A 144,179-nucleotide genomic window follows, 5' to 3' on the forward strand; every position below is an offset into this window, starting at 1 on the left:
CCGTGGCCTTAATTAAGGTACAGCCCCAGCATTTGCCTGGTGTGAAAATGGGAAACCACGGAAAACCATTTTCAGGGCTGCCGATAGTGGGATTCGAACCTACTATCTCCCGGATGCAAGCTCACAGCCGCGCGCCTCTACGCGCACGGCCAACTCGCCCGGTAAGAGATAGTTCAATTCCGTCAGTATTCCCGTCATTCCCTAGGTAGGTACGGTACCTTGTTACTTACAAACTTAGCGGAGACCATCTTGAATTACTTTTTTGGTCTGATAAGACAGTGAGGAGGGTGGGACAACAATCCTACTTGTCGTCAATTCAAGTCTGCATTCAAAAGACTTGTAGTCAGGAAGCACTGGCAGTTGTTTACACCAGAGTGATGTTAATATGTTGCATGCAAGTAGTACAGCCAGTACGAGCCGCCAATTTATTGAGTCAGGTGTGTCAACACCAGTTACATCACTAATTATTGATGATCATGACTACATCTCTTCTTTGACTTGTCTGTCACTAAATGTAGATAATATACACCTGGCGAGTTGGCTGTGCGGTTAGGGGTGCGCAGCTGTGAGCTTGCATCCGGGAGATAGTGGGTTCGAACCCCACTTACCGGCATATCTCCATCGGCCGATATTGTGAAGTTTTGCAAATTGACTGAAAGATTATTCAAATTTAAACCTTGTACTCCAGAGAAATATCCGTACCTCAGTACAGTAGCAACTCATGCTGTGCAGCTTAGTTTATTTAAGTCACTGAATGGTCATGTACGGTATTTGACTTAGATCCGTTTTATACACATTTAAATAACATTGTTAAGAGTTTGTCCAGCAAGTATCTAAAAATTCGCATCCACCATTGTGTACGTGAACAAAACACATTTAACACTGAGCATAGGTCAGTATATAATAGTTGGCAATATTTAAACATCTGTTGGCCTAAAGTGTGTGGAACTCTCAGTTGTCCATTAAGAGCCTATTAACGCATGTTTTGCACAATTATTGTATATTCTTGTACAGTTAAAACAAATAGATTTCAAATGCATTTCTCTTCTGTTGACACGGCCACTACTCTTCCGGTCGAGACTGCCTTGGTGATTGCAATGGTGGCGGCCGATGTGATTGTGCAGTCTCTTCTCTTACCTCCTCCCGCTCGATAGCGTTTCTCTTTCTCTCCCCAAATACTTCCGAGCTCGTACGTATATGCGCGAAGGCGGAGAGCAGCGACGCCTCGTGCACCTGCGCACTTCGGAATCGGGTGAGCGGCCTTGGCTCGCAGATGCAACGATGCCACTCCTCACGGTCTGTCACAATCAGGCCATACAATTTCCAACGCGGCATAATGTGGGCTAGGGAGCTGACGCAGCCCCGCATCCTCGCAGGGCTGACCTTCACTCTGTCGCTATGACTGTGGCGATGTAGAACGAACATGCTGCGTTACTAGCCTTGCCGTTTTTAGCCGATATCACAAACAGTTTAAGTAATTGAAATATTTCTTGGGTGAGGAGGGCAGAATTCGTACTTTTAAGGTGGAAACACATTTACAGGAAGCATTTCCATTATGACGCCCTTTATTATGCAGATACATTAACAAGTGGTTTAGAAATATCGTAATGTCACCTGAATTAAACACTTTTATGACATCGTTTTGTGTTAATTATCAGCAGTCCCCAGTCAAAATTTAAAATAGAACTGATAAGGTTTCAGTGTAACACAAGTTTGAAAGTTAGATACTACAGTAATCCAGGTGCCCTTCTTGCGTTTTATAACAAAAAGGAAACAAAGATTTTCCGCTTATCAACGTATTGACATGCAAATCAGTTGCTAAGTTTCGTTCTGCGTACCGTTACGAACACAGATTTTGTCATGAACATAGAGAAGAGTAAAGGTACTGTAAGTAAGTCATCTTTGACGTTGCGTTGGAAGTAGTATCATGCATTCATTCTGCACGAACAATTTTCCCTGACATAACAAAGTTATTGAAATCAAAGACATGTCGTAAATACAGAAAAGAGAACAGTTCAATTTTGTTGTATATTTAAACGGCTGATTTTTTAAAACTGTAATTCTTGAATTCTTTCTGTCTTGCATAAAATGTGCCGTCCATTACGTCACTTCCCCCTACCACGCGTGCCTCCCAGTATTCCGTCTCTCCGTCCTGCCCACTCGCGCTCTCTCTCTCTCTCTCCTCTTTAGTTTTCGCTCTCAGCCCTCAAAGCCCGGGGCTGCTGCCAGTTGCCAAGCACGATGGCTGCCCACATGGAATAGTGTGCCTTGCAGTGCCTTACACGTACGCGTGAAACACTCGGTTATTCGTGGACGTTGAGTTTGTTCAGTCGCTGTGCTAATCAGTGGTTAGAATATTACGACCAGATCAGGTTATTTGTTTACTAAAGTCAGGAAATATGGCGTTAGTGAAAGACAATGAGCTGACCGACATCTTATTAGAAACACCATCTTTTTTCACGAAATTAAGCGATGAAGACAAAGTGAAGATTTTAGCAGAAAGGTCTATACCAAACCTTTCTTTAAAAAAAGTTGATGGCAGATTTACACGGCACTTTCAAAAACAGTGGTACGCTATAAAGCCGTGGTTAACTGGCAGTGTAAAGAAAAACAAACTCTTTTGTTTTTATTGTCTTTTATATTCAAGAAATGATTACGAATGGTGTCAAGTGGGGGTAGGAGAAGATAGTTTAAAGCACTTCATGGCGAAAACTAGAAAGCACGAGTGCTCAGTTAACCATTTAACTGCGACAGCCAAGATTCATGACCTGCAGTCTAAAAGGTAAGTTTGTATTTAGATATTTATCTGAGCTATATCGTTAACGACCGGCCCCATGGCTGTAGGGATAGCGTACCTGCCTCTTACCCGGAGGTAACGGGTTCGATTCTCGGCCAGGACAGGGATTTTAGAGATTTTTACCTGGGTCTGAGGGCTGGTTTAAGACCCATTCAGCTCACGTGATTGAAATTGAGGAACTATTCGACGGTGAGATAGCGGCCCCGGTCTAGCCAAAATAACGGCCGAGAGGATTCGTCGTGCTGACCAGACGACACCTCGTAATCCGTAGGCCTTCGGGCTGAGCAGCGGTCGCTTGGTAGGGCTGTAGTGCCATGGCGTTAGTTATATCGTTAACATAATGCCTTTGCAGTCCGGCTCCATGGCTAAATGGTTAACGTGCTGGCCTTTGGCCACAGGGGTCCCGGGTTCGATTCCCGGTAGGGTAGGGAATTTTAATCATCATTGGTTAATTTCGCTGGCACGAGGGTACGAGGTCACCTAAGGGCGTCAAATGAAAAGACCTGCACCTGGCGAGCCGAACATTTCCTCGGACACTCTCGGCACTAAAAGCCATACACCATTTCATTTCAATGCCTTTGCTGGTGAGACTTAGTGTTTACTAGAAAGGTACTAGGAAAAAATACCAGATAATTTTTTACAATTGAGTAGGATTATTCATAAAGGCAGTATAGAAAACAAAGTAGGCTATACTTATCAAAAATACTCATGTATTAAATGAGAAATTTGAAATTATCAGAAATCCCCGGTTTTTAAGTCTATGATGGGAAGCAGCAATATTGCGGTTTCCGTCACCACCATCCTAATACTTCCAGTTCCAAGCTGACTACGAGTTGAGAGCAATTTATTTATGTTTAGGATATGAACACTATAAATATTCGCACGCATTTCTGTTTCACACAAACACATGTTGTCTTCATACACTACCCAAAAGTTGGCTGTCTTTTAGAATATATGCACATGCATTTCACATTTTGCTCCTCTCTTAATCATTCGAAAACATTGCCAAAGCAATAAACTGTTTTCTTCTTAATCTGTTTACCCTCCAGGGTTGGGTTTTTCCCGCGGACTTAGCGAGAGATCCCACCTCTACCGCCTCAAGGGCAGTGTCCTGGAGCGTGAGACATTGGGTCAGGGGATACAACTGGGGAGAATTACCAGTACCTAGCCCAGTCGGCTTCACCTGCTGTGCTGAACAGGGTCCTTGCGGGAGGGATGGGAAGATTGGAAGATAGACAAGGAAGAGGGAAGGAAGCGGCCATGGCCTTAAGTTAGGTACCATCCCGGCATTTGCCTGGAGGAGAAGTGGAAAACCACGGAAAACTACTTCCAGGATGGCTGAGGTGGGAATCGAACCCACCTCTACTCATTTGACCTCCCGAGACTGAGTGGACCCCGTTCCAGCCCTCATACCACTTTTCAAAGTGGCAACTAATCACACTAACCATAGAGGCGGACATAAACTGTTTTGAAAAGTGCAAATTTTGGGCAGACGAGTATTTTAGTTTCTTCTTTGCTAGGAGGAATCAATTCAACATACAGGATTGAAGTTTGTTTCTCAATTTGGTCTTATTAGTAGTAAAAGCAGGAAAAAAAACCCCGCCCTGTTGGAGCAGAAGAATGTGCTAAAATTCGTCAAATTTGGAAAGATGTTGTCGCTTACATGATTTTTCGTTTCGGAAACAGAATTCCAAAATATCATAAATTCTTAGTTTTCTTTCAGCGATTCTGTGGACTTGTTTGTTAAGAAGGAAGCCATACCTTCCAGTGGCGACTCCGTTAAGTGTAACTTAAAAGTTTTTCAGTCTGTTGAACACACAAGTTCAGTATAAATATTGTTTAATGGTGTTTTTTTTTTTTCAGGTATGTTATAGTGTAATATTTATATTGAGCTTCCGTGGCTCAGGCGGCAGCGCGTCGGCCTCTCACTGACGGGTTCCGTGGTTCAAATCCCGGTCACTCCATGTAAGATTTGTGCTAGACAAAGCGGAGTCGGGAAAGGTTTTTCTCCGGGTACCGGGTACTCCGATTTTCTCTGTCGTTTTTCATTCCAGTACGCTCTCCAATATCATTTCACAATTCCTGCCTTCGCTGCTAGATGGGGCTTCATTCATTCCATTCCTGACCTGGTCAAATGACTGGAAAACAGGTTGCAGGTTTTTATTCGTTTATATGGAGCTTGTGTGTTTGAGAGACTGACAATGTTTTAAGTTTCTATGGACTTGGCTAACCACCATTTTCTATCCCACTTCATAAACACTTTCTGTAATTATTATATTAGGGAAATATATTGCATTTGCAGTTTTTCTTGTTCGATATGAACAGATTTCTTAAAATAGGATCGCGAAAATCCATCGTCTTTTCGAATTTTCTAGGTTCGACGTGGACAGATTTCTTAAAATAGGATCACGAAATTCCCCTCTTAAAAACCTGTTCGCAGATTTCAACTTGAAATGATAGGCACTTGGCTCTGAAAGTTCTTATAAATTTCTTTCTTGTTCTTCTGCTGCTCTAGAAGAGCTTCTATTCTACCCCCGTAAAGGGTATAAGATTTTTTTAAAAGAAAAGAACTAACCTACTAAAAATGTCCATGAAGTACTAGTTCTAGTACTAAAGTTCTAAAGGTGGCAGCCCTGCTGTGCACTATGTCTTCCAGCAATAGCGTGGTCAGGATCGGCCGATTGGGAGGGGGTTATATTTACAAAAAGATGGTAGAACACAATAAAGGTGCATGCATGATTTATCATTATAAGAGCAGTGGCGGCGCTAATAAGCTGCCCCCCCCCCCCGCAATAAATGAAGTTACAAGGTTGTGTATTATTACAATGAACAACAACGATGCAACGATAATAATAATAATTATTTTACATAAAATCACTTTTCAGTCACTACTGCTCTGAATTTAGGGTAGTCGCCCAGGCGGCAGATTCCCTATCTGTTGTTTTCCTAGCCTTTTCTTGAATGATTGCAAAGGAATTGGAAATCTATTGAACATCTCCCTTGGTAAGTTATTCCAATCCCTAACTCTTCCTAAAAACGAATATTAGTCCTCTTGAATTTCAGCTTTATCTTCTTACTAGAGACTTACATGCCCCTCCTTTACATCCTTACTACAACCTCTAAATACACTCATAACCATGTGGAGAGATCTGTACCCTTTATTTACAATCCCATTTATGTGATTACCCCAATGAAGATGTCTCCTTATATTAACACCTAGGTAATTAAATGATCCCCAAAAGGAACTTTCACCCCATCAACGCAGTAATTAAAACTGAGAGGACTTTTCCTATTTGTGAAACTCACAACCCGACTGTTAACCCCCTTTTATCATCATACCATTATTACAACATTATCGAGTTCATCCTGCAGTTGCTCACAATATTGTAACTAATTTATTACTCTGTACAGAATAACTTCTTCTTCCTTTGCTTTTCCTACCACTTTTCCAACAATTGTGGGGTCGCGGGTGCGAAATGCGCCGAGCATGTGGATTCGGCCCTGTTTTACGGCCGGATGCCCTTCCTGACGCAACCATATCTGGAGGGATTTAATCACTATTGGGTGTTTCTGTGGTGGTTGGTACTGTTGTATGTTGTCTGAATATGAAGAGGAGAGTGTTGAGACGGACACAAACACCCAGTCCTCAAGCCAGAAGAATTAATCAGAAGCGATTAAAATCCACGACCCGGCCGGGAATCGAACCCGGGACCCGCTGAACCGAAGGCCAGTACGCTGACCATTCAGCCAACGAGTTGGACTCTGTACAGAATAACATCATCTGCTAAAAGCCTTATCTCAGATTCCACTTCTTTACTCATGAATGTCGGGCTGAGTGGCTCAGACGGTTAAGGCGCTGGCCTTCTAACCCCAACTTGGCAGGTTCGATCCTGGCTCAGTCCGGTGGTATTTGAAGGTGCTCAAATACGACAGCCCCGTGTCGGTAGATTTACTGGCACGTAAAAGAACTCCTGCGGGACTAAATTCCGGCACCTCGGCGTCTCCGAAGACCTTAAAAGGTAGTTAGTGGGACGTAAAACAAATAACATTATTATTATTATTTTTATTTACTCATGAATGAAAATCCACAGCCTCTTTCCAGTCATTTGACCGGGTCGGGAATGGATGAATGAAGCCCCCATCTAGCAGCAAGGATGGGAATTGTGCCGGCTGCCGAAGCCTGTCGCACTCCTCTGGGGTAATGATTAATGACTGACAGACGAAATGAAATGATATTGGAGAGTGTTGCTGGAATGAAAGATGACAGGGAAAAACGTAGTAGGCCTACTCGGAGTAAAACCTATCCCGCCTCGGCTTTGTCCAGCACAAATCTCACATGGAGTTAACGGGATTTGAACCACGGAACCCAGCGGTAAGAGGCTGCCGCCTGAGCCACGGAGGCTCTCACTTCTTTACTCATATAATTTATATATACAGTATAAGAAAACATAAAGGTCCAATAATACTGCCTTGAGGAATTCCCCTCTTAATTATTACAGGGTCAGATAAAAATTTGTCTACTCTAATTCTCTGAGTTGTTCTATCGAACCAAATCCGACGGAATTAAAATGATACATATGGTACGAACACACAAAAAACACACACACACACAAGAAATGCATATTCCAATTATAGTAAGCAAAACACGCTGACATTCTCAGTATTAAGAAATAATCTCGTTCCTGTCCGGCTCCATGGCTAAATGGTTAGCGTGCTGGCCTTTGGTCCCAGGGGTATACCTGAGTGAAAATCAATAAACGTCGTTGTTTAGAAATTATCAACAAAATTACCCGCGTAACCATAATTGGTTAATTCCTCTGGCACTGGGATTGAGTGTATGTGTAGTCATCATCATTTCATCCTCATCACGACGCGTAGGTCGCCTACGGGTGTCCTCAAATCAAAAGACCTGCACCTGGCGAGCCGAAGTCCTCGGATACATCCCGGCACTAAAAGCCATAGTCTACGCCATTTCATTTCATCTCGTTCCTAGCAACAAATAAATTACAACTCAACCGCCCATGGCCCGTCATAAGCCTGCTTAGCTACTCTGACTGCCGAGAGTTATAAACTGGCTCGAAACTTCAGTATTTAAGGTTTAGATAAGGAGGATGCCTTTGTTATTGCATCTTCGCTGACTGCTGGGTTCTCAGAACTGGCTAATTACTTCAAAAGCCTTGTTGATTGTTGTGAGTGGCAGCAAGGCATGGTTATTTTTGGAACAGGCTGGGAAAACCACATTCTTTCAGAAATAACTACCGTGCTCCTATTGACGAAAGAAGCTCTGCACTACGACGGCCTAAGTTTGGAATAACCCTGTGTAAAACAAATAATACTCTGTTGTGTGTTGTAGGTTTATCAATATGTAAAATCACTCTTCAGCTTCTGAATTAAGAAACAGCCATGGGACCCTCACAAGCCGGGTCCTTACCGCCGCCACTGTATAAGAGCACTGATACACGTGTTGGCTCTACAATGATGTCTTTGAATGTTTATTTAGTTTATTGTTAATTCTCTGTTTATAATCTTTTTTGTAAAAATTATATGGTACGTGGGAGGTTTCTAACCCCCAGTAACACTCCTCCCCCGCCCTGGCTACGCGCCTCTCTAGTATGCATACGGTACATACATACATACATACATACATACATACATACATACATACATACATACATACATACATACATTATCATTATAGAATGTTATGCCTTTCAGCGTTCAGTCTGCAAGCCTCTGTGAATTTACTAGACGTCGCCACAATCCCCTATTTGCAACTAATGCTGTGGCCTCATTTAGTTCTATACCTCTTATCTTTAAATCGTTAGAAACTGAGTCTAACCATCGTCGTCTTAGTGTCCCTCTACTTCTCTTACCCTCCATAACAGAGTATGTTATTCTCGTAGGTAACCTATCCTCCTCCATTCGCCTCACATTACCCCACCACCGAAGCCGGTTTATGCGTACAGATTCATCCATCGAGTTCATTTCTAAATTAGCCTTTATCTCCTCATTCCGAATACCCTCCTGCCATTGTTCCCACCTGTTTTTACCAGCAATAATTCTCGCTACTTTCATGTCTGTTACTTCTAACTTATGAATAAGATATCCTGAGTCTACCCAGCTTTTGCTCCCGTAAAGCAAAGTTGGTCTGAAAACAGACCGATGTAAAGATAGTTTCATCTGGGAGCTGACTTCCTTCTTACAGAATACTACTGATCGCAACTGCGAGCTCACTGCATTAGCTTTACTACACCTTGATTCAATCTCACTTAGAAACGCACACATCCTAAATACTTGAATTTATCTACCTGTTCCAGCTTTGTATCACCAGCCTGACATTCAGTTCTGTTGAATTTCTTGCCTACTGGCATCAATTTAGTCTTCGAAAGGCTAATTTCCATACCATACTCATTGCACCTATTTTCAAGTTGCAAGATATTAGACTGCAGGCTTTCGGCACAATCTGCCATTAAGACCAAGTCGTAAGCATAGGCCAGACTGCTTACTACATTTCCACCTAACTGAATCCCCCCCTGCCATTTTATACCTTTCAGCAGTTGATCCATGTAAACTACGATCAGCAAAGGTGAAAGATTACAGCCTTGTCTAACCCCTGTAAGTACCCTGAACCAAATTTGTTACTTCCATTGACCTGTTTCAGTCTCATCTTTGGCTTTAACAATATGAAATTTACTGAGGTATGAGCGATGCTATAGTTCAGCTCATGAGTTTCGACTTGACACTTGAGCGCTGCCTTTTGGAAGACTAAGTGAATTAATAAACAGCCAATCATAGGCAACATACCGTTCCGATAGAGAGAGCCCTGCACGGATGCGGATATCCGCGAAGTTAGTGTCTTGGTGGATACAAACTGTATGGCAGTGCAGGTGATTTTGCTAATAATTTCCAAACAATGACGTTTGTTGATTTTCACTCAGGTATACTCTTGTTTTGTTTGAGGTTAGGCGACCCTTGACACTGATTGGTATGGGAGAGTAGTGCTGTATGAAGAGTCTTGAAACCATAAAGCCGTAAATCTGACCTAAGCCTAACTGGTTCCTGCCCAGGAAGGAAGGAAGGAAGGAAGGAAGGAAGGAAGGAAGGAAGGAAGGAAGGAAGGAAGGAAGGAACAAAAGTCAATACGTCGGTAGTTGTCGCTAGAGAAAATTATCCATAAACCAGCGACTGTAGGGGTTCTGGTGCCAGGTGTCAGGTCTATTGTATTATATTAACAGATCTATCTGTTTCAATAGGGGCTGCATGGTCGAGGCGGTAAAGGCGTGCTCGGTTCGCCCGGAAGGACGTGGATTCGAATCCCCGTCAGGAAGTCGTAAAATTTAAGAAACGAGATTTCCACTTCCGGAGGTGCATATGGCCCTGAGGTTCACTCAGCCTACACCAAAAATGAGTACCAGGTTAATTCCTGGGGGCAAAGGCGGCCGGGCGTAGAGCTAACCACTCTACGCCATCACCTGGCGAGGTTAACAATGGTGGAAACCTTTACCTTCCACTCCTCCAAGGGCCTTCATGACCTGTAAGGAGGTGACTTTGCTTTGATATCTGTTTCAATACCTTGGGTGTAATATGCTGTTGTTAAATATTTAAATTATTCGCGGATAACCATTTTTCGGATACGGATAACCATTCGCGGATGGGGATGAGTGTGTGGATGAAGGAAGTGCGGATGCGGATATTATTTTGTAAATCCGTGCAGGGCTCTACCGATAGAGCGCGTTAGACTCGACTTCCGGTTAACAGTAGTATGTCTGTTTTGTTGTCTATGTTATAACAAATACAGTAGAGACAATACGCGACACTCAGCGAGATATCGAGGGACAGCTATTAGAGCCCTCTCCAGCGGGTAGACCTGAGAACTACTGATTCTGTCATAAGAGCACGTGTTGTGGAGTAACAACACCGTGTTTATTACAAGCTAGTCTCCTTTTATTAACAATCCCCCAGACTCAGACTCTACATAAACTCATACATAGACGTTACAATAACTGCAACTAGATAGCGTGCGGTATCCCCTTGAGTCCGTCACATCTCCTCCCCACCATGGTCGATTTCCAGACGAACGACCAGCTGCACCGGTCGACTGATTCTGGAGCCGTCTGGCTGCGTAGGATGATTGTTCGGATCTTTCCATTTCTCCCAGGGAGAAGCTCCTCTATTCTCGCTCGTTTCCATACGTGGCGTGGCCTAGAGTCCTCCTGGAGAAGGGCAACGTTTCCGATCCTTGGCGAACCCTGTTGATTGTGTGGTATTTTCACCTCATGGTAGTTTCGCAACTGGAGAAGATACTCCGCTTTCCAACGTTTCCAAAAATTTTGAAGAACTCGCTGCCTCGTCTTAAATTCCGATGTCAAATTTTTCCCTATGGTGGGTTCTACTCCAAACGGGATGGCTGTTAACCTTTTTCCGACTAGAAAGTGAGATGGGGTCAGAACATCGCCAGTGTTTGTGTCCTCGGTGATCAGTCTGCTGTTAAGGGCGGCTTCTATGCTGATAAGTGTTGTGTACAAGCCTTCCTCGTCCTGCTGTGAGCGTCCTAGAACCTTCCTCAGGCATCGTTTGGTAGAACCGACCATCCTCTCCCAGAATCCTCCCCACCAAGCCGCCCGTGGCGCGATGAACTTCCATTGGACTCCTTGGTGAGCACAGTAGTGATGCATGCTGGGGTCTACCAAGACGTCTTCGAGAGCCATGAGTTCCTTATTCGCTGCAGAGAAAGTGCGTGCGTTGTCCGAGTATATAGTGTGGGGTATACCCCGTCGGCTAATGAATCTTTGCAGAGCCATCAGAAATTTTTCTGTTGACATATCGATTGATAGTTCCAGGTGGAGTGCGCGAGTGGAGGCACAAGTGAACAGAACTATGTACGACAGAACTATGCCAGCGAAGTCCACACCTGTTACAGAAAAGGGTTCTGTAAGTTGCACACGATCAAGTGGTAGGGGGGGCCTCTATCTCGCTAAAGCGAGCGTTTCGAGCTATCTTGCATGGTAGGCATGAATGGAGTACTTTCTTAATTGTTCGTCTAGCTTGGAGAATCCAGTATTCTTGTCGTAGATCTCCTAATACGATGCGAACTCCTAAGTGGTGCAGTCGTATATGGGTGTGTCTAATTAGCAATTTTGTGAAGTGGTGTTCACCATGCAGTATAATTGGGTGTTTCTGCCCGTTGGTCAGCTCCGCACATTGGAGTCTCCCACCTAGTCGAATTACACCTTGGTCCATGAAGGGGTTGAAGCGTGCAAGCTTAGATGTATTGGGTAGCTGTACACCTCGCTGTAGTGCGCTTATCTCGGCAGGAAATTTTTCTCGCTGGACGTTTTGGATCCAGTATGTTCGGGCGGTTTGCAATTCTGCGGCTGTCAATGCGTTAGAACGGGTTATTTTATCTTTGAGAGCTTGGATGAATCGAAATACCCACGCTGTGACATGTAGTAGTTTCCAGTAAGCGCTGAACCTTAGTACATCTAGGACGACCGGGCGAGTTGGCCGTGCGCGTAGAGGCGCGCGGCTGTGAGCTTGCATCCGGGAGATAGTAGGTTCGAATCCCACTATCGGCAGCTCTGAAAATGGTTTTCCGTGGTTTCCCATTTTCACACCAGGCAAATGCTGGGGCTGTACCTTAATTAAGGCCAAGGCCGCTTCCTTCCAACTCCTAAGCCTTTCCTATCCATCGTCGCCATAAGACCTATCTGTGTCGGTGCGACGTAAAGCCCCTAGCAAAAAAAACACATCTAGGACGGGTTCAGTAGTGGGGATTACGAACACATTTGGCAGCTTTTTGATCTCTGGAAGTGGCAGGTGTTCCGTTATGTAGGGTGGCCAAATATCACTGTGAGTAAGCCAGCAGGGACCACACCACCACATTTCTAAGGATGGTAGCTGGTCTGCGTCTATACCTCGCGTGGGATAATCTGCAGGGTTTTGGTCTCCAGGACAGTGTCGTCACTGGCTGGGAGTTGTGTGGCTAATTATCTCTGTTACACGATTGGCAACGAAGGTCTTCCATTTGTTTGGGTCGTTTTTTATCCATCCCAACGTCACTGTAGAATCGCTCCACAGAGTGGCCCTGTTGAGGTCGAAACCTGTTTCCTCACAAAAAATAGCGCAGGAGGCGAGTGCCTATAAGTGCGGCGAGCAACTCTAATCTTGGAAGCGTCATCTTCTTCACTGGTGCTAGTCTGTTTTTGCTGTAAACTATGCGAGCGGGTGTAGTATAGTCCCGTGTTGACGTCACATAAATAACTGCTCCGTATGCCCTCTCAGAGGCATCACAGAATACGTGCACATGTGATTCGTCATTTGTTTGCCCCATCCCGATCCATCTGGGGATGTTTATAGATAATAGGAAGTGAAGTTTGCTAATCCATGAATGCCAATCCTTAGCTATATCCGGAGGTAGTAACTCCTCCCAAGTTAAACCTCTAAGCCAGCTGTCCTGAAAGATTAATTTAGCAACAATTCCTACTGGTGCGAAAAGTCCAAGAGGATCGTAGAACTGGGCGGTGGCACGAAGAATGTTTCTCCGTTTCTGGTTTGTGCATAAGATCGCTAGCAATCTTCTCCTTGTTGGTGAAAAGACAATCTTCAACAGTATTCCAGTCTACTCCCAGAACGGACGTCAATTTTCTTTCCTCCAGCTTTTCCTTGCACCATAACGTCTTTAACGGTTCCGAGTTAGTTGCCCACTTGGAGAGTGGGAGTTTAATCTGTTGTAAGAGCGCGGTGAGTTCCTGATATATAGCAATTACCTTTGAGTCATCATTAACACTTGCAGTGAAGTCATCCACAAACATAGGTTTGTCAACTAGCTCTGATGCAACTCTATATCTGTCCCGATTCAGTGTGGCAGTTACCCTTATAGTGGCCGACAGGAGGAATGGACTAGATGTCAGTCCAAAGGGCAAGCGTTTAAAGCAATAGGATATCAGCTCGTTTGATGTGTCACAGGTTCCGTCCTCCCTCCACTCGACACGATACCATAGAAATCTCGTAAGATCTCTATCATCTTCGTTGAGTGTTAATTGTAGGAATGCTTGTTGGCCGTCGCATACAATTGCTTTGAAGTGTTTTCTAAATCTTAACAATGTACCTAGAATTTCCGGTAACAGGTTAGGGCCCATTTCCAGCGCGTCGTTCAGTGATGGAGAGTCTGTTTCGTGGGAGGATGCGTCGAAGACGACTCTGTATTTTGTGCTACTCGCGTTGGATTTCTTCACAATGTGGTGGGGTAGGTAAAACACATCTCCAGAACAGTTGTTGTGAGGAACAGCCTCTACTTGATCTCTCCGTATATAATCGAACATGTGTTTATGATAAATGGACTTCAGCTCATCATTCCTTTGTAGTCTATTTTCTAATGATAAGAATCGCCTTTCTGCTGTGGTGAAGTTGGAGGAAAAGAGAACGCCCACTTTCCTAGGCAGCGAGCCAACTCTCCTTCCATCTTACTTACGGTAGGTGTTATGGAAATCTTGGAGAATGGCGTGATCCTTGGGTGACAGTGTTCGCCCTTGATGTTCCTTAATACCGATGGTTTCCAACTCCCGAAACTGACGTACACTGTCATCGGAGATTTCATCTACAACAAATGAAATATGATGGACCATTATCTGATTGACTGTAACGCCGGATCTATTTCCGCTAACGACGTATCCAAATATAGTAGGCAGCAGAACAAGAGAATGGGATACTCTCATTGGCTGTTTCATAGTCACAATCTTCCAGTAGTGATCTGCGCCTATGAGAACTTCTATCGGAAGTTCTCTTTCGTCTTGCGGATCTGCTAGTTTGAGTTTGTTGAGTGAAGCCAGGACCGTTATGTCATGCGGTGGCGTCGGTTGTGGTGTATAGGTGTTGTGACTTTCGAAAGCACTAACTGATATACGAGCATTAGTCGAAAATCCCATCATTTCAAATGAGACGTTCCTTCTTGAAGTTGAAGTCCTAGATGGTGATTCAAAGGAGGTTAACTCCAATGTCTGGCTATGATTAACGTTGAGTTCCAATGAATCTATCAGAGAATAATGAATAAAGCTAGACTGACTACCAGTGTCCAGGACACAACGGGTAAGTTTCAGTTTTCCTGTCGGTCCTTTGATCTACGTGTGAATAGTCTGAAGGTATGTGAAGTTAGAAGCGGTGACTTCTATTTTGCCGAAGGAAGAAGGCAGGGTGTCTGCTTTACTGCAGATAGATACGTGATGGAGACCCTTACACTGGTTGCAGGATGCCTTTCCTCGTTTGAAACATTTATCCTTATTGTGACCTTTCCTGAGACACAGGAAACAACGTTTTGCCGTCTTAAGTTTATCAGTTCTAACCTTGGGGTCTTGTATTTGTTGACAGTCTTGGACCTCAGTGCCCTTCATTTTCACAATACACACAAAACGGTGCCGTTTCTCGCTTGCTTCTTCTCGCAGCATTGTTTGCTTTTGTGTTCACCTGAAAAGCGGTGGCTGTAGGTATGTGAGGTGCTGCAGGAAAAAGATCTCCCCGTATTTTTTGTGCGTTGATAGCACCTTCGACCTCTTCATTAAGGAATTCCATTAGTTTCGAGATATTCCCTTCTTGCGTGTTGTGTCTTTTGGCGTGAATGAGCCAACGGCGACAGATGTCTTCCGGAAAGGCACGCAGTAGCTTAGGAGCGAGTATCCTTTTGTATAGGTCCACGTCTTCGCCTAATGCTCGCAAGGCTTGAATTCGCCTGTGACATTCGATGTACGTATTGTTTAGTATTTCCGGGTTCTCTGAAGCTGCAACCTCAAGATTTTCTAAGAAATCTAGATGTGATTGGATAATTCTACTTTTATCCCCATAGCGTGATATCAGAATCTGCTTAGTTTGTTCGTATGTGTCGCTTGTAAACGGCTATCCCGTCGACTAGCCGCTTTGGTTCCCCTTCCAAGTATCCGCGCAGAAAGACGTCTTTATTTATGGCAGAGACTGATGGATGTCTGTCTACGGATACCTCAAATTGTTCCCAAAACCGGGACCATTCCTCGATCTTTCCCGTGAAAGATTGTAATTTTGTCGTTGGTAACCTGACTTCTGGGACAACGTTGTGAACCGTTGGATTTGTAGAAGATTGGGTGGCGACATTCGTGCTATTTATAACTTGACTCTGTTCAAGAAGATGTTTCGCCCTTCTAATAGCTCGTTTGCTTTTATCTGTGTACTCTTTACATGCTATTGCATCTGCATTGTATTCTACGTCATCGAGCAGATCTTGAATGGAATCATCTAAGGCGAGTAAGTTGTCCAAAGCTTCGCGTAAACGTTCACTGAAATGCTCTATTTCGTCAACAGGTGTGGAATGATCGAACGTATTTATTTGATTTATGAAGTGTGTGGCATTTGCTCGATGAGTTATCCGTTTACGATTTAATTTTGAAAGATGCCCTGCAGTTTCAGTCATGTTGATGCTGGATTCTCGTTTGTACGTAATTTAGAGTAGAAATGACGAATCTTCGTATTAGGTTTAGTTCCTAGAAAAGTGACAGATGGCAGCACCAGTCAAGATGACCAGCGTGGATTTGTGGTATCAAGTCTTCTCTGTCACAAAATGGCGCCTTCGGAATCAAATGATGGGTTCAAGCGTTCATACAACTAAACGCGTACCTAAACCAATCATTACGGAACTAAAGGGGAAAACAACTATTGAGCCAAGCCCTACTTGAATGCCAATAAGTATTATATTGACTAAGAAAGAGAGTGAAGCTTGTACTTATCCGTCGTGTTGAGGCTAAACGTGATGACGTGAGGTTAGTGATTTACTCTTTACAATAATCCTTAAGGAGTGAACTTAACATCAATGCCTTCTCACAGAAACGACCAAATATGTTTCGGAAGCCGATAGTATTCGTGATTCGTGTGAACTCTCAATATTCTCCCGGGTTTCGGCACCAAAATTGTGGAGTAACAACACCGTGTTTATTACAAGCTAGTCTCCTTTTATTAACAATCCCCCAGAGTCAGACTCTACATAAACACATACATAGACGTTACAATAACTGCAACTAGATAGCGTGCGGCATCCCCTTGAGTCCGTCACACGTGTATTTGTGTATGAAGTTTTTGGTTTTATTTATGCATTTTCAGTGAGTTGACTTAATTAAATTGTAGCGTGTGTCATTCCTTGATATTTCCTCTCAACATGAGGGGAAAGTTGTGTGCTGTGTTTGGCTGCAGTAACTGTGAAGTAGAGAAGAATGCGCGGTCTTTCTTTCGCTTCTCTCGTGACAAGAAAATATAAGTAATATTGTGTTTGCATATATATTCTTCCAGTGACAAAGAGATTTTTATAGTATTTCATAATTTTCTGACCTGATCGACCCATATTTTAACTGGCTTAAAATATAATACGCATATTTTATTGTATAGTGCAACAGTTAACCTTCAATACCGATGTGTTTTTTTGTTTTTTGTTTTTTTTATGGTTCATGTTTGTGGGTTACTGTAGTCACATCCTAGTTCGTGAACCATGGGCAACGGCTGAGTGGCCTAGTAAGTGGTCCTGAGAGTCAGGATACCAGTTGCTATGGAATGGGAGTGGGCATCTCGGACATATTCTGAGTCGTGGCCCTCCTTGTGCTCAGGCGGCTAGGACTACACAATTCACCGGTGGTCCATAACCCGTTAGAGGAGAGATCCTCACTTGGACTATGTGCAAGTAGGGCAGCATCCTGCTTCATGAATTTACCGAGCTCAGAACACTTTAAGTAAGCCTCGGACCTATGGGAGTAATGGAGTCCCACTCCCATTTGACAGGCGAGGGACTCCTTGGAAACAACTTGGCGAACGAAATGGAATTCGATGGGGAGCTATCAATATTAATGGGGATTATGGAAGAAGGAAGGTAGAACTTGCTGAGTCAGCAAAGAGGATGCATCTGGATGTGCTAGGAGTAAGTGATATTCGGGTAAGGGGAGATAAGAAGGAAGAGATAGGAGATTATAAAGTGTACCTGACGGGTGTTAGAAAGGGAAGGGCAGAGTCTGGGGTAGGGCTCTTTATCAGGAATACCATTGCACGCAACATAGTTTCTGTTAGGCACGTAAGTGAGCGAATGATGTGGGTAGATTTGTCAGTGGGAGGAATTAGGACAAGAATTGTGTCCGTGTATTCACCATGTGAGGGTGCAGATGAGGATGAAGTTGACAAGTTTTATGAAGCATTGAGTGACATCGTGGTCAGGGTCAACAGCAAGGATAGAATAGTGCTAATGGGCGATTTCAATGCGAGAGTTGGGAATAGAACTGAAGGATACGAAAGGGTGATTGGTAAATGTGGGGAAGATATGGAAGCTAATGGGAATGGGAAGCGTTTGCTGGACTTCTGTGCTAGTATGGGTTTAGCTGTTACGAATACATTCTTCAAGCATAAGGCTATTCACCGCTACACATGGGAGGCTAGGGGTACCAGATCCATAATAGACTATATCTTAACAGACTTTGAATTCAGGAAATCTTTTAGGAATGTACGAGTTTTTCGGGGATTTTTCGATGATACAGACCATTATCTGATCTGTAGTGAACTAAGTATCTCTAGGCCTAGGGTAGAGAAAGTGAAATCTGTCTGCAAACGAATAAGAGTAGAAAATCTCCAGGACGAGGAAATTAGACAGAAGTACATGGATATGATTAGTGAGAAGTTTCGAACAGTAGACAGTAAGCAGGTTCAGGATATAGAAAGTGAATGGGTGGCATACAGGGATGCTGTAGTAGAAACAGCAAGGGAATGCCTAGGAACAACTGTGTGTAAAGATGGGAAAAGGCGAACATCTTGGTGGAATGATGAAGTGAGAGCAGCCTGTAAACGTAAAAAGAAGGCTTATCAGAAATGGCTCCAAACAAGGGCCGAGGCAGACAGGGATTTGTACGTAGATGAAAGAAACAGAGCGAAACAAATAGTTGTTGAATCCAAAAAGAAGTCATGGGAAGATTTTGGTAATAACCTGGAAAGGCTAGGTCAAGCAGCAGGGAAACCTTTCTGGACAGTAATAAAGAATCTTAGGAAGGGAGGGAAAAAAGAAATGAACAGTGTTTTGAGTAATTCAGGTGAACTCATAACAGATCCCAGGGAATCACTGGAGAGGTGGAGGGAATATTTTGAACATCTTCTCAATGTAAAAGGAAATCATCCTGGTAGTGTTGCAAACAGTCAAGCTCATGGGGAGGAGGAAAATGATGTTGGTGAAATTATGCTTGAGGAAGTGGAAAGGATAGTAAATAAACTCCATTGTCATAAGGCAGCAGGAATAAATGAAATTAGACCTGAAATGGTGAAGTATAGTGGGAAGGCAGGTATGCAATGGCTTCATAGAGTAGTAAAATTAGCGTGGAGTGTTGGTAAGGTACCTTCAGATTGGACAAAAGCAGTAATTGCACCTATCTATAAGCAAGGGAACAGGAAGGATTGCAACAACTATCGAGGTATCTCATTGATTAGTATATCAGGCAAAGTATTCACTGGCATCTTGGAAGGGAGGGTGCGATCAGTGGTTGAGAGGAAGTTGGATGAAAACCAGTGTGGTTTCAGACCACAGAGAGGTTGTCAGGATCAGATTTTCAGTATGCGCCAGGTAATTGAAAAATGCTACGAGAGGAATAGGCAGTTGTGTTTATGTTTCGTAGATCTAGAGAAAGCATATGACAGGGTACCGAGGGAAAAGATGTTCGCTATACTGGGGGACTATGGAATTAAAGGTAGATTATTAAAATCAATCAAAGGCATTTATGTTGACAATTGGGCTTCAGTGAGAATTGATGGTAGAATGAGTTCTTGGTTCAGGGTACTTACAGGAGTTAGACAAGGCTGTAATCTTTCACCTTTGCTGTTTGTAGTTTACATGGATCATATGCTGAAAGGTATAAAATGTCAGGGAGGGATTCACTTAGGTGGAAATGTAGTAAGCAGCCTGGCCTATGCTGACGACTTGGTCTTAATAGCAGACTGTGCCGAAAGCCTGCTGTCTAACATCTTGGAACTTGAAAATAGGTGCAATGAGTATGGTATGAAAATTAGCCTCTCGAAGACTAAATTGATGTCAGTAGGTAAGAAATCCAACAGAATTGAATGTCAGATTGGTGATACAAAGCTAGAACAGGTCGATAATTTCAAGCATTTAGGTTGTGTGTTTTCCCGGGATGGTAATATAGTAAGTGAGATTGAATCAAGGTGTAGTAAAGCTACAGTGAGCTCGCAGTTGCGATCAGCAGTATTCTGTAAGAAGGAAGTAAGCTCCCAGACGAAACTATCTTTACATCGGTCTGTTTTCAGACCAACTTTGCTTTATGGGAGCGAAAGCTGGGTGGACTCAGGATATCTTATTCATAAGTTAGAAGTAACAGACATGAAAGTAGCAAGAATGATTGCTGGTACAAACAGGTGGGAACAATGGCAGGAGGGTACTCGGAATGAGGAGATAAAGGCTAATTTAGGAATAAACTCGATGGATGAAGCTGTACGCATAAACCGGCTTCGGTGGTGGGGTCATGTGAGGCGAATGGAGGAGGATAGGTTACCTAGGAGAATAATGGACTCTGTTATGGAGGGTAAGAGAAGTAGAGGGAGACCAAGACGACGATGGTTAGACTCTGTTTCTAACGATTTAAAGATAAGAGGTATAGAACTAAATGAAGCCACAACACTAGTTGCAAATCGAGGATTTTGGCGACGTTTAGTAAATTCTCAGAGGCTTGCAGACTGAACGCTGAAAGGCATAACAGTCTATAATGATAATGTATGTATGTATGTATGTTTTTTTTTTTTTTCTGCATTCGAGTCGAAGCCCACTCAGTCAGTGAATTATGAATGGAAGGGATTTTTAGGAACTTATGTTGTTTTTTTTAATTTATTTTATTTATTGCTCGGAGACAGGAGAGATGGATTCGTCTTCTCTTCATAAGGCCTATGAGGACATCCAGCGGTACGCGTGAGTAGGCCGTGGATCGGAAGAAGATAGGAGTGTTGTAGTTCTGATAGCCTGATAGGGTAAGTTCGATACTAGGTGAAGGTCTTAGATTTGCAGTCCAATGTCAGAAAGAAATCGATGTGTTGTTGTAGGTGTGATCTGTGGGTTTTGAAATGTCACAGAAGTGATTTGGATAAGGTGTACAAGAAAGAAGGGACGTTACGCTTATATAAGAATTGAGTGGGTGCTCGCAAAAACGGGCTAACCAACATTTTGTCAGAACAGAGATAAATCGACTTTTGCAAATGTCCACAGCCTCTAGTATACATGCGGATATACAGCAACGCCATCTTTACGGCCTCCTCCGTAAACGTATGTTAGCCCGATTTTGCAATAACAAAATTGGCCTAAATAAAATGGCATAAAATTCAAAGCGTTGTATCCCATCACACAGGATTGCCTCATGTTAGCCCAACTCACAGAAGATACTTTGAACCTTCCGCAATTGATGGCAGCACATAACTCATATTTTCCAAATTTGTTGGTTAGCCCGTTTTTGCGAGCACCCATTCAATTATAAGATCTGTACAGATCATTTCCAGGTCAGCGACTTTAGGAATCCTCGACTATACAGCCAAGGGTATGTTACATTTTTACTCTAATTGTACGTAAATATTCCTCAAAGCATCACTATCGACAACATTTTCATACTTTTCGTTCTTTTATCCCTCTTCTCAGATTAAAGCCGGGACTTTATAGATTTTCTTTCTCTTAGTAGGCTTCATGTTAAGAGAAAAATTGTCCAGCGTTTAAATGTTAATTCACTGCATCATGTGTGTAAGGAATGTGCCGATATTTTTATTGACAGTGTCTTAATTTGATACAATGTTTTTTAAATGAGAAAAAAAGACAAATCTAACCGTAAAAGTTCAGGCCGGAATGCTAAAGCAAAAAACGTAATGCCTAAATAAAAGATCAAACCATTTCAGAGCAGTCCATTTCACATCTTGATTATATGTCTAATTTCAGTCTTTAAATAACAACCTTTTAAATAATTCTTCATTCATTTATCCAGAATTGCTTTAGCAACTTCGAAGTTAATATCTCAATAATATTTCTTTCTAGACGTAATTTATTTATCCACTAGCTGATGTACCCGTGCTTCGCTACGGGATTCTCAGAAAGACTGACTTTGTGGTTTTCCTAACTGAAGTCAACATAGGTCATTACAAAAACATCAGTAGGAATGTAGCGATTAAAAGCAATATTATCACATAAAATACTCGTTCAAATGAAACACTTCACATTTTCTAACTTTTAACGAACAGCACTACGGTGCCGATTCAACAGTCCAAAGTTCCAGAGCTGGAATGTCCAGGCCGCAGACGCTTCTCTGCCATTATTCCGTTAAATATGCACACTTCTAATTTCAATCAGTGCCTCAGAGTAGGGAATGAATAACTCGAATGCTATGATGAACCAGTGTGTTATGTACCAGTAGTATCGGAAAATTTATAAAACAGAGGAATGGCATGCTAAAGAAGAAAGTTACCTAACTCCCCAGCTACTTCCCGTCAATATTTAGGCAGACTGTTGCACTTGTACGACTGGGCGAGTTGGCCTTGTGATTAGGGGCGCGCAGCTTGCATCCGGGAGATGCTATCGGCAGCACTGAAGATATTATTCCATGGATTCCCATTTTCACACCAGGCAAATGCTAGGGCTCTACCTTAATTAAGGCCAAGGCCGCTTCCTTCACACTCATTGTCCTTTCCTATCCCATCGTCGCCATAAGACCTAACTGTATCGGTGCGACGTAAGGCAAATGTTAAAAAATACTCGGTACGCAGCAGTAATCCTATCTATCGTAGATGAATGGCAACAGAAGACAAAGCATATCACAATGAACAATGGTCAATGTAATGTTATTGTTGATCAGTTTTATGCGCCTTATATATTGTAGTTTTTCACATTTAGTTTTCTTTAGACTCTGTGATATTAGGGCGTCTTATAACATTATTTATAGCGTAGACTGTAGTTCCTTATTCTCCGACTTTACACACCGATTTTTATTAAATCCTGTTTACCAATTTTCTCGTGACTCGGCGCTGATAAGGACTTGGTAATAAAAATCCAAATTCATGAATATCTCTGATCATAGCCGGTATGGTAACAATGTACAAGACATAAATAATCGGAAATATAACTACATAACTTAAGTAGTATTTATCGATATGACCACTAATAACGTAATTATTTGGGAATTAAATGTTAGGCCTACCCCTAAACTACCATTTCATTCAGGGCGAATAAAACTATTTATGGCCTAGATTGTAGCGACTTATTCCTCGACTTCCCCTACCGATTTTCGTTAAGATACGACAATTAATAACAAATATTTGAGAATTAAATTTTAGGCTTTCCCATAAACTACCATTTCAGTCAGCGTGAAAAAAAAATATTTATGGCCTAGATTGTAGCGACTTATTACCCGACTTTGCATACCGATTTTTATTAAATTCTCTTCAGCCGTTTTCTCGTGATGCGTGCACATACAGACAGACAGACAGACAGACAGACAGACAGACAGACAGAAATTACGGAAATGTAAAAAGTGCATTTCCTTGTTACTGTGGACACGACTGATACAGAAATACTATCCTTTTTAAATTCTGAGCAATGTACAGACAAAACTCTTATTTTATATATATAGATTTTCGTATATGCATTTCCATTGATATTTGAATTTAGCGCGACTTTTCAGGTCAAGTCACTAGGAGCGCCACCGTCGAATTGTCTCCCATTTTAACAAGGCTAAATCCGTAAGTGTCGCGTATTGTCTCTACTGTATCGTTGCCTACGCTATAATAGAAGGCCTGGACAAGCCGACACATTTCTGGTGAACAAAGTAGTTCAGGCAATGGCCGCTTGGATCGCGTTTATGTTCTGTTGTTCTCGTGTTCTGTCTATATCCTTATATTGAAGATTCATACACTAACTCGAAATAATACATTTTTATTATCAGTATGCCCGGTGTGAATCAGATATAAATACATAAAACAACTTAAAACACACTACACTTCATAGATGTCTTTCATTTGCACTTGTTTATCACACAAGAATAAGGAATAGGGAAATAGGCCTAAATAGAAGTACTCACCCGATTTTTCCCTGTGTCTATAATGTCAACACTTTTCTGCTCAGAGGCTTGCTCTTGAATTTGTTTAATAAATCAGAGTCATTAATCACTTCCTTTGCATTATTATCAAGAGTAGGCCTGAAAACTTGTGTAAGTATAACGTATGTGATGTTGCTTGATCACAGTCGCGGCACTGAAACGTCTCTTTAATATTTGGAGCGGTAAGGAATTTCGGCTTTCGAACAAGGTTACATTTCCCGAGATATCCTAACGCCCGCGTTGTAAATGTTAATACATTTTTAAGAAGAAGACGAATTTGCGTCGGCACTTTGTCGGGGGAGCAGAATTCCCTTCAGAGTAGTTACACTGTAATCTGATTCGACAAAGTGCAAACTACATATTCTGGAGTTATCATTAGGAGCCCAAAGAGAACCTTTTCTGCTGCCCTGTCGAGAAGTAGCAAGCCTCCATTTCTCCCGTAAACTCAGATCTTTAGGAAAAAGATGAAAATTTATATTTTTGTATCCATATTTCTTCGCTGTGTCAGATGTGCAGTTAGGCACGCAACAATAAACCATCTTAACCTACAGAATGGAAAGATAAACTTGATGGTAATTGACCCCAGTGGCTCTGAAATTTGGAGCGTGAGTTGGCGACCACGGGACCCTCAGCTGAGTCCTGGCATTTCTTCCACCTACGTGTGCCAGACTCCTCACTTTCATCTATCCTATGTCCGACCCGTTGGCTGAACGGTCAGCGTACTGGCCTTCGGTTCAGAGGGTCTCGGGTTCGATTCCCGGCCGGGTCGGGGATTTTAACCTTAATTGGTTAATTCCAATGGCACGGGGGCTGGGTGTGTGTGTTGTCTTCATCATTTCATCCTCATCACGACGCGCAGGTCACCTACGGGTGTCAAATAGAAAGACCTACACCTGGCGAGCCGAACCCGTCCTGGGATATCCCGGCACTAAAAGCCATACGACATTTCATCCATCCTATCCGACCTTCCTCGGCCAACTCTAGTTCTTTGCCGACCCCGACGCTATTAGGTTTCCGAGGGCTAGAGAGTCTTTCATTTTCACGCCCTTCGTGGCCCTTGTTTTCCTTTAGCCGATACTTTCATTTTGCGAAGTGTCGGGTCCCTTCCAGTTTTCTCTCTGATTAGTGATATATAGGGGATGGTTGCCTAGTTGTACTTCCTCTTAAAACAATAATCACCACCACCACATTGAGGGTAATTTGGAAGCACATAGCTAAACAAATGTTGAACGCATCTCGGCAACCATCCATATTATTGCAAATCGTGAGACCAAATAAATTAAACAACCACAACACCCTTCATATTTCATGTTAGATCAAGCCTTACCGTATAAAATGAAGTTTAATGTGTTATTTCTTCTCAAAAAACATGTTGCAGTAAAATACGTAATCATAGAATTCACGTCAAACAACAGAACATAAACGCGAATCTAGCGGTGGAAAAGAGAAAAACTATTACTCCGCTTTTAATGCAAGACATTGGCTTTCTGTCCAGGCCTTCTAGTATCTAGTAGGCTTTGACTGTATTTGGTTATAATACATGGCCTTGAAATAGAGTCCGTCCAGCCCGTAAGACCAAGGCCTCACAACTGTTCCGGATGTCTACCGTGACGTCGGCACCGTGAGGCAAGCTTCTTGAACATTCTCAGTGTTAACAAAGCAATGAGTGTGGCCATGTGTCGATGCAGTTATGTGGAAGTGTTTTAATTCTTTTAATTGTACCAGTTGCGAATCGTTGTGTACAATGGTGCTAAAGTGTTGTGTGCCCAACTGCAGGGGAAATTACGATAATTATAACAAAGTGCATGTGTTTAAGTTCCCGAAAGATGAGGTTATGCAGCAGAGATGGTTACATGCAATTCCAAGACAAGATTACCGAGTTACTAATTACTCAGTGGTGAGTAACTGTTACTTTTACATTCTCACATAATCGTACTGCACATAGGCCTATGAGGTATTAAAACTACACACAGCAACTGGCGATATGTAGGTATATTTACTCTCGTAAGATATGAGGTTACGTTAGCTTACGATCAAGGGATACATTATTATTATTATTATTATTATTATTATTATTATTATTATTATTATTATTATTATTATTATTATTATTATTATTATTATTATTATTATTATTATTATTATACACATTAAACTACATGTCTGCATATGTAGGTCTATTTACTCTGTAAATGCATGAAGTTGGCTCACAGTGGTATCTTATTTTATAGGTATGCCACAGACATTTCAAAGCCAGTGATGTTTTGTGGGAAGTAACTGCTACTGATTCAAAGACAGGAAAAACTTTAACTGCTCCTCTTCCAAGACCGCGACTGTCAGAGAATGCAGTCCCCTGTATGTTTCCCAACAGTTCATCATACTTATCTTCACATTCTGCCAGTTCAAGAGAAGAACCGGTCAAAAAGAGAAGTAGAATAAATAAGAGGTAATAAATAACTACTGCAGGAACAAAACTAATGAATCCATAAAACACTGTACAAATTCAAGAAAGTCTGTAATTTTCTCAAAATAGGTAGGCCCTATGTACAGTACTCGTGTAATAGGCAAAAATATTGAAGTATTTTTGCATTACTAGCATGCTTGATATATGATGATGTATATCTTATTATCTTTAGTGCTAATGTGTTATAAGCCTACCTACAGACCAGGTGAATGTTATGCTCCTCTTCCTTAATATTATTAACGCATTGTCTTTCTAAATTTACTACTATTACAACTTACTTTAGAGCCTCCGTGGCTCAGACGGCAGCGCGTCGGCCTCTCACCACTGGATATCGTGGTTAAAATCCCGGTCACTCCATGTGAGATTTGTGCTGGACAAAGCGGAGGCGGGACAGGTTTATCTCCGGGTACTCCGGTTTTCCCTGTCATCTTTCATTCCAGCAACACTCTCCATTCTCATTTCATAGCATCTATCAGTTAAGCATCTATCAGTTATTAATAAATCACTTTGGGAGTGGCGACCCCATCGTACTAATAGCCTATATCTACTTCATTCAATCAATCCCTGACCCGATCATTGACTGGAAAACAGGTTGTAGGTTTTCATTTTCATAACTTACTTTAATTCAAAATAAAAATAGTCCTTGCATGCATAAAAGACGATACAAGTTAAGAAAATTTGTTAAGTTAGTGTATCATATTTTTGTAGTACAGTCTACATGTTAGGCCAAAACTAATTTTATGCGTTCTCTTTTTATTTTAAAATCGTTTACTGTCTATTCAGTGCCCATTTAAATTAAAACATGTTTGTGAATTTCAGTTCTGTGTGTTAGCAAGTCAGTCTGGAGTAAGTTAACATTGTAAAATTCCGCCGTGATTTAAAACAATGTGTTGTTTATCTTTAATGACAGAGTCTCTAAGATACGGTAATAATGGCAGTATAATTCAATGTCCTTTAACATTTAAACTTTATTTGTTGGTAAATAAGTTATTCCACAAGCTAAAAGTATTAAAATCATGTTTGTGTGCGACCATGCTTTGCGTTTCTTTGGATTGCGATCGCCTCCTTAGCGTGATCTCACAGCGCTGTTGTGTGGCCTTATTATCTAGGAGGCCATTTTCACACCAGGCAAATGCTGGGGCTGTACCTTAATTAAGGCCACGGCCGCTTCCTTCCAACTCCTAGGCCTTTCCTATCCCATCGTCGCCATAAGACCTATCTGTGTCGGTGCGACGTAAAGCCGCTAGCAAAAAAAAAAAAAAAAAATATTATCTAGGAGGTGTTGAACAGGCGCCCGATGATGATAGTCTCTAAATGGCGAGAGGGGGTTTCGTCACGAGTGAGCACATAAATATTTACTAGCCAAGGTTAAAGCACAACAACAATGTAAATGTATCTATCAGACAGACGTATAGTACGCCTTCAAATAAATAACCTAACTGATGTTATTCCCGGTAAGCATGATTGGATTGTTGGTGAGTTTATCAGATAATTTAAACCCAAACAACCACAAGCAACAGCTTATCCACCTTAACTCCATATTATATTAGAACTGTTTCTAAAGTATCTCTTAAAATTTAATAGTGAAAATCGTAATTCATTACGTACATTATAAAAATATTTGAGTTTGTAGGCCTAACTCTTTATTTCATCCGGTCAAAATACATAAACTGTAATGAACGTAAATAACGTATTTCTTATACATACATACATTATCATTATAGACTGTTATGCCTTTCAGCGTTCAGTCTGCAAGCCTCTGAGAATTTGCTAAATGTCGCCACAATCCTCGATATGCAACTAGTGTTGTGGCCTCATTTAGTTTCTATACCTCTTATCTTTAAATCCTTAGAAACCGAGTCTAACCATCGTCGTCTTGGTCTCCCTCTACTGTTTGTGGGTTACTGTAGTGACGTCCTAGTTCGTGAACCATGGGCAACGGTTGAGTGGCCTAGTAAGTGGTCCTGAGAGTCGGGATACCAGTTGCTATGGAATGGGAGTGGGCATCCCGGACATATTCTGAGTCGTGGCCCTCCTTGTGCTCAGGCGGCTAGGACTATACAATTCACCGGTGGTCCATAACCCGTTAGAGAAGAGATCCTCACTTGGACTATGTGCAAGTAGGGTAGCATCCTGCTTCATGAATTTACCGAGCTCAGAACATTTTTTTAAATTTCTTATAACGTAAATTGAAAATGACGTGGATTTCTGACCTCTGTCTTTCATTATTTTCTACCTCCATTTCAAACTCGGGTATCGCCGCAGTAAAAATGGCGTATGGCTTTTAGTGTCGGGAGTGTCTGAGGACATGTTCGGCTCGCCAGGTTCAGGTTTTTTTGATTTGACGCCCGTAGGCGATCTGCGCGTCGTGATCTCCGCAGTGATCGAGAGTGACTGGGAAAACTTCGCCCAACCTTCACGGCCTGCGACATAGCAATACTGTCACTGTGGTTAAATAGCATACGCTCATCGCCTGACTGTCCGCTTAAAATCCATGATGGTGATAAATAGAGCCAGGATTTCCATTCAAATGCGTGTTTTTAAATAAACTGGTTACACGTCTCAACTTAGCAAATATTCGTTTATGTAGTAAGCAGTCTGGCCTATGCTGATGACTTGGTCTTAATGGCAGATTGTGCCGAAAGCCTGCAGTGTAACATCTTGGAACTTGAAAATAGGTACAATGAGTATGGTATGAGAATTAGCCTCTCGAAGACTAAATTGATGTCTGTAGGTAAGAAATTCAACAGAATTGAATGTCAGATTGGTGATACAAAGCTAGAACAGGTCGATAATTTCAAGTATTTAGGTTGTGTGTTCTCCCAGGATGGTAATATAGTAAGTGAGATTGAATCAAGGTGTCGTAAAGCTAATGCAGTGAGCTCGCAGTTGCGATCAACAGTATTCTGTAAGAAGGAAGTCAGCTCGCAGACGAAACTATCTTTACATCGGTCTGTTTTCAGACCAACTTTGCTTTACGGGAGCGAAAGCTGAGTGGACTCAGGATATTTTATTCATAAGTTAGAAGTAACATACATGAAAGTAGCAAGAATGATTGCTGGTACAAACAGGTGGGAACAATGGCAGGAGGGTACTCGGAATGAGGAGATAAAGGCTAATTTAGGAATGAACTCGATGGATGAAGCTGTACGCATAAACCGGCTTCGATGGTGGGGTCATCTGAGGCGAATGGAGGAGGATAGGTTACCTAGGAGAATAATGGAATCTGTTATGGAGGGTAAGAGAAGTAGAGGTAGACCAAGACGACGGTGGTTAGACTCGGTTTCTAACAATTTAAAGATAAGAGGTACAGAACTAAATGAGGCCACAACACTAGTTGCAAATCGAGGATTTTGGCGACGTTTAGTAAATTCACAGAGGCTTGCAGAGTGAACGCTGAAAGGCATAACAGTCTATAACGATAATGTATGTGTGTATGTATGTATGACTTAACGATTACAAATAACCGTTCTTGTTCCGTGCATGTTTGCATGTTTTGGCCTTTTTAGAAGAAGATTCATAATAATGCATATTTTGAAGATTTTGGATTTTATAGCGAATATTTGGATGCTTATATTGCATAATATGACTTCGCAGAACAGGCAACCTCCAAGGCTCATTACCTTAGTTGTAACATCGAGATCGACAATTGGCGGTCGCCCGGTTACTTTCAACCTTTTAGCATGGCGGAAATGTCAGCTGACAAAGAAATTATTATTATTATTATTATTATTATTATTATTATTATTATTATTATTATTATTATTATTATTATTATTATTATCCCACAAGGTAAAGCCGTATCTACGCCACTGTAACTCATTGTTTACATTGTTTCCTGCCTGGAAGACAAACCTACTCGATTACGAGTGTTTGCTATCATATTCTTGATAATTTGATTCTGAGGTTGAGCTGGTTCATAATGGAATCATTGGTGCGAAATTCTGTCGAAGGTATGCGAAGACTGTAAATACCAGACTGGATACTACGGTACTCTCATTTTCAGTGGTAATGAGACACAGCGATCCTTCAAGAAATGGGACAAATTCGTCATTACATTTTTGGCCACAGGTGTTCTCTATAGCTACCTGAACTAGAAGTGACTGAACCAAGGTATACAGTAGTGTTTCTGAGACGTTCTCCAGTTCGTGCTGGCTCGCCTAAACGCACTCTAATGTCAGTAGTTACCGGGTCAGTTCCTATTCATAGGCCACAGCCCATCACCATCATTCATTTCATCTTCAGTCCGGCTCCACGGCTAAATGGTTAGCGTGCTGGCCTTTGGCCACAGGGGTCCCGGGTTCGATTCCCGGCACGGTCGGGAATTATAACCATAATTGGTTAATTCCGCTGGCACGGGGGCTGGGTGTATGTGTCGTCTTCATCATCATTTCATCCTCATCACGACGCGCAGGTCGCCCACGAGAGTCAAATCAAAGAATACCTGCATCTGGCGAGCCGAACTTGTCCTCGGACATTCCCGGCACTAAAAGCCATACGCCATTTCATTTTATCTTCATTATTGCCTCAACTGAGATTGGCGTCAGAAAGGGCAACCGGCCATAAAACATGTCTTATAAATTCATCTCACTTCAATTCCGAACCCGTATCAAGAAATGGGACTGAGCGGTAGACAAACAAAGCTAAACGAAATCTTCTGCCTGTCGTAGAAGGTGACTGAAAGTGGCCCCGGGTGTTCACTCTTGGGAACGTCGTTTGGCTAGGGATGTCGTATGTCCTTTTTTTTTCGGAGACGTCCTGTTTTTGAAAATCCACAGCCTGTTTCCAGTCATTCGACCAGGTCAGGGATGGATTGAACGAAGCCCCCATCTAGCGGCGAGGGTAGGAATTGTGCCGGCTGCCGAAGCCTGTCGCACTCCTCTGGGGCATTGATTAATGATCAGATAAAATGAAATATTGGAGAGTATTGCTGGAATGAAATATGTCAGGGAAAACCGGAGTACCCGGAGGAAAACCTGTCCTGCCTCCGCTTTGTCCAGTACAAAACTCACATGGAATGACCGGGATTCGAACCACGGAACCCAGCGGTGAGAGGCCGGCGTGCTGCCGCCTGAGCCACGGAGGCTCTCCACGTCCTCTTTTGAACACCACGAAAAGTGTCCGAGCGGATTTTCGAATAACTTGACAAATGTCCTCTTTTTTGCGGTGTTTACAACTATTGTTGTTTCCGTTTTGTTTCTAGCTCAGCGTATTTTAGAGGTTGTCTCTGTCCATAAATTATGTATACAGTAAATACGAATTTTTCTTTTGTATTCCAAGTCATAACGCAAACACGAGTGAATATTTTCATTGTTTAATTCACAGTGGACCAAGGACAGAAACGGGTTCACAAATGAGACTGTGAAAGGTGTAGGGCCTAAGTGTGTTTGCAGTATAACTTGCAAACATTTCAGTTGCATCCAGTTTCACCTATTTTGTTACAGAACAAAACACGTTTACAGAAGATTTAGTTTTCAGCAAAGTAGGTACGAATGGCACAGGGAAAAAACATCAATGACAAAGTTGTAAGCCAGTGTGATGAAAGTGAAGCCGATAAAAGTGATTAAGGTCCAGTGTTTCCATTAGTAGATTGTGCCTTCTCAGTTTGGTGATATGGCATGGCATCCCTAGGTTTGGCGATCACGGGGCCACTAGCTTCCATTTTCTTGTGCCAGCCGCCTCGCTTTCATCTTTGCTGACCTCCCGTGGTCAACTCTTGTTCTTTCTCGTGCTTGTTTAACGTCGCCGTAACATATCGAAAGTTTTCTCCTACGGAGGGATAGGATAATAAATAATGTTATTTACTTTACGTCCCACTAACTACTTTTTAAGGTCTTCGGTGACGCCGAGGTGCCGGAATTTAGTCACGCAGGAGTTCTTTTACGTGCTAGTAAATCTACCGACACGGGGCTGTCGTATTTGAGCACCTTCAAATACCACCGGACTGAGCCAGGATCGAACCTGCCAAGTTGGGGTTAGAAAGCCAGTGCCTTAACCGTCTGAGCCACTCAGCCCGGCATGGAGGGATAGGAAAGGGCTAGGATTGGGAAGGGAGCGGTCATGGCCTTAATTAAGGTACAGCCCCAACATTTGCATGGTGAGAAAATGGGAAACCACGGAAAACCATCTTCAGGGCTGGCGACGGTGGGATTCGAACCCACTATCTCCCAAATGAAAGCACACAGCTGCGCGACTCTAACTAACAGCACGGACAACTAGCTCCGTCTCTCGTTCTGTTCCGACCTTGACACTATTAGGTTGGAGAGGCCTACCGCTTCTTTCGCCGATACCTACATTATTCGAAGGGACAGACCATCTACTTTTTTTCTACTGGTTATTGTTAAGAGAGGATACTGGGCTGAGTGGCTCAGACGATTAAAGAGCTGGTTTTCTGAGCCCAAGTTGGCAGGTTCGATCCTAGCTCAGCCCAGTGGTATTTGAAAGTGATCAAAATTCGTCAGCCTCGTGTCGGTGTATTTACCGGCACGGCAAGGAACTCCTGCTGGACAAAATTCCGGCAGGAAAGTAGTTAGTGATCAGTGTGTGATCAGTGGGGTTCGGAAGTTTATGACCTAAAGAACTACGAAATATGCAAGCAGATAAGCTCTAAAAGCTAGCCAAATATGACCTAAAAAGGTAAAATGTGACTGAAGCATTTTAGGGGTAGGTACCCAGTATTAGAGCAATACTAACATTAAACGTGCCAAAAAGTGATTGACAAAAATACAGCAGACACATTTAATCATGCCAACTGACAGAGCAACAGTGGATAAGTTACGTTAAAACTTTATACATTGGTTCAGTATCAGACCTGAGCCGCAGTTATCACTCTTCGGTTTCTTTAATGGTTTATATTTAAGGCTGTGCGAGTTATTAGCCCACAGGAACCCGAGCTTGGTGGAGGGACTGCCACCTAAGCCTCCAAGTCTGCTGTTTTCCGTAGGGGTTGTCTCCCTTAGCCTTTGAAGATATTTTTAGCTGCGTTTGTTGTTGCTGGTTTATGTAATAATTTAAGTGTTTGTTTCGTTGTTAGTTTTTCTTTTGGTAAGTTTATCAGTGGCTAGTTGTACATTTCTATTCTCTATTTGACACGTGCATTTGTTGAGGTTATTGTCAGTTTAGTGAATACGAAATCTCATATTTATCGGCAATGTCTTAAATGCCGGAATTATTAGCACGAGCTTAGGCCAACATAGTTGATTAAATATTCATCGTGTATGAAAGAGTGATATGCCGCAGATTGAGGTAACTGTGACAACGCAGCGTACTTCTTAGTTACTTGCTTTCGCCCCTCAAATGTTGTAACTAATTTGATGACTACCAATAAATAAAATATATAAATAAAAATGTATAAATAAATAACATTACTCAAACTTCATAAAATACTTGAAAATAAATTAAATTAATAAAAATATTTAATCGAAATGTCCGTAGTATGGGCGCCAGAGTTCACCAGAATGGATCCCTCGAATTTTGATAGATAAACTTTATATCCCAGGGCGTGTACATAATGCTGCGTACTGGTACATCTGCTGCAGGCCTTACCTAACCTCCTGAAAACGACTAAATAGGTAGGAACTGCACCTAGGTTCATCAATAACTTCACTGATTCTAAAATAGCTAACTATATTCTTAACAAAATCCGTGCATGAGCACCTCATCAACACACAAAATTATACATATAATACACATAAAATATTGCTGGAAGACTCCATATTTACAACAACAACAATAATGAAAACAGTGGAAAAACGAAAGCGAGAACTAAGCTACCATTTTTTGTAGATAGTCCGATGAACAATTCTTATAATCGGCAGTTATCACATCACACAGATACTGTACCTTGTAATACTGTGTTCACATATTTTAACACTTGTAAAGATATATACACACGTCTGTCGATCCTCAACATAAATTATGGAAAGTCTGAGATAGCTTTCACCAACATATAACGCCAGACCTCCACAAGTACTACGATACTTAATGCGTACGCACTCCACAATTTGTTGATCAGCCACTTTCCACGAACATAACTAGACTACGTTCCACGAACGTTTGAAGTCCAGTCCATTGCAGCCGTGTCACTCCAGTACCGTGTATAAGCACCACTTCCTTCCCGTACAGTGTGTCAGTTGTCGTTCCTTCATACAGTGTTACTGCTTGTAGTAGTAGTAGTAGTAGTAGTAGTAGTAGTTCCCTTCCGCTGTGATGTCGGAGTATATAAAGACTTCGGCATTCCCCTTCCTCTCAGATGATACGTCTGGATTGGTCCTTATCCACCAATCATGAGTGATCTCTAGTCAAGACCAAGCCCTGAACTTCTTCTTGCTCTCAAGACAATAACAAACGCTCGGGTATATCACATGAGTCATACAAATTTTCCCTAGTACCACAACAAGCTCATCTCCTCATACTGGGATATATACATGACTAATAAAACTTCCCGACGACAACAACATCACAACAAACACTGGGGTAGCCACATGACTCATCCAAATTACCAGAGTTATTAAAGCAATGTTTTCCCACTCGTGCAAAACAAATTACTCATACCTACATATGTGGATATCTTCCAGCTTACAAATATAAATGGCAAAATATACAAATGAAATAATAATAATAATAATAATAATAATAATAATAATAAATCGAATACTGACAATAATATCTCGAACTTCTACATATAATTCGGGGGTGTGATATATGTACTATCACATTGTCAGACTTCAACTCTCGTGGGCCCAATTAGGCCTATACAGTATTTTCAAATCCTGCGTTTGAACTCCTTTGTTTGAAACTTGGTGCAGATAACACGTCCCTTCACTATTGTTACAGTGGAATCTCGATATCTCTAATCACCTCGGGAGCTAAATGTTATATCGAGATTACTGTTTTTGAGCATATATAGCGCATAATTGAATCATATTAATCTACGGGCTTATACTGAATACAGTATTTTTTACAGTATTTAAAAATAAACTAACAAACTCGTATTTTACGGCATCGCTTTAATTATGACCCTTATGAAAGTAATTTTTTAGAAGGTAGAACATATGTTAGTTTCTCTTACTAACATATGGTCTAAATACAGTAGGGAAACAAACATAGCTCCGTTAACACCTTTGAAAAAAATCGTTAGTCTCTTCTGTTTTTTACTGTTAACTTTTTTTCTTCCACATACTTTTCAACAACATTTATTGCTGTGAGAAACACTGTCATTTAAATTCGAATGATTCTGTATGTAGGTTCGAAACCACGCAGCCAAGATTCATAAATGGAGCTTGTCATCCACGACTTCCGGGGTTGATTTCGTAGGTGAACGGTAATGAATTCACATCCGAAAAACGAGGCTTCGCGGATTTTCCTATCACTAGAACTTTGTTCTCCGGTTCCCGTCATATTAGCTCCCAGCATCACTGACAACCCTTCCTTTACTCGTTAACTGTTCCTCACAAACTACAAATACTGTATTGCACAGCCAATGTTGTACAAAATTCGAGTTACAGAGTATTATTTGCTTCAAGGGAGGAATCGTTTGCTTCGAGAAATCGAGAAATTCGAGTAACCGAATTTAGAGTAATAGAGAAACAAATACCGAGCTCGATAGCTGCAGTCGCTTAAGTGCGGCCAGTATCCAGTATTCGGGAGATAGTAGGTTCGAACCCCTCTGTCGGCAGCCCTGAAAATCGTTTTCCGTGGTTTCCCATTTTCACACCAGGCAAGTGCTGGGGCTGTACTTTAATTAAGGCCACGGCCGCTTCCTTCCCACTCCTAGCCCTTCCCTGTCCCATCGTCGTCATAAGACCTATCTGTGTCGGTGCGACGTAAAGCAACTAGCCAAAAAAAAAAAAAAAAAAAAAGAATAAGAAATGCACGTTAAGACGTTACTTCGAGATACTGAAAATTCAAGTAATGGAGGTTCGAAATATCGAGGTTCGACTGTATTTCGTTTTCCAAATTCGTACGTTCCTCATCACCAGATGTTTCATTCCAGGCTTGTGTCAGTGTCATACTTTCATGTGTGTGTACACCTGTTATGTTATGTGATTCCCTCTCAGACTGATTCTGATGGTTTCGCCAGCTTCCGCTTCGAATGCTAGCGCTGTACCACGTGTGGTGACGAATGAACGTACCACTTCCATTATTAACCTCTAAATTCAAACCTCATTATTGTATAATACTTCTTCGTGAACAGTCGAGATTTTCTTCTGAAGACCCAGAGCAAAGTTCTCTGCGCAACGTAAATAATTTCACCTTATTATCCTGACATGGCGTAAGCCCAAAAAGCCTATATCATTTCTATAAAATGTAGCTACCTTGTTAAAAATGACGCTTCATGTTAAACAAAAAATGATCAAAATGTACCAAATATGAAGTTACATTACTAAAATGAGCAAAATATGACCAAAGCGATAAAAATGGCCGAAATATGCATTTATATGCAACATAAAATTTCTTTAAACGGGGTCAGGAATCCATTGTTCACAGTTCTTTTTTCAAATTTCGGGTAAAATGACTTTAGGAAAGAAATATGACTTTTCATTAACATCCGAACCTTAGTGATCAATCCCCTGTGGGTATGGGCGGTAGAATAACACCCACAGTATCCTCTACCTGTCGTAAGAGGAGACTAAAAGGGGCCTCAGAGGCTTTGAACTTTGCAGCGTGGATTGGCGACCACGGATCCCTCAGCTGAGTCCTGGCATTGGTTCCACTTGTGTCAGGCTCCTCACTTTCATCTATCCTATCCGACCTCTCTTGGTCAACTCTTGTTCTTTTCAGACCCCGACGGTATTACGTATGGAGGCCTAGGGAATCTTTCATTTTCATGCCCTTCGTGACCCTTGCCTTCCTTTGGCCGATACCTTCATTTTTCGAAGTGTCGGACCCCTTCCCTTTTTTCTCTCTGATTAGTGTTATATTGAGGATGGTTGCCTAGTTGTACTTCCTCTTAAAACAATAATCACCACCACTACCACCTTAGTGATCAGTTTCCACAGATTGATTCACTGCAAACTCGTTTTCACTATCTTCATAAAAGCCACACTTATCATCATTCCCGACAATATCTAAAGTAACTTATTACCCTCCATCATGCTTTCATTACGCCTGGGTAGAAAGAAACATATTGTAGGAAGACAGAAGACTGCTGCCAACGTTGAACACAAGGCATAGAATTATGGTAAGTATCAGTGGCGGCTGGTGGTCTCTCAGGTCGGGCGGGAGGGTGGCACAGTACTTTTTCCCACTACTCTTTCTTTGCTACTGACCAGTACCACCGCACTCATTCATGTCTTCGGCGCGAAAACAAACTAATTCACTGTTGCCAACTCTCACAAAACACGGGATGCCAGAGACCCAATTTGAATCAAAATTACTGGTCTCAAATATTACATATCAATATAATTATTTATTATCTTTCTTCTTAAAATATACATAATTGGGCAAACAAGGTCATAAATTATTAAATTTTATTGCATGCGGCCATTGACATTTAGATTTGGCTGGCACATGCTCGTATTGGGATTTCTGAGAACATCTTTACGGCTACACTGCTACGGACTCTGCCCAAGTGAAAGCCTCCTCCCGCACCCTTTCTCCCCCCCCCCCCCACAAACCGTCAATCAGCGCGCTTCCCCCTTACATCTCAACCCCCTCACCCACACTATATCCTCGGACGGAAGCACGAGAGTCCGTGCCTTATCTTCAACCTGAAAACATTTACCAGTGAACTGCGCGCTGAAAGTCAGTCACCTAAGTTTGAATTTGCCGAACCGTCTTCCTTGTTGATGAGAATTTACAGTTTTACAAAGAAATGTAATTTTTTAGCATTATTCGAGTCCAATACTTAACTTCAAATGTCGACAGAAAATAAAAGAACCTTTTCGTTCTCTAGGGAAGACATCGTCCGGGAGTCCTTATAGGCCGGCTGCTACTGGACTAAGAATACTGTGAAGTGATGAATCGATTCAACTGTCGTCTTCACACGGCACTGCTCTGCTCCGTGGCCAAATGGTTAGCAAGCTGAGCTTTGGACAAAGGATCCCGGGCTCGAATCCCATTTCCTAATTCCTCTGGTTCACTATTAGATTTCACTGTAGGTTGGTCTTCATCCTCACAAACGCTTAGGTCGCCCATAGGCGTAAACTGCACCAGGCCTTTTCGGAGGCTATACGCCATTATTATTATTATTATTATTATTATTATTATTATTATTATTATTATTATTATTATTATTATTATTACTATCGCCGCCTCTGTGGTGTAGTAGTTAGTGTGATTGACTGCCACACCTGGAGGCCCGGGTTCGATTACCGGCTCTGCCACGAAATTTAAAAATTTGTACGAGGGCTGGAACGGGGTCCACTCAGCCTCGGGAGGTCAACTGAGTAGAGGGAGGGGGGAGGGAGTTGATTCCCTCCTCAGGCATCCTCGAAGTGTTTTATCCGTGGTTTCCCACTTCTCCAGGCGAATGCCGGGATGGTACTTAACTTACGACCACGGCTGCTTCCTTCCCTCTTCCTTGTCTATCCCTTCCAATCTTCCCATCCCCTCACAAGGACCCTATTCAGCATAGGTGAGGTTACCTGGGCGAGGTACTGTTCCTCCTTCCCAGTTGTATCCCCGACCCAAAGTCTCACGCTCCAGGACACTGCCCTTGAAGTGGTGCAGGTGGCATCCCTCGCTGAATCCGAGGGAAAAAACAACCCTGGAAGGTAAACATATTAAGAAAGAAAGAAAGAAAGAAAGAAAGAAAGAAAGAAAGAAAGAAAGAAAGAAAAGATGATATAATAATAATAATAATAATAATAATAATAATAGTAGCAATAATAAAACCAAACCTCATGGCACTACAGCCCTTGTGAGAGTTGGACTTCATAGCTTTCTTCAGTGAAGTGTTCGTTCACTGCACAGAAAGCTGCTTTTCGTGAGATTCCCTTTTTCCTTCTTTACTGCTTAGACTGGTCTACTGAATGGAAATCAACATATTATGGACGAACTGAATTTGTACGAACAGAAAACCCTGACAATACTACTTACATCACGTTAGCACCAGTATCATAACACCATAATAAATAGTCACCCATTTTCTTCATCCACTGAATTTGAAAATTTCAAACCCGGTGTCGGCACATAGCCTACTCCTGTCGAATAACACCAAGGGATCTGCCCAAGGGTTGGTTAACTTCTCCATCAGTCGAACGAATCACCATCATCATATGCCCTCACTCCTTAAAAACACTGAGGGGAGGTTTACAATTGAACCCAGGCCTTTAGCACGCAATCTAGTGATTACCTGTCATACCCTGCCGCCCAACATTCTGATGGTGAAACATTTTTTCACCGACGGAACTCGAAACGGCTAACCTCGGTATCAGACGGCTTGACGGTCAAGGCTACCATGCGGGCTCTACACAATAGCTGCACCGATCCAATGCCATACATGTCCACACAAGGCGAAAGTAGTCGATAGCTACTGCTTCGCTTTCCACAGTACAAAACACTGCAAAACACAAAGCTTACAGTATGACAGTGAATCCAGGTATAATTCAGTTAATACCTATGTGGTTTATATTACAGGAAGTAAGTTCGTGCTTTTCATTTTAATGTTCCGCGCTTTTCCTATTTGTGCTGTTTTCACGTTCTTTTAGTAGTACATTGTCCGGCTCCATGGCTAAATGGTTAGCGTGCAGGCCTTTGGTCACAGGAGTCCTGGGTTCGATTCCCGGTAGGGTCGGGAATTTTAACCATCATTGGTTGATTTCGCTGGCACTTGGGCGGGGTGTATGTGTCGTCTTTATTATTAATCCATCCTCATCACAACGCGCATGCGGGCGGCAAAGCAAAAGATCTGCACCTGGCGAGCTGAACATGTCCTCGGACACTTCCATTTCATTTCACCGGGCAAGTTGGCCATGCGGTTAGGAGCGCGCAGCTATGAGCTCGCATCCGGGAGATAGTGGGTTCGAACCCCACTGTCTGCAGCCCTGAAGATGGTTTTCTGTTGTTTCCCTTTTTCACACCAGGCAAATGCTGGGGCTGCATCTTAATTAAGGCCACGGCCGCTTCCTTCCCATTCCTAGGCCTTTCCTGTCCCATCGTCGCCGTAAGACCTATTTGTGTCGGTGCGACGTAAAACAAATAGCAAAAAAAAAAAAAAAAAAAGCTTTTCATTTCAATACTACATTCTGCGTGTGGTTTATTTCTCTTTATTATTTGCAATGGGAAACAAGATAAGCAGCGTACGAAATAAATTGAGAATTTTGTAGGAAACATTAATTCTTTCTTAATCCGTTTACCTTCCAGGGTTGATTTTTCCCTCGGACTCAGCGAGGGATCCCACCTCTACCGCCTCAAGGGCAGGTATCCTGGAGCGCGAGACAATCAATCAATCAATCAATCAATCAATCAATCAATCAATCAATCAATCTGCATTTAGGGTAGTCGCCCAGGTGGCAGATTCCCTATTTGTTGTTTTCCTAGCCATCGGGTCGAGAAATAGTGTCTAACGTGTTACAGTTCATGCAGAAAGAAACCGATGGAAACCAATTTACTATTCCATCCAAAAAAGTGCAGGAGCGTGTGTGTGCTGCAACTCGTGTAAGTACGTGCACCGTGAAGTCCGTGAAGAAACAACTGCGGCAGGTTGATAAAAATCCAGTTCTCTTGTGAGGCGGTTGGTTACAATTTTAGTCACGAGCTTGTAAAGGTGTGATAACAAACTCACAGGACGATAGTTCTCTAAATTTTCCTTATCACCTTTCTTGAAGAGAAGTATCGCTTCAGCATTTTTCCAATTTTCTGGTTTTCTTCCAGAGTTAATACACTTGTTGATGAGTATTCTCACGGCTTCTAGCAGATCTCTTCCACCTAATTTCAGCACTCCATTCGTTATTTTATGCTCCCCAGGGGATTTTTTATTCCTTAGTTGTTTAAGTGCATTTTCAATCTTAGCAGTTGTTACTTCCGGTGTTACTTCATGTGTATAATTCTGGGCTAGTTGTTCATCACTGGGCAAGGACTAAATTATGATCAGTGCAGAATTCAACCAGCTGACTTCCTCTTTCGTTCCTTTGTCCCAATCCGAATTCTCCTACTGTATTACCTTCTCTTCCTTCGCCTACCACTGCATTCCAGTCTCCCATCACAGATTCTCGTCACCTTTTACATATTGTATTAAATCTTCTATCTCTTCATATATTATTTCGATTTCCTCATCATCCGCTGAGCTAGTAGACATATAGACCTGCACTATTGTGGTGGGCATTGGTTTGGTGTCAATCTTGACGACAATAATTCTTTCACTGTGCTGCCCTATTTTCTTATTCATTATTAAACCAACTCCTGCATTTCCCCTGTTTGATTTTGTGTTGATAATTCGGTAGTCGCCTGACCAAAAATCCTGTTCTTCCTGCCAACGTACTTAACTTATACCAACTACATCTAACTTCAGTCTATCCATCTCCCGTTTCATATTCTCTAACCTACCACAACGATTCAAACTTCTAACATTCCACGCTCCGAATCGCAGAATGTCAGTATCCATCTTCCTGATGATCGCCAACTCTCGTGTAGTCCCCACCCGGAGATCCGAATGGGGGACTAGTTTACCTCCGGAATATTTTACACTGGAGGAAGCCATCATCAGTACATCATTCATACAGAGAGAGCTGAATGTCCTCGGGAGTTAGTTACGGCTTTAGTTTCCCGTTGCTTTCAGCCGTGTAGCAGTATCAACACAGCTAAGCCATGTTGAGTATTATTATAAGGCCATATCAGTCAATCATCTAGACTGCCGCCCTTGCAACTTCCGAAAGGCTGTTACCCCTCTTTCGATGAACCATTCCTTAGTCTGGTCTCTCAACAGACACCCATCCGATATGGTTGCATCTGCGGCTCGGCTATCTGTTTCATTGGGACACGTAAGCCTCCCCACCGCGGCAAGGTCACATGGTTCGCAGGGAAGGATTGGACCTTTATGTTTTCTCATATACTGTATATCAATGATATGTGTAAAGAAGTGAAATCAGAGATAAGGCTTTTTGCAGATGCTGTTACTCTGTACACAGTAATAAATAAGTTACAAGATTGTGAGCAACTGCAAAGTGACCTCGATAATGTTGTGAGATGGACAGTAGGCAATGGTATGATGATAAATGGGGTTAAAAGTTAGGTTGTGAGTTTCACAGATAGGAAAAGTCCTCTCACCTTTAATTACTGCGTTGATGGGGTGAAAGTTCCCTTTGGGGATCATTGTAAGTATCTAGGTGTTGTTATAAAGAAAGATCGTCATTGGGGTAATCACATAAATATGATTGTAAATAAAGGGTACAGATCTCTGCACATGGTTATGAGGGTATTTAGGGGTTGTAGTAAGGATGTAAAGGAGAGGGCATATAAGTCTCTGGTAAGATCCCAACTAGAGTATCGTTCCAGTGTAATGGACCCTCACCAGGATTACTTGATTCAAGGACCGGAAAAAATCCAAAGAAAAGCAGCTGGATTTGTTCTGGGTGATTTGCGACAAAAGAGTAGGGTTACAAAAATGTTGCAAAGTTTGGGCTAGGAAGACTTGGGAGAAAGGAGACGAGCTGCTCGATTAAGTGGTATGTTCCTAGCTGTCAGTGGAGAGCTGGCGTGGGAGGACATCAGTAGACGAATAAGGTTGAGTGGTGTCTTTAAAAGTAGGAAAGATCACAATATGAAGATAAAGTTGGAATTCAAGAGGACAAAATGGGGCAAATATTCGTTTATAGGAAGGGGAGTTAGGGATTGGAATAACTTACCAAGGGAGATGTTCATTAAATTTCCACTCTTTGCAATCATTTAGGAAAAGGCTAGGAAATCATCAGATAGGGAATCTGCCACCTGGGCGACTGCCCTAAATGCAGATCAGTAGTGATTGCTTGATTGCTTGCTTGCTTGCTTGCTTGCTTGCTTGCTTGATTGATTGATTGATTGATCGATTGATTGATTGATTGATTGTTCACTGAAATGAGTAGCGGCTCGCGAACTGGACCGCAAGTGGAAGTCGTTTGGAATAGGGCACTCTGCAACGCGATCACACACACTAATTCAGTTCACGTAAACGAAGAGGAGATTACAGTAGTTTAAGGGGTTGCTTAAATTATGCTTTATAAAGTAGGCTATGTATGTCCAGCCCGTGTCTTCGCAGCGAGTTTTTAAGACCGGATGTCCTTCCTGACGTTAACCTCATCAGCTGTATTACTGAGATGACATGAATGACGTGATGTATGATAGTAGGAAGGGAGAGGGTGAAACTCAGTGCCAGCACATAGCCTGCTCCTGTCGAATAGCACGAAGGGGGTCTGCTCAAGGCTTTACGTCCCCATTCGACGGACGAATCACCATCAACAGCTTCATATACCCTTACTCCATATGAGCACTGAGGATAAGTAGGAAATTTAATCCAGGCTTTTGGTACGCAATCTAGTGATTATAAATTGTATATCCCCACCCCTCCTACCCTGCTGGCCAACGTTCTGATGGTGATCCAACGAGACTCGAACCGACTAACCACAGTGTCAGACCATATAGACTTCACACCTTAACGAACGAACATTATTATTTCGTGCGGCTTTTGCATGCCTGGTAGGCTACAACCAGACCCTTCGACAAGAGTGGGTGGCATTTGCCGTGTGTAACTGCGTCCTAGTATAGTGAGTCGCTGGAATGATGGGGACGCCGCAGAAACCCTGTTCCCGAGCAACATTAAAATCTCCGACTCAGCCGGGAGTAGTATAATGGGAGAGTTCGGCCGCCACCGCCACCTCCGGCTCCCAGTGGCCACCTCCACCTCAGCCAGAGGCCTCTTCTAGTACTGCCAACTTAACCTAACTAGCGCGACAGTACTGCCAACTTAACCTAACTAGCGCGAAATTTGAATTTGTAAACAAAGCGACGTGCTTTTTGACAGCTGTCATCGACAACAACGCATCGCTAACCTCAGTACTGTCATCTTGACGGGCCTAAACCTCAGTAGTGCCAACTTAACCTAACTAGCTCGAGATAAACAAAGCCACGTGCTTTTTGACAACCACGTGCTTTTTGACAGATTTGTAAACAAAGCCACGTGCTTTTTGACAGACAACAACGCATCGCAAACCTCAGTACTGCCATCATGACGGGCCTAAACCTCAGTAGTGCCAACTTAACCTAACTAGCATGAGGTAAACAAAGCCACGTGTTTTTTGACAGCCACGTGCTTTTTGACAGATTTGTAAACAAAGCCACGTGCTTTTTGACAGACAACAACGCATCGCTAACCTCAGTACTGCCATCTTGACGGGAATAAACCTCGGTGGTACCAACTTAACCTAACTAGCGAGAGGTAAACAAAGCCACGTGCTTTTTGACAGCCACATGCTTTTTGACAGCTGCCATCCGCCATCTTTGAGCACCGTGCTGCCCTCTTTCGTCACCTGTCATCGGCAGTGCTGCCATCTTGACGGGTCTAAACCTTAGTGCTACCAACTTAACCTAACTAGCGCGAGGTAAACAAAGCCACGTGTTTTTTGACAGCCGTCATCCGCCATCTTTAATCCATAGAGCACAGTGCTGCCCTCTTTAGCTACTTACCTTTGAAATGTGGTGGCGGATAATTTGAAAAATGCTTTTTGACAGCAGCTATATTGCATCGCAAACCTCAGTGCTGCCCTCTTTAGCTAGATACCTGTGGTAGCAGACAATTCCACGTGACAGCAGCCATCTTTAATCAAGAGAGCACCGTGCTGCCCTCTATGTGGTGGCGGCAAATTGAAAAATTCCACGTGCTCTTGTTTGGAAACAAACTCACGTGCTTTTTTGACAGCTACCATCCACCATCTTTAATCAACAGAGCACAGTGCTGTACTCTTTAGCTAGATACCTTTGAAATGTGGTGGCGGCAATTTGAAAAATTCTATGTGCTCTTGTTGGGAAACAAAGCTACGTGCTTTTTTTGACAGCTGTCATCCGCCATCTTTAATCAATAGAGCACTGTGCTGCTATCATGCGGGCAGTTTCGTTAGCTGTCATCCGCCATCTTTAATCCAGAGAGAACAGTGCTGCCCTCTATGTGGTGGCGGTAAATTGAAAAATTCCACGTGCTCTTGTTTGAAAACATACTCACGTGCTTTTTTGACAGCTGTCATCCGCCATCTTTAATCCAGAGAGAACAGTGCTGCCCTCTATGTGGTGACGGCAAATTCCACGTAGAAACAAAGCCATGTGCTTTTTTGTCAGCTGTCATCCGCCATCTTTAATCACCGTGCTGCCCTGTGACGGCAAATTCCACGTAGAAACAAAGCCATGTGCAGCTGTCATCCGCCATCTTTAATCACCGTGCTGCCCGGTGACGGCAAATTCCACGTGGAAACAAAGCCATGTGCTTTTTTGACAGCTGTCATCCGCCATCTTTAATCACCGTGCTACACTCTATGTGGTGGCGACAAATTCTAAATGCTTTACAAACCCATGTGCTTTTCTGACAGAGCTGTCATCCACCATCTTTAATCACCGTGCTGCCCCGGTGACGGCAAATTCCACGTGCTCTTGTTTGGAAACAAAGCTTTTAATCCAGAGAGAACAGTGCTGCCCCGGTGGTGGCAAATTCTACGTGCTTTACAAAGCTATGTGCTTTTTTGACAAAAAAAAAATTCTGCTCTCGAGATACTTACCGAACTATACTTACGAAACTGCTCATCACCTTCTTTCTTCTTCTATGAGTAATAAACAAAAACTCTATCCTGCAAATAAGGAGCGGGAGGAAGGTGATACCTAACCTAAAATAAAAGAATATGCCAATTCTACATTATTTATTTACATCTTGTATGTACAAGTTTTATCTCGAATCATTTCACCCTAGCGTACTTCTCGATGCAATTCTTGAATGTACAAGTTTAGACTTGCCGTACCAGCGTTCCTCTCCCGAATTGTGATGTAAGACAGCGTAACGTAAGTACACACACCTCTAGCATAATGTTTATGTAAAGTAGTACTTATCAATACTACTATGCCCCCAGGCTAGCGTGTTGGTAGAATTTGGAATGACAAACCGTTTACAATCATCGCTATTAAGGGCTACCTTACTAATTAAATGAGTGTACAACTGATGCTTCTTGCTTCTAATGACAGACATTTGCTTATGCAAAACAGGTGGATTACTTTTAATGCAATTGTTATAGTTTTCAAAACTTAGCTGATTCTGAACGACATTCTTTTTAACCCCTTTCAATCTCTTTATTTGTAATTCATTTAAGAGTTTTATGCAATATGACTTGGATTTAGTACCTACAAATGAATCGATAATATTCCCAGCACATTCATCTTTCATTTTGCCTAGAACCTTTTTGTTCACTAGCGGTAGATGATATTGATTATCTGCAGGATAGTTACTTGTATCAAACCTACCCAAGTCAGGCTTTATATCATTGTAATAGTCATCAGTTTTGATTTGATAAATAAACGAATCGGTATCTGTGTAGAGCAATTGCGCATTATGCGCGTACTTCTTCATCATATAATCGTAATGGAATTCATACATGAGTGTTTTAGCCAATTCAAGTACTGTGAAGCCGACGTAGGTAGGTTTGTCATACTTAACCTTGACACGATTCATCTGTATAATAACTAAATTCTCGTGTATGATGGTGCAGCTGTGGAAATTTGGTTTACTTATTAAATAGTTAGCACCATACCTTTTCTTAATATTATCCCAGTTTGTAATCAATTTTACATCAACGCGTTTGTCAACATTCTCCATAGTCTTACCAAACACACTATTATTCATGAGCTTGTAGAAATCTTTTTCAAACTCGTTAACCGCATTCGTTCTTAAATTATTGTTCAGATCGATATATGGCTTTAGCCACGGTGACTGATTAAATTCTAGTACGCGATGAATTTTGGATAACTTCAAACCATGCTGCAAACACTGTTTTAAATTTCGGTAATGAATGATATACTTAGATTTATCGCATAAATTAGCAATGAGCATTTTCGTCGTTGATGCAATGTACGGGGACTTCATATTTTCAGGGCAGAACGGTAGGTCATTATGAGAAGTGTGTAACTCTTTAGGATACTGTAAGTCAACTTCGAGGAAATAACCTTTATCAGCTTCATCACCTAGGGCGTGTAGCTGTAAAGCATCAATTTCGCACTGCGTCAGCCAGCGGAAACCACTCACCGGTAGATGCTGACTCATCGCCCACCCATACTGATTATTAGCATCGAGGTAAACGATATACCGAGATTCCTGACTGGAATCGAAACTCGGCATGTACTTATTATTAGCACTCGAATACCGGCCGCTGCACTGACTCAGACCGCCTCGAATGGATGCTTTTATAAAGTGCACCATATCAATATCGGTTAGCAGCTCCAAATTCACACGCGTGTATTTTAACATCGCGTCCCAACTTAACCCAGGTGCAGTAAAATACTGACATGGGTCAAGGCTGTAGGTGTTCATGCAAACACAGCGAAAATTTTCAAAAACATCAGCTAACAAAAGTACATCTGTCTTTAAATATAAATCGGAGTATTCACCTAGCGTTTGAATGTGGAACTGCTCCCAGATATGTTGTGCATGTAAATAGTCATCATCACTAATATCTGCTGAATTCAGCGAGCTGTAAAAGGATTGTTTCGATGGTAAGGCACGTTCTTCGAGGCGGTCTAAGCAGTCGAGATATTCGTAACAAAAAACACCCTTACGCCGAAGTAAATTAAACTGCGTTTCTTCAGGGAAAACGCGTCGAATTTCTGTAAATTGTTCAGGCTGTAAATGACTAGAAAGTTTATCGAGGCTACTCGCCATAAAGCGAAACGAGTCAAGGAATCTCAGTTTTATAGAATGCTCAGCATCTACTTTTACAGACTTTGCAAACGCAATGTACCGCTCTTTATTCTGAGGGATTATATCTACTTTTTCATCCGAAGCTCCAAATTGTGAAATGATGAAATGAGAGTCGTAACCAGATAAGTTATGAAAAATTACAGGGATAAATTTAGGAACTCTATACTTAAGATTACAGCTATAATCAGCGGCACATCTGTAGAAACCAGTTAAATGATCATGATCAAAAACTTTAGGGTCATTTTCGGAAAATTCCCCATCACAAATGCTACACTTTGTAGCACGTTCATGATCATTTAACTGAATGTCGGTGAGTGGCTTCATAGGAATATTACTATTCAGAATACGACCGAGACGAACTGCATCACTTTCAAGTCTTTCTACAAATACTTTAGCAGCATCATGTCCTCGATACAGCTCTAACTTGTTAAGCGTACTATCGTAACTACACTTGATGTAATACGCGAAGCTATACGGGACATGCATGTGCGTAGTATTAGTGAAAGAGTTGTCATGATTAGGTGAGCATGTGTTGCATGGCGTGAGGATGGCTTCAAAGTCTGCATAAATCACGAACGGTACCCACATCTGCTTGTGAAAATTTGTAAATTTTAAAACATTATTGCCTGTAGTAGGTATCTCCGTACGTACATGATTGCAGTCATTCTTGGAATGCTCCGTTAACTGATCTTCGGTTTTAAAATACTGCAAGCATCCATCACATAGCCACTTTTTACCATTACGTTTTGACAACTGACTGCCAACAAGTCTACTCAGATTTTTAATCCAGCAAAAGTGGCTATTCACACTGTTTTCAATATAGAGTAAATTAACGTGAGTACTCTTCTTATGACATGTATAATACAGAGGACCTACTACAGACTTTTTCTCTACACCATACACATTAATACTAATGTTATTTAGTTCCTCAAAGCGCTTAATATCCTTTAACTGTACGGGAAATTCTATACTATCGAAATTTAGCTGCGTTGAATAGTGTGGATACGATGATGTTCTATACGCTACATTCGATTTAGCAGGATTTAAAGCCGACATCACCGCCCATGCAAAACATGCTTCGTCATTGTTTTGGATGTTTACAACAGCTTCTTTTCGCTGAATCCATGTCGGCAGCTCGATGTGCGAAGATCCACGCATAGGATTGTACTTATTGATGTTAACTTCTAGATACATTATTTCAACTAAAGCCCACCCTGATTCCTTTTCCTGAAATTCCTCGCTCTTAGTTGAAATAATGTTAGAGACATCCCGAAGTACATCACTAAAATTAGTCGACTCACTTATGACAAAATTCTTCGTATTAAATGATTTAATGTCCGTTATTTCGGATTCATCCATGCTTTTAATGTACAAGGCGAAAAGTTCAAAATTAACTTTAAATAAACTATGATTGGACAAAGATTTAGCAAGAAGCTGTTGTACATCCGGTTGAACGCAATTTAAAAAGTTTGAAGTGCTCTGAAACTTTTGACTGGTGCGAATTCGGTAACTAGCAATCCTACTTTTAAATGCTGTATTAATTTCCTCGATGTTTGCGTTACTACCACTTCTACACGCATTATTTTTATGCGCATTACTCCGTAAGTGTCCCTGAAAATGCGAAGATGGTACATCAGTGTTACAGTGCTCGCAGTGAATAGTTTGAAGTTCATTTTTTTTTTTTTTTTTTTGCTAGGGGCTTTACGTCGCACCGACACAGATAGGTCTTATGGCGACGATGGGGTAGGAATGGCCTAGGAGTTGGAAGGAAGCGGCCGTGGCCTTAATTAAGGTACAGCCCCAGCATTTGCCTGGTGTGAAAATGGGAAACCACGGAAAACCATTTTCAGGGCTGCCGATAGTGGGATTCGAACCTACTATCTCCCGGATGCAAGCTCACAGCCGCGCGCCTCTACGCGAACGGCCAACTCGCCCGGTGAAGTTCATTTTTCCTAGGTTTTTTTACTACTAGTACTTTCTACAGCTACATCAGTAGCTGCACGCTTTTTCCCTACTACTACCTGAGGGCAAGTAGATATTTGATGTACCTCTGCTAAGTGAGCCTGGTATTGCTCTACATTAGCGAAGTACAGCCCGCAAACATCACATAAAGCAGATGTTATGCTAGGGTGTTTTGATTTTATATGACGTGCGAGGTTATCCTGTCTTGCGAACGTTGCCTTACACTGTTCGCAGGGGAACATAGTAGGGTTATAGTCGCAAGCAGATAGCTGATGATGTTTTGTTTTTACATGGCGTGCAAGGCTGTCACGTCTTGTGAACATTGCCTTACACAGCTCGCATGGGAACATAGTGTCTTCTCTTTCTTCGAATAAAGTGTTTAGGTGAACAGCGTATGCAACAAGTTCTGAAAAGAGAACAACCAATAGAGATTAGCCTAAAGTTGCGATGTTCAACCTATAGAGGTTGGACATGGCTGTGAGTTAGGCCTATAGCATGAGGATTGAAGAGAACGACTAAAGTTACGATGTTCGGAAGAAACCAACTTTCAACCTGTTGAGGGCAGACATAGCTATGTGTGCGTGTTTGAAATTATACCACGTCTATAGTATGTTGATTAAAGAGAACAACTATTTATGATTAGCTTAAAGTTACGATGTTCGGAAGAAACCAACTTTCAACCTGTTGAGGGCAGACATGGCTATGTGTGCGTGTTTGAAATTATACTACGTCTATAGTATGTAGATTAAAGAGAACAACTATTTATCAATAGACTAAAGTTACGGAAGAAACCAAGTTTAAGCCTGTTGAGGACGGACATAGCTATGTACGCACCTCGTCTATAGTATGTAGATTAAAGAGAACAACTATTTATCAATAGACTAAAGTTACAGAAGAAACCAAGTTTCAACCCGTTGAGGGCAGACATAGCTATGTGTACGTGTTTGAAATCATACCACGTCTATAGTATGTTGATTAAAGAGAACAACTATTTATGATTAGCTTAAAGTTACGATGTTCGGAAGAAACCAACTTTCAACCTGTTGAGGGCAGACATAGCTATGTGTGCGTGTTTGAAATTATACTACGTCTATAGTATGTAGATTAAAGAGAACAACTATTTATCAATAGACTAAAGTTACGGAAGAAACCAAGTTTCAGCCTGTTGAGGACGGACATAGCTATGTACGCACCTCGTCTATAGTATGTAGGTTGAAGAGAACAATTATTTATGAATAGCTTAAAGTTACGGAAGAAACCAAGTTTAAGCCTGTTGAGGACGGACATAGCTACGTGTGCGTGTTTGAAATTATACCACGTCTATAGTATGTAGATTAAAGAGAACAACTATTTATGATTAGCTTAAAGTTACGATGTTCGGAAGAAACCAACTTTCAACCTGTTGAGGGCAGACATAGCTATGTGTGCGTGTTTGAAATTATACCACGTCTATAGTATGTAGATTAAAGAGAACAACTATTTATGAATAGCTTAAAGTTACAGAAGAAACCAAGTTTCAGCCCGTTGAGGGCAGACATAGCTATGTGTACGTGTTTGAAATCATACCACGTCTATAGTATGTTGATTAAAGAGAACAACTATTTATGATTAGCTTAAAGTTACGATGTTCGGAAGAAACCAACTTTCAACCTGTTGAGGGCAGACATAGCTATGTGTGCGTGTTTGAAATTATACCACGTCTATAGTATGTAGGTTGAAGAGAACAATTATTTATGAATAGCTTAAAGTTACGGAAGAAACCAAGTTTCAGCCTGTTGAGGGCAGACATAGCTATGTACGCACCTCGTCTATAGCGTGAGGATTAAAGAGAACAACTATTTATCAATAGACTAAAGTTACGATGTTTTAGAAGAAACCAAGTTTCAACGAATAGAGGTCAGACATACCTTAAAATCTTCGCGCTGCAAACTGTTACTCGGATGAATAAAATGCGTGCGTTCAAGCCTGAAACTCGAACGGTACCTAAAAAAGAAAAGAACAAACATATATGAATGCAGTGTAGGGTGTATCAGCTAGCCTAGTTATCTTTACAACTCAAAGTTCGAAAACATACCTTTTAAAAAATGCACGTGCTGCAGACTGTTACTCGGATGAATAAAATGCGTACTTTCAAGCCTGTAACTCGAACGGTACATAAAAAAGAAAAGAACAAACATATATGAATGTAGTGTAGGGTGTATCAGCTAGCCTAGTTATCTTTACAACTCAATGTTCGAAAACATACCTTTTAAAAAATGCACGTGCTGCAGACTGTTACTCGGATGAATAAAATGCGTACTTTCAAGCCTGTAACTCGAACGGTACCTAAAAAAGAAAAGAACAAACATATATGAATGTAGATGTCCAGCGTAGAAGTTGCTTTGCAGACAGTAACTAACAGTTCTAGCTTACCTTAAGATAAAGGCTGAAGAATAATATTCACAGCAGACGGGAGATGTGTGTGTACGTGATAAACGCATACAGAGAACTGTGAGCACTTCACGCAGACTGCTGCGGCTAAATATTCTGCTTGTTACCAAGCGGATGTGGAAAAATCGCTGAGCTGACAACTGCGGTACAGTCGGAACGAATGCAACAAGAGCTCCCACCTATAGTCCCGCAGGCTGACGTATTTAAGCCGGAATCGAACCTCCTGTTGACGCCGAGGTGTCAGAATTTAAGAGTTCGATCCTTGGAAAGTTAGCGTGTGATCCTCGACTTCTCGAGGGTACATACGCGGTATTCCTTACCTGTAGGTATTGAGCTAAAGCTAGATCATGTAATGACGATCGCGCAGGCCCCTCGCCTAGCATTTACGGCTTCTAGTTCGAACCCGCTATCCCCGTTGGATGGAGGTGTTAAGCTGACTTCTTCGGTAGGAGTAGGCTATGTCGGGATATCGATTTAAAATCCTAGTCAGGAAGGGCAACCGGCCGTATAAAGCTATGGTGTGAGGCGGGGTGTGCAAAAAAGCTAGCAATAAGTAAGGGCTGTTGATGGGGACGTTAAACCTTGTGCAGACTCCTTCGAAAATGATTTTTTGAGTACATGACTTGACGGTGATTCATTTGTCGGATGGAGGCAATAAGCCTTGTGCAGGCTTCTTCTAGTCGGGAGTAGGCTATGTGTCGGTACCGGGATATCTAGTTATAAAACCCGCTACAACAAATTTATCGCGTATACTGCGATTTAAAATCCTAGTCAGGAAGGGCAGCCGGTCGTATAAAACTATGGTGTGAGGCGGGGTGTGCAAAAAAGCTAGCAATAAGTAAGGGCTGTTGATGGGGACGTTAAACCTTGTGCAGACTCCTTCGAAAATGATTTTTTTGAGTACAAGAGTGTTGATGCTGATTCATTTGTCGGATGGAGGCAATAAGCCTTGTGCAGGCTTCTTCAGTCGAGTAGGCTATGTATCGGTACCGGGATATCTAGTTATAAAACCCGCTACAACAAATTTATCACGTATACTGCGATTTAAAATCCTAGTCAGGAAGGGCAGCCGGTCGTATAAAACTATGGTGTGAGGCGGGGTGTGCAAAAAAGCCAGCATTAAGTAAGGGCTGTTGATGTGTTTTAACCTCTCCGTACAATCATGATAGTTTACGTTAGGAACTTACATAGGCTAAATGCTACACATTCCATGGCAGAGCCGGGAATCGAACTCGGGCCTCCGAGGGTAGCAGCTAACTACTGCACTACAGAGGAGGACTATTTCAGAATATTTTACAACCTTAATTAGTACTGTGTTTTAAGAGCTTGAATGGTACTCAGCTAAGAAGACGTTCGCGAGTTACAAGCCGCTTATCAGTGTCCTCGCTCAAGGTCGAGCCGGAAGATACGTGTACAATTTCAGCTAACACATGCATTCCACACAACTCGCTCAGAATGACTGTGCCGATACTTCGAGGACTGTAGAACAAATCTATAGCCTACAGTATGCATGCGTCTCACCCGGTAGTCTCGGGTTCGATTCTCTTGGGAATAAAAATGTGTTTAAATCACATGAATGTGTTGAGTTGTCCTTCCTGATGCAAAACTAGCAGTATCTAACCTCATACACCATAGTTTTACGACCGGTTGCCCTTCCTGACAACTCGGATTAAGAATCTGTTTTACAACGTCTAACACGGGGAATCGGGGATTTACAGCTAGATGCACTTCTTAGATTTTAAATCACGAACTATTGTTTTACGGCCGGATGCCCTTCCTGACGCAAAACTAAGATTTTAAATCGCAAGAATTTGTTTTAAGACTAGTCGTCCTCCCTGATGCAAAACTAGTAGTATCTAAGCTCTTGGTTGCCCTTCCTGACAACTCGGATTAAGAATCTGTCGAGAATCGGGGATTTACAGCTAGCTTAGATTTTAAATCACGAACTAACAAGAGCACGTAGAATTTGCCACCACCGGGGCAGCACTGTTCTCTCTGGATTAAAAGCTTTGTTTCCAAACAAGAGCACGTGGAATTTGCCGTCACCGGGGCAGCACGGTGATTAAAGATGGTGGATGACAGCTCTGTCAGAAAAGCACATGGGTTTGTAAAGCATTTAGAATTTGTCGCCACCACATAGAGTGTAGCACGGTGATTAAAGATGGCGGATGACAGCTGTCAAAAAAGCACATGGCTTTGTTTCCACGTGGAATTTGCCGTCACCGGGCAGCACGGTGATTAAAGATGGCGGATGACAGCTGCACATGGCTTTGTTTCTACGTGGAATTTGCCGTCACATGGCAGCACGGTGATTAAAGATGGCGGATGACAGCTGACAAAAAAGCACATGGCTTTGTTTCTACGTGGAATTTGCCGTCACCACATAGAGGGCAGCACTGTTCTCTCTGGATTAAAGATGGCGGATGACAGCTGTCAAAAAAGCACGTGAGTATGTTTTCAAACAAGAGCACGTGGAATTTTTCAATTTACCGCCACCACATAGAGGGCAGCACTGTTCTCTCTGGATTAAAGATGGCGGATGACAGCTAACGAAACTGCCCGCATGATAGCAGCACAGTGCTCTATTGATTAAAGATGGCGGATGACAGCTGTCAAAAAAAGCACGTAGCTTTGTTTCCCAACAAGAGCACATAGAATTTTTCAAATTGCCGCCACCACATTTCAAAGGTATCTAGCTAAAGAGTACAGCACTGTGCTCTGTTGATTAAAGATGGTGGATGGTAGCTGTCAAAAAAGCACGTGAGTTTGTTTCCAAACAAGAGCACGTGGAATTTTTCAATTTGCCGCCACCGCATAGAGGGCAGCACGGTGCTCTCTTGATTAAAGATGGCTGCTGTCACGTGGAATTGTCTGCTACCACAGGTATCTAGCTAAAGAGGGCAGCACTGAGGTTTGCGATGCAATATAGCTGCTGTCAAAAAGCATTTTTCAAATTATCCGCCACCACATTTCAAAGGTAAGTAGCTAAAGAGGGCAGCACTGTGCTCTATGGATTAAAGATGGCGGATGACGGCTGTCAAAAAACACGTGGCTTTGTTTACCTCGCGCTAGTTAGGTTAAGTTGGTAGCACTAAGGTTTAGACCCGTCAAGATGGCAGCACTGCCGATGACAGGTGACGAAAGAGGGCAGCACGGTGCTCAAAGATGGCGGATGGCAGCTGTCAAAAAGCATGTGGCTGTCAAAAAGCACGTGGCTTTGTTTACCTCTCGCTAGTTAGGTTAAGTTGGTACCACCGAGGTTTATTCCCGTCAAGATGGCAGTACTGAGGTTAGCGATGCGTTGTTGTCTGTCAAAAAGCACGTGGCTTTGTTTACAAATCTGTCAAAAAGCACGTGGCTGTCAAAAAACACGTGGCTTTGTTTACCTCATGCTAGTTAGGTTAAGTTGGCACTACTGAGGTTTAGGCCCGTCATGATGGCAGTACTGAGGTTTGCGATGCGTTGTTGTCTGTCAAAAAGCACGTGGCTTTGTTTACAAATCTGTCAAAAAGCACGTGGTTGTCAAAAAGCACGTGGCTTTGTTTATCTCGAGCTAGTTAGGTTAAGTTGGCACTACTGAGGTTTAGGCCCGTCAAGATGGCAGTACTGAGGTTAGCGATGCGTTGTTGTCGATGACAGCTGTCAAAAAGCACGTGGCTTTGTTTACAAATTCAAATTTCGCGCTAGTTAGGTTAAGTTGGCAGTACTGTCGCGCTAGTTAGGTTAAGTTGGCAGTACTGGAAGAGGCCTCTGGCTGAGGTGGAGGTGGCCACTGGGAGCCGGAGGTGGCGGTGGCGGCCGAACTCTCCCATTATACTACTGCCGGGAATCGAACCCTGGGCACTCTGGACCAACGAGCAGTACGTTGATCATTCAGCCAAGGAGCTGAAGCATATAAAAGTCAAGTCCAACGTTACAGTGGTGTCTGTAACACTACTTACTTTATTTTGCGGAATCCTTCTATGTCCACATTGTCATTAATAACTATCACTTATAACAAGGCACTAATTAAATGTACAACTTTGTTCTTTCTTTGAACTTGTCCGACTCCTTGGCCGAATGGTCAGCGTTGAGGCCTTTTATTCGGAGCATCCTGGATTCGATTCCCAGCCGAGTCGGGGTTTTTCATCACTTGATTAATTCTTCTGGTTCAGGGACTGGGTCTTTGTGTTCGTACCAAAACTCTCCTCTTCATATTCAGGCACCACACTATCAACCACCACAGAAAAAAACCTATGGGTGGAGATGGTAGAATAACACCCACGTATTCCCTGCCTGTCGTAAAGTGTGTAAAAAAGGGGCCCCAGGGGCTCGCAACTTGGGAGCGTGGGTTGGCGACCACAGGCCCCTCAGCTGAGTCCTGGCATTGCTTCCATTAACATGTGCCAGGCTTCTCATTTTCATCTATCCTATCCGACCTCCCGTGGTCAACTCTTGTCCTTTTCCGACCCCGATGCTATTAGAGCATTCGAGGACTAGGGAGTCTTTCATCCTCTCATGCCCTTTGTGGCCTTGTGTTTCTTTGGCCGATATCTTATTTCGAAGTGCCGGATCCCTGTCGGAAATGGTGTGATGGTAAACGGGTTGAAAAGTCAGATTGTAAGTTTCGCCAAGAGGAAAAGTCCTCTCGGTTTTAATTACTGTGAAAATGGGATGGTACTACATATGGGGATCACTGTAAGAACCTAGGTGTTTTAAGGAATTATCTTCGTAGGGATAATCACATTAACGAGGTTATATAGAAAGGTTACAAACTTCTTCACATGGTTATGAGGGTATTTAGGTGTTGTAGTAAGCAGGGGCGGTGCGTCATTAAGGGCTAAAGGGGCTTAGCCCCACCATATTTTTAGACATAAGAGTTTAGAAATGTTATATTATTTATATTTTAGATAATTAATTTAATGAGACCAAATTTATATCTGAATACCACTGTCCTGAAGTAATTCATGCTATGAAAAGATGATTGTATTACATGTTTCGTACGTTTATCCTGGACAGGGACTAATTCGCTCTTAGCCCGCACAGTGAGTATTGGTAACTGTTTTGAAGGTTGGTAAACCTCTGAGGGAGTGAAAGTTTCAATGCATTTTAAAATGTCAAGCTTTGACTTGCCCGCAATAATAAAGAACAATATAGACGAAGCTGTAGCGGCGGGTGTTATGGCGATGTTGTTGCAAACTCACTTATATTCTTCTAAGCACATATAACATCTCCTTGTGACCATTCACAGAGTGAAACTTTTGACACGTTTCAAATTTTAGTTTAGTTCGCTTTTAGCAGTTGCGGAGTGAAGAGCATAAATTCTCGATAGTTTTTGTTTAACAGTGATTATTCGGTAGTGTTAAAATAGTGAATATTATGTAGTGAAATTATTAATAACTTGTCTTTTATTATGAAGGGTAGATATTCTTGTGAAAACTCCATTCTCATCATTAAATTTAGAAGAAAAATTAGAAGTAAAAAGACTTCGCGCACACCAACCTAGAGATTCTTAGCTTCATCAGAGTTGCAAGAATCAGAAAAGAACATTTGCGTTATCTTGGTTTGACAAGAAGAAGTGAGGGAAGAAAAGAAGTCGCTTTTCTGTTTCGTGTGCTTATTGTTTGGTGGGGAAACTAGTTGGACTGTGACAGGCATAACTGATCCTAAACATCTATCAGAAAGAGTTAAGAAACACGAAACATCAGAAACACATAGGCTACTGAAAACGACGTGAAATATAATATTTTTGGTTATGTAAACATTTTGACTCAATTAAATCAAATCAAATCAAAATCTCTTTATTTGCAAATGAGGTGTCTACCTCGGTGGCAAATGGTACACTAAAATACATTATTGTCAAGCACTAAATTTTAAATTAACAGGAGACGAAGAAAATTTTCCTAGAATACAATATTATACAATTTACGCTAATAATTTTTTTCTATTAAACACACACATCATCCTTAATAAATTTATATTGTTTACAAAATTCTACTTATAATATCTTACAAACATAGTCAACTCATATACAGTACGGTATGTGAAATTACTTCTAATAATACTATACAACTGGTATAAGATTAAAATTAACACTGAATTTATTCACATATTTATATTTTACCCATTTTGGAACCTAAGTAGCATAACGACCTGCTGCGTCTTAACCAGAGCCCCTTTTGCCACCACTTTTCAGAGTTCCTGAAGGGCCTTCACAGCTACCGTAGCGGTCCCAGGGCCCTCGAAGTCCCCACTGTACTTCACCCCTACAGGCAGTCCCCTACTTGGGCTGTCCAAACTCCTTAGACCAGGGGATGGAATTAATTTAATCACACACATTTATTATTTACAATATCCTGCACTGGTCGAATGCCCTCTAACATTTAATTTATTATCTCTGTTGCTGTTTATTCTCTTCTTGAATATTTGTACAGATTTTGGAAAAGGATCAAACACTACCCCTGGTAAACTGTTCCACTCCTTCACGCCCTTCCCAATGAAAGAAAATTTACCCCAATCGCTTCTGCTAAAATTCCTTCTAATTTTGTACTTGTGGTCATTTCTACCAATATAATTATTTTCCAACCGAAGCCTCTCACGGATATCTCCCCATGCTTCTTCTCCTGTATAGGCTCTATATAATCCTATAAGTCTAGTTTTCTCCCTTCTCTTACTTAAAGTTTCCCACCCAAGTTCCTTTAACATTTCTGATACACTACTCTTTCTCCTGAAATCCCCTGTTACAAACCTTGCTGCTTTCCTCTGCACACCATCTAGTTATTTTATTAGGTATTCTTGGTGAGGATCCCAAACACTGTTTGCATATTCCAATAATGGACGAACCATACTTAAGTAACTTTTTTCTTTTAATTCTTTGTTGCATCCTTAAATGAAGACTACCGTGTTTCTAATCAGCGTCACGACTTGCAGATAAGAACAGGCACGTTTTAAACAGACTAATTAACTGTATTAAGTTTTGTGGAACACATGCACTACCTCGTGGAGATCGTAACGAAGGTGACAGTTCACACAACCGCGGGACATTCTTGGATCTATTATCGGAACTAGCGGCATTAGACAGCGATCATCTTCTCAACTCTACAGTATCAAAAAATACCTCGAAAACAATTCAGTATGAATTACTGGATTGTATGTTTGCGGTCTATAGAGAGGCGATAGTACAGGAAATACAAAGCCATTGAAGCAGATCAAACTTCACGTATATCATGCATATCACAATTGGTTATATTGTTGCGATATGTTGCTCTTAGTGGCCCAGTTGAGAGATTTTCCTTTTTCCGTAAGATCGAACTGCAGATGATTTAACGTTACCGGTAGTTCTGAAACAACAATTAGAACCGTACAAGCTAGAACAGATAGTTTTTGTTTAACAATGATTATTAGGTAGTGTTAAAATAGTGAATAGTATGTAGTAAAATTATTAATAACTTGTCTTTTATTATGAAGGATAGATACTCTTGTGAAATCTTCATTCCCATCATTAAATTTAGAAGAAGAATTGAAGTTCGCTTGCAGTTCGTTTTTAGCAGTTGCGAAGTGGAGAGCATACTTTGTAAGTTCTCGATAGTTTTTGTTTAACAGTGATTTTTAGGTAGTGTTAAAATAGTGAATAGTATGTAGTGACATTTTTAATAACTTGTCTTTTATTATGAAGGGTAGATACTCTTGTGAAATCTCCATTCTCATCATTGAATTTAGAAGAAAAATTAGAAGTAAAAAAACTTCCTATGTTGGTGCTGCCGTGTTTAGTGGTTGGGGAGGGGTGGGGTGCAGGTAAAAATAAGATATAACTTTCATCTACTGTTACGCCCATCGGCTAAACTTTGTAATATGTAATAAAGAAAGCGTGCTCGACTGTGAAATCAGTGAAGTTGTTTTTCATCAATATATCGGGCTTTTCATAATTTTTTTCTTCCACACGCACTGATTTATTAAGATCTGTCTGTGGGATTGCGGTTCCGAAAACTGTAGAAAAGCGCTGACATTTTCATAGCAGAGTTGTCAATACTGTCTCCAACAATAAGGATGCTCTTCTTGAGTGTTTTGACACCATTCAAAATGATGATGGGTGGGATGACTTAACATTTAGAGAGGCAATGGGACTAGCTAATCCGCTGAATGGTGAGAAATTCCTATATTTTCTCTCATTTTTAAATTCCGTCCTGATACACGTTGATATTTGGTACAACACGCTACAGAAATCATCAACGAATGCCCTAAATGTTCGCACTGCAATTCAGCATTTCGAAAGTGCAATAACTGACAACAGAAGGAATTTACCTGAGTTAGAACGAAATTCTGAACGCCCAACGAAACGTGCGCGGGAAGAAGTGACCGTAAGTGCCGATGCTAAAGAAGCGTTTGGCACAATCGTGAATCAGATGAAACGCCGTTTCGAAGAAGCGCAGCTCACACAACGGTTTTCTTTAATTGATCCACAGTTTTTCGTAGAACATAAAGTTGCTTTTCCTAGGGTGCTTGTAACCAGTGCAGTGAAATATTATCCCATGCTTATGAAGGATACTGAAAGTGAACTAACTGTGCTTTATAGGAATGATACATTTGTGAAGGTAACGAGTGCACTTGTTCTTTGGACTCTAATGAAGGAAAATAAATCTGGAAACAGCCTCATGAGAAGTACATAAACTGGCAGAAATAATACTTACAACCCCAATTTCAACTGCGAAATCAGAACCTTGTTTCAATACTCAAAACCGAGTTTTTTAAAATGCTATTTGTTCGGGGCGTCGACCTAGAAAGATCTTTTGCCCCTACTTGCACCATATGTTAGGAATCTGCGTGTATTTGGAAATTGCGGAAGTGTAAAGTGTTGAATGTGAGGAAAGGAACGTTAACGACGACACAAACACCCAGTCCCCAGGCCAAGGATATTAATCATTTACAATCATTTATCCCTGACCCGGCCGGGAATCGAACCCGGGGCCGCCGGGTGACAGGCGGACGCGTGTCCCTTACACCGCGGGGCTGGACCTAAAACGAGTTCAGACTTATCTAAGGAACTCAATGGGACAAGGACGTTTAAACGCATTAGCCTTGCTTAGTATTGCAGATATTCCGGAATTCAACCGAAAAGTAATTGATTTGTTTGCATCGCAAAAGTACCGACGAGCGCAGTTCCTTTATAAATGAGGTAACTTTAAGTACACCAATGTTCATAAAAACCAGAACACCTTGAAAGACTAGATATAGAAAGTTCATATTTTTTTGGGTTGCTGTTTTCTTTACGTCGCACCGACACAGATAGGTCTTATGGCGACGATGGGATAGGGAAGGCCTAGGAGTGGGAAGGAAGCGGCCGTGGCCTTAATTAAGCTTTTGTCTGGTGTGAAAATGGGAAACCACGGAAAATCATCTTCAGGGCTGCCCACAGCGGGATTCGAACCCACTATCTTCCGGATGCAAGCTCACAGCTGCGCGACTCTAACCGCTCGGCCAACTCGCCCGGTGAAAGTCCATAATCACAAGACATGTGCATTAGTATGTTCTGAAGAAATGATTTGTATTTGAACCATGTTGGCCCCCAAGTTCAAGGTCCACATCGATATCTCGGCGCACCACCAGGTGGTGGTGGTGGTGATTTTTGTTTTTAAGAGGAAGTACAGCTAGGTAATCATCCTCTCTGAACAAATTAGTGGAAAACAGATTTAAAATAAAACAAAATTATATATTCAACAAAGAAATATGGAAACGCAGTAAAAATAAAACAAAAATGATTGAATTAGGCCGAAGAATTACTAACGAATCTTTTTTTTTGCTAGGGGCTTTACGTCGCACCGACACAGATAGGTCTTATGGCGACGATGGGATAGGAAAGGCCTAGGAGTTGGAAGGAAGCGGCCGTGGCCTTAATTAAGGTACAGCCCCCGCATTTGCCTAGTGTGAAAATGGGAAACCATGGAAATCCATTTTCAGGGCTGCCGATAGTGGGATTCGAACCTACTATCTCCCAGATGCAAGCTCACAGCCGCGCGCCTCTACACGCACGGCCAACTCGCCCGGTACTAACGAATCAAAAGGGAACTTGCGTTCCCTGAGTAACAAAACACTTGTAATTTATATACCCTTGATTAACCCACTGTCGCACATAAAGCGCGTGACGAGTTCAGCAGTAGTCGCGTCGTCGGCTAGTATGCGTTCGAGTGTTTCCTGCAGGCCAAGGGTCCGTCTTAGGCCAGAGAGATCAGCGCACTCTGTGAGGATGTGGGCGACGATGAAATTGGCACCACATGGACACACTGGGAGGGGCGGTCTTCCCTCTTTAGAAGATAAGAGTGCGTAGATCGTAAATGACCTATCCTCAGCCTACATAATACTATGGCCTCTCTGCGTGAAGGACGGAAAGAGGACCGCCACACGGAAGTTGTCTTCTTAAGTGATCTCAGCTTGTTGGGAGTTCGGATAGCTAGGCACTCCGATTCCCAGGACGCCAAGATGGTTCGACGTAGCTGAGAACAAATATCTTTAGCAGGTACATTGGCAGGTCTTGGAGGTAAAAGTACCGACCGCTTCCTTTGCAGCTTCATCCGCAAGTTCGTCTCCCGCAATCCCAACGTGGCTTGGAAGCCACGCGAAAGTGATTCTGGTGCCAGCATCACTTAACCTGGCTAGAAGGTCATGAATCTGCTGCACCAGTGGGTGTTGCGAGAAACAGACTTCAGTAGACTGCAGAGAGCTTAACGAGTCGATACACATAAGAAAGTGGCTTCTTTCGTCACCCAGTGCAAACTGCAGAGCCTCTAAGATGGCGTAAAGCTCCGCAGTACACACGTTACATACACTAGGAAGCGAGATCTCCGTGCTCGTATCATCGGTGAGGAAAGAGCAACCAAGATTTTCTCCGATTTTAGAACCATCCGTGAAGATATGTTTTGCGGCCGGATATTGGTGAACGAAGTCCTGGAAATATCTCCGATAAACGGAGGAATCCGTGTTCACCTTGGATCCACGGAGTAGATCTAGACCTATATCCAGTCGCGGAACTAACCACAGAGGTACCTCGCTAAAAGTTTGTTCAAGACAACCACCGATATCGATATTCAAATCACGACACAACCTATCAATTCGAAACCCAACCGGCCGTGTGGCATTCGACCGGTCTTGGTACCTCTGGTGGTATTGGGTACTAAAGATGCATTGATAGCTTTGATGTAGCGGCAATTCACGAATTTTGGCAGCGTACGTGAGGAGTAACTGCTGCCTCCTTATCCGTAAATGTGGAACTCCCGCTTCAGCGAGTAGGCTGGGAATGGGGCTAGTACTGAAAGCTCCCGTTGCCAGCCTTACTCCGCTATAGTAAATACTGTCTAAAAGGCTCAGTGTAGATTTCGATGCTGAGCCATAAGCCGCACTTCCATAGTCAATTTCGGGAGAGGACCGTTGCCGTGTAAAATCGTATCAGCACCGCACGGTCAGCCCCCCAGGAAGTGCCGCTGAGAAACTTAAGCATGTTAAGTCTCTTCATGCAGGCAACCTTCAACTGACGGATGTGAGGCTCCCACGTTAGTCTCTTATCAAAATGGAGACCCAAGAATCTGCAGGTGTCTACCACTGGTAAAACACTGTTTCGCAAGCGGAGCTTTGGTTCAGGATGTACAAGCCGACGTCGACAGAAGTGTACTACATACAGCGATGGAACGACTGACTGCGGGCCCAGCAGCAGCAACTATGCCGTTTATGGCGATTGCGAACAGCGTGACCCTCAGTACAGATCCCTGAGGGATCCAGTACAGAACGTAATATTGAGTAAATGCATTCCCCACTCGGACTCGAAAGAGCCGGAGGGACATGAAGTTCTCAATAAACGATAGCAAATTCCCCCGAAATCCCCACTGGTGTAGAGTGGAGAGAATTCCATATCGCCAGGAAGTATCGTAAGCTTTTTCCAGGTCAAAAACACGGCGACTAGGTGTTCCTTCCGGAGAAAGACCTCCTGAATGGCGTTCTCCAGTCTGATCAGTGGCAGACCGATGAGAGCGAAACCCACACTGGTAGTTAGACAAGAGACCTTCCTTTTCCATGGCCCACAGAAGACGCCGGTTAACCATCCTTTCAAATAGCTTACAAAGGCCATTTGTAAGGCATATTGGCCTGTAACTATCCAGGAGTTTTGGATCTTTACCTGGATTGGAAATTGGTATCACAATTCCCTCACGCCATTGAGATGGAAACACTCCCTCACTCCATATTCTGTTGAATATGAGAACATCCTTAAGACATCTGTCACTCAAATGCTTAAGCATTTGATTATGGCTTTTGTCCGGTCCAGGAGCCGTGTCTCTGCATAGCGCGAGTGTACTCCGCAACTCCCACTCCGTGAAAGGCACGTTGTAGGGATGTGAATCACTACAGGCGAAAGAGAGATGGCGTGCCGCTGCTTGGCGCTTAATTGGTAGAAATGCAGGGTCGTATCTCCCAGAGCTGAACGTATCTGCAAAATGTGAGGCGATGTGGTCTTCAATGACTGAAGGAATCGTAACAATATCTCCATTAATGGAGATACTGGGGACTGAGGGCACACTCTGTACTCCGACAATACGGTGGAGTTTTGTCCACACTTGTGATGACGGAGTATGTGCCGTCATGGAAGACACATACTTTTCCCACTTAGCTTTCTTACTTTCTCGAATCAAAAAACGGGCCTTCGCGCGCAGACGCTTAAATGTGATATGATTGGCCATCGTAGGATTCCGACGACAGTGCTTAAAAGCCCGTCGGCGATCACGTATGGCTGCTGAAATTTCGTCCGTCCATCATGGGACCTGTGTGCGGCGACGAATACCGGACGAGGATGGAATTGTTTCCTCTGCAGCAGCCAAAATTCCTGTAGTAATGGTAGAAACGTGGTCGTCAACAGACTCCAGCATATCATCGGCCATCACTGCGCGTTTCGAAAATTCTGACCAATTTGCCCGCCGAAGTAACCAGCGCTTGGATACTTCTGTCTGTCTTTGATTCAAGAGAGATAGAATTATCGGAAAGTGATCACTATCACAGAGGTCGTCGTGTACTTGCCACAGTAACAGGGGAACTAGCGCAAGGCTGCATAAAGTGACATGTGAGAATGTGCCATGCGCGCTGCTCAAATGTGTCTGTTCCCCTGTATTAAGCACTCAAAGATCAAACAGGTTGATCAGTCGCTCGAGCATCCTCCCCTTGGAACAGGAAGACGGAGAACCCCACAGTGTGTTGGGGCGTTCACGTCTCCCAACATGAGGAAAGGGAGAGGCAATTGAGCGATCAAATCTTGTAGTGCACACATTTCAAGATCGTGGTCCGGTGGAAAGTACACGTTGCACACCGTTGTCATTACTGGCAACGGAGTGCGAACTGCAACTGCATCTAGTTGAGTACGGAGCGGTACTTCTTCACTGAAGATGTCGGAGCGAACTAGGGTACAAACGCGTCCAGTTGCCGCGCATTCCAGTTCCACTGCAATAGTGCCATTGTGTGGATAGGTAACGCTTCGAATTCAGAGCAATTTCTTGCTCTTCGTTCGGTCCATTACCTGCCAGGTTCCGCCGTCATTGTCGGTATCTTTTTTGTCATCATCACCATCCACGACAAAGTGTGGCTCAGTCTCCATTTTCTCCTCAGAAGAAGGAGACGCTGTGACTGGGCACTCCGCGGACGGTGATCTCATTGATCGGGAACAGTAGGCCTTCTTCCTGGGAGAAGTAGGTTCTCCGGAAAGTGATCGAGCAAGAGGGCGTCAGAGCCTCTCGCTCTTGCCCACCGTTCCTGTATTTTTTGGAGGAGAACCGGGAGATGGCTTGCCAGACTTCTTCGGGCATCCTGTGACCCCCGATTAAGTTGGAGAAGGCTTCTTCTCCAATTTCTTAAGGGAGCTTTATGGCTTCACCTTCTCCTCCTTTATGGTCTGTGCATTGAAGGAAGGCTGGACTTTCCAGCCCTATTTGGGAAAGCCTTTCCTCCCGCCCTGTTGGGGGAGGACTTCCCAGCCGAACGTTGCTGGGAAGGACCCTTCCCAGGCATCGTCGGCATAACGCACGTTTCGATGGTTCACGTAGTGAAACTCCAGTTTCCTTAACGATTATATTTTGTTGCTGGCTTTGACTTTTCTATGCATTTTCAGTATTGGTGTTCTGTAAAAAAACTCTGTGGAGTCATCCGCACGTTTGTGACCTTTTCAGCGAAGGAGATGGAGAACTCCGGAGCAGCCATAGACTTGAACTTCCTCCGGGCGTCTGGATAAGATAGCTTTTCCAGCGTTTTTATCTCCTGGATCTTCTTCTCCTGCTTGAATATGGGGCACTCCTTTGAGATTGGAACATGCGCACCGAGCTCGATAGCTGCAGTCGCTTAAGTGCGTCCAGTATCCAGTTTTCGGGAGATAGTAGGTTCGAACCGCACTGTCGGCAGCCCTGAAAATGGTTTTCCGTGGTTTCCCCACTTTCACACCAGGCAAATGCTGGGGCTGTACCTTAATTAAGGCCACGGCCGCTTCCTTCCCACTCCTAGCCCTTTCCTGTCCCATCGTCGCCATAAGACCTGTCTGTGTCGGTGCGACGTAAAGCAACTAGGAACATGCGCATCCGGACAGTTGACGCGCACAGGTGGTGGCGTGCAGTCAACACCAGCATGCTGTCACTTCCCACACATTTTTCAGGTCGTCGTACCTGCACATCGCAGTGAGGTGTGGCCAAACTTTTGACAGTTATAACACCTCATTGGTGCTGGAATATACGGACGAACAGTCAGACGATACATTGCTACTTTTATCCGTTCAGGTACGGTCTCGGCGTCGAAGGTAAGGATGAAAGCACCCGTATCGAGTATCTTATCACCCACACGCCTCTTCAACCTCTTCACGTCGTTTACACTCCGACGTGCTAGGTACTGCATCATACTGTCATCGGAAAACTTAACCAAATCCCTGTGGAATTTAACTCCCTTGCAGGATTTAAGGGTTTGGTGTTTCGAGATTTTCACCTCTACCTTTCCGAATAACTTGGCTTTAAATAGCCGTCTGGACTGTTCAGCCGTAGATGTCTTTATAAGTACGGATCCATCCGCGAAGCATGCGCATCTCGTCGACTTCAGCAGCAACAATTTCTTCGATGGAATTGCTGATCAGGTAAGGACATTCATCAAGAAAACTTGGAAGCAACCAGGAATCGAGGAAGACGTTCGTCACTTACATAATCTACTGGAACTGGAGTATACCGCTTGCGTTTCTTGCCAATCTTAGACGCAGTTGTTTGCCACCCTTTGAGGAAGAAGAAAGATAAGAGAGAGGTTCCGTTTTTGGTCCCACGAGTACTCCGGAAATATGAAGTCGACCTTCGGCAGTGCCCAGGAGTATACCGAAGGCAAGACTATATACTCCAGAGGGCGCACGGTATCTGGAGGGGGTCGCTAACAACTACTCTCCCAGCAGCGATGCATCACCTCGCCACGACACGAAACTTGTGATTGGGGGAGGATAAAACCTTCGTACTAACCTATTCTACCCGAGGCAGAGAGGCTGGCCAGATAGGAAGAGGAGTGAAATTTAAGAAGTGAGAATAGAAGGGTATAGATATTTATGAAGAAAAAAGAGCACATACGCCTCTCAGGCAACTCGAGGGACACCTTGTTAGTCTGGCCCTAAACCGAGGCCAATCTAGCATGGGTAACCCTGAGCTGGCACAGCCCTCGGGATCAACAAGCACACAAGCCCCCACACCGAAGTCAAGGTCATGTTGTCCGTAGAGGGGGCGGTGCACCACCACCGACTGGTAAAATGTGTCTGCGGATCTCGTTGTCGCTATAAACCGAAGGTAATGGATTAGTGTGACTTGAGTAGACGATCAGGATGCCACGCAGACGTATGCGAGAACCGTACCGTCAAATGAGTTAGTTTAAAAGAGGGCGCATTATTGGCATGAGAGAACGTGATGCATCCATCCGGGAAATTGCTACTCGTGTGGGACGAAGTGTATCGGTAGTGCAACAGGTGTGTACAGAATGGTTCACAGAAGGCCATAGAACATGACGAGAAGGGTCTGATTGCACCACCCAGACCACCTCCCGAGAAGATCGACACCTCATCCTAATGTCATTGCAGGATAAAATTTTTTTTAAAAAAATCTCTTTATTTGCAAATGAGGTGCCTACCTCGGTGGCAAATGGTACACTAAAATACATTATTGTCAAGCACTAAATATTAAATTAACAAGAGAATAAAATTTTCCTATAATACAATATTATACAATTTACGCTAACAATTTTTTCTATTAAACACACAGCTCATCCTTAGTAAATTTATATTGTTTACAAAATTCTACTAATAATATCTCCTGTACTACTTACAAATATAGTCAACTGATATACTTTATGTGGAATTACTTCAAATGATACTGTACAACTGGTATAAGATTAAAATTGACATTGCATTTATTTACTTTTTTCTTTACCCATTCTGGAACCTAAGTAGCATAACGACCTGCTGCGTCTTAACCAGAGCCCCTTTTACCACCACTTTTCAGAGTTCCTGAAGGGCCTTCACAGCTACCGTAGCGGTCCCAGGGCCCTCGAAGTCCCCACTGTACTTCACCCCTACAGGCAGTCCCCTACTTTGGCTGTCCAAACTCCTTAGACTAGGGGATGGAATTAATTTATTCACACACATTTTTTATTTACATTAACCTCCACTGGTCGAATGCCCTCTAACATTTCATTTATTTTCTCTGTTGCTGTTTATTCTCTTCTTGAATATCTGTATAGATTTTGGAAAAGGATCAAACACTACCCCTGGTAAACTGTTCCACTCCTTTACAGCCTTCCCAATGAATGAAAATTTACCCCAATCGCTTCTGCTAAAATTTCTTCTAATTTTACATTTGTGGTCAGTCCTGCCGATATAATTATTTTCCAACTGAAGCCTCTCACGGATATCTCCCCATGCTGCTTCTCCTGTATAGGCTCTATATAACCCTATACGTCTAGTTTTCTCCCTTCTCTTACTTAAAGTTTCCCACCCTAGTTCCTTTAACATTTCTGATACACTACTCTTTCTCTTGAAATCCCCTGTTACAAACCTTGCTGCTTTCCTCTGCACACTGTCTATTTCTTTTATTAGGTATTCTTGGTGAGGATCCCAAACATTGTTTGCATATTCCAATAATGGACGAACCATACTTAAGTAACTTTTCTCTTTTAATTCTTTGTTGCATCCTTTAAGTAGCCTCATTATGGCATGTAATGATCTGTATGCTTTCCCAACAATGTCATCCACATGACCCTTCCAGTGCAAATTACTTTCAAATTTTACACCTAAGTATTTGCACTTGCCATCTTTTGGGATAACTACCCCATCCAAAGTATATTCAAATTCAGTTTTAAAACTCCTGTTTGTAAATGTTGTAACAGTTGATTTGCCTCCATTAACCTTCATATTATTCTCTTCAACCCATTGTTGGATACTCTCAAGGTCCCTTTGTAATTCTGAACAATCCTCAATGGTATTTATTTCCCTATAAACAATTATGTCATCTGCATACAACCTTATTTTTGATGTTATATTATTCTCTAAATCATTTACGTATATTAAGAAAAGTAACGGACCGATTATACTACCCTGTGCAATTCCCTTCCAAACTTTCTCTTCCTGCGATACGTTATTTCCTACTTTGACTTTCTGAACCCTTGAATTTAGAAATGTTTTCACCCAACGTGTAATCCTTACGTCCAGTCCTATTCCCTCCAATTTCTTTAATAATATTCCATGTTCCACTCTATCAAAGGCTTTGGATAGATCTATGGCTATGCAATCTAACTGGCCTCCTGAATCCAATTGATCTGATATGTCCTGCTGAAATCCCACCAGTTGTGCCTCACAAGAAAATTTCTTTCTAAACCCATACTGGCTCCTCATGAACCAATTTTTATCATCACATATCCCTCTGATGTACTTTGATATTAAACTCTCCAGTATTTTACAAACTATACTGGTCAGGCTGATTGGTCTGTAGTTTTCTGGTTTCCTTTTATCACCCTTTCCTTTATAAATTGGTATTATTATAGATTCCTTCCATTCCTTTGGTATTACATTATTATTTATAACATAGTCAGAGAGAGATTTTAAATAAGGCACTATGTACCACCCCATTGTCTTTATCACCTCCCCAGTAATTTGATCACTTCCTGCTGCTTTTCCTTGCTGAAGCAGTTGGATTTCTCTGAAAATATCTTCATTTGTGAATGAGAAGCTTCTTGTTTCCCTTTGTGTCTCTCCTTCTGTATCTTCTGTTTCGGTTTCCAACTCCTGACAATCATCTACTGAATATCTGAATTCCTTACTAAAGAAGTTTGCTTTCTCAGTATCTGTTAAATAGTGTTCACCCCCTTCTCCCACCATTGTAGGAATTTGGATTCCTTTTCCTTTTTGATTCCTGATATATGAATACAGCTTTTTCCATTTCCCTTTGTGGTCATTACGCTCTTGAAGAATGCCATTCATATAATTCTCTTTTGCTTCCTTTTTCACTCTATTCAGTTCCCTCATTAGCTGTTTTCTAGTTTCTGTACTCTCCCTACCTTCTTTGATTTTCCTGTTTACTATTCTACATTTTCTTTTTAATTTTCTTATTTCCCTTGTATAATAAACAGGGTCTGAGGTCATTTTACCCTTCTTAACAGGTACAAATCTCTTCTCTCCTTCCCAAATGATTCCTTTGAATTTAGCCCAAAGTGTATCCACATTACTCCCTTCACTTATCCAACAACTGAATTGTGATTTAAGGTAAGTCCCAAATTCATCAACTTTAGTTTTTCTGTACAATTTCTTGTCTTGTGTGACCCTCTTATTAAGCCTTTTTGGTACCAGTCCTACATCCATTATTACAGCCTTATGGTCACCTATTCCTTCAATTACCTCAGTTTTATCAACAATTTCCCATGGTTTAATCAAGAATACATCTAGTAAGTTATTGAGACGAGTTGGTTCTTGAACTACTTGTGTAGATCTGCGCCCTCCTCGGTTCTGGCTTAACAGTCGAACAGTGTAACACATCGTATACTATCAGGAGTGACAGTCCGTTGCCGTTTATTACGGTCTGGGTTAACGGCGCCTCATCCTCTTCTCCGCTTACCTTTGACCAATGTGCATAAACATGTTAGATTGCAGTGGTGTATGGAACGACGTCACTGTGGACAGGAATGGCAACAGATAGTGTTTTCGAACGAATGCAGGGTCTGTTTGTTTGAAAATGGTGGCCGCATTTTGGTTCGCCGCGCACGGGGGAAGAGGCATCACATTGACTTCATTCACACAAGACATACCGCGCCAACTCAAGGCCTTGTGGTGTGAGGTGCTATTAGGCACAACCACAAATCACAGCTTGTGCGTGTCCAGGGCACTGTGACCAGTTTGACCTACGTGAATGACATCCTGCGATCCGTAGCCATACCCTTTCTGCACGACGCCCCAGACGCCATATTTCAGTAGGACAATGCGCGACCACATCTTGCTGCACGAATACGTGCCTTCTTGTTTTCACAGGATGTCAGACTGTTGTCCCGACCCGCCCGATCACCGGAGTTGTCGCCAATCGAAAATGTGTAGGCTATGATGAAATGACGGGTGCGGCGCTGTGACCCAATGCCAACCACCAAAGATAAACTGTGGAACCAGGTTAAGGCAGCATTGATAGCTATACCCCAGGACGTCATTCGCGCCTTATACGCGTCGATGCTATCACGCATGGAACAAGTTATCAGTGCCCATGGAGGACCCAGTGCCTACTAGGCAACAGGACATACGCTGAACCTAGGTGATGAAATGCTAATCGTTTCTGCAGAACATACTAATGATGTCCTGTAAATATGAACTTGCCATCTCTAGTCTTTCAAGGTGTTCTGTTTTTATGAACATGAATGTATTTTACTCTTAGCATGAATTAGAATCAAGCATGTTTAACTGTAGTGATACTGCCAATAAAAATGTAATGACAATGTTTATTATGCGTATACAAGGGCGCCCATTGGATAGTTTGTTGGAGGGGGGGGACCTGGGGGTATATAGTAATTATAATATTTTGGAAGATGCATTGCGACTTGTATTCCACGGTAGAATATTACACACTGTATCCCCTACCATTTCTACGTAATTCCGATTTTAAAATCATTTTCTAGAAAGAAAAACACCTGATTATATTAGATTTTTTCCTTAACTGAAAGCTACGGGGATCCCCACCTTGCCCCCGGGCTTGGCCGCATATGTGCGTATATATATCACAGCAGAAGCAACAAACACTACATAATAATAATAATAATAATAATAATAATAATAATAATAATAATAATAATAATAATAATAATAATAATAACATAAAGGAGAGGGCGTATACGTCTCTGGTAAGACCGAGTGAGTTGGCCGTGCGGTTAGGGGCGCGCAGCTGTGAGCTTGCATCCGGGAGATGTGCGTTCGAACGCCACTGTCGGCAGCCCTGAAGATGGTTTTCCGTGATTTCCCATTTTCACACCGGGCAATTGCTGGGGCTGTACCTTAATTAAGGCCACGACCGCTTCCATCCCATTCTTAGGCCTGTCTATGTCGGTGTGACGTAAAACAAATAGCAAAAAAAACCGTACTATACCTAAGTAAAATGCACTACGCCTCTAAGAAAATAATGTTGATTCTTCTCCCTTAAATGTAGCCTACAGATAAAAATAATTAAAAACGTCATATTGTATATGAAATCTCTGCGAGTAACGTCTAAGAAATAACATTTCTTTAATGTACAGAATCATCAGAACAGGTGAACCAGATCAGTCGTAGGGAGCTGTTTGATATTGTGAGGGGAAAAAATATAAAGGTAGCTAAACTCGGTACCGGTATTTGATTCATCGCATATTGGAAAGGACAGGCGGCTCCAGAAATTCACCTGGTCATATTAAAAAAAAAAGGTCAAGATTTGTCTCCACATTGAAACTTAAGTGGCACTCTTCGTCAAGGAAGTTAAATATATTCTTAAAAAGCAATGAGCCTGGTTAGAAAGAGAAGTAAGTTTCTCAGTCTCCGTAAGACATTCTCCAAAACTACCGAAGTGAGTACTGTAAAGAATGATTTAAATCTTCAATCAATCAGTCAATATTGATCTGCATTTAGGGCAGTCGCCCAGGTGGCAGATTCCCTATCTGTTGCTTTCCTAGCCTTTTCCTAAATGATTTCAAAGAAATTGGAAATTTATTGAACGTCTCCCTTGGTAAGTTATTCCAATCCCTAACTCCCCTTCCTATAAATGAATATTTGCCCCAGTTTGTCCTCTTGAATTCCAACTTTATCTTCATATTGTGATCTTTCCTACTTTTATAAACGCCACCCAAACTTATTCGTCTACTAATGTCATTCCATGCCATCTCTCCGCTGAAACATACCACTTAGTCGAGCAGCTTTTCTTCTTTCTCTCAATTCTTCCCAATCCAAACTTTGCAACATTTTTGTAACGCTACTCTTTTGTCGGAAATTACCCAGAACAAATCGAGCTGCTTTTCTTTGGATTTTTTCCATTTCTTGAATCAGGTAATCCTGGTGAGGGTCCCATACACTGGAACCATACTCTAGTTGGGGTCTTACCAGAGACTTATATGCCCTCTCCTTTAAATCCTTACTACAACCCCTGAACATCCTCATAACCATGTGCAGAGATCTGTACCCTTTATTTACAATCCCATTTATGTGATTACCCCAATGAAGATCTTTCCTTATATTAACACCTAGATACTTAGCCTACAATGATCCCCAAAAGGAACTTTCACCCCATCAACGCAGTAATTAAAACTTAGAGGATTTTTCCTTTTTGTGAAACTCACAACCTGACTTTTAACCGCGTTTATCAACATACCATTGCCTGCTGTCCATCTCACATTTTCGAGGTCACGTTGCAGTTGCTCACAATCTTGTAACTTATTTATCACTCTATAGAGAATAACATCATCCGCAAAAAGCCTTACCTCCGATTCCACTCCTTTACTCGTATCATATATATAAAAGAAAACATAAAGGTCCGATAATACTGCCTTGAGGAATTCCCCTCTTAATTATTACAGGGTCCGATAAAGCTTCACCTACTCTAATTCTCTGAGATCTATTTTCTAGAAATATAGCAACCCATTCAGTCACTCTTTTGTCTAGTCCAATTGCACTCATTTTTGCCAGTAGTCTTTCATTATCCACCCTATCAAATACGTTAGACAGGTCAATCGCGATACAGTCCATTTGACCTCCAGAATCCAAGATATCTGCTATATCTTGCTGAAATCCTACAAGTTGAACTTCAGTGGAACAACATTTCCTAAAACCGAATTGCCTTCTATCGAACCAGTTATTAATTTCACAAACATGTCTAATATAATCAGAAAGAATGCCTTCCCAAAGCTTACATACAATGCATGTCAAACTTACTGGCCTGTAATTTTCAGCTTTATGTCTATCACCCTTTCCTTTATACACAGGGGCTATAATAGCAACTCTCCATTCATCTGGTATAGCTCCTCCGACCAAACAATAATCAAATAAGTACTTCAGATATGGTACTATATCCCAACCCATTGTCTTTAGTATATCTCCAGAAATCTGATCAATTCCAGCCGCTTTTCTAGTTTTCAACTTTTGTATCATATTGTCAATGTTATTTATGTAAATAATATTACTTCTTTGGCCTTAGTCTCCTCCTCTATCTCGACATTATCCTTGTAACCATCTTTACATCCTGCTGACTGAATACTTCTGCCTTTTGAAGATCCTCATAAACACACTCCCCTTGTTCATTACTTATTGGAATGTCCTTCTTGGAACGTGTTTCTGCCTTAAAATACCTATGCATACCGTTCCATTTTTCACTAAAATTTGTATGACTGCCAATTATGCTTGCCATCATGTTATCCATAGCTTCCTTCTTTGCTAGATTCAATTTCCTAGTAAGTTCCTTCAATTTCTCCTCACTTCCACAGCCATTTCTAACTCTATTTCTTTCCAGTCTGCACCTCCTTCTTAGTCTCTTTATTTCTCTATTATTATAAGGTGGGTCTTTACCATTCCTTACCACCCTTAAAGGTACAAACCTGTTTTCGCATTCCTCAACATCTTATTGTATATGAAAGGAACTTAGGCCTATAAAATGCATGTTTTCTTTCGAGTTTATTATTTTCTGGTATTAAGTGATTTAATAATAGATTAAGAGAACTCGGACGTCACAAAATGTCCCTTCGCAATTTCACTGTAAATAATTAGAGGGAGCCTTCCTTAATCGGAATATAATATATAGTTTATATAGGTAACCTTGCCCTGAAGTCCATTTAATTAGGGGGTTTAAAATAGCGGCATCTTGCTTCGCCCCCTTTTCAATGTGTCAAATTTTGCACTGCACATTTCACCGTTGTAAGCCAGAAATTTCTCGTTTCTATTTACTCCTTGACCCATGCTAGTCGCGTGGACCCTTTGATCCAGTCTCGGATGTTGATTTTCATTTGTTTCCCGCGCTATGTGATGTTTATTTACATTTAGTGTACTTGTGGTTTGCTGTTGCTGAGTTACATTATCCATCCCTATAGTGCCTCCTATTGTTAGTTAAAAATGCCGCGTGTTAAAAAATTCAATTCAAGGCGAAAGTTCCGTGGTAATCAACATATAAGTTCACTGAAAAAAAGTGTAATTGAAAATAACACTGATGAATTATTGCTTGTCGAGGATGTGCTTCGAAACGCAAGCCTGTAAGAGTTTAGGTATTACTACAAATAGGCCTAATAGTGCCAATAGTGAGAACAGTGTGGTAGTTTAAGTAATAAGGCATTAGTACAGCCCGTAGACCGGCGTAATTTGTAATGTTACAAGTGAGTGGAATTAGTGAAATCTTACTTGGAGAGCGTCTCAGAGGAGAGATGTGTTCTTTGCGATGTCCAGGAATCCGCCATCCCGTCCCAAGAAGCACATTTACTTTTATAACCTAATAAAGATTATTACACGCCATGTTCATTTCTGAAGTAGGTACTTGTATTCTTATTGGCCAATGTAAAGTGGCACGTGATCACCTTCCCGTCAAGTATGTTGATGATAATCCGTTACCAACCGCAGCACAATAAAAGCGCAAGTCGTATACGAAACTAGGGGCCTAACGCCGCTTCTAACCGTCCAGACCAATGGTCTTGCCTAGATCCTATCCTAACCGTATACGAAACTAGGGGCCTAACGCCGCTTTGCGGCTTCTAACCGCCCAGACCAATGGTTTTGTCCACGGCAAGAATCCTAACCGTCCAGACCAATGGTCTTATCCACGGCAAGAATCCTAACCGTCCAGACCAATGGTCTTGCCAAGATCCTATCCTAACCGTATACGAAACTAGGGGCCTAACGCCGCTTCGCGGCTTCTAACCGCCCAGACCAATGGTTTTGTTGCCGTACCACTGTCACTTCAATCTCAATGAATTGGTACGATATGGGGTGAAGTAAAACATTACGTACGCACTAATAACAAGTCCTTCACAATTACTGAAGTGGAAGGACTGTTCCGGGAGAGTATTGCTCGAATGGATGCGGCTTTGTGGATGAAGAAAGTTAGCCATGTCGCAACATTCATTAACTCGACAATGGCAATACATGACATCATCAGTGACTGTCAGGAGTTGATCTGCCTAGACGATGATGACAATGACAACGAAGGCGATGGTAGTGATAGCAGTGATCTGGAGGGTATCGAGCCTCTACGTGTATGAATCAGGTATGAAAATAAGTATTCTGAATTTTCGTAAATTGTATAGATTTTACTTGAAATCTTTTGTGTTAGTACCGGTGTATATTATTCTAACATGTATTGGTGTATTTAAAGTGAGATTCGTGTCGGCCGATTTCTTCAGTATTTTCTAACATCGCGATAATAAGAACTTCGTAGTATATTTATCTCGTATCATTTTGTGTGATGAATAATCGGTGAGTTGAAAGTTCGATTTTTGTCGGCGGATTTCATTTATTTCGTGTATCATCGCGATGATATTAAAAACATTTCTTCCATGTTTTTATAAACTCACGTGTCTTGCAATCAGCTGTTGTTGCGGCGGCAACTTCGCTTCGTGCGCCATTGCAGTGTGACCAACATTGTGCGCAGCTGTCATGTGCAACCTTACGCAGGCCCACCTATAGCACTAGTGTAACAAATGTCAGGCAGCATTTACCTAAATCCAAATCACACAATAATGATAACTTCTGCTCATCCAGTTACATTATTTCATATCCAAACCGAACCAAACCCCATGGCACACAACAGGCCCGAAAGGCCATGGCGTACCAAGCGACCACTGCTCAGCCTGAAGGCCAGCAGCATACGAGGTGTCATGTGGTCAGCACGGCGGATCCTCTCGGCCGTTATCTCACCGTCAGCCGGGCTGAGTGGCTCAGACGGTTGAGGTGCTGGCCTTCTGACCCCAACTTGGCAGGTTCGATCCTGGCTCAGTCCGGTGGTATTTGAAGGTGCTCAAATACGACAGCCTCGTGTGGGTAGATTTACTTGCACGTAAAATAACTCCTGCGGGACTAAATTCCGGCACCTCGGCATCTCCGAAAACCGTAAAAAAGTGGTTCGTGGGACGTAAAGCAAATGCCATTATTATTATTATTATTATTATTATTATTATTATTATTATTATTATTATTATTATTATTATTATTATCATCTCAACCTCAGATAGCTCCGCAATTGTAATCACGTAGGTTGAGCAGACCTCGAACCAGCACTCAGATCCAGGTACAATCTCTGACCTGGCCGGGGATTGAACCCGGGGCCTCCGGGTAAGAAGTAGACACGCTACCCCTACACCGCAGAGCCGGCCTTTCATATTCAGAAAATGATAAAACATGTACCGGTATCTGATTGTTTTAGAAAGATTTCTGCAGTCATGTACTTTTTAAACAATGTGTTCAGAAATTGAGTACAATTTGCTGTAGGCCTAATGACTTATCAGAAAGGAATCATAAGCTTTTGTAGTGGTGCCAACATGACTTACAACTGTCAAGTGCAACCTTGTGCCGGTCCACCTATAGTCTTTTATTGTGTATTTCTTAAAAAAGACATTAATGTCTAGAGTTAGTTTGAGTTTCTATGCGTGGGTTAAGTTTAAGTTTTATTTTTACAAATTTATTTTACGTCGTACAGACACAGATAGGTCTTTTCGCGACGATGGGATAGGAAAGGCCTAGGAATGAGAAGGAAGAGTTCGTCGCCTTAATTAAAGTCAGCCCCAGCATTTACCTGGTGTGAAAATGGGAAACCACGGAAAACCATCTTCAGGGCTGCCGACAGTGGGGTTCGAACCCACTATATCCCGGATGCAAGCTCACAGCTGCGCGGTCCTAACCGCACGGCCAACTCGCCCGGTTAGGCTTAAGTAAGAAACGTATCATTTAAGATGTAAAACCCTCCTCATAATATTATCTTCTTAAATTTTACTGCTTTTACAAACTCAATCTGAATTAACATTATCTGAGCACATAAACATTGAGAAAGTGCGTTCTAATTTTTCTGTAATATGAGCACCATGATTTACACCAAAAAGAAAATAGATGAAACTGGAAGTAAAGCACTTGCAAACAAAAAGATTAATATCATAGCGAACAGTAATTTTGATTAGCGTTTTCTACTGCAGACTAGGATTGACAAGATTGTAATGAGCTTTATTTAGACTTTATATTGTCAGAATTTTCTGGAATAACGTATTAGCAATTGTATTCTTTATTATAAAGCAAATGGGAAAAATTGGAGAAATTAAGGCATACGATACTAATAAATTATTTTTCAGATTATTGATAATTTGAAGCAATACCTTACCCTAATATTAAAAGGTTTTATCAAGTTGTATCAGTCATATCTGACGGATTCTAGGTCCAGGTTTATCAAATTTGTAACACCGCAACACAGTTTGTATGAAACCTTTTTAAGAACAGCTGTTTAGTTTCAAAGAACTATCTCCGATGAACTGGAAAAAGGCAAAAAAAAAAAAAAAAAAAGGCTAAATATTCTAAATTTCATGTCCATGCGTTCTCTGAATCAGCCACCCTATAACCTGTCTGATTCTCGATTAGGCCCCATGGTAAATTAAAGTTATTTTATAACAGTTCAGTTTCTACTCACATGTGAAAAAAAATACCATATCCCTTCCGTTAGCAACCTGTACAAATAAAGGCTGCACAGGAATTCACCCTCGTGAATATCTTTCCATTCCACAGGTAATGCCTAACTTAGGCCTAATATTGCTGAAACTACTGTAATAACTGACTGACAGAGCAAATGCAACACCAAGAAGGAGTGGTCAGAACTTTATGCTAATTGCAGGGTAGACTGACGTCACTGAGGTATGCTCATGATGTGAAATGCGCCGCTGTGCTGCGCACGTAGCGAACGATAAATGGGACACGGCGTTGGCGAATGGCCCACTTCGTACCATGATTTCTCAGCCGACAGTCATTGTAGAACGTGTTGTCGTGTGCCACAGGACACGTGTATAGCTAAGAATGCCAGGCCGCCGTCAACGGAGGCATTTCCAGCAGACAGACGACTTTACGAGGGGTATGGTGATCGGGCTGAGAAGGGCAGGTTGGTCGCTTCGTCAAATCGCAGCCGATACCCATAGGGATGTGTCCACGGTGCAGCACCTCTGGCAAAGATGGTTGGCGCAGGGACATGTGGCACGTGCGAGGGGTCCAGGCGCAGCCCGAGTGACGTCAGCACGCGAGGATCGGCGCATCCGCCGCCAAGCGGTGGCAGCCCCGCACGCCACGTCAACCGCCATTCTTCAGCATGTGCAAGACACCCTGGCTGTTCCAATATCGACCAGAACAATTTCCCGTCGATTGGTTGAAGGAGGCCTGCACTCCCGGCGTCCGCTCAGAAGACTACCATTGACTCGACAGCATAGACGTGCACGCCTGGCATGGTGCCGGGCTAGAGCGACTTGGATGAGGGAATGGCGGAACGTCGTGTTCTCCGATGAGTCACGCTTCTGTTCTGTCAGTGATAGTCACCGCAGACGAGTGTGGCGTCGGCGTGGAGAAAGGTCAAATCCGGCCGTAACTGTGGAGCGCCCTACCGCTAGACAACGCGGCATCATGGTTTGGGGCGCTATTGCGTATGATTCCACGTCACCTCTAGTGCGTATTCAAGGCACGTTAAATGCCCACCGCTACGTGCAGCATGTGCTGCGGCCGGTGGCACTCCCGTACCTTCAGGGGCTGCCCAATGCTCTGTTTCAGCAGGATAATGCCCGCCCACACACTGCTCGCATCTCCCAACAGGCTCTACGAGGTGTACAGATGCTTCCGTGGCCAGCGTACTCTCCGGATCTCTCACCAATCGAACACGTGTGCGATCTCATTGGACGCCGTTTGCAAACTCTGCCCCAGCCTCGTACGGACGACCAACTGTGGCAAATGGTTGACAGAGAATGGAGAACCATCCCTCAGGACACCATCCGCACTCTTATTGACTCTGTACCTCGACGTGTTTCTGCGTGCATCGCCGCTCGCGGTGGTCCTACATCCTACTGAGTCGATGCCGTGCGCATTGTGTAACCTGCATATCGGTTTGAAATAAACATCAGTTATTCGTCCGTGCCGTCTCTGTTTTTTCCCCAACTTTCATCCCTTTCGAACCACTCCTTCTTGGTGTTGCATTTGCTCTATCAGTCAGTGTATATCAGCTCCCACATTCCTTGAAAATATTTGACAATATATTATCACTCCGCCACATATAATACTAAAACAGATCCACTAACAGGCATGACTCAAATCGAAAATATGCAAGGGTCTGTAAACATTACCACGTGCTAGCTATGCATTCGAAGCTGAAGCGCCCGCAACATGGCGATGCGCGAAAGTGTTCAATATTCCGCATAGCATCAGCGCGCTCTGTGAGTCTAGATAAGTAATATTAAAGTCTTTGTACAGACTACAAAAAGTACATGGGTTAGTGGGATATAGGGGACGGGGAGGGGTTGGGGGGGGGAGGGAGGGAGGAAGACGGCGTGGTGTATGCATGTAAACTGAAAGAAAAAAAAAACCCTCCAAAGTGGGAATTATTTATGCTCTCTGAGCTAATTTCCACAGAGAGGTAAATATTTTACCAACTTAAGTGTGGCAATAATTTGAGATTCTGATTCAATAATAGACTATACAATAAAAATTTCACCAAAGGGACAATATATACATCTATTACAATTAAACAGAAGTACGGCGTGATTATGCAATTAAAATCAATCAATCAATCAATACTGATCTGCATTTAGGGCAGTCGCCCAGGTGGCAGATTCCCTATCTGTTGCTTTCCTAGCCTTTTCCTAAATGATTTCAAAGAAATTGGAAATTTATTGAACATCTCCCTTGGTAAGTTATTCCAATCCCTAACTCCCCTTCCTATAAATGAATATTTGCCCCAGTTTGTCCTCTTGAATTCCAACTTTATCTTCATATTGTGATCTTTCCTACTTTTATAAACGCCATTCAAACTTATTCGTCTACTAATGTCATTCCACGCCATCTCTCCGCTGACAGCTCGGAACATACCACTTAGTCGAGCAGCTCTTCTTCTTTCTCTCAATTCTTCCCAACCCAAACTTTGCAACATTTTTGTAATGCTACTCTTTTGTCGGAAATCACCCAGAACAAATCGAGCTGCTTTTCTTTGGATTTTTTCCAGTTCTTGAATCAGGTAATCCTGGTGAGGGTCCCATACACTGGAACCATACTCTAGTTGAGGTCTTACCAGAGACTTATATGCCCTCTCCTTTACATCCTTACTACATTTGACTAGGCCTATACACTAAGAAACTAATAGACAATAACGAGACTGCTAGACGGACGAATGTGCGCGGCAAGTCGGTGAATCATACCTCAGTGTCCATGAACTTGGCAAAATATTATACCCCTGGTACCCTTTCTCACAGCATATGCAAAGTCCCCACTACTTGCTGTGGCGCTATGCAAATCAGTTAGCCGCGACGAGCGACATTTTGTGTGTATTTCCGCTAATAATTAACGAAAATAAAGTAAAGAATTAGCTGATAAGAAAACAGGGCTTGTACAAAGTGCTTTTATAAAATAAAAAAAAACCTCCTATATTCCTAGTTTCAGACGGCTAAAATGGAATAATTTTTTCTCCACAAAATGGAGGGGGTGGGGGGGCTGAAAATTTTCTATCTTGCTATGATATTTCTTGATATAACGAGTACAAAATTCACTGCAGGTCAGTGATATTTAAAACAATAACAATAAAAATATTTAAAACATTCAGTATGCAAGTGTTATTGTATACTTATTTACGCAGCTTATAATTGTAGGAAGTGTAGTAGTAGTAGTAGTAGTAGTAGTAGTAGTAGTAGTAGGTGGAGGAGGAGGAGGAAGTGAATGGTCAGCGTACAGGCCTTCGGTTCAGAGGGTCCCAGGTTCGATTCCTGGCCGGGTCGGGGATTTTAACCGTCATTGGTTAATCCCAGTGGCCCGGGGGCTGGGTATTCGTGCCGTCCCCAACATCCCTGCAACTCACGCACCACACATAATATCATCCTCCACCACAATAGCACGCAGTTACCTACACATGGCAAATGCTGCCCACCCTCATCAGAGGGTCTGCCTTACAAGGGCTGCACTCGGCTAGAAATTGTCACACGAAATTATCAATTATTGCAGGAAGTACAAATTGGCTATATAAATATAGATACACTGTGCAATAAGCGTTTCCAATTTAAATCAAACTAATGCTTTTCAAGAAAATGACTCATAAATGTATACCTATTTTAGTAAAGCCTCACGTCCGAATCCCCTTAACACCGAGTATTAGCAACTATTTTTTTATAGAGGTGCAAAAAATGTTGGCCCATAAATTTTGAAAACTTCCTCTGTGTGTTGGGCTGTCGGTCACGTCCCATCTGTGAGGTGCAAAGTTGGGAAGTAATTAGTGAAACCTCGGAATGTAATTAACTTGGTCTACGAATATTTTTGTAAGACGAGCAAACATTTTAAATTGTAACTTGATAAGCGAGTGAGGTTGCGCAATACGAGCGTCACGTGTGCCTACGTTTTCCCCTCCCCTGCGCCTTTGTTTTCCCCTCCTCCCTGCCTCTCTCTTTCATGGGAGTGTGTGTAATCATCTCCTGCGCTCGACTTCAGTTGGCGTGCCTCGCTCGCATAGTCAATACTGTACGAGGGCATGTTTTATTTCTTTCATTAGTGTTATAACTGTACTGCAACGATGAGCCCAGTGAACGAAAAGACGGCTGAAAAGGAATTCGGTCGGAAGGAGATGATTACGATGGAAGTTAAGAAGGAAATGATCGATAAGCACGAACGAGGTATGCGAGTGGCTGATATCGCGAGATTTTATAACAAGTCAACGTCAACGATTTGCACAATATTAAAGAAGAAAAAAGAAATAAAAGGGGTAGATACAGCAAAAGGAGTCACTATAGTATCAAAGAAACGGCCACGTGTTCTGGAAGATGTAGAAAAGTTGCTTGTTGTTTGGATAAATGATAAGCAACTAGCAGGTGATACTGTGACCGAGAATTTAATCCGCGAGAAGGCAAAGACGTTGTACGCCGACCTCGTAAGTAAATTACCATGTAGTACACGTATGTCAACAGAAACCGAAGAAAGCTTTAAGGCCAGCAGGGGTTGGTTTGTTAACTTTAAGAGGAGAAGTGGCATCCATAGTGTTGTGAGGTGAAGTGCAGTTTAATTTGTTTTACGTTATATTTTGTTTTAGAAATGTTATGCGAATTAATATTTTTGTGTTGGGACGAATCATTCGCGTTTCAATTGTTTCTTGTGGGAAAATTTGCTTTGATATACGAGCGCTTTGAATTACAAGCATTTTGCCGGAACGAATTATGCTCGCAATCCAAGGTTCCACTGTATATAGATAGAGGTGATCGAATTACTACTAACGAAACCTTTTATTAATTCTCATTAACTTGTAATCGTTCGTTTCCACAAAATGTAAATTTACTGTATACTTGTGTTTTTTGCGAGAGTTGCAGTACAACATTAGCTCTAGAGTTACAAAAATGTCGTCTTTTCATGGTAACGTAGGCCTATTTATGGCACTAAACCTAGTGTTCATTTCTCATCGTCGCTTGGCGCTCTTTCGCGGCAAGTTTTGTTTTGTATTCATTTTGTGTTACCTGTGCCTTTGCTGGCGAGATGTAGTGTTTACAGTGCACTAACTTATGTCTTTTGATATGGGATAGAATAAATTTATTACTTTCATTGAACTGTATCAGTCTCATCCTTGGCTTTGACAATATGAAAGTGACCCAGGTATGAGGTATGCAGGCAGTCCCTGTTATGAATGGTGTAAACATATCGCTCATAGGGCCGGTTGATGCATGCATGCATTTCAGTGGGTTTGGCAGACTGATATGTAATGGCAACTTCTGGTCCGGTGAGGAAAACAACGGGAAACTATCTCACTCCTCATTTCCCTAGTATGCCTCTTCATTGACACCTAGGCTATCTATGACGCAGCTGTTGGTGGAGCTGTGGAGGATCAAACCAGCCTTCGGGCTGAATATCCAACGTACAGCAACACATACACATTATTTTATCACTGTGTGTACCGTATTGGTATTGTCAAGCGTTTTTATATGTACAGATGCTGTTTTTAAAATTCATGCCGTAATTACCTTACTACGATATTATATTCACCTCATGGATCATCAGATCTGGCCGTAGTATGCGCCCGCGATTTGAGACCGAGGATGAGAACCAATAACTCCTTTCAGTTGCGTATAGGAGCGTACTGTGGCTATTCTTGGCGTCAGTAAAGACACGGTCTGGATCTGGAAGGTGGCTGTGGAGAAATATTATTCCCCGGAGGTATCGGATGTTTATTAGTGCACAGCGACTGATTGCTCAATGCGCGTGCAGTGCACTCTTTGGGCTGTAGTACGAGAGAGACAGCGGATAAATCTTCATATACCTTGACGAACTTCCACGAAGTTGACCGATGCTGTCTTCGTACCACAGCCGATTGCATGCCGAGCGACGCCATTTGGAATTGACTACACGGCAACCACTCGGCTTCACGCGCCTGCGCAGTAAAGCGCCTACTGCGTGCTACTCTCCTTCCTCCCCGCGACAACTTACACCATTACATTGACTCTATAGGTAGATTCACTGTATACACCATTCCCATATTCATAGGCAACGTGCTGTGTCGGGTACTAGTCAGTTGTTTCTGCTTTACGAGTGATCTCAGTTATTGTGCTCTCTCCTCGGCCTAGTTTTGGAGGGCGGGAATATGTCTCAACAAGAAGAGGAAGTCGGTACAGGGCCTTCAATGTATGGTAAAAAGGAGTTAGATGAGTACACGAAACAAAATGCTCGAGCAAAGATTCTATCCGGTGAATGGATCGTGGTAACGAAGACAGGCAGGAGTATAACTAGCCCGGGTTGGACCAAATTTGGAGAGGTGTTCGAGAAAAATACTAACAAACACATGGGTTTTGTTCAGTGTTTTTCATGCTCTCTTATAAAAATATTCAAGAAAGGCTCAAGCCCCACATGGTTGTCAAGACACAAGTGCGAAGGTTCAAATAGAGTGGTGGACACACATGTAACACAAGTTACCTCTGAGATGAGGGCCGAAATTTGCTTGAATAGTGGCAATCGAAGGTAATTGTGAATTTTTTTGAAACTGCAAGTTCAGCTTTAGAAAGGTAATTTATTTTACACCATTGATTTGATTACATAGGAACATCGGTATTTCAAATTAGCGAACTTGGTCCGCAAAATCCAGCCACAGATGCTCCATCTGAGCGCTTTTTCAGCAAGAGTGAACATTTAATTCAGACAAGGAGATCGAACACTTTGCCATCAGATGTTCCCATCATCATTTTTCTGAAGAGTTATTAGCGGAATATCACTCAAAACAAAGAATAATCGCGAAAGAACTTAACTTGATTTTCTTTGTTATTCAAATGACATGTCGTCGTTGCTGTGGCAAAACCGCGAATCTGACAAATCGCATAGGAAAATGAACTCAACTAAAATTGTTCTGATGGACTGCATATCAATATTTGGCTGGGAGGCGCGACCAGTATTAAGGGAAGGGTTTTTTTTTTTTTGCTAGTGGCTTAAAGTTGCACCGACACAGATAGGTCTTATGGCGACGATGGGATAGGAAAGGCCTTGGAGTTGGAAGGAAGCGGCCGTGGCCTTAATTAAGGTACAGCTCCAGAATTTTCCTGATGTGAAAATGGGAAACCACGGAAAACCATCTTCAGGGCTGCCGACAGTGGGATTCGAACCCACTATTTCCTGGATGCAAGTTCACATCTGCGTGCCCCTGACCGCAAGGCCAACTCACCCGGTCTTAAGGGAAGTAATGAATAGGAAGAGCATTGTCACGTTCGCGGCTTTGGCACAGCAGCGATGATGTACTTTCCACTATTGGATTCAAAGATTATGTTCTTCAGTAATAATCGATCTGCATTGTTCTACCCGACATATACACTGTCAATTAGTAGCTACTAATATAATAGGCCTACGACTAAGACGAATAGAAATGAATACCGGTAGTGAGTGTGACAACTTGTGCTGTTTGACATGTACCTTCACTACGCAGCGCTATAGTTAGGCACCAGCTGACTATGAACCTGCCTTTCCAAGTGGGATTTGGTGCGAGCTAATTCGGAATTTAAATAAATTATTTAAAACTGAATGCATTGTTGTGTTTCAGGACTGTTCATTCTGTTTACTGATCGGTGACTGTGTTTATATGCGACATGTGTTTGATGATAACTTATATATATATATATAATTATTATTATTATTATTATTATTATTATTATTATTATTATTATTATTATTATTATTATTATTATTATTATTATTATTATTTTTTGTACAATTTGCTTTGACGTCGCACCGACACGGACACATCTTATAACAATCAATCACTACTGATCTGCATTTAGGGCAGTCGCCCAGGTGGCAGATTCCCTGTCTGTTGTTTTCCTAGTCTTTTCTTAAAAGATTTCAAAGAAATTGGAAATTCATTGAACATCTCCCTTGGTAGGTTATTCCAATCCCTAACTCCCCTTCCTATAAATGAATATTTGCCCCAATTTGTCCTCTTGAATTCCAACTTTATCTTCATATTGTGATCTTTCCTACTTTTAATTTTTTTGGGGGGATAGATGGAGAGTCCCAGGGCGAAAATAATGCCCTTTTACTCATTTACATTTTTGTTCCCCTACACTGGCGGGGGAAACACAATCTGTCATGGAGGTGATAATTACCTCCAGTCAGAGCTGAAACTCCTTCTTCGCTAATAGTTTGGAAAATATTAATGATTATTATTTAGTGTGGGTGAGGGAAGGCCAAGCTTCTTTTAAAGACGCCACTCCAAATGGGAAACCAAAGAAAACCATCTTCAGGGCTGCCGACAGTGGGGTTCGAACGCACTATCTCCCGGATGCAAGCTCACAACTGCGCACCCCTAACCACACGGCCAACTCGCTCAGTCTCATTTTAGGATATGAGCTGCATCTGAAAGTGCCCAAAACTTTCTGGAGGAGCTCATAGGATTCAGAATTCTTACACTGAAGTTATCGAGTTTGCCACTAATATAAAAACTTTGCCTGGCTTTTTTGTTCCAGGAAGATATTGGAGATATTTTAGATTCAAAAGGTCAAATGGGCTGTATTGCTATTGACTTATCCAAGCCTTCTGAAGACTATGGGAGTACCTTATTACTTGACCTCTTTGTTTCTTTGTATATATGGGTAAATCATATGAGTAGAGAACTGGAATCACATATAAAACTTTTTGCAGATGATGATATATTGTATAGAGTAATAAATAAGTTACAGGATTGTAAACGACTACAAAAATACCTCTACAAAATTGTGAGATGGACAGCACATTTAGTGTTGATGGGGTAAAAGTACCTCATGGTGATCACTGTAAGTACCTGGATGTTAAATTAAGGAAAGATCTTTATTGGGGTAATCACATAAATGAGATAGTAAACTAAATGTTACAGATTGCTTCATATTGTTATGAGGGTAGTTGGGGGTTCTAGTAAGGATGTAAAGGAGAGCATGTAGAAGTCACTGGTAAGATCCCGATTACATTATGGTTGCAGTGTATGGGACCCTCACCAGGATTACTGATTCGAAACCCAGAAATAATCCAAAGGAAAGCAGAATGATTTATGCTGAGTGATTTCCAACAAAAGGGTGTTGTTACATTGTTGCAATCATTGGGCTGGGCAGACTTGGGAGTAAGGAGATGAGCTGCTGGACTGAGTGGTGAGTTCAGAGCTGCCACTGGAGAGATGATGTGGAATGATGTTAATAAATGAATAAGCTTGAATGGAGCTTTTAAAGGTAGGAAAGGGAAGATATGAAGATAAATTTGGAATTCAAGGTGACAAATTGGGGCAAACATTTTTTTATAGTAAGAGGAAATGCACTGTAGATGTATGATGAATTTCTGACTTCTTTAAAATCATGTAAGAAAAGACTAGAATTGATTGGAAATCTACCACTTGGGTGATAGCAGATGATTGATTGATTGATTGATTGATTGATTGATTGATTGATTGATTGATTGATTGATTGATTGATTGATTGACAGACAGTGTATTGTGCTTTTTCTTTCCTCTATCTGTGTTACATGAAGACTTCTGCATGTCTGAATCTTAAACTCAATTATTTGCTTCTTATTTTGCTTACAGTTTGTTGACTATGCATGTTGCTGCTTACAGGTGTACTCTCAGCTTTTTATTCTGATATTGTTTGTTTACAGGGAAGGAGAGAATGAATTTACCATAGAAGTGAAGACAGAAGATCACAGTGATGATATAAATTCTCAGGAAGGATGTACCTCTGAGTCACTTACAAAAGAGGTCTGTACGGAGGAACCAACCTGCAGTGCCTTTGCGTAAGTAACATTGAGAATAATGCTCTGGCTATGCACTCTGTGAGGAAAAAGTTTTTAGATTCTATCACATGCATCTGTCCCTTAGTTGAATTGCAGCATTTATAGGATACAGATGGAGAGCAGTGACTTAGCATGTAAGACCGTATAGATAGAGTACACATGAAAGAAAAACATTGGTCCAAAGTTTTTGGCTTCAGCCTTCGTCAGTAAAGGATAAAATGATGATGGTCATTGTTGGCTAGTAGACGTTGTGTGAGGTGAGTGAGTGAGTGAGTGAGGGTACAAACAGACAAGGGATGGAATAAAAGAGCGGTTGTCTAATGTTAAGGCCAGGTGCTTCCCTGGACCTCAGCCCCAGTTGATGTCACACTTTGGAATCTCTAAAGGCGAGAGGGTGGAAAGTAGGGGGTAAATATTTGAGGATTTTTAACTGTCAAACTTTCATCGAATGTGGTTTGATGGTGCCTGGTGTGATAGTTTCCCATTTTCATACCAGCCAAATGTTGGAGCTGTGCATTTCATAACCCCTTGATGCCGACTTCCATACATTGTATAGACTCCCGTTTCTTCGCATGCTGCCAACATCGTGCGTGGTATAGACCTCTGTAGGCCTAACTTCATTTTGTTCTAGCTTGTAAAGTTTTGAAGTTGTTGAGATGGTATATCTTCCTTCCTTCTGTGTATGAATTCAGGGTGTATGCCATCAAAGCCACAAGCCTTGCCAGCTTTCATAGACTTTATTGCGTAGTTGACTTCTTCTAAAGTGAAAGTCTCTGAATATGAAGAAGATGATGGAGATGAAGATTTGAGTTTTTCATATTCATTTTCACTAACCTATTATTGATCCTTGACCTCTGTGGCCCTAGAAGTTGACACAATATGACTCGTAATCTTATTTGGTGGTTATTAATGAACTGCCTCCAAGTTTCTTCAGGAGGCTCCAAGCTTTTCTGCTTGTATGACTGAAATGAAATGTCGTATAGCTTTTAGTGCCGGGATATCCCAGAAAGGGTTCGGCTCGCCAGGTGCAGGTCTTTCTATTTGACACCCGTAGGCGACCCGCGCGTCGTGATGAGGATGAAATGATGAAGACAACACATACACCCAGCCCCCGTGCCATTGGAATTAACCAATTAAGGTTAAAATCCCCGACCCAGCCGGGAATCGAACCCGGGACCCTCTGAACCGAAGGTCAGTACGCTGACCGTTCAGCCAACGAGTCGGACTGTATGACAGAAATCCAGCCCTTCAACAGTCTCCAGCCACTTCTGTTTCCATGAAGTATCCAAACTACCTAAACAGCTCCCCACCAGTTACAAGGTCACCTGCTTCACTTTCCTCATTCCACCATCATCATCATCATCATCAGTTTTCCACTCCAGTTGCCCGGGTGTGGTTTACGAGCACTCTCCACTTCTGTCTGTCCATGTACCACTCTTCTCTCAAGACGACATCCCAGCTGATTCCTCTTGTTCCTATGTCCTCTTTCACTTGGTCCAGCCACCTCTTCCTAGGTCTTCCTACCGGTCGTTTTCTGGCCACGACTGTGTGTAGCCATTGTTTTGCTGTCCTTCCATCGTCCATTCGTTTGACATGGCCAAACCATTTCAAATGGGCCCTTGTCACTTTTTCATTCAGGGATGGGTACACACCAGCTTGCTCCCTTATTCTTTCATTCCTTACCCTGTCCCTTTTTGTCTTCTGTACCATAGTTCGTAGGAACTTCATTTCTGCGGCTTGTAGTTTGCTGTCCACTTGTTGGGTTGTTGTGCAGGTTTCTAGGCCATATGTTATTATGGGGGTGAAGTATGATTGGAATAGAATCTGCTTTGATCTTAAGGGAACTTGTTCGTTCCAGAGGAGGTTCCGAACTTGAACATAATCTTTCCTGTAACCTCTTGGAATATACTTTTTAGCTATTGATGTAACAAGGCCCACAAATCTCTGATAGTTACTGCTACTCATAGGGATCCATCTGATGGATTTGTCTAGTTCAGATGAAAATTTTATCCAGTCTACCTTTCAAAAGTTCTATCTGGGACAGGGGAATGATTGAATTAAAGGGATGGAGATAACGGTTTCTATGAGTACTGGTCTGTGTCGACTTCTTGGGAAATCTTAAGTAACTTCTTTGTAATTTATCCCATGACTGTAAATTTGTGTGCTAGCTGATGATGGCCAAGATAGGTCGAAACCGGTACTAGTGTAGTAGTTCATCCACAATAAATGTATTGATCGGTGGAACATTTTTCTTGTCTATTCTTGGGAAATCTTCCATCACCTATCTCGAGATGGCAAAGGGATAGCTTGCATTATTTCCGGTGATAAAACAGAGGTCTTAATTGTATTCACGTTTCCAACTAGCTGATAATAATGTTCCCCTATCTTTTACATCGAAAATAAGTTGTAGGTTAAGATCATCAGCCCATGTAATAAGAGCACTACCACACTCATAATTTTTTGCATACTTCCAACTTTCACGATGACTGTTGAAGTCTCCAGCATAGATGGCAGGATGATTAAAAGCTGGGGGAACTGGGGTAGACCAGGGTATCATTGGTTGTTTGTAGATGTTAACTACTGTTAAGCCTTGGATTCTTACCACAATTGTATGGATGCTGTTACTGCATTATAAGAGAGAAGCTGCAGAGGATCCACATTTGTAAAAGCATATGTCGCTACTCCGTACACACTATCATAGGTTGCTCTAATTACATCATAGTCATAAATTCTCCCTCTCATCTTGATTTCCTCCTCACTGGCTACATGAGTTTCCTGGAGGAGTACTAAGTCAGTGTTGTTACATTATTTTACATTGATTGATGCCTTGAACATTAAGTTGGCAGATTTTGATGCTATTTCCCAGTTTATTTGTCATGGGGCTCTGAAAAGAGCCATTAGAAACAGTAGATTGAATTGGTGGAACCTGCATGTCTAAGTTTGCCAGGAGATCGTATAAAGATAGTCTGGCAACCAATTACTGACATTCAGTTCAGTATTTGAGGTATCAAATACCTGTTAGGGTGTTGTAGGATAAAAATAGAGTACGACTAAGTAGTATTGTACTGTAGTCGTATATTAATTACCTTATTGTTGTGTGACCTTTGAGTACTATCCCGGACAATATATCCCTCTGTTCATATTTTTGTACATAAGCTTTTTATTTTTCGTTTTCTTTTCATTTCTTCCATAAAGACTGGCTAAGAAGTGCAAGTGTAGGAACTGTGGGTGTGGCGAGGCATTGAGGGGTATGGGGGTGGAGTTGGAGAGTTTGAGGGAGATAATTAGGATTCTCACAGAAGACGGGAAAGAAGTTAGACCTCCCTCAAACAATGGACAGGTTACAGTAGGTGTACAAGAGGGATGGGAAGGAAAGGGGGAGTTGTAGAAGACAGGTGGTCTAATGTTCTAAGGGGAAGGAGATTGCAGGCTAAGGGCTCTATTCAGGATCAGAATTCAGGACAGGTGTCTGTGAGAAATCGGTACGAGTCACTCCAGGTAGAACAACAGAGAAAAGATGAGGAACAGGAAACTGTTGCTGAGATGTGTGGAAGTAAGAGAAAGGGAAAAGGTAGGCAAGGGAAATATAGAGTAGGGGATAGGAAAAGACAGGTGGAACAGGGTCATGGGAAGGAGAAAAGGGAGGAGGAAGTAGCTTCTGCAGCTATCAGGAAAGATAGGGCTGACTGGGAGGGGAGGGTATCAAATGAGGTGGGTAGTGTTGAGGCTCTGGTCATGGGGGATTCCATCATTAGACATGTGGGGAGAGTGTGTGGAGGAAAGGGAACCAGTGGAGTGTGTTATTCAGGAATTAGGTTGAGGCAGATGTTGAGGAAAGTAGAAGAGAAGGAGGAGGGGAAGGAGAAGGCGGTATGTTTCATGTTGGTACCAACAATGTAATACAAGCTAATATAAGTACCAGCATAGTTGGAGATGTATGGGATCTGGTAAATGCAGCACAGGTGAAGTTAAGGAAGTGGAGATTTTTGTCAGTGGAATACTGTGTAGGAGGGATACTGATTGGAGTGTGATTGAGGATTTAAATGAGACTATGGAGTGGGTATGTGGAAAACTGGAAGTGAATTTCTAGATCCTAATGGGTGGGTAGGAGATAGGGATATGCACTCAGATGGCCTTCACTTAAACCATAGTGGTACGTATAAGTTAGGAAATTTGTTTGGAAGGGTAATAGGAAGGTACATTCAGGGAAACAGGGTGGCCTAGGGAGCAGTGATAAGGGAACAAGGAACTGGAAATCAAGTAGGGATGACATAAAATTGTTAGTGTTGAACTGTAGAAGTATTGTAAGGAAAGGAATAGAATTAAGTAATTTAATAGATATATATTTACCAGATATTGTAATAGGAGTTGAATCATGGCTGAGAAATGATATAATGGATGCAGAAATTTTCTCACGGAACTGAAGTGTGTATCGTAGAGATAGGATAGGAGTGGTGGGAGGGGGAGTATTCATTCTGGTGAAAGAAGAATTTGTAAGCTACGAAAAAGTTAAAGATGAGACACATGAAATTCTAGGTGTAAGGCTCATTTCTAAAGATAATAGGCAACTTGATATATTTGGAGTGTACAGACTGGCAACTGGTAGCGCTGACATGGATTCAGAATGATTTGATAAGATAATCAGCTGTGTGGGAAACGACATGGAAAGGAATGTGATTGTTGCGGGAGATCTGAGTTTACCAGATGTCAATTGGGAAGGAACTGCGAACGACAGGAAGCATGACCAACAAATGGCAAATAAGTTGATATGGGAAGGACAGCTGATTCAGAAAGTGATGGAACCAACTAGAGGGAAGATTATTCTGGATGTGGTGCCGGTAAAACCAGATGAGCTCTATAGAGAAACCAAAGTAATAGATGGTATTAGTGATCATGTAGCTGTTTTTGTCACAGTAAAAACTAAATGTGATAGAAAGTAAGGTCTTAAAAGTAGGACAGGTTTGAACCCCACTGTCGCAGCCCTGAAGATGGTTTTTCGTGGTTTCCCATTTTCACACCAGGCAAATGCTGGAGCTGGAGCTGTACCTTAATTAAGGCCACAGCCACTTCCTTCCTACTCCTAGCCCTTTCGTGTCCCATCGTCGCCATAAGACCTATCTGTGTCGGTGCAACGTAAAAAAAAAAAAGAAAAGAAAAGAAAAGGACTATTAGGCAGTACCATATGGCTGATAAAGCAGGCATGAGGCAGTTTCTAAAAAGTAACTATGATCGGTGGAAAATGGTAAATAAAATTGTAAACAGACTCTGCAATGGGTTTAAAGCAGTTATTGAGGAATGTGAAAACAGGTTTATACATTTAAAGGTGGTAAGGAACGGTAAAGACCCACCTTATTATAATAAAGAAATACAGAGACTAAGAGGTGCAGTTTGGAAAGAAATATAGTTAGAAATGGCTGTGGAAGTAAGGAGAATTTAAAGGATATAACTAGGAAATTGAATCTAGCAAAAAAGGCAGCTAAGGATAACATGATGGCATGCATAATTGGCAGTCATACAAATTTTAGTGAAAAATGGAAGGGTATGTATAGGTATTTTAAGGCAGAAACAGGTTCCAAGAAGGACATTCCAGGCATAATTAAAGAACAAGGTGAGTGTGTATGTGAGGATCTTCAAAAGGCAGAAGTATTCAGTCAGCAGTATGTAAAGATTGTTGTTGGTTACAAGGATAATGTCCAGAGAGAGGAGGAGACTAATGCTAAAGAAGTATTAACATTTACTTATGATAACAATGACATTTACAATAAGATACAAAAGTTGAAAACTAGAAAAGCGGCTGGAATTGATAAGATTTCTGGGGATATACATACTAAAGACAATGGGTTGGGGTGTAGTACCATATCTGAAGTACTACATTGATTATTGTTTGGTTGAAGGAGCTATACAAAATGAATGGAGAATTGCTATAGTAGCCCCTGTGTATAAAGGAAAGAGTGATAGACATAAAGCTGAAAATTACAGGTCAGTAAGTTTGACATGCGTTGCATGTAAGCTATGGGAAGGCATCATAACTGGTTTGATAGAAGGCAGTTTGGTTGTAGGAAGGGTTATTCCACTGAATCTCAACTTGTACGATTCCAGAAAGATATAGCAAATATCTTGGATTCAGGAGGTGAAATGGACTGTATTGCCATTGACCTGTCTAAAGCATTTGATAGGGTGGATCATGGGAGACAACTGGCAAAAATTAGTGCATTTGGACTAAACAAAAGAGCGATTGAATGGGTTGCTATATTTCTAGAAAATAGATCTCAGAGAATTAGAGTAGGAAGCTTTATCTGACCCTGTAATAATTAAGAGGGGAATTCCTCAAGGCAGTATTATTGGACCTATTTGCAATATAAAGGATATGAGTAAACAAGTGGAATCAGAGGTGAGGCTTTTCATGGATGATGTTATTCTGTAAAGAGTAATAAATAAGTTACAAGATTGTGAGCAACTGCAATGTGACCTCAATAATGTTGTGAGATGGGCGGCAGGCAATGGTATGTTGATAAACGGGGTTAAAAGTCAGGTTGTGAGTTTCACAAATAGGAAACGTCCTCTCGTTTTTAATTACTGCATTGATGGGGTGAAAGTTCCTTTCGGGGATCATTGTAAGTATCTAGGTGTTAATATAAGGAAAGATCTTCATTGGGGTAATTACATACATGGGATTGTTAATAAAGGGTACAGATCTCTGCACATGGTTATGAGGGTGTTTAGGGGTGGTAGTAAGGATGTAGGAGCCTCCGTGGCTCAGACGGCAGCGCGTCGGCCACTCACCGCTGGATACCGTAGTTCAAATCCCGGTCACTCCATGTGGGATTTGTGCTGGTCAAAGCGGAGGCGGGACAGGTTTTTCTCTGGGTACTCCGGTTTCCCTGTCATCTTTCATTCCAGCAACACTCTCCATTCTCATTTCATAGCATCTGTCAGTCATTAATAAATCACTTTGATAGTGGTGACCCCATCATACTAATAGCTGCTTCATTCCTTCCATCCCTGACCCGGTCAGTGACTGGAAAACAGATTGTAGGTTTTCATTTTCAGTAAGGATGTAAAGGAGAGAGCATATAAGTCTCTGGTAAGACCCCAACTAGAGTAGGTTCCTGTGTATGGGACCTTCACCCGGATTACCTGATTCAAGAACTGGTAAAAATCCAAAGAAAAGTAGCTTGATTTGTTCTGGGTGATTTCCGACAAAAGAGTAGTGTTACAAAAATGTAACATACATACATATCCCACGAGGCTTCTCCACCAGTTGCGGTCCCTGAACTTCTCTCCTTCTTCAATGCTTTCCAAAGTATGTCCTCTCTGTTGAATGTCAATCTTCACCATGTCCTTGTACCTGAGTCTTGGTCGTCCTCTTGGTCTTTTGTCTTCAAGTTTTAGATCGTACATTTTTTTTTGGTAATCTGTTATCACCCATGCGTCACGTATGTCCATACCATCTTAGTCGCTGCACTGTTATTTTGTCCTGCAGTCTTACAACTTGAGCCTGCTTGCGGATTTCCTCATTACGGACTCTGTCCCTCCGTGTTTTGCCGATCATGCTACGGACAAATTTCATTTCTGCTGCCTGTATTCTACTTACATCTTTGTTTCTCATGGTCCATGTTTCGCAACTATAGGTCAGGATTGGTACGTAATAAGTTTCATATATGACTCTCTTACATTTTGTTGGTATTTTCTTGTTCCATATTATGTCTTTAACTATTTTGTAAAAGTTGCTACCTGCCTGAATTCTGTGGGAAATTTCGTTATCTATAGAACTAACACAATAATTTTAATCTTGAAAGAGTTTACTTATTGTATCTTCAATACGGAACAAAATGAGATTATTTACTTGTAACTTGATAGCCAACCAGGCAAATTATCGTTTAAACAGATATTTGAATCTTAAGGTCAAAATGGGCAATTTAGGCTGAAGATGCCCATAACTAGGGAGAAACATGTCCCTAACTGGTGTTTGTAATTCATGTAGAATTTAAACACTAAAAATATATATTTGTATTGAAAAGGTGGACACAATCATTTTAATCTTGAAAGAGTTTACTTAAGTTGTATGTTCCGAGCAGTCAGCGGAGAGATGGTGTGGGATGACTTTAGTAGACGAATAAGTTTGGATGGCGTCTTTAAAAGTAGTAAAGAACAAAATATGAAGATAAAGTTGGAATTCAAGAGCACAAATTGGGTCAAATATTCATTTATAGGATATCATTCATTAATAATCACTTTGGGAGTGGCGACCCCATCGTACTAACAGCCTATATCTGCTTCATTCATTACATCCCTGACCTGGTCAATGACTGGAAAACAGGTTGTAGGTTTCCATTTCCATTCATTTATAAGAACAGAAGTTAGGGATTGGAATAACTTACCAAGGGAGATGTTCAATAAATTTCCAATTTCTTTGAATCATTTAGGAAAAGGCTTGGAAAACAACGTATAGGCTATCTGTCATCTGGGCGACTGCCCTAAATGCAGATCAGTATTGATTATTGAAATTTATCCAGGGGCATGACGTGGACGAATCAGATAAAATGTTGTTACAGTGAATTTTTAAAGAGATGCCTGCATATTCTCCATCTCCACACCTGAATTGCCTCCGTTCACTGGGTAAAGTGGCACTCAAATGTTCCTTGTCACAGAGGGGTTTTGCTCTGCCTTCCACATCCTAGTTCTTTTCCACCATAGCATAGGAAATCTGTATGTGTTATGATCAAGGCCATACCCAGGAATATTTTTCGGACGGGGTTAGGATTGAGGGAGGCGTTCCGAAAACACAATCTATAGTAACATTATTTAAACTTTCAAATGGGTTTTACAGAAAGAAAAGTTTGAAATAGTTTTTGAGCGGTACCTTTTACAAGTCAATGGGTGAGATAGGAAGGTAAATTCATAGCGGTCTTGTGGGCAGAACACTGCAGTGCAGCACAAAGATTTCTGTCTTTGTTTAAAAATTGAAGTGACAGTATGTATCACTGCAAGCAATATAAATATTTAGATGTTTGATTCATTTTGAAGATAAAATCTTGTAGCGGCTCGATAACATGAAATATTTCTGTATGTTTATTGAAATTGATTTTTATGGTGCAAAATGTATTAAGAACATAAAAGATAAACAATCCATATGTCTCACCAAAATTAAAATTTTTCGGTAAATTTGCTTACTATATTCATATAGAAACATTTAAAGATGGCATGTATTTTATAGGTTACATTCAATTGTTTTTTTTGCAAATGCTTGTTTTTATATTTCTGATGTATTGTAGGCTATTTCAAAACCCATATACAGTGTATGCTGTTTAAATTTGTCAAGTCCACGTTTATTTTGGAGGATGTTTGACCCCCCCCCTCAAACCTCCCCGCTGGGTATGGCCTTGGTTATGATGATGATTGACTAACAAAAGAAAAGAAAAAAGGATATAATTGTTGAGAAATTTGTGTCGTATACAGTGCTTCAGATAGGGGCAGGATGGCATCCTGTTTCTTGTTACTGCATTCAGAACATCTTGCTACTTTCTGATAGTGACAGCACCATCCCATATCTTTTCTTTGCTTGAGAACTTATACCGAAATTTATTTTATATTGATGCATGCTTTAAAATACATGTCAAACTCATGGCAAATCCCTTTTAAAATTCAAAGTTTGATAAATACCATACGTCACAATGTGTTTGTCTGTCACCCTCTTAGAAATTCATTACTCCTGGAAACAGCAGCCAATTTGATGTTTATATTATTAGCTGGAGTTCCATACAGTGGTTTTAATGCCAAATTTTAGGTGAAGGAGGAGTTAAAAAAAAAAGCAGTAATTTTCATGTAATTATAAACATTGTTTAATGTCTGCAGACGCTGGTCCTGTGGTTTAGGGGTAGTGTGCCTGCCTCTTACTTGGAGGCCCCCAGTTTGATTCCCAGCCAGGTCAGGGATTTTTACCTGGATCTGAGGGCTGGTTCGAGGTCCATTCAGCCTACATGATTACAGTCAAGGAGCTATCTGACAGTAAGATGGCGGCGCCGGTCTTGAAAGCCAAGAATTGCGGCCAAGAGGATTCGTCGTCCTGACCCCATGACACCTCTTAATCTTCAGGCCACCAGGCGAGTTGGCCGTATGGGTAGGGGTGCGCAGCTGTTAGCTTGCATCTAGGAGATAGTGGGTCCGAACCCCACTGCCGGCAGCCCTGAAGATGAATTTTTCCATGGTTTTCCATTTTCACACCAGGCAAATGCTGGGGCTGTACCTTAATTAAGGCCATGGCCGCTTCCTTCCCACTCTCAGTCCTTTTCTATCCCATTGTCGCCATAAGACCTATCTGAGTCGGTGTGGCGTAAAGCAAAAAAAAATCTTCAGGCCTTCGGGCTGAGCAGCGGTCCATTGGTAGGCCATGACCGTTCGGGCCTGTGGTTGGACAGGGTTTGGTTTGATTTTAGTGTCTGCAGGAAGATGTCACGCTTATGACAAGGCAAGCACCTGGCAAATATTTAAAGGTACATATACATACGATATATTATTACGTTAATGTGTGCTATTTTCAGCATAAGAATTCATCCTCACATATACACAGGTCACCTATAGGTGTTGATTTGAAAGACCTGCACCAGGCCTCTCCAGAGGCCACATGCCATTAATTAATGCTAGAATTCAGCGTAACAGTTATTCAAGACAGGGAGGGAAAATGGATTGAATGTTTGAGTGATTTGATTGAATATTGTGTTTCTTCTGGGAGAATAAACTATCCTGTCACTTTTTTAAAATCCCACTTCAAGCACTGGTTATATATGCAATTTTACGAGGGATGATCCAAAACGAAAGTTACAAGGCCGATATTTGTGGAGTTTTGTCTGTTATAGAGAAATTAGTAGTGTGTGGTAATTCTAATACGTGCGGTTGACAACTGTGCAGAGTTTTAGCCGCCCACTATCTACAGCGCTAGTTGTAGGTAAACACAAACAGCGACTTGTTTGGAAAACTGGTCTCCGCTCAATTATTCGATTTCTGTGGGCGAAACATGTAACCGCGGCTGAAATTTACTGGCAGCCGGTAGAGGTTTATGGAGAGACTGTCTCGTCAACATGTCGCAGAATGGTGTAGAAAGTTTGCAGCTGGTAGAGAAAATATCACAGACGAAGATCGCAGTGGCCGACCCGGCACGGCATCAACAGATTTGTGTACAGCTAGTGTAGAGGATCAGAGGAGGATCACGTTACGGCATATGACGGTAGAATTGGGAATAGGCATAGATATCAAGGATAATTTATTGGGAATGTCGTTCAGAAGCATTCATCACATTGTTCGTGATATTCTGCAGTACCGGAAAGTTTTGTTCCCGATGGGTTACACGAAATCTGTCCAACCAACACAAGGGGAAGTGCATGGGGGTAAGTCTGCAACTGTTCCAATGGTTCTTTATGGAAGGGAACAGTTTTCTTCATCGTATTGTCAAGGGCGACGAAATATGGTTCCACCACTACACCTCCAGCAGTAAGTCAGTGGAGTGGAAACACACCTCCTTTCCAAAGACAGAGAAATTTAAGGTGATCCTGTCTGTCGGGAAAGTGAAGGCCACAATGATCTGCGACAGTTTGGGTGACATACTCGTGGAGTTTTTGGAAAGAGGGCAGTGGTGATGGTGATTTATTGTTTTAAGAGGAAGTAACAATAGGCAACCATCCTCTTTATAACACTAATCAGAGAGACAAAATGGAAGGGATCCAAATACTTCAAAAAATGAAGGTGTCGGCAAAGAAAGACAAGGCCACAAAGGGCGTGAAAATGAAAGACTCCGTAGGCCTCGCAACCTAATACCGTTGGAGTCAGAAAAGAACAAGAGTTGACCAGGCGAGGTCAGATAACATAGATGAAAGTGAGGAGCCTGGCACAAGTAAGCAGAAGCAATGCTAGGACTTAGCTAAGAGCCCTTTGGTTGGCAACCCACACTCTCAAGTTGAGAGTCCCTGGGGCCCCTTTTAGTCACCTCGTAAGACAGCCAGAGGATACCGTGGGTGTTATTTTACCTCCCCCACCCACAGGGGTTTTAAGATAGTGACCTCTGACTGATACTGCGAAACCTTGAGGCAATTGCGCGAAGCAGTCAGGAGGAAACGGCCAGGGCTTTTCATTGAAGGCATCATCTTCCTTCGTGACAATGTGCGACCTCATGCAGCCCATTAGACACCACGCTGTAGAAGCAGTATCATTGGAACATCATCGACCACACTTCCGACAGCCCGGACCTTTCTCCAAGCGACTTTCACTTGTTTCCTCACTTGAAGGAACACCTAGGACGCCGACAATTAGCTTCAGACGAGTAGGTGAATACCTAGTGACAACGTGGCTGAATACTGTAGCAAAGTTTTCGGCTCCGCCTAATCAGTACCATTTTATTTTACAAACTATTGTATTATATATTTGTTTGAAACTGATCTAGTATGAACGTGGATGAACACGCAAGGACAGGATTTTTACTAGGAGGGAATATTCAAACTCATCCCATGAAGCAACAAGTGCCTAAACCAGTGTGGAGACTATGTCGAAAAATAACCTAATGTATATACTATCAGTTGGCTGTATCAGTTGTATGAAATAACATGTACACTTTTCACTGCAGGCTTTGTAACCTTACTTTTTGATCACCCTTTGTATTTAAATTCTTTAAATAATGATAATCAAAAATGTGTTGTTCTATTTACAGAGATGTGGAAATTGCCTTGCTGCGTTTGCGCCAAGAGAAACTTCTATTGGAATTGGAGAAACTCTTTGAGGAACGCAAACGTATTGCAGCCGAGAAGAAAAATGCTATTCTGCGTTCGGAAATCCTTAAACTACGTCTACAACTGACGGGCCGTCCTACATTATTGGAAATGGGAATCAATTGTGACGGAAAGAATGTAGGAACTGAAGATTTTCAAGAGATTGTGAATGTATCAGTTTCTAGATGCTCCATACCTCAAATTCATGATACCTCAATGGGTAAACCAAAATGTTCTGTATCATCAGTTGGCACCCAAGTCTGTTCAGCCCAACTATCAGGTAGTCAAACTGCAGGTTCTGTTTGCCCAGATAACTCTGTAATTAAGACAAACAGCCTTTCAAATATTAATTCAGCACCCGTTCATAAGCAGTCTCTGTCTACAAGTAACTATCCAGTTACTTTCCACCCTATCAACAGACATGTTTTATCTGATAACTTGGGAAGTTTGTGTTTATTGCCTGTCTCCATTCCATGTTCTGCAAGCCATTTTCCAGGCCCTTTGCTAAATATTGGAGATTTGTCTCCTATGACACACGTAAATATTTTTCAGACTGGCATCGATAATATGAGGTCATCAGGAGAGAGTGGATCATCTCAAATAGGACTTGTTCTTCAGGATTGTGAATCCCAGCAACAGAATCTTCAGTTTGCTAAACCTGCTTCACAAAGCACTCCAGCCACTAACAATACTTCGATAACAGGATCAAATCCTCAACAAGTAGCTTCCAACAAAACCATGCGAAATCAGATGGAAAATTCTAGTCAGTTAAATTCCTCATGTCAGCTGGATGGATCAAGAAAAGAGCTAGAGTCCACTGATGATTTTATTGTACCCCATCCAATAGACAGTTTATTAGAGCGAGATGAGGGGATCGTCGTCTCTGCCAGTAATTCGACAGCAGGCAATGTACCAAGAGTGAAAGAAAAAGTAGACGCTGGAGGTCCTAGCAAGAAACTTCGGTTGTCTACAGAGGACAGTAGGTGAAATTTACTTACATTTCTGTGTTTCTAAACTCAACTGCATGGAAGAATGAACCTGATGTATATGATTATGATCTTATGCTGCATAGCAATCCAATTATGATCATGCAGAACAATACATTCAGTGTTGCCAACACCTAATAAGGGCAAGTGTCTAAAACTAATAAAATTGGCCAGAAATAGCTAAATTGAGAGGACCTGCTAGTTATGACCAGACAGAAAGTAGAACTTTAATTTCATTCATACAATACCATGTAACATAAATTCACCTAACAAAAATAGATATGACTTTCTTTCCTCTGGTATCATTTCCCACCTCAGCACTTTGGGATATCTCTGCTGTTTTCACGTTCTGTATGCAGATGCTGTGTTTTTTCAAACATGTTGTACAACATTGGATGGGATTTCATAAGAACAACACTTTCACACTTGGGGAAGTTGCTGATAGAGTATATTTATTTTCATTCTCTTTCTAAGTTTGTTTTACACAACATTTATCCCGGGCTAAAGTCTCGCTCCATGTCCACATCTGAGTGAGACAACATAAGAACAGAAAAAGCCAATGAACCTGATTCAGAAAATGTATTTTCCCCAGTGGCATATTTGTCGAAATTCTGTAGTGGTAGACTGATTGACCCATTTCATGATGTTTAGTTCTCTACCGGTTTTCAACAATGTCAATCTTTACATCATACCCCAAGGTCATTGGCCAATTCATTAACTGGCTACTTATTTTAGAACTTCATTGACTCCAAACACTATCATTTTCTGCATTTTCAGGCATCCTATTCAAAATGTTTGTCACAGTATTTTTATTTTTAAAAATGTGCTCTGAAATTATTTTAAAATAAAAAGGGAAACACTTACTGTAAATTGAAGACTGGGCAATTGAAAATAACCATGACTAGAAAGTGGCTAATAAGGAAAAGTAAATGGCTAGGAAAGTTGCTGGTGACTTGTGGGATTAGTATTGGCTGTTTGGGTTTTCAAACAGGCCAGATTTAACCATAAAGTAGCTAAAATTGTTTACACTGCTGAACATACCGTTAAAATGTTCAGTGATCACCAAATAAAATACAGTGAAACCTCGTTAGTGTGTTTCTCATTAAGGTGTGTTCTCGCTTAGCACATTGTAAATTCGAAGTCCCGATTCACATCGTATTTAATCTATGCAAAAATTACCTCGCTTATCATGCCAGAAATTTTTGCTATTACGGTTTACGATCACTACTACGATCACGGTTTTCCTAGCCCTGAAAATGTTAATTGTCATCCTTTGTGAAAGGAACGTGATTGCCAACACAGGTAAGAAGCCCTCACCACAGGAGGCAGATTGGGGGAAGTTGCGAGGAAATGGGCAAAGGCCTTGGATTCCTGAACATTCCGGAGTAAATTACACTCTTTTGAGGTGGGGGGGAGGAGTCGTTAGCCTCAGGGAAGTTCAGATTTGCTTGTTGGTTTTCAGTGATATTGCTTAACCCGCTATACTAGTATAATAATTTACCAGCCCTCAAAGATCTGTCTTCTGCTTGAGTGAACATGTTATTAAACTGATGTAATTGTGGAGTTAAAATTGCTGACTTTGTAGCCACTGCCACAATACAGTCTCTCTAGTAGTACAGCAGCAAACTAATGAAATGCATCCTAGTGGTAAAATAATCTACCACTGCCCATTCCGGATGCACGCTTTGTTGTAGTTAGTGCCTGTGTATAGACAGCCGTGTAATTCATGCACACAGTCGCTGAAGAGTCTTTCAGATAAGGTTTGTACCGCTCTGTATGTATTTATTCATCTCCCAATGCAATATATTGCATATTATGTCATTGATTTTCATGAAATAGCAATACAAAAATGCTGTCCTAAAGTAGTATTTATTTCCCCCACATGCATGGCTTGCTATTATCGTTTGTGGCTGAGACTGCAGAAGATATGGAGAAATTGCTGAATGGTATGGACAGAATCTTGGATAAGGAGTACAAAATGAAAATAAATAACTCCAAAACAAAAGTAATGGAGTGTAGTCGAACAAAGTCAGGTGATGCAGGAAATATTAAATTAGGATTTGAAGTCTTAAAGGAAGTAGATGAATGTTGATACTTGGGTAGTAAAATAACTAACGATGGCAGAAGTAAGGAGGACATGAAATGCAGACTAGCACAAGAAAAGTAAAGAAATTTGCTCGCTTCAAATATTGAAATAGGAATTAGAAAGATGTTTGTGAAGACTTTCATCTGGAGTGTGGCATTGTATGGAAGTGAAACATGGACGTTAACTAGCTCAGAAAGAAGGAGGATAGAAGCTTTTGAAAAATTGTGTTACAGAAGAATGCTGAAGGTCAGATGGATAGATCAAATCACCAATGAAGAGATACTGAATCAAATTGGTGAGAGGAGGTTGATTTGGCTAAATTTGACCAGGAGAAGTGATAGAATGATAGGACACGTTTTAAGACACCCAGGACTTGTGCAGTTGGTTTTTGAGGGAAGTGTAGGCGGTAAGAATGCTAGCGGTAGACCAAGGTATGAATATGAAAGCAGATTAGAGCAGACAAAAGATGCAGATGTTATGTAGAAATGGAAAGGTTAGCACTGGATAGGGTGGCATGGAGAGCTGCGTCAAACCAGTTTATGGACTGATGACTCAAACAACAACAAAACAGTAAAAAGATTATCTGTTAAATCAAGTGATTTTTATTGGTTCATCTAAGAGCATTAGAAATAATGTTGCAATTGTTCGGAAGTTCATATTTATTACCACTTACCAAATATAACAATGTTTGTGTATACGAACCGGTAAGCTCTATTCTGTAAAAAGGTAACAGAAGTTACCGCCATGGTATATTACTTGTGATCGATGGCATAATATGCAATATATTGCATTTAGGAAATGAGTAAATACATTGAGTGGTACTAACCTTATTCAAAAGACTCTTCAGTGACTGTGTGCATGAATTACACGGCTGTCTGTACTAGTTTGCCGCCATATTACTAGATAGACAGTATTGTGACAGTGGCTACATAATAAAAAACAGAGTAATATTACTGTATTTGCAAAACATGTAATGTCGCCCTGCATAAAATATGTTTCAAGCCTTTTCAACAGAAGTTGTGCGGTTTTGTATTCTGCAATTTCCTAAGTTTCGTACTGTACAGTAAACCTGATGCAATCATTTACATATTATTTTCTTGTAAATAGTGCTAAAATAAAGTTTGCGATATGTACAGCCCTAAATGCTTGTAATGTTTATTTTAGTTTGAGGTGGTAAATTATTATACTACTGCCTATTTGAGGTACATGGTTGGCAGGAATGGGCAGTGGTATAATAATTCGCCATTCCAAAAATCCACCATTTGAGGACCTTTGAAATATTTTTGTTCATGTCTTACATTTGAACGGCAAAACATGAATGATGCCAAGTTTCATATTGCCCTGTAAAGGGTTAATAACTAAGTAAACTTGTTTGTGCTTGTATTTCACAGTCCATTCAGAAGTTAGAAATTAATTCTGAATTGTGAGTGATACAGTGAAGGGTAGTGAATATTTGTCGCTTGATAGCGTGCTTACGTATTAGGAATGTAACCGTGTAAAGTTGACTAGTGTGGTGCATATTTTTCTTGTAGTAGCTCAGGTATAGATACTGAAAAAGTCATGAAACTGCTTACTAATGAAGACAAAATTAAAATCCAGGAAGTGGACAAGCATCTGCATCTTTCAGCTGTACCGCATATGTTGGATTGGATTGGATTGGAGTCAGTCTTGGTTGAAACAGTGTTTGTTGAAACTCGAACCTTTGAGTTTCGGTTCAGTTTGATCAGTGTTGTCACAGTCAAGATGGCGGTCAAAGTCATTTCTCACACCTGTCCGAGTTTAACCCCCAGATAGTTCACGATCGAAGAGTGTGATCAGAATACGATGTTTAATAACCCACTGGTCCAAAATATAAGGCTTCAGCTAACATTTGTTTTAGGAGTGTGATCTGCAATAATGGTCTACATTGATACGTTTATGTACCCAAGTACAAGTGTTTTCATGTTTGTTTCTGGTGTATTACACACATTTTAATTCAGTAAAAAATATTTTTGTATTTGTTCTTGTCTTTTTTTCGCACCTTTTGATACTCTCATCTCATCTCTAGAAATGGTCGATAGCCTATATCTTTCAGTGTACCAGTATGTGCACAACGTAAAATGCACACATATATCACATTAAAAGGTCAATTAAGCCATTGAAGAAGAGAACTTTGGTTCTTAAAACGTGTTTGGTTTATTGAAAATGTAATAAATTTTATATTAGTGTTGACGAGGTGGACATTCATATGTAATTGACCTTTTAATGTGATATATTGGTTGTCAATACAGATCAATTTACTATTGATCATTATTGTACCAAAGGTACACCAACTCTGTACATTCACACTAAGTGCCTTTTAGAAGGCGATCTATAATACGATCAGTGAAACTCATTTCAGAAGAAGTTTGAACTTTTATCGACAGATGTCTCTACTAAATTTTCCAGCTGACTCATTCCTGGTTGCCAGCGTTTCGCCCCCGTGTGCTAGGCTGGGCTCATCAGTTGGTACCTAGCACACCTACCAAGACGCATGGCTAGTGCATACTGTGGAGGCCACTGCGTAAGCTAATTGTAGCCACCGGCAGTGCCAATGCACTATGAGAGACTTTGTCTCACTACCAAAAATTGATGCCTGCTTGGCCATCAGATGATATAGATGTTGATTCCCACTGTCAACTTAGGTGCTCCCTCTGGTGGGAGGATGGACAATTAATTTTCAAGAGAAATTTTGTAGTCATTAGTTGGTAAAACTGAATTGTTTGTAGATTGTTTTTGGTGTTCTAAGGTTATCAACACTTCTCTCTCTTCCCACTGACTTAATATGTTAGCTAGTAAGGAATTTTTGAACCAATCAAAATTGTGAGTGTGTTCAGAGATCCGGCCCAGATAATTCTGGAACCTTCCTCTCAGCTATAAAAGCTGGAACCTTTCGGGCCATGTTGTCTTTTGATTGCTCCAGTCCAGCAGAGGAATGTGTTCATAGAGGAGGCAGGGGATGCGCCTCACCCATCTCCGAAAGGCCCTCCAGCTCAAGGTAATGCCAGATATGTTCTAATGATGTAATAGTCTCAGAAAGCTAACTCAAGGAGAAGGTTTCAAAATTTTTTCTTAATGTAACTCTGTAAGTCTTTAAGCCAGGTCTAAGACCTTGGTCAGACTTAGGGAATAAAGAGTGTGTACCCTCATTTATTCCCCTTCAACTTGATGTTGAGGTGACTATGATTTTGTAATCTTTAAAATGTATCTTTATTAAACCTTTCTCTCCATCTAGTCACCTCCGTAGAATGGGCTTAGCCTCTGTAACGTCGGGCCATAAAGCCCACATAGGGTTTTAATAATGTTTCAGAGAATTTCAAAGAAGCGCAACTGTTCGCCTTCTAATATATTTTAGTTTTTGGCCAATAACATTAATCTTTTTTTTTCACTAAGGCCATGTAGAATGGGTACTTATTATCCCTGTTAAAGTTAACTACTATTATTCTTATCCTTTTTAAATGTAAATCAGACTGTTGAGTGGATAAGACAGTCAATACTGTTTGTTTTGTAAAAGTTAGTTTGTGCACTGGAGAGGCTGAAACTTGTAAATTTTGGAGAATAGTCTCCTACTTAAGTATGCAAAGCAAAGACGCTTCGTGTGAATGTAGTAAATTGCGGAACTCAGTCTCCTTGAAGATTTATTGAAGTGAGCAGTGGTGCTCTTGAATAATTTATAACTTAGGAGCTTCAAGCTCATTTTGTTAATCATTGTTGTTCTAGAGTTTTCTAAAATTGTTTCTCGAGCTCACAAGCTAACCTTTGTCCTACTGTTATTGGTTACAAAGTTTCAAATGTGAAAAGAAACAAAAACAAGTCCAGGAAAGAAATAAAATTTGTTTTTAGAGCTTCAAATTGAAGTTTGATTTTTTCTCTATCCACCCATTCATGTCCGCACCTTCTTTCACCTCTGTACACCATGGCATCCCTGTAACAATTATGATTAAGATTATCATTTAAAATGCACACATGTGAAAATAATGCATCAAGTGTCTAGATCTCCATGTTAGTTTTTATTCCTGTATTCAGTAGTACCTTCTCTTGCTTAGCACTTTAGTTTTACTTGTCTCTGCACAAATGTCTTAATGAGGTTTTACTCTTCTCTCAGTAACAGAATCCAAAGTGATCTGCTTTAGTGGGCAAGCTTGTTGAAGCTTTAATGAGATAAATGGGAATAGTGTTGACATGCCCTAACAGATTTGTTTACAGGTGTAAGTGGTAGAAGTAATGTTTCCATCGCAGCTTGATCTGCCAATTTGTTGCTCGCAATCACCACATGGCTAGGAAGCCACGCAAAGATGATTTTGGTGCCAGCATCGCTCAGCCTGGCTAGGTCATGAATCTGCTGTACCAGCGGGTGTTACAGGAAATGTAGTGCTTGAAAGTAATGTTTGGTTTCTATAATTTACATGAACCCCATCAAGCAGTCCTCAATATTTGTTCCTACTTCACTGATTTTTGTTGAACTACAGTTTTTAAACAAATGCACTCTTTTTCAGTGCTTACTGATTTTTGATTTGACCAACTGCAAAACGTACTATTGTTGGTTAGGCACTCTCTTTCAGTGCTCTAGGTAGTGGAGTCCAACTTCAGGACAGTTCATTTATGTATAAATAGTGGCAGATTTAATATTTCTTTGCTCTCCCACCCTCCCCCTAAAAAAGGAAAGAGCAGCCGTCAAAGTATTTGACGTAACTACAAAGTATGGTGTACTGTACAAGTAATATTTAACATTACACAAAACTAGAGTATTCAGAACTTTGATTAGTTTATTTTAGTCATGAAATTTTTTGTCTTTAGCTGCCAGTCACACAATGCAGGGGTAATAATAATAATAATAATAATAATAATAATAATAATAATAATAATAATAATGGCGTGTGGCCTCCGGAGAGTCCTGGTGCAGGTCTTTTGATTTGACATCCGCAGGTGACCTGCGCGTCGTGATGAGGATGAAATGATGATGAAGACGACACATTGTGCCAGGAATGCCTACAGCCTGGCACATTGTATTTTTAATTAGCAAATGATTGGCGACATGAAGGCGCTAGCACTTGAAGACAGCGCGCGAGGTGAATATTCTAGACACAGCTGCAAGCTATGTGAGGGAGAGCGCTACGTTTATTGCATTAATGCCGGATGACGTAATCTTCACGTGCAGCCAGCTCACCAGTCCAGAAAGTACTAAAACATATTTTATATCTGCTAAATCCTTTTAGCTACAAAATAATAATGTACATCACCGTGAAGCCGCCCGTATTTTAAAGGTAAACTGGTCAAAGTTTCAAGTAATCGACCTACAGATTCTCAAGATATTGAGGTGGAAAGGAAACACATTTTTTGCAAGAAGCAGAGAGCCAGCCTCGACCTCGGGTGTATAAGAGCCACGACAAGAGGGGTATGACACACACATCGATATACACCACGGCTTCTCGGGGCATCACAGCGCCACACATCTCACATTTTTGATCGGCCGGGTGGCCTTCAGCTCTAACTGCCATCCAGCCGAGCCAATAAATCATATAGGCCTGACACCAGGAAGGAAGTCGGCCTTCCCACCATGCTCACCTGCATCATTCCCGCTAGCGAACCTACCATCTCAGAAGACGACGTTTGCCTTGCACTCCGATCAGCTAACTTCGACGTCCACGATGTTTACCGGCTGTTGGATGGCTCCAGCTTAACACTGTCATCACAGATTCTCCTCTACCTACCAACGCGGGACGACTGGGAGCGCCTCCATGCCACCGGAGTCAGTATACATCAACGCTTCTACCTCGTGGAGCCTACTCCTCCACCCATCTTGGCCCAACTCGCTGCAGATCCAACTACTCTGCCCATCGTAACCTCTACTCAACTTCATACACCATCACCACCTTCATCGCCCTCAGTTTACCTCACCACTACAACTGCCACCACCACCACCACCACCACTACTACCACTACGACGTCCGCACATACCCCTTCCTATATTCCCGTCACTACGATCACGACTTGCCACCCCTCATCTCCAATGTCATCATCCCTCCCTCTATCCTCGACTCCCACACAACCTAGTCTTCAACAATTCCCCGCCACCCCATTGGATTCGATCGCAGCAGCACCACCGTCAATTCTACAATCCTCATCAGACAACGCCGAAGCCACATCGTCAACACCACCACCGCCACCTACATATTTCAACGGTATGCCTAGCTGCGTGCTCCGTGGCGTAGACCCCTGCGTCTCTGACCAGGACATACTTCATGAACTTCGAACAACAGGAATTCCCGCCCGAAGTGCGTCGCGGATACTAAACAGCTCCGGCCCTACCTACATGGTTCGCCTCCACCTTCCAACGGCAGAAGACGTCCAGCACCTGATCGATACCGGCGCCTATATTTACCGCCATCATTACAGAGTGGAGCCTTCTCGTTCCCCACCCCGACCTGTTCGCCATCCTCCCTCTACTGCCTACCGTCGCCCCCGGCCAGCTCCTCCTACCTTTCAACCTCGTCAAACCGTCTGTCCGCCCCTTCCCTCAACTACTAGTTTCCCCCAAACCTTTCCAACGCCAGATATCCTTCGAATCCTCACCACTTCCCTTTGTAATCTCACCGCCACCCTCCACCTCCTAACTTTGCATCTCTGCCCTAGAACCCTCAACTAAACATCCCGCTTACACTCATCTCCCATCATTTCTTACTTCGTTTACCCACCTTCCTTCTCCCTCACATCTACTCGACCCGCCTGCATCTCTTGGCCAGAGAGAGGGCGTAACCCTCTAGGTGGCCCGCCCCACCCCTTCAGGGTGGGGAATGAAAACTTTGGGGAAAAAAGGGTATAATCAGTTGCAATCTACAACTCGACTATGACGGATTATACGGTCGCCGTGTGCAGGTGTCGAACCTGAAACTTTGTCACGTTATGTGAAGTTAGTCGTTGCACTTATAAAATTTCTGCAGTGCTACGGACTTAGAAAAAATCCGGCGTGTACTAAGATGGACTCTAATATTTTCGGTAACTTATAAAATTTTTGCAGTGCTACGGACTTAGAAAAAATCCAGTGTGTGCTAAGTTGAACTCTAATATTTTCGGTGACATCTTCGAACTTGGTAAAATTTCAGCGTGTGCTAGAATGAGTATTTAACATTGGACAGTGACATATCAGAACTTAGGATAAATCTAGAACTCGGGACTTAATATTTGTCGTAACCGAGTGGGGACAGTTTTTCCCAAATATTACTTGTATTTGAACAGTGGTGTCAAATAACTTAGTAAATTTTAAGGACATTTTATAGCAATTCCATGAAATATTAACTCCAGTGAAGTGAAATAACACATCCTCTTAATATTGGTGTTACAAATAATTAGAAACATTTGAATACATCTTACGTGTGTAGTACACGGACTGAACTGACACTTGATATTCCGATAAGCTTTGAACCTCAGGTTTTATTTTGAACCAAGTACAACGTGTTCTGACTGACAGAAACATTATTCTCATGTGTAAATAGCATGAATCATATGAACAGTATTAAAAAACTTGTATTACGCGAACTATGCTTAGAAAGTGTGAGTACTAAAACTGTGGAAACTTTCGAATAGTGATGTGTGCTTCGAAACCATACGTGTTTCAGACCATGCTTTAATTTCACACAAAAACCATAATTATATCAGTGTGATTGTTATTTTGAATTTTACATAACAGACTGTGATTCAAAATGCGATTCTGAGTATTGTTTAGCAGTGACTTGCTAATATTCACCCGATCAGATAGTGCTATTCTTAACACTCACAATTAAACGCCAATTGAACTTTCTCGTGTGTCTTCACAATTGACACCAGAAAAATCTTGACCGAGTGTTTAATTCTCATATCAACCTAACACCTGGCTCGACGTGGGAGATGGTACGTGGTACGTCGTGGGAGATGGTATGTGGTACAGCGTGGGATATGGTACGTGGTATAACGTGGGATACGGTAAGTGGTACAACGTGGTATTCACAACCTCGAAGAAGTTTCTGATGCTGTTCGTAGAAGCGCATTCCCCAGTTCCAGCGTCATGAACATTCAGGTGATATGAGTGCACTTAGCATTTTTGATCTGTTGAAAGCAGTGATTATTTTGAAACCATTGATAGCACTAGACATTTACGAACTTCCTGAAAAGGCACTTTATTCTTTTCAAGTTATTCTTTTCAAGTGCTATTTTAACTTCAAGTGCTAATATAATTTCAAGTACCGATTTACTTTCAAGTGATAAGTTAAACAGACTTTAGGGGATTTAAAGTAATTTCATCTTAGAGAGACTGTGGGTTATTCAAATTATATTTTGAAGTGCTTAACTTAAAAAGACTAGGCGTTATCAGTGAATGATTTAGAGAGACTGTAGGGCTTACAAGATAATAATCTAGAAAAACCAAGTTTTTATTCCAGAAAATTCTAGAGGTGATATTTACGTTACCAAAATTCATGACGAAAATAAGTTCATTTTCAACTTTCATTTATGCCAAGAATTTTTCAGAATTCAAAATATTCAATGAAACATTCAAGAATAAACTTAACAGAAGATATTTCCAATTAATTTCTACTCTTCAATGCGAGATAATAATGAAGTTATTTATGCGCCAAATAATTTTAATACATTTTAATTTTTCAAAATAACATCTATTATTTAGCTCTGCGAACTCCTTTCTGTGTACTGGCTCCTAAGGACCGAACACTACCTAAGACCTTTCTCATGCTCCTTATTCCAACAACTTTTTCTGGTACAGTATGTATTGTACAAGGAACTGTTTTAGCCAGGCACATTATTTTAAAGTTGCCGGAAAATTTGGAAAAGGGCAGTAATGTAAGTTCATTTGCCCGACATCTTATGTGAGCTCGAAACGAAGTTCCTCGTGGCAAGCAGGGCACGTCACGAGCGATGAACTTGCGGGTGACGCCAGTGCCACATGTTCTATGCCTTTCTCTCGAATGTACTGGAAACAAATTCTAACGTTTTAACCGATGAAGATACAGGAATGAGACATACCTCATCGTGTAGCTAGTGTTCTGAAGGCAAACCTGTGTCAATCTCAATAAATTCCATCAAGGCGTTCAAGATATATAAGCGAGAAAGAAACCACATTTCTCCTCGTGACGTGGCGAGTAACCTTGGCCTTACGGAATATAAGCAGCGGACCGGACCGTAGCAAACCAGTTCAAATCCTTCGCAGCTGGCTCGCCTGTCATGCTGCTCGCGACAAGTGGAATCGAACTCAGTGTTTATTCTGCCGGAACGTCGTAATACTTGTATACATTTCTGCAGCAAGTTGACACTTAGTTTATGTGAACACCAGTGAGTAATACATTGTTGGACTTACAATTCGTCAGGCACATTCGAATCTCGGAAATTAACGTGTGTATAACATCGAAGTCGTAAGACTTGTAATATTTCGCCAATATTTGAACTTACCAAAGATCTCGATTTTCGTGTGAATAACTTTAACAAACACGACTACTTTAAATTGTAATGGTCTTGAACTGTTTCAACCTAGAACATCGTGAGTGTAGGTTTGCAACACATTGACTACTTTGAGTATTATCAAAGCGTAAAAACACTTTAACTTGTGCATAAAGACTGTTCGCTAATCATCGTAACAGACTGTACCATTTGAAACAACCCGTGTGAATAGACTGTATAATGAACTGTAAATATGCCGTCATACATTACGCACACTTCGTAATTCAGTGACATTGTGAATTATAGGATTCGTACACGAATACTTGTGGAACTGTGATAGTGAGAAGGAATATGACGATATATTACGGGAGAGAGCTATTTGTTTATTTGCTGTGAAAGTGAGTCATGATATACTGTGCTTCGAATGAGTCATTTTTGACAATACGAACGGTGGGCAGTAAGTGTAAAGATGAACTATGCATGGAAGTGTGTTTTATCATTTTCCAATTAACGCAACTTACGAAAAGAAACAGTGCTTCGACATATTTCTCCTCCAGTGAAAGGTGATTATTTCTGAGACAGTTATAATCAGTTCTAACAGCACAAATCAAATGGTGCTCGTTTCAACATAGGACACTCTATCAGTGGCCTAGTCAGATGGACCTTCTCGTGTTAAAACCAATCTTTTATTAACATGAGAAATCCTGACTCGAGACAACGTAGATCGACGGAGAACGACGTAGATCGACGGTGAACGGTGATTTGATGCAGATCAACGCGGAACGTGGACTTGGTACTACGAGGGACAGTTCCTGGGACGTGGTACTATGGAGCATCGTGGTGCTTAATTCCGACTTGCCAACAGAACTCTCATAGACAGTGTCATTGCTGACAAAGAACATTAATTCAATTCAAAAGCTCTCTTATTTCATATTTTTATAAACTTGGAAAATTAACGCTTTACAACACTTAAAAGTAAAGACAGACTTTTAGAAGACAGTGTGCTCTCGTGATATCGTATGTTCTCACATGTTGAAACTTTAGAATTTCAATTCAGTGCTTCATTTACAGCGAAAGCGTACCATAAACTCTTAATTTGCAATATTCACATAAAGTGTTTAATAAGTTACGTAAAATAGGACAATACTCAGAACTTTCTACCAGAAGATCGGATTTAATTTCGAGTGTTTTGTATTTGAGTATAAATAGTTTGATGTGTTCACAAGGAGAAATCATAAAATTTACTTTATTTAATGTACGGTACGTAGAAAATGCACTCTGAAATCACAAGTGATAATAGAAAGGACTTTAGGATTTCTTACTTACTTACTTACAACATGCTTTATTATTATTTAGATCAAGAAGGTCATGATGGACATAACTAATTGAAAAGAACATGATTCAGTTGGATTTTATACTATCAGTGATCATACTATTAGTGATCATCAAGCTGTTTTTGTCATAGTTAAAATAAATGCGATAGAAAGGAAGGTCTTAAAAGTAGGACTATTACGCAGTACCATATGGCTGATAAAGGAGGCATGAGGCAGTTTCTAAAAGGTAACTATGATCGGTGGAAAACGGTAAATAAAAATGTAAACAGACTTTGGGATTGGTTTAAAGAAATTGTTGAGGAATGCGAAAACAGGTTTGTACCTTTAAGGGTGGTAAGGAATGGTAAAGACCCACCTTATTATAATAGAGAAATAAAGAGACTAAGAAGGAGGTGTAGACTGGAAAGAAATAGATTTAAAAGTGGCTGTGGAAGAAAGGAGAAATTGAAGGAACTTACTAGAAAATTGAATCTAGCAAAGAAGTCAGCTAAGGATAAGATGATGGCAAGCATAATTGGCAGTCATTCCAATTTTAGTGAAAAATGGAAGGGTATGTATAGGTATTTTAAAGCAGAAACAGGTTCCAAGAAGGACATTCCAGGAATAATTAATGAACAGGGGGAGTGTGTATGTGAGGATCTTCAAAAGGCAGAAGTATTCAGTCAGCAGTATGTAAAGATTGTTGGTTACAAGGATGATGTCAAGATAGAGGAGGAGACTAAGGCCAAAGAAGTAATAAAAATTTACATATGATAAGAATGACATTTACAGTAAGATACAAAAGTTGAAAACTAGAAAAGCAGCTGGAATTGATCAGATTTCTGGGGATATACTAAAGACAATGGGTTGGGATATAGTACCATATCTGAAGTACTTATTTGATTATTGTTTGGTCGGAGGAGCTATACCAGATGAATGGAGAGTTGCTATTGTATCGCCACTGTAGCCCCTGTGCATAAAGGAAAGGGCCAGTAAGTTTGACATGCATTGTATGTAAGCTTTGGGAAGGCATTCTTTCTGATTATATTAGACATGTTTGTGAAATTAATAACTGGTTCGATAGAAGGCAATTCGGTTTTAGGAAAGGTTATTCCACTGAAGCTCAACTTGTAGGATTCCAGCAAGATATAGCAGATATCTTGGATTCTGGAGGTCAAATGGACTGTATCGCAATTGACCTAACTAACGCATTTGATAGGGTGGATCATGGGAGACTACTGGCAAAAATGAGTGCAATTGGACTAGACAAAAGAGTGACCGAATGGGTTGCTATAGTTCTAGAAAATAGATCTCAGAGAATTAGAGTAGGTGAAGCTTTATCTGACCCTGTAATAATTAAGAGGGGAATTCCTCAAGGCAGTATTATCGGACCTTTATGATTTCTTATATATATAAATGATATATGTAAAGGAGTGGAATCGGAGGTAAGGCTTTTTGCGGATGATGTTATTCTCTATAGAGTAATAAATAAGTTACAAGATTGTGAGCAACTGCAACGTGACCTCGATAATGTTGTGAGATGGACAGTAGGCAATGGTATGTTGATAAACGGGGTTAAAAGTCAGGTTGTGAGTTTCACAAATAGAAAAAGTCCTCTCAGTTTTAATTACTGCGTTGATGGGGTGAAAGTTCCATTTGGGGATCAGTGTAGGTATCTGGGTGTTAATATACGGAAAGATCTTCATTGAGGTAATCACATAAATGGGATTGTAAATCAAGGGTACAGATTTCTGCACATGGTTATGAGGGTGTTTAGGGGTTGTAGTAAGGATGTAAAGGAGAGGGCATATAAGTCTCTGGTAAGACCCCAACTAGAGTATGGTTCCAGTGTAATGGACCCTCACCAAGATTATCTGATTCAAGAACTGGAAAAAATCCAAAGAAAAGCAGGTCGATTTGTTCTGGGTGATTTCCGACAAAAGAGTAGCGTTACAAAAATGTTGCAAAGTTTGGGTTGGGAAGAATTGAGAAAGAAGAGCTGCTCGACTAAGTGGTATGTTACGAGCTGTCAGCGGTGAGATGGCGTGGAATGACATTAGTAGACGAATAAGTTTGAGTGGCGTTTATAAAAGTAGGAAAGATCACAATATGAAGATAAAGTTGGAATTCAAGAGGACAAACTGGGGCAAATATTCATTTATAGGAAGGGGAGTTAGGGATTGGAATAACTTACCAAGGGAGACTTCGATAAATTTCCAATTTCTTTGAAATCATTTCGGAAAAGGCTAGGAAAGCAACAGATAGGGAATCTGCCACCTGGGCGACTGCCCTAAATGCAGATCAGTATTCATTCATTCATTCATTCATTCTCGATATTTTGTTGTTGGAATCGGGGTATATTTTCCAATAAATATCTATGATCACTACAAATCAGCGATATAATAGGGCAACGTTTCATAGATTGAATGAATGGAAGAAAGTTATAACATCTATTATTTCGCCTTGCGATCCTCCATCTCTGTACCATCTCCTAAGGACTTGGCATCCCTCAGATCAACCTCATGCTCTTTGAAATATTTTTTCCTTGTACAGTATGCATGTATTTATGTATTTATTTATCTATTTATTTATTTACACATTGTTCCCCTTAAGGAGAGCGATTGAACTTTACTACATAATGTCATCTTCGGGAGTTTTTCCTCTTTTCTTCCTAAAATCTCGTCATCCTCTCCGAATGCTTTCTCTTCCGCTCCTCTGTCCACTTTTTCCCAGGTTGTCGTGATCTTTTTGACTCAAATTTTACATTTGTGATTTTATTTCGGCACTCCGTTGCGATCCTCGAGATTCGCTATGTTGATCTTTTGTAGGTCCCTCCGAACCTCTTATAGCCATTCCGTACCGCATTTACTCTTTGTTACCATGTTGAGTAGTTTCTTTGTCGTTCTGGAGTTGTCCATGCTGTAAATGTGTGTGTAAAACTTTGCTCGGCGTTTTCTGATTTCATCCGTAATGGTGCTTATCTTTTCATAGTGGTCGTTCTGCGGTCTCTTCATCCAGATGCCATTTATCTTGACTGCCCCATATATCTTCCGAAGATTATTATTATTATTATTATTATTATTATTATTATTATTATTATTATTATTATTATTATTATTATTATTATTATTATTATTATTATTATTATTATACTATTGGTACAGTATCTTTGTCTGTTTATTTTTTGCGTCGTTCTCTACTATGACCATCTCTGCTTAGATGTCAGAACTTCGGAATATTGTAAAAGTTTTTCCTCCGATGGTTTGATGACTCTCCCTTCTTCTTGTAAGTGAACTCTTGAGGGCAAAGCGCCAGGCTAGTCATTGAGAAAATGTTGGTAAACTTGTCGGCACGCTGTTGTTATAATTTCTGTTTCTGAAGTTGCCAATACTTCCTCTAGTTTTATCAGCCTTTTCCAAGCTAGAAAGGCCGTCGAATCATATCCTTGGATAGTTATCATCTAGATCTTTCTGCCATTCTCCCTACATAACCGGGGCGAATATGAGCCTACAGGTCTTGTATTGCTGTGGTAATTGAGTGCGCGTCTTGACGGAGGACAGAGAGGGTCTCCCTCGGGGGATAGCAGGAGGCGGCGTTTCCAGCCTCAGTGAAGTCCTAACGAACAAGGTGTGTCAGAATAACAATATTTAATTGATTACTCCCACCTGTGAAGTGTAGGGAAGATTCCCACGTCTTTCGTTAGCATGTAAATGTTAGGGCTTCTTTCTTTTTATTGTAATGTAGTTTCTCCTGGGCGATATCCGTCCCTAATGGAAGTAGTCGAAAAATATATGGGAGCACGAGTGGTTACATTCGTAACACTCCCCTTCAATTTAAATCGGGTGACTAAGTTTTCTAACCCTCAAAATTTGACTTGAGTTTTGGCTTTAATTTGTTCTTCCACTTAATCACCCATTAGCATGGGCTTAGCCTCAGTTTTCTTCGGGCCTTAAGCACAGTGAGTGGTTCGATTCATGAATTTCGCGAGTGCTTAGAGTTTCGCCTCCTTGCCTTTTAGGGTAAACGGCTTTTAATTTGTATAACCCTTCATTTTTTCTAAGTGACCGAGTAGTGTAGGCATTATGTCCCAGTATATACCTTTCATCTGAGAGTAACTTCGTCAGTGACCAAGATTTTCTTTTGGACTGCAATGCAATACACTACAGTGAGCTCTAAAGTAAAGACTATAGCCCGTCATAGGGCACATTTTGTGGGACTGTGGAAAGTGTATCACCGGGTTTAAACCAGGATATTGTGAATATCCTATGAGACGTAGTCCCATTCTCCTAGGTGAAATTTCTCAACATTGAGGCTAGCCTCCTTTAACTCTGTAACACTGACCATGTATTTGAAATGGGAGTATTCTCCCTGACCCATTGTAACTTCGTAGAGCCAATACGCTCACTCTTGTACTCTTTTGCAGAGCTTTTAAGCCCTTGGTTATTTACTCAGAGCTGACGAGTTCCAGTGTTGTTAATGTTATCAGTTTCAAAGTTGTAAACGATTATCGAGCACCAGTCCTCTTCTGGTTATTGTTGACTTGTTGTGGTTAAATTAAATCTTTTGAATTATGACTGAAGAAATTGTACCGGGAGGTACACCTTTACACCGCACATTTAAATCTTGCGCCAATTAAAACTCCTCTACAGGAGAAACACAGAACTTGGAACTAAATCTACTTAAACTACTACTAAATCCACTTAAACGTTTCCTCTGAAGATGTCACTATTGTAATTTTGTGATTATGAAGTGCCAATACTGTGTGAATTTCAACTTGTTTTTTTTTCCGTTCATCAAGAAATTTGGACATTATCTCAGATAGGTCACTACAAAAACTATGATCATGCACCCTTGTGCGAAGTGAAGGAACTTTTTGAAGAAATTTTGTATTCATAAGTTTTTCCTTTACTAAATTTCGTTTATTCATTTTTAGGTTGGCAATATTTATCCTTTCTTTCCGCCTGTTTTGAATTTAACCAATCAAGAATTTCTGTAATTAATTTCCAACCAATCACGTATTTCTTCGACTTTGAGTGTAAATTTTGTATCCTCCAATAAAATTCTCTGGGTGTGTCTTGATTATTCATGAAAGGTCTCGAACTTTCCCCAAGGGTTTATAAACTGCGGATTTTCATGGCTCTTGGCCACTTGATCAACATCTAACTAAGTGTGTGTATGTGAAGCAGGAGGCGGGAGGTGCCTCTTTCATCAGACGGCAGGTTTCAGCAAGGTAATGGCCGTTTAACATCTTTATTTCTTGCTAGCTCAGCAGTTTAACCCACGGAAAAGGTCCGAAACTTTTACCATGTAACCTACTTTTCTAAAAATGTAATTTTCTGCCGGCTTATCTAAAAACTTCATAAAATCTGCAACTGTAATTCGGGGATAGAGAGTGATTTACCCTCTTGAGCTCCCCTTCATATTGGTTTGAGGTGACTACGTTTTTTAACTGGTTTTCTTCCTTTGTGTAATGTCTTAAATTATTCTTATACGAGTCACCTCCATAGTTTGGGAATAGCCCTTGTTTCATCGGCCTAGTGCCTTTTAGGTTTCCAGAATGCATATTTAGGAGTGCAAGTACACGCCTCCATTTAACTTGGTGTTCCGGGCCATTTCAATCAATCAATCAATACTGATCTGCATTTAGGGCAGTCGCCCAGGTGGTAGATTCCCTATCTGTTGCTTTCCTAGCCTTTTTCGAAATGATTTCAAAGAAATTGGAAATTTATTGAACATCTCCCCTTGGTAAGTTATTCCAATCCCTAACTCCCCTTCCTATAAATGAATATTTGCCCAGTTTGTCCTCTTGAATTCCAACTTTATCTTCATATTGTGATCTTTTCTACTTTTATAAACGCCATTCAAACCTATTCGTCTACTAATGTCATTCCACGCCATCTCTCCGCTAACAGCTCGGAACATACCACTTAGTCGAGCAACTCTTCTTCTTTCTCTCAATTCTTCCCAACCCAAACATTGCAACATTTTTGTAACGCTACTCTTTTGTCGGAAATCACCCAGAACAAATCGAGCTGCTTTTCTTTGGATTTTTTCCAGTTCTTGAATCAGGTAATCCTGGTGAGGGTCCCATACACTGGAACCATACTCTAGTTGGGGTCTTACCAGAGACTTATATGCCCTCTCCTTTACATCCTTACTACAACCCCTAAACACCCTCATAACCATGTGCAGAGATCGGTACGCTTTATTTACAATCCCATTTATGTGATTACCCCAGTGAAGATCTTTCCTTATATTAACACCTAGATACCGTACTTACAATGATCCCCAAAAGGAACTTTCACCCCATCAACGCAGTAATTAAAACTGAGAGGACTTTTTCTATTTGTGAAACTCACAACCTCACTTTTAGCCCCGTTTATCAACATACCATTGCCTGCTGTCCATCTCACAACATTTTCGACGTCACGTTGCAGTTGCTTACAATCTTGTAACTTATTTATCACTCTATAGAGAATAACATCATCCGCAAAAAGCCTTAACCTGTTCTTTTTCTGCTAAGGCCCAGTAGGTTGGATACGAGATACCCCCGTTTTATTTGTGTAATTTGTGCCTTGATGGCAAGTAATTGTAAAGTCTGATATTGCCTTGAGTAGGCTTGTGAACTGAGAGCACGTTAGCTCTTTTTCGCGTGTTGCAATAGTGCCTCTGGGAGGCCGGAAATTGTCATTGTTGGAGCTAGTGCTCCATGTGTTGGGGATTTTCTGCCATTGCATTAAAATTTGTGCTTTGGTAAAATTGAACTAAGAGCTCAAAATTGTAAAACTAGGGACTTGTAGTATCCCAAGCGTGTAAAAATCACTAAACTTGGGATCTTTCTTGTCTTGTTTCTAGTTTGTCATTGTACCTGATATATTATTGTGTTCACTTAAGTTTGAAATTCTAAAAAAGAAAAGAAAATATAACCTTGGTTAAAGTTTTAAATTCCTTTCTTGAATTTGTAGTTAGACCCGTTCACCCCGGCACCTTCTTTCACCTCTGCGTCCGCGGGTAACCCCGTAACAGAAATGAATAAAATTTCTCGAATTTTGTTAGAGTAACGTATGCTCTGTATTGTTGTGCACTGGCAAGCTATCCATCCCTCACGCTTCCTTACCTCTGCTGTCCACGTAGACCCCGGAACAATTATTATTATTATTATTATTATTATTATTATTATTATTATTATTATTATTATTATTATTATTATTATTATTATACAAGTAATATGAACATTGCACATATTGTTTGTTATTTCTATAACTGTAATTATATTATTGTTCCAAGTGATGCGAAGAATTTCTCCGTACTCTCATATTATTTAGTTCGAGATTTTCTGTTCTAATAATTCCATTCTCTGTAAGGACTGCAATGCTAATTATATTTAATAGCAGTGTATTGCGATTTATTTTCTAATTGCTTGGAAATGCATTAATTTTCCTTTCCTTCTTTAGGCAATAAGTATATATTATATTTTCATTATTATTTTTAACAAATGGGAAATATCCCAGTGACAATGCTCACTTACAGTAATGTAAAAGTTAACATAATTACTCAACAACGACAACAAGGAGAGTACAAGAAGCAATTCCATGGTAAAAATATTACAAGGAATACTACTATTTTAACATTCTAAATCCAGCATCCTCATATATAAATTCACACAGAACTTAAGTGTTTCCAGTGCTTAACACTACGGCTTACAATACTATAGGTGAGCTTACTACTAGCTTAACATTACAAGTGATAATAAAGTGAAGTTGAACCATAATTACCCTACAGCAACAACAACAAGGACAAGCAATCCATAGAAAGGAAATATGACAAGAAATACTACTTAGCCTAGTTTAACTTTCTAATTCCAGCATCATTATATACAAAATCACACGCAACTTAAGTATTTAAGTATTTTAATGCCCTTTTAAGAAAACACCATGCACCTCTGGGTGATTTCGTAATTAAGGAAACTTTGTAACGGTCTTTATTCCTGCACCTTGTGTACTTGCTTCATCATCACGCGCACTTGTTTTTGTCCCTTAAAATATTGCAGATTCGGCGTTCAAATGTATTCAAATATGGTGGTGCAACACGCACTCTATACCATGCAGCTCGATGCTTGTAGGCAAATATTTAAATATGTGTTTTGCTACAAGCTTGTAGGCCATGGTTCCTTCATGGTGTGGTGTTTGCCCCAAGCTACAAGTTAGTGCTCCATGTTTCAATTGAATACCTTGGTGCAAGAAGGTGTTAACTCATTTGTATTAGTTTTAAGATATTTTGAGGTAAGGTTAAAGGTTTGGAACTGTTATATAAATATTAATTTTATTGATTTTTCATAGGAGAGCTATAAAACATACCGTACTTATTTACTATAATGTGAGCTACCATGCTCTACACTTATAATATTTTTTAAATTATCTATTAAAAAAGTGAGATAATACCTCCCTGCAGAGTAGAGAGGATAGCATAAAGTGTGCTTGTATAAAAAATAATGGATTATGTGCAATAATACGTTCATTAAAACATAATAATAGTTTAAAATACTGACAGAAAACATAGCAGCTTTCTCCATTTATATGAACATTTTACAGTAGGTACGCAATTTTGCATTCTGACACTTTAACCAATACACGTTCAACACTTTATTTTTTCTGACATAAAAATACCGAGGAGAAATCAATATAGTGCTAGTTAAAAACACAGAGCAATTTGTAATATATTTAATATTTTCTTGTCCATCACACAATTATACTTTCTGGCGCCTTCTCTCTTCATCTATTCATTATCCCCCGGTCTGTTCTGTCCTCACTTTAAACTAGTCCCCTTGTAGTTATTTAGAAAGTATATGAGAGGCTTTCGAAATGTTTACTCTAAGTTATTGTAAATGCCCCCGTAACATTCTCGAATCAATCAATCAATCAATCAATCAATCAATCAATCAATCAATCAATCAATCAATCAATCAATCAATCAATCAATCAATCAATACTGATCTGCATTTAGAGCAGTCGCCCAGGTGGTGGATTTCCTATCTGTTGTTTTCCTAACCTTTTCTTAAATGATTGCAAAGAATTTGGAAATTTGCTGAACATCTCCCTTGGTAAATTAATCCAATCGCTATCTCCCCTTCCTATAAACGAATATTTGCCCCAATTTATTCTGTTTAATTCCAAATTTATCTTCCTATTGTGATCTTTTCTACTTTTAAAAACTCCTCCCAAACTTATTCGTCTACTAATGTCATTCCACGCCATCTCTCTACTGACAGTTCTTATCATACCACGCAGTCGAACAGCTCTTCTCTTTTATCCTAAGTCTTCCCAGCCCAAACTTTGCAACATTTTTGTAACGCTTCCCTTTTTTCGGAAATCACCCAGAGCTAATCGAGCTGCTTTTCTTTGAGTCTTATATGTCCTCTCCTTTACATCCGTACTACAACCCCTAAATACCCTCATAATCAAGTGCAGAGATTTCTACCCTTTATTTTCAATCCCATTTATGTGGTTATCCCAATGAAGATCTTTCCTTATAGTAACACCTAGGTACTTGCAGTGATCTCCATAAGGAATTCTCATCCCATCAATGCAGTAATTAAAACTGAGAGGACTTATTAGTGAAATTAAAAACCGGACCTATAACCCGTTTATCATCATACCATTGTCATCGCTCTTCTCCATCATCATAATTAGGAGCAGCAATTTTACGCGCATTGTCAAAGTTTTTCAGAACTATTTTATCTGGAGTGATTTGTGAATTGGAATTTCCGTATATTTCTAGATCCACAGTTAACCATTCATACTCTTCGTTAAATGAGTACCTGTATTATAGGTTACAATCTCCTACACTTTCATCCATCTGGCATCTCTCAAAGACCCTTTTTGTCCGTACTTTTCTTCCTGTCAGTGAGACTTAGCACATTTCACAGAACACGTTTAAGAAACTTATCTTTCATTCATGTTACTGTAAAAGGCTTGTTTTTCATTGTCTGTGTTATAAATGCTGTGTATTCATCAACACGGTCAATGTTTTCCCTCATTTTTACTTCCTTTCCTAATATTGCAAAATCTTTTTTCTGAATCCATGAATGCTTGCCCAAACTTTGGAAACTTGTGTTGTACAGTTTCTATTTTCCCTTTCTGTACATTATACTGCCATATATACAACCCGAAAATTCTTATTTTGCCCAACGGCTGAATCACTCCAAGCTATAATATTCTTAGACTTGTAATTAGAGCTGATATTTTGTAGGAAGTTAGTATACACTTACAGACTTCTAACGAACCTTTATGACATTTATATTAAGTCCACATGTGGAAGAAAACTTTGCCTTTCTGTTCTTTGTTAGCTATAACATGTCATCATCATCATAGCATTTATTCGTCAACGAATATGTAGTATATAAATACAGTGTCATTTGGAGAAATTAATTGTGTCGTCTCAGATGGCTGAACAGTCCGATTCTGGATGCACACTTTTTATTTCAGTGACAGCACACACTAGTAGTTGCAGCAGATGGTTGTGCAAGAACACCATCGCTCGCATTCGCTCGTTCTTTCCTGTGGTTCCTCCTCTCAGCTTCTAATCTTCTTCTATCTTTTTCTAGATGTTCAACTCCATTGTATACAATGCTACGCTATTTGGGACTATCCTCGGCTGTAGTTTACCAGTTGATCGTATCAATATGATATCTTTTAAGATTATACTTTAGAACATCCTTATATCGTTTAAGCTGCCCTCCATGGTTACGCTGGCCATTCTTTAGTTGGTAGTAAAAGATTTTCTTTGGGAGGCGTGTATCTGGCATGCGGACCAGCCCAGCGTAGCTGATGCCTGACTATCTTTGCCTCCATGCTTGTAGTGTTGGCTTCCTCGAGGATGCTAATGTTCGACAATCTTGCCATTTAACTTTCAGTATTCTCCGCAAGCATCGTTGATGGTATTTTTCCAGGTATTTTAGGTTTCTCCTATAGGTTGTCCAGGTCTCGCACCCATAGATAAGAGTAGGAATTACAACAACATTGTAAACGTACAGTTTGGTTCTTACACTGATATCATGATTGTCAAACACTCTTCTTAGGAGACGACCGAAAGCCGCACTAGCGCATCCTAAACGAAATTGGATTTCTGCATCAATGTTTGCACATGTCGAGAGATGGCTTCCAAGGTAAGGAGAATGATTTATGTTTTCCAGAGACTGGCCATTGATTGTAATAGTCGGAGTTCTTTTATTGGAATTTGGTGCCGGCTGGTAAAGGATCCTAGTCTTATCAATATTAATTTCCAGTCCGATACTTTCATATGCTTGATTAAAAGCATTGAGGATTGATTGCAGATCTTCCTCTGTGTTGGCTAAGATAACATTGTCATCTGCGTACTGAAGCTCTATAACTGACACTGTGGACACCTTGGTCTTAGCTCGCAGTCTGTTAATATGAAACAGATTTCCATCAGTTCTGTACAGAAGTTCTACTCCTGATGGTAGTTTATCATCCACAAGGTGTAGTATAGTTCCAACAAATAGTGAGATCAATGTTGGAGCAATTATACAACCTTGCTTGACTCCGGTAGAAATACGGAAAGGGTCTCCTGGTTTTGTATTAGAAAGAACAGTAGCAAACATACCGTCGTGTAGCAGTCTGAGTATCTGTATGTATTTCTTTGAACATTCGATCAGAGCTAGAATTATCCATAGAGCTTCTCGATTAACAGAATCAAACGCCTTGACAAGGTCTATAAAAGCCATGCATAAGGGTTAGTTTTGCTCTCTAGACTTTTCCTGCACTTGTCTTGCACTGAAAATCATATCAATTGTACTTCTGTTTGGCCTGAAACCACTCTGAGTTTCTGGTAGGCGTATTTCAGTCAATGGCAGTAGGCGATTAGGCAATACTCTAGCAAGAATTTTTCCTGCAACAGAGAGTAATGATATTCCTCTATAATTGTTACACAGAGTCTTGTCCCCTTTCTTGAAGATAGTGATAATGGAAGCATCCTGTAGATCAGCAGGGATTGTTCCCATGTTCCATATTTTCACAGTCAACATGTGTGTATGCTGAATTAGCAAAGGAGCACCGTCCTTGAAGAGCTCGGCTGGAATTCCATCTTGTCCGGGTGCCTTTTTATTCTTCAGCTGATGAGTGGCCTTCTCAATTTCTTGAATAGAAGGGACTTCACCTAAGTGATCTTGAATTGGCTGTTGTGGAATATCAGCAAACACATCTTCCTCGACATGCAAGTTTCTGTTCAGGAGGTCTTGAAAATGTTCTTTCCAACGGGAAGCTATTGAGTCAGGGTCTTTAAGAACTTCAGTACCGTCTTTGGATTTTATACAATTAAGACCTTTGGTGGACGGGCCATAAATTGCTTTGGTAGCACTGAAGAAGGCACTAGTGTTGTTGGAGACGATTAAATTCTCCATTTCCATTGATTTGCCTATCCGCCATTTATTCTTGATCATCCTCCATCTCTTCTGCACTTCCGTTTTGAGTTGTTGATATCTATGTTTCTTGGGAAATGAATTTGGGATCTTTTTGCCACGCGTTGTAGGCTTTCCGCTTTTCATCAATTAGGTCACATATTTCTTTGTCGTTCTCGTCAAACCAGTCCTGATGTTTCCTCTTATTAACACCAACTGCTTCTTTGCCAGCTGCTATAATAGCTGATTTTAATAACGACCAGTGCTGCTCAATATCTTCTGGGTATTCATTTGGAAGTTTATCAGCCAATAGTTCTTCATAGGCAGATTTAATACTGTTTTTCCTAAGTTGTTTAGTATTTAGTTAGTGTTTTATCGCCTTCCCCTGAATCTGCCGGTTTGGAGGAACCTGTATAGCCATCACAGATCGAACTAAGCGGTGGTCGGTTCAGCAATCATCAGCATCGGTCATAACTTTGGTTATATGAACATCGCGCTTATCTCTGGCGCGGACAATAATGTAGTCGTTTAAGTGCCAGTGCTTTGATCTGGGATGTTGCCATGTTGTTTTAAATATATCCTTCTGGCGGCAGAGTGTATTTGTAATGACAAGATCATATTCAGAACACTTCGTGAGTAGAAGGGTTCCATTGGCGTTGATTTTTTCCTACACCCTCTTTACCAATAGTTCCAGGCCAAAGTGATGATTCTCTGCCAACCCGAATATTAAAGTTTTCCAGCAGAATAAGCTTATCTAACTTGTGTACATTCGACAGGTGTTCATCAAGTTGGTTACAGAACGCTTCTTTTTGATCATCTTCTGACTTCAGTGTTGGGGCATATGCACTAATTATCGTAGCTCTTTGGTTGTTCTTGAGTTTCAGACGGAGTGTCATGAATCTTTCATTAATTCCAGATGGGAACTCATCAAGATTGTGAATGAGCTCATTCTTTATTGCAAAACCTACTCCATGAATTCTTAATTCGCTTTCATCTTTTCCTTTCCAGAATAATGTATAGCAACCGCCAAGCTCCTTGAGTTGTCCTTCTCCAGAGCGCCTAGTTTCGCTAAGAGCAGTGATATCTATGTTATATTTCTTCAACGCACGACTTATTATTGCTGTACGTCGCTCTGGTCGGTTATCTACATCAGTGTCCATCAGAATACGAATATTCGAGGTAGTTATATTCATGTTGCAAATTCTTCTTTTGTTTCTACCGCAAATTGGTGTACCCACTGAACGCGGTAATCCAGTCAGGTGAGAAGTTAGACTGCCTATGTTTACGAAACCCCTTATAGCCTCTCCCCATTCAGGGTGAGCAGAGGGGATCCTAAATAGGACTGCTCAGTCACGGGTGTAGCACACGACTTGCTCTTTAAGCAAAACGGCGATTACACACTCGCCGCCTACGTGCCGACTCATCACTAGGAGCTCCCAGATTGTACTATCCTTGCTCCGTCGCAACTTGCCGATCGCCGCAGGACTTTAATATTGAGCAGATGGTGTTGCTTTCCAAATGACGCCTGTACGTGAAATCTTTTTACGTGGGAATGCTGGTGCACATCAACAGTCACATGACCCTTAACAGTTTCAGGACGCTGGCCCAGTGGCGTAGAGTCTACGACGACTGGAAATCCAAAAACTGCTGAGGTTGTTAAACCTCATGGACATAATCAGGTGTAGTTGGAGCGGTACCTTATTCGACATTTGGAGATTAAGGTGGTATCTTCCAGGAGCGTCTTTCTAGTTGCCGACCATCTCTTATTGCGCTTCTATGGCTACAAGCAGTACAGCATGCCATATATGCCACAGTAATCACCACACTTTAATGAATGATAGAGTGGTGATCCTCCAGCACTGATCTGCTCAGTGACCCAGTTTCCCGCTGGGGTTGGATACCCAACTTTCCATTGGGTTCCTCGGTTTAACAAGGGCTTCTCTTGTAGGTTACGTGCTTGGAGTTGGAGTAAGACAGGCTAGAGAACTCAAACTTGCCGAGTACTTATATTATTGTTGCTAGATGGACTGCAACGACGCATATCACTCCCATTACGCCCTCGCTATAACATGTATTCCTACGTACAACCATTTTTGTTGTAAACCGAAATCAATATTTGTGGAAAGTTTGGGAAGCGGTAAAGTTTTCTGCAAATCAAAGGTCGTCAATGGTTCCTATTCTTTTCTAGCTGTTTTACCGTCACTTTTTCTTTGGGCGTTGATGGTAGCTTTATGTTTTAGAACATAGTCTTCAGTGCTATCACCGGCATCGCAAATCTTGCATGTACGAGTGAGAGGAAAACCATACCCTAGATTAAATTCGTTTATATTTGGCTGTACATGCTAATAGGCATTGGTTTTACACAGTTTCTCTGGCAGTCAGTTACATACAAATCATATTTTATTTATTGATGGTGTAGGAGCCGATGCCTACGATGAGGATTTTTGCTTCTTGAATAATGAGACATTTCACTCGGAAAGATTGTATATGCTCATGAACAATAATTTTCGCTTAAATGATTGATATATAAAGCTAATTTAACAAGTTTCCTTCGTTGCTCCATTCGGTTTCTGCAAATGCCACAATAATGGGAAAAAGGCATGATATTCAGTGGTTACCAACAATAACAGCTAAGCGTGTAAGGTAGTGCTATATCCAGAGTTAACACCTTGCGAGTTTAAAAGTGCTGACACCTTCTTCCATGTAACACAATATCAGTTTTCAGATATACAGTAACGCCTTCTGCAAGGGAAATTTCTCAACATCTGCTGACATCTTACAGAATTTCAATAATACCATAAGATAGAATCTGAGTTGACATCTTCTTGAATGAGGAGAACTCGAATCTTAAAATAAAAAAATAAATACAAAAACGATTTAACACTTTCTTGCACCAAGGTCTTCAGTTATATTTGTTTGCTCCAAGCTACGGGCTTTGTTCAATTGTCAATTATGTCCAAGCCATATTTTGTTGTTAAGAAGGAAGCCATACTTTTACAGTATCCGTTTAGTTAATACAACTTCTAATTTTTCAGAGTATCGAAGCACCAAGTATAATGCTTAGAATACTATAACATATCTGTAAAGGAACAGATTAATAACAGAATTACATTTTTGTACCGGTACTAAAAGGGCATCCTCAAATTTTATTAAATCACTTAAACCTGCGTAATGTATGTGAATGTACAATACTGTTTACGTTGCGTAAACTTGCTAATGATGTAAATAGGTGATATTATGAAGAAGTGTCACAAACTATATGAATCTAGAAGTCCGTTATTGACACAAAAATAGTTTTGAGTAAGTTTTCTGCACTTAAATGAATGACGCTCTTGTTCCACACGTCTGTTATCTCCAGGGTCAGAGGATGAACATTAATATGTTCTTTTACAGGTTTGTTATGAAGAGCGTTTTATTTTGTGCCTCGTCAGGCTGAAAAGATTATAAGTTATAGTACCCAAACTATTATTTTTGTGATTCGATTCAAACAGAACATATCAACATCCAGTTTACACTTGTCAATATACAGACCGCAGGTAAAATGCATTTATTACCGAATGCATAAAACAATAGACCATATTAAATTTAAAAGAGACGAATTAATAATGATACAGCGTATAGTGAAAGCACTGAAGGAATCGCAGGAAACCCAATTTTACCATTACAATAATTGAAATTACATGTCAAATCCATATCATAACTTCTAATTCCAGGTATCGGTGTAACGTTGTCAGGATATTCTTCCTTAAGTTTTCCGCACGAGCGAACTGTAACCGTCCGGTTCTTCGTATTATCTGGAACAAAATTGGTTTACAACAACAAACATAAAGAGTCTTCATGTATTTTCAATAAAAGTGTAATTAACCAGTTGTAATTCACGAGAAGTTAGTGCGGCGTGAGATTGGTGAATGAAACATCTTTGACTCTTATAACTATTAACCTCGTTTTGAGTATCGGTACTCTGGTCACTGAAAGGAGAGAGCACACACTTCAAGATGGTGGATTATGTCTTAGTTAGGTATTACAAATCACTGTACATTTCAGAAATTAATATTGATGTTAATAAGGTTGTAGGAAATGTTTAAAAGATTCGGTGATTATTTTAAATTACCTACACTACTCCTAACTGATAAATCATTTATTAATTTCTTTCTTCACAATATTTTTATTTTTCAGTTATCTTCGTGTAAATTGCAAAAGTTCCGGGTCTGCGTGGACATTCACGTTGGGAATTTCTATCCTTGAATTGATATATGAAGTTATTGACGTGTCTCAGTTTTCTGTTGAATCTCATTGTGAACCAGCAGCTATTGCTTGCTGAATTTAACCTGTAGTTGGTCCAACGAGCTAGAATAACATAGAGGGGCTGTATACCTGACATCAGCGCTCCCTGCTTGAAGCAAGTTGATAAGGGGCAGCCATGTTAACGGTTGTCAAAACAAAGCGAATTGGCGCGAGAGCATATGTTGAGGTGACAGGGAGATCGTGCATGCCAATTTAATTCCCTAAGTTTTAAGAAGTGAAAACATAGATTCTCGCTTTCAAGAATGCCAGCTGTAAGCTCAGCGTATGATTGTACTAATCGGAGTAATAAAACCAAGGATATATCGTACTTTAAGTAAGTATTACTGAATTATAGCCGAGATTCCTTTTTGTAATTTCTGTTTGTAATTAAATCCATTTATTGTTAAAAGTACGGATAGCTACGGTAATTATTTGTCGAATTTTGTTTCAGATTTCGTTTAAAGAACAAGGAATTAACCGAACAATGCGTTGTGAGGGCGAAAAGAGATAAATGGTATCCCACTCAATTCAGTTGCTTATGCTCTGTACATTTCTAGCCCTATTTAATTTTCATTCACATTTACAAATAAAGGAAATGGAACGCCCACCACCAAGAAAACGTAACCACAAAAAGTCAAACGTACACTAAGTATGATAAATACAGCATTTTACTGCTATTTTTGAAATGTATACAGCCTTTATTGTAGATGTCTGTTGCCACACTTCATAATGGACAACTTTCAAGCTAGTAATCCCAGTATTATATGGTGATGGGAGAAACATGATATCCCGCCTATATTATAATAAATAATTACACTAAACGATTATTGTGGTAAAGTATTCATGGGCCGCTTCTGTGGTGCACTGGGTAGCGTGAGCAGCTGCCACCCCTGGTAGCCCGGGTTCGATTCCCAGCTCCGCCACGAAATTTGAAAAGGGGCACGAGGGCTGTAACGGGATTCTATCAGCCTGGGGAGGTCAACTGAGTAGAAGTGTGTTCGACTCCCACCTCAGCCATCCTCGAAGTGATTTTCCGTGGTTTCCCACTTCTCCTCCAGGCAAATGCCGGGATGGTACCCAGTGGCGGCTCGTTTGGGAGGCGCTAAGGCACGCGCCCCCCACGGGGTTCCATTAAATTCGAGAATTTTAATCTTAAATGTTAACAAGGGAAATATTTTACTATAAGATTATTATCAAGGGCGCGAGTTGTACTGTGCTGCGGCGCGATGCGCTGCTGGCCCTACGCAGGAGGGCGCTCTCTCACAGCGGACCAAATACTCCCGAGTCTCGCTTGACTGGCCTTGAGGGAGCCAATCAGAGGTGCAGTAGAGATGTGCTGTTCTACGGAGATTCCGGCGCGTTTCTGCCGCGGCCCATCGTTGCAGCCAACCTACCCGAAACATTGGTGATATGATTTCTATTTAACAGGGGTCAGTTTATGCCATTTCTCTCCTAAAACTAGGAACTATTTTACTGAGGCACTTACCTGAATTAAATGTGCCGGTATACATTTAAAATAGTCTTGTAATTTTTAGGATTATTAACTAACGAAACGAGTAACGACTGTAACTACTGGCTCCTCGCACTTGACTCATGTTGGCCATACTCACTGAAGAGCGCGATGTTTAACTTTGTGGTGGTGAATGACCGTGATGTGACTGTGACAAGGTGAAATTAGGAGAAAGGTTGTGATTTATATGTAGGCGTAGTGCTATGTATGCACTTCGTACAGTATGATTACCGTCGAACATATTAAAGAACTAACGTTTTCTTCTCTTTCTACCGAGAAGAAAGTCGAACTGAAGGAGTGTTTTAGGCCGACACCAGACTTCTTGTTGAAAAAACCGGAGACAAAGAAAAATGAAAATAGGGCTTTCCAAAGACAAATTAGTTCTCCTGACGTATATAACAAGAACTCGCGGATATGTGGAAGTGATATCTCAGAAACCTTTTCCTGCTTTCCTTGCCCGCTATTCTCCCGTTCTAGGAAAGGAGATAAATGGATCACCACAGGGGTGATATCAATAGTACCATGGACTTTGAAATTCTTGGTGAAGTCAATGTCGTGTCTTGTGTAAGTGATCACTACAATGAAACTATTCGTAAACATAACTCGATGGTGGACAAGAACAGGCAATTATTATTATTATTATTATTATTATTATTATTATTATTATTATTATTATTATTATTATTATTATTATGTATGTTCAGTCTTCAGCCCTAAGGCTGGTTGGATCCTCAACAGCTCTGCCATCAGCTGTCATAGATGGCCTAGGCATCACTGAAGAGGCATACTAGGGAAATGAGGAGTGAGGTAGTTTCCCGTTGCTTTCCTCACTGAGCCAGAAGTTGCTGTTACATATCAGTCTGCGAAGCCCACTGAAATGCACGCACCAACCGACCCTATGAGCAACATTTTCACATCATTCATAGCAGGGACTGGCTGCAGAAGGAATGGAATTACTAGCATCGCTCATACCTCAGTCACATCCATATTGTCAAAGCCAAGGATAAGACAGAGACAGATCAATGAAAGTAACAAAATTGCTCCAGCCCATACCAGAAGACATAGTGCACTGTAAACACTAGGTCCTGCCAGTAAAGGCATATAATAATAATAATAATAATAATAATAATAATAATAATAATAATAATAATAATAATAATAATAATAATAATAATCAAAACAATTGCGTATGCATTGCACCGTATAGTGTTCGAATTGTGTATCTTGATAACATGTTTTGAAGAACTTGAGATATTTGTGGAATTATGAAACTAAGGTGCGCCCCCCACTGCTGATATCCACGAGCCGCCACTGATGGTACCTAACTTAAGGCCACGGCCGCTTCCTTCTCCCCCCACAAGGCCCCTGTTCAGCATAGCAGGTGCAGTCCTCCCTCACAGTTGTATCCCCCGGCCCAATGTCTCACGCTCCAGAACACTGTCCTTGAGGTGGTAGAGGTAGGATCCGTCGCTGAGTCTGTGGGAAAAACCAACCCGGGAGGGTAAACAGATTAAGAAAGGAATACAGTAGGCTACTCATGAGGATGCAATAATTTTAAAAATATGAACAGATGAGGTTGGAACCTATTATAGGTCCCTATGATTTTAAGGTTTCCTGTCATAAATATTTATGTCCATCGTTTTTATTCTAATTTACGCTTAACCACAACAGCCAAGCAGGGTAACGCTCTTGTTCCGATTTCGAGGCCTATTCGTATGTCACTGTGCGATGATTTCGAACTACCCTACAATCAACTGATCGTGATGTTGGCCTCTTGCCGCAATATGATGAAGTGGCAGTATTCGCTTTCATGCGTCAAGCTTGCGGCAACGGACTTTAATTCTCCCCCAGCGATTCTAAAATGCGCATTTTCTACATTTTTCGTCATTTAAAGGCCATGCCCCCTTGCTTGTGTGACAACAGGAAACATGGCGGACGTTCGTTCTATTAGGTTCGCCCAGGCAGCGCTTCCGCCTCTCTATGTTATTCTAGCTCTTTGAGTTGGTCCCACGAGAGTTGGAGTCTGACTTTTAGCGCCACCGGCGAGAAAAAGTTGATTAACGCTGCTCGAAAATTGTCTGTTACTATGGCAACGATACCAGAGATGTCCCATTTAAAGAGGCTATCGCCACGTGACTTGCTCTCAGCCGCTTTTGTGATATCATTCGGAGTTTTACTGTGTTAGCTGTGTTAGTTGTTGCTGGTTTATGCAGTTATTTACGTGTTCGTTTCCAGAACATTATTTTCGTTGTTGGTTTATTATTTGTAAGTTAATCAGTGCCTAGTTGTACATGGCGTCTACCGGTCGTATTGCTCCTCAAGCTGTTGAGAATTTTCAGAAATGTAATAGTTTAATGGAAAGTAGTGAGTGCATAGAATTTAACGACGGGAAGAAGAAGGTGTCAAATACCAGTGGAAGTGTGGATCAGGTCATAGGCCAAAGGGAAAATAATTCGCGAAATGTTTGTGTATGCGACGCACGCATCGTGCATGCCGAAGCGGGAAAGTGTGTTGACTGTGTTAATTTATTATGCGAATTGGCCTCAAGGGATGAAATTATTTGAATGTTAAGGGAAGACATTGAAAGTATTAAACGTAATAGACTTAGTTCAAATGGTGTGACTGAAGTGCAAACTGAGACATGGTCGGAAGTAAGTACGAGGAATTGCAACAGTAGGCCTAAAACTAATCATGATCATGATTGGGGCGTAGGCCTAGGTATTGAATTAAGGAATAAGTTCCAGGTCCTCGAATCAATTACCTCTAGTGAAGAAGAATGTGTAAAGATTAATAACGTTCCAGCCATTACAAGGAAGCCTTCACTGGGGTTGAAGAAGAAAGAATGTAAGGGAGTTGTGTACGGGGATAGCCATGGTCGGGGTATTGCTGTCGAACTTGGTGATATGCTACCGGAGACTGAAGTTGTAGGTTTTGTCAAGCCAGGTGCTCTGTTCAAAGAGGTTCTTCAGTCAAATATGGAAGAGATGGGAACACTTAATGAGAATGACTACGTGGTTATTATGGCAGGGACGAATGATATTGCTAGAAATGAAGCATCAAATGTTATTTCTGGGGTGAAGAAAGCACTTTGCAAATTAAAGACCACCAATGTAATATTATGTAATATTCCACATCGACATGATTTAATTGAATGGTCTTGTGTAAATAAGTTAGTTGATGATACAAACAGGCGGCTACAGAAAATTGTCAAATGCTTTCAAAATACAGAAATAATTGATATGAGCAATATGGATCGAGGATATTTCACAAATCATGGCATGCATCTTAGCAGAAGAGGGAAAAAGCAGCTATGTAATATGATTAGAAAGAAAATACAACAGACTACAGGAACAACTATCAGGAATAATGCCATATCACTGCTGTTCGATAAAGATGAGGAAGTTGCAGAACATTTGCAGGTAATGAAAGTAAGAAGAGTTGAGGAAGTAGTTGAAGTGAGTGCTACCACTAAAGAAGGATGCCTAGAAGAAGACAAATCAGCTGAAAGGGATTAATGCGATTCTACCACAATCATCAGTGACACCAATACCAGAAAGCATCGAGTACTCAGGGAAAACTTGTGAGGAAACTATTAAGATCGTCAGTAGCAGTCAGTTGGATGAACGAGGAGAGGAGTTACTGGAGAAGTTGGATGTTGGAGCACCATCAGGACGAACTGAAGGAGGGCAAGCTAAACAACCAGAAATAAGAACGTCAAGTAGGACAAGGAAACGACCAGTATTACTAGAGCAGGATTTTTTAAGGTAAAAGGTGGCAATATTTATAATCTAAAGGGAGAGCTAAATTTGTTCCACCAGAATGTTCAATCTTTAAGAAATAAAATTCTAAGTATGGAGGTTCTGTTGGCAGATAACCTACAAGGGTATGATGTTTTATGCTTAACTGAACATTGGTTGATAGAGGATGAGATTTCAAACTTTGTATTAGAAGGTTATGCTCTTGCAAGTAAGTTTTGTAGAAAGAAAATGAAGTGTGGAGGGTCATGCATATATGTGAATAATAATATCAAATGTAAGCAGTTGGATAAATTTGAATATCTGAATGTAGAGGAGCATTTCGAGGGTAGCTTTGTTGAACTAGTGGATTATAAGTTAATACTTATATGTGTTTATAGAAATCCTTCTAGTAATGTTGAAACTTTTTATAATAATATTGAAATTATTTTAGATGACCTACAGAATAAGAACAAAAATGTAATAATCATGGGCGACTTCAATGTAGATTTTTTAGGGAACAATGGTGGGCGAGATAAGCAAAGGCTAGAAATGTTGCTTTCCTTGTACGGTCTAAAGGCAGTTGTAAATCAACCAACTAAAATATCTGGGGATACACAGTTAGCAGTAGATCAAGTTGTATTGAATGAGGAAATGTGGAACTATGAAATAGAAGTTTATGACACAAGTTTTTCAGATCATTTTGCTCAAATTGTGCATCTAAATTTTAGGGTAATAGGAAACCATAATTTAAAAAATAACAATGTAATTTACAGGGAATCTAGAATGTGTAACAAGGAAAATATTTCATATTTTTACCAGTTATTGGCCAAGGAAACTTGGGAGAGTGTATATAGAAATAACTCAACTAATGAGGCCTTCAGTGAGTTTTTGGGTTTGTTCAATTATTATTATCAAGTGGCAATACCAGTCAAAAGGGTAATTGTAAAGAATTATAGGAAGGGGTGGATTACAACAGGAATTAGAAATTCAAGTAGACGATTAAGGTTTTTAAGCAAATGTGTGAAAGGGAGTAACACCTCATCTGAATTGAAGGATTATTATAAGAAATATAAAAACATATATCAAGAAGTTTTGAAGGCTGCCAAAAGATTGCATAATGAGAATGAGCTAAAAAATTCTAAAAACAGGTCTAAATGTACGTGGACCATTATAAAAAGGGATAAAGGTACTCCAGTTCCATTAAAAAATAATATTACTCTTACAAATGCAGGGAAGGAAGTCACTGATCCAGAAGAAGTTGCAGAAATATTTAGTAACTATTTTCTAGAAACAGTTTTGAGGTTAACGGAAAATCTTCAAACATCAGTGACAAGAACAAACTTGAATACAGTTCACAGGAATGCATCATCCATGTTTCTTACTCCTGTGACTGAGCAAGAGATAGATAAGATAATAAAACAGATGGGTAAAAATAAGTCTTCTGGTTTAGATGGTTATTCAAACTACCTCATTAAATGCTGTTACCAATACATAATCCTCTCTGTTATTTGATAAATTTGTCGCTAACCACTGGTAAATTTCCAGACAAATTTAAGGTAACCAAAGCTGTTCCGATACATAAAAAGGGTAGTGAAGAATATGCTGGTAACTATAGGCCTGTCTGCCTCCCCTCTGTATTCTCCAAAATACTGGAAAGGATTATGTACGATACACTGTTATCATTCTTAGAGAAGCATAACATATTAGCTGGTTGCCAGAATGGCTTTCATGAGCGTTTTATAGAGACTTCTTTTCCTGTTGTATACCTGATAGAGTGTAAGGTTCTCCTTGTTTGTTTTTAGTTCATGCAGGACATTCAGTACTTCTTTTCTTAGTAGGTAGCATTCCTGGTCGAACCATTGTTTCGCCTTTCGGTCCTTTCTTGGGGTTGCGGCTTGTATTAGCAATTCCTCTAGTGTTTGTGCCGCTTCTTCTAGTCTTAATTCCTCAGCGAGCTTTTCTATTTTTCTTATCTGGTCGACTTGTCCTTCTACTTTTTCGACGTCAATTTTTCTTGATAATAGGCATTTTACTTGTTTGTTTGGTGATCACCAATCTCCATGAATTTTTATTTTCATGGGGATATGCTTTCTTATTGGTGTGTGATTTGCTGACCATATAGGTGTTATTTCATCTTTTATTTGCCCTTTTATGAATGCAACATCTAATTAATTATTCAACATGCTAAAGCATAAATCCTGAATGTAATTCAACAGTATCACTTCGAAAATTTATAACTGTGATATGGATTAAAATTTAATAAAGCTTTAAGTATCGGCTTCCTTAAATGCATTGTGACTGTTATTACTGTTTACTAAGTAGTTTGCTCCTCCTTAAACGTAACAATTTTTAGCACTCTCGCTGGGCATAATTTGTTTAACTGTGGCGCAGCGCTAGTCTTCCTCTGGTTTGCATTATTTATAATGTGTCTTAGGCCTCGACATTATTTCGTATTACAGTTAATTTTCTCACGATATATATTCTCTAATCGTTATCGTTACATAGGCGTCCTCATCGTTATCGTGACATCGACCCCGAGCTGGCGCGCCACTTCTTTGTCAAAGTATCGTCGTTAAGTGACTTAAGCCCCACGTTGAAGCGACACTGATTACTGGCGATCGACTGTTTAAGGATCTCACAATTAACCTCTTTACGTTTTTCTGACCTCAAGAGCAAAATAGCACACCGTGATTTTCTGTATCACAAATACACGCTGTCACAAAATTTAAGTTTCCCAAAATAACTGCCGACTTTATCAGATTTCACTGAATTTCGGTATAAATCGCAAATTTTGCTTGTCGTTGCTACGGGACACATAATTTATAATCTCAAATTTATCCCGACGTGATTATTATTGTTATTATTTTTAATAATTTGATATTTAACTTTGTCACGCTAACAGCTATTTTTCATTATCATTAATGTAACTTTTACCGGCCTGACCGTATTTCATTGATTTTCACTACAATATTTAAAACTTCACCGATTACATTTTTCTTAAAGAAATAACACATTTTAGAGTTTCGCGCACTGACATGAATAATAGACACTTCGCCTCAACATTTTCCTACACAATTTTTACACACGCCACGTAGTAATTTAATGGGACAAGCATGTACAATTTCTAACTACAAAACATGATATTTAGATTAGACAGACCTTATAACTGCGTCGTAGACATAGGGCCATCCTAGCTACATTTTGGGCCAGCTCGTCTCACTATGCCCTTCATGATGAAAGAGAACATTCTTCCCTTTTATTTATTATACTTATATTTGCACAGATTCTACACTTGAATTGGTATAACACACGTAAATAATTAATTATTCTAGACACAAACAATCTGTACAACTGCCCCGTTCCTCGGCGAAGACTCAACTCCTACTTGTGGAAACCTACCGATATCCCCTTTCTTATGTCATGTGTTGTACAGATATGAGACCCGAAGCTTATCTTGGCCAGTCTACGGTTCCCTTCATTGACTATAAAGACACACAGTAATTCACGCAAGTTATCTATACATTCGCTGTTTCCATTTGAGAAGTTCAGGAATTATATACTAATTCAATTAATACTTTTATTTTGCCATTATTTTACCACTTGGGAAAATATTCTATCCCGAGCCAATTAACTCAATAAATATCACAAGTCTATTGAAGAAATACTCGATAGCCTCTACTTGATGTTAAAACGACGTAGGTCCACACTTGCGAACAATGACAAAGTGAATGAAGCCACTGTCCAGAAGTGGGGATTTTTGTAGCTTTTCTAGTGACGCTATACTGTACCATTCTATTTAATCGCGAGAATGGATATTTAACGCAGTAAAAATATTGTGCAGTAGGACGCCGCTTGTGAGGGCGTGATGCTATACAGAGCGCGGGAATCGAGAAGGTAATTCCCTAGGCAGGGTGTGGTTGTGCACGAGTGAGGAAGAATATATGTGGAAGAGAGAAAGAGAGATAAGATTTTGTTATGGGAAGTCCCGGCGCCAACCTAACAGAATTTTAAGCGAGAGCAGACAGGGTCACCACACTACGGGAATCGAGCCCTAATTTGTATAATTGAAGGTTTCTCAGGAAAATAAAAAGATGGAAATGATTGGCAGAATTTTACGAAGCCATAGATACCTCAAGGTTTATTAATATATATTTAGATCAATAAACACGCAGCAAGCAGAACCACCGTGGGAAGATCTGGAGTGGCCGCATTCCAGACTCAAGATGTTTCTCGGTGGATTCCCGGGCGTCCCTTGGTATGTTGCCTCCTATAAGAGCTGAGAGTTATGGAAAGGGGCATCCAGTCGCCGATCATACTGCTGCCAGTACGCGTCGCGCGTCTGCCGAGATTGCGCCAGAAACCCTTTCGTTCAGAACAAAGACAGTCAATAATTATTGCAGTGCGGTAACTTTGATCCAGTGGGTCGGTGATCTACAGAGTTACAGGTGGTAGATTCATAGATGTGACAATGTTCAGATACCTATCAGTGAGGCCGCATGTGGCCAAGGGTATCGGCAACAAAAGAACGCCGTACTTATAGACTCCGATAAATAGCGGTAGGGGCGAAGCTCCCGTGGTGCCGAGGAAGTGTGGACAATAGGCTAAGGAGGTCTATATCCACCCTCGGATAGACTTGTGAATCCGAATTAAGCGGGCATGAAAACACAATGACTGAGTAGATAGTTTTCTATGGCTGAAAATAGTTTATGGCATAGTGCACAAGTTAGTGAGTATTCGGTTATACAGGAATTGAGGACAAGGAGTTGTGATATTGCAGTGTTAGAGCTGTATGCTAACTCAACATAAAGGAAAGTCCAGAATGATGCGTTGTGTTTAAAGTGAACATTTCATTGTAGTAAGAGGTCGAGACGTATTCCGAGGGAAGTGAGGTGCAAGAACTTCAGAACGTGGCTTCGAAGACGCTACCTTGTACGAGGCATCCCTCAAGAAGAAGACAGCACCATGGACCAGCGGGACGGGGAGACCGGACTCCAAGAATCGACCCTGACGAGACCTTCACCATGATGGGCTAAATCAATATAGCCTACCCGGAGGGGGAGAAGAGGAGGTCATCATAACGAGATAAGTGGACCATGATTTCCTAGACATGTAATAGAGTTAGAGAGTCACGCAGAGATAGTAGAATTATACTTGTAAATATTAATATAGGATTTGATTGTGGCCCATCAGGCTGCATATTAAGATAGTGTTGATATGTCTAAAGGGTAAGGGTAGATAGATTTTCGTTTCTTTATGTAAAGCAGACGATGATGTAATTTTGTTAACGCGGTAAGAGGTAGTGTGCATAATTGATACGTACTGTTTGAGTACGGTAGACCGGACATTTTCTTTGTGTCCATCGGGGAATACATTTTCCTTGTAGGATTAGGATCACTATGAGTAATTACCATTATATTCCAGGGGGAAGGGCAGACGTATCTGCGTGATGTTAGGTGTGCATGCTGATTGTATTTCGATCATATGCATGGCTCTATTTTTGCAACTTTGATGAACGTAATATGTAACGCAGGTGGAGACATTATTTGACTCTGTGCGACTCTGCCAAACAGAGCCTGAACCGCAGACCTAAGTTACTGTGGACCCGTCGTATAAATCGACGATATTGATTTTATTGGGGTGTAGTATGGTAGAATACTTTATATGATATAAATGGGGCCCGTGATGGTTTGTTAGTGAAATTGGATACATAGCGTAAGATGTATTTTCTCACTCAATTTTGTGGCCATTTGCTGTGATATGCGAAGAAGCATAATAGCCCTTTGTAAAGGGAGCTCTGAGAGCGCAAGATGTAGGGTACGAAGTCTGGCAGTAGTTTGTTTACATTTTTTGTGGTATGGGCAAGGCTCTTGCCGAGACAGTAGAGGTTAACGTCCGGTCTGCTCACTGAGAGGGGGTTGGCACAGCCATCTTTGTATCGCCCGGGGGAAGGTCGTCTTTTCTTTGGCAGAGAAGCTTTTTGGAGACACTGTTGCTTCATTCATTTGAACGTTTACCTCCTTTCCTTTCTTTTTTGTTGTTTCTGCTTTCTTATGGTTGCGTATTACTCTTAAGGTATCCTGC

The 144,179-nt window shown here is 41.1% G+C and overlaps 1 protein-coding gene across 3 annotated transcripts; it reads left to right on the forward strand.

Moving 5' to 3' along the window:
• Positions 1 to 2,660: 2,660 nt before the first annotated feature.
• LOC136883687 (uncharacterized) lies at positions 2,661 to 104,518 on the forward strand. 3 transcript variants are annotated; one of them, XM_067155989.2, is made up of 3 exons: positions 2,661 to 2,782; positions 89,437 to 89,571; positions 102,269 to 104,518. In XM_067155989.2, exons 1-3 carry the CDS (start codon positions 2,703 to 2,705, stop codon positions 103,311 to 103,313), a joined length of 1,260 nt encoding a protein of 419 aa, XP_067012090.2. In that variant the 5' UTR covers positions 2,661 to 2,702; the 3' UTR covers positions 103,314 to 104,518. The 3 variants fall into 3 exon arrangements, 2 of the variants coding, with proteins under 2 accessions (XP_067012090.2, XP_067012089.2); XR_011018879.1 differs by lacking the exon at positions 2,661 to 2,782 and adding an exon at positions 83,820 to 84,226; XM_067155988.2 differs by lacking the exon at positions 2,661 to 2,782 and adding an exon at positions 83,820 to 84,342.
• Positions 104,519 to 144,179: the final 39,661 nt, after the last annotated feature.

Source organism: Anabrus simplex, chromosome 1, assembly GCF_040414725.1.
Source record: "Anabrus simplex isolate iqAnaSimp1 chromosome 1, ASM4041472v1, whole genome shotgun sequence".
NCBI classification, from domain to species: Eukaryota; Metazoa; Arthropoda; class Insecta; order Orthoptera; family Tettigoniidae; genus Anabrus; species Anabrus simplex.

Excerpts from the sequence above, each read along its gene's own strand:
- LOC136883687 (XM_067155988.2), top strand. The coding sequence starts at position 83,873 with ATGAGCCCAGTGAACGAAAAGACGGCTGAAAAGGAATTCGGTCGGAAG. Across the intron at positions 84,343-89,436 it reads GGCATCCATAGTGTTGTGAG|GGAAGGAGAGAATGAATTTA; the intron begins GTGAAGTGCAGT and ends GTTTGTTTACAG. Across the intron at positions 89,572-102,268 it reads CCAACCTGCAGTGCCTTTGC|AGATGTGGAAATTGCCTTGC; the intron begins GTAAGTAACATT and ends TTCTATTTACAG.